This window comes from Lampetra planeri, chromosome 28 (genome assembly GCF_965212315.1).
Source record: "Lampetra planeri chromosome 28, kcLamPlan1.2.h2, whole genome shotgun sequence".
NCBI lineage: Eukaryota > Metazoa > Chordata > Hyperoartia > Petromyzontiformes > Petromyzontidae > Lampetra > Lampetra planeri.
Genome location: NC_136134.1, coordinates 2940348 through 3055542, shown reverse-complemented (window position 1 = coordinate 3055542; position 115195 = coordinate 2940348). Strand labels below are relative to the sequence as shown.

At 40.9% G+C, this 115195-nt stretch overlaps 7 protein-coding genes across 7 annotated transcripts; all 7 read left to right on the top strand.

Moving 5' to 3' along the window:
• Positions 1-7046: 7046 nt before the first annotated feature.
• LOC144728255 (uncharacterized) lies at positions 7047-11415 on the top strand. Its single transcript, XM_078607562.1, has 2 exons — positions 7047-8204; positions 11410-11415. Exons 1-2 carry the CDS (start codon positions 7047-7049, stop codon positions 11413-11415), a joined length of 1164 nt encoding a protein of 387 aa, XP_078463688.1.
• Positions 11416-16708: 5293 nt separating this feature from the next.
• On the top strand, positions 16709-20878 carry LOC144728254 (uncharacterized). The gene is made up of 2 exons (XM_078607561.1): positions 16709-19330; positions 20821-20878. Exons 1-2 carry the CDS (start codon positions 17334-17336, stop codon positions 20876-20878), a joined length of 2055 nt encoding a protein of 684 aa, XP_078463687.1. The 5' UTR covers positions 16709-17333.
• A 2128-nt stretch (positions 20879-23006) lies between these two features.
• Positions 23007-24739, top strand: LOC144728253 (uncharacterized). Its single transcript, XM_078607560.1, has 2 exons — positions 23007-24208; positions 24682-24739. Exons 1-2 carry the CDS (start codon positions 23007-23009, stop codon positions 24737-24739), a joined length of 1260 nt encoding a protein of 419 aa, XP_078463686.1.
• Positions 24740-31231: 6492 nt separating this feature from the next.
• On the top strand, positions 31232-36592 carry LOC144728252 (uncharacterized). Its single transcript, XM_078607559.1, has 3 exons — positions 31232-34068; positions 34861-35599; positions 36535-36592. The coding sequence occupies exons 1-3, from the start codon at positions 31857-31859 to the stop codon at positions 36590-36592; spliced, it is 3009 nt and encodes a 1002-aa protein (XP_078463685.1). The 5' UTR covers positions 31232-31856.
• A 181-nt stretch (positions 36593-36773) lies between these two features.
• On the top strand, positions 36774-46006 carry LOC144728251 (uncharacterized). The gene is made up of 6 exons (XM_078607558.1): positions 36774-38057; positions 39476-39624; positions 40558-40683; positions 43762-43887; positions 44821-44946; positions 45880-46006. Exons 1-6 carry the CDS (start codon positions 36906-36908, stop codon positions 46004-46006), a joined length of 1806 nt encoding a protein of 601 aa, XP_078463684.1. The 5' UTR covers positions 36774-36905.
• A 752-nt stretch (positions 46007-46758) lies between these two features.
• Positions 46759-58525, top strand: LOC144728250 (uncharacterized). The gene is made up of 2 exons (XM_078607557.1): positions 46759-58318; positions 58504-58525. Exons 1-2 carry the CDS (start codon positions 46776-46778, stop codon positions 58523-58525), a joined length of 11565 nt encoding a protein of 3854 aa, XP_078463683.1. The 5' UTR covers positions 46759-46775.
• LOC144728324 (uncharacterized) lies at positions 58206-114390 on the top strand. The gene is made up of 44 exons (XM_078607678.1): positions 58206-60207; positions 60894-61016; positions 65993-66118; positions 67141-67254; positions 71323-71436; positions 71996-72106; positions 73558-73674; positions 74922-75035; positions 75552-75677; positions 76513-76646; positions 77159-77326; positions 78184-78378; positions 81506-81642; positions 82491-82582; positions 82907-83128; positions 83631-83864; positions 84962-85081; positions 87351-87559; positions 88710-88776; positions 89543-89710; positions 91111-91224; positions 91355-91618; positions 92601-92747; positions 93622-93809; positions 95491-95671; positions 96059-96184; positions 97747-97872; positions 98330-98452; positions 99496-99747; positions 100106-100222; positions 100369-100491; positions 101124-101252; positions 101669-101762; positions 103133-103419; positions 104377-104625; positions 104760-104942; positions 105910-105986; positions 107386-107444; positions 107804-107979; positions 108969-109137; positions 109591-109776; positions 110224-110273; positions 111846-111952; positions 112774-114390. Exons 1-44 carry the CDS (start codon positions 58608-58610, stop codon positions 112837-112839), a joined length of 7884 nt encoding a protein of 2627 aa, XP_078463804.1. The 5' UTR covers positions 58206-58607; the 3' UTR covers positions 112840-114390.
• Positions 114391-115195: the final 805 nt, after the last annotated feature.

The following is a 115195-nucleotide window of genomic DNA, read 5'->3' as shown; positions in this document are numbered from 1 at the left end:
CATCACCAACATCACCGTTTTCTTCGACAACACCTACAGCAGACACTGCAACTATTTCTCCATCCACCATTACCTCAGAATCGACAACTTCGAGCACTGAATCTGTCTCAACAGCAGCAACGTCTCCATTTTCAACAACATCATCCACATCACCAACATCACCGTTTTCTTCGACAACACCTACAGCAGACACTGCAACTATTTCTCCATCCACCATTACCTCAGACTCGACAATTTCAAGCACTGAATCTGTCTCAACAGCAGCAGCAACTTCCCCATTGTCAACAACACCATTTACATCATCGACTGCAACAACTTCCAGTATACTAACGGTTGCAACATCAGGAGCGACATTTCCATTGTCGACAGCATCATACACATCATCAACATCACCGTTTTCTTCGACAACACCTACGGCAGACACTGCAACGATTTCCACATCCACCGTTACCTCAGAAGCAACAACTTCAAGTACTGAAACAGTTTCAACAGCCGCAACATCTCCATTGTCAACAACACCTTTCACATCAACGACTGCAAGAACTTCAAATATAGAAACGATATCAACATCAGGTGCATATTTTCCATTGTCAACAACATCATTGACATCACCAACTTCACCGTTTTCTTCCAAAACACCTATTTCAGACACTGCAACTATTTCTCCATCCACCATTCCCTCAGAATCGACAACTTCAAGCACTGAATCCGTCTCAACAGCAGCAGCAACTTCCCCATTGTCAACAACACCATTTACATCAGCGACTGCAACAACTTCCAGTATACTAACGGTCGCAGCATCAGGAGCGACATCTCCATTGTCGACAGCATCATCCACATCACCAACATCTCCGTTTTCTTCGAAAACACCGACAGCAGACACTGCAACTGTTTCCGCATCCACACTTGCCTCAGAATCGACAACCTCAAGCACTGAATCTGTCTCAACAGCAGCAACAACTTCTCCATTCTCAACAACATCATTCACATCACCAACATCACTGTTTTCTTCAGCAACACCTATGTCGAACACTACAACTATTTCTCCATCCACCATTTTCTCAGAATCGACAACTTCAAGCACTGAATCTCTCTCAACAGAAGCAACAACATCTCCATTGTCAACACCATTCACATCTCGGACTACAACGTTTTCTTCCACAACACTTATGTCAGACACTACAACTATTTCACCATCCATCATTACCTCAGAATCGACAACTTCAAGCACTGAATCTGTCTCAACAGCAGCAACGTCTCCATTTTCAACAACATCACCCACATCACCAACATCACCGTTTTCTTCGACAACACCTACAGCAGACACTGCAACTATTTCTCCATCCACCATTACCTCAGAATCGACAACTTCGAGCACTGAATCTGTCTCAACAGCAGCAACGTCTCCATTTTCAACAACATCACCCACATCACCAACATCACCGTTTTCTTCGACAACACCTACAGCAGACACTGCAACTATTTCTCCATCCACCATTACCTCAGAATCGACAACTTCGAGCACTGAATCTGTCTCAACAGCAGCAACAACGTCTCCATTGTCGACAGCATCATCCACATCACCAACATCACCGTTTTCTTCAACAACACCTTCAGCAGACACTGCAACTATTTCTCCATCCACCATTACCTCAGACTCGACAACTTCAAGCACTGAATCTGTCTCAACAGCAGCAGCAACTTCCCCATTGTCAACAACACCATTTACATCAGCGACTGCAACAACTTCCAATATACTAACGGTTGCAACATCAGGAGCGACATCTCCATTGTCGACAGCATCATACACATCATCAACATCACCGTTTTCTTCGACAACACCGACGGCAGACACTGCAACGATTTCCACATCCACCGTTACCTCAGAAGCAACAACTTCAAGTACTGAAACAGTTTCAACAGCCGCAACATCTCCATTGTCAACAACACCTTTCACATCAACGACTGCAAGAACTTCAAATATAGAAACGATATCAACATCAGGTGCATATTCTCCATTGTCAACAACATCATTGACATCACCAACTTCACCGTTTTTTTCCACAACACCTATTTCAGACACTACAACTATTTCTCCATCCACCATTCCCTCAGAATCGACAACTTCAAGCACTGAATCTGTCTCAACAGCAGCAGCAACTTCCCCATTGTCAACAACACCATTTACATCAGTGACTGCAACAACTTCCAGTATACTAACGGTCGCAACATCAGGAGCGACATCTCCATTGTCTACAGCATCATCCACATCACCAACATCACCGTTTTTTTCGACAACACCTACAGCAGACACTGCAACTGTTTCCGCATCCACACTTGCCTCAGAATCGACAACCTCAAGCACTGAATCTGTCTCAACAGCAGCAACAACTTCTCCATTCTCAACAACATCATTCACATCACCAACATCACTGTTTTCTTCAGCAACACCTATGTCAGACACTACAACTATTTCTCCATCCACCATTTCCTCAGAATCGACAACTTCAAGCACTGAATCTGTCTCAACAGCAGCAACAACATCTCCATTGTCAACACCATTCACATCTCGGACTACAACGTTTTCTTCCACAACACCTATGTCAGACACTACAACTATTTCACCATCCATCATTAACTCAGAATCGACAACTCCAAGCACTGAATCTGTCTCAACACCAGCAACGTCTCCATTTTCAACAACATCACCCACATCACCAACATCACCGTTTTCTTCGACAACACCTACAGCAGACACTGCAACTATTTCTCCATCCACCATTACCTCAGAATCGACAACTTCGAGCACTGAATCTGTCTCAACAGCAGCAACAACGTCTCCATTGTCGACAGCATCATCCACATCACCAACATCACCGTTTTCTTCGACAACACCGACAGCAGACACTGCAACTATTTCTCCATCCACCATTACCTCAGAATCGACAACTTCGGGCACTGAATCTGTCTCAACAGCAGCAACAACGTCTCCATTTTCAACAACATCATCCACATCACCAACATCACCGTTTTCTTCGACAACACCTACAGCAGACACTGCAACTATTTCTCCATCCACCATTACCTCAGACTCGACAACTACAAGCACTGAATCTGTCTCAACAGCAGCAGCAACTTCCCCATTGTCAACAACACCATTTACATCAGCGACTGCAACAACTTCCAATATACTAACGGTTGCAACATCAGGAGCGACATCTCCATTGTCGACAGCATCATACACATCATCAACATCACCGTTTTCTTCGACAACACCGACGGCAGACACTGCAACGATTTCCACATCCACCGTTACCTCAGAAGCAACAACTTCAAGTACTGAAACAGTTTCAACAGCCGCAACATCTCCATTGTCAACAACACCTTTCACATCATCGACTGCAAGAACTTCAAATATAGAAACGATATCAACATCAGGTGCATATTCTCCATTGTCAACAACATCATTGACATCACCAACTTCACCGTTTTCTTCCACAACACCTATTTCAGACACTACAACTATTTCTCCATCCATCATTCCCTCAGAATCGACAACTTCAAGCACTGAATCTGTCTCAACAGCAGCAGCAACTTCCCCATTGTCAACAACACCATTTACATCAGTGACTGCAACAACTTCCAGTATACTAACGGTCGCAACATCAGGAGCGACATCTCCATTGTCGACAGCATCATCCACATCACCAACATCACCATTTTCTTCGACAACACCTACAGCAGACACTGTAACTGTTTCTGCATCCACACTTGCCTCAGAATCGACAACCTCAAGCACTGAATCTGTCTCAACAGCAGCAACAACTTCTCCATTCTCAACAACATCATTCACATCACCAACATCACTGTTTTCTTCAGCAACACCTATGTCAGACACTACAACTATTTCTCCATCCACCATTTCCTCAGAATCGACAACTTCAAGCACTGAATCTGTCTCAACAGCAGCAACAACATCTCCATTGTCAACACCATTCACATCTCGGACTACAACGTTTTCTTCCACAACACCTATGTCAGACACTACAACTATTTCACCATCCATCATTAACTCAGAATCGACAACTCCAAGCACTGAATCTGTCTCAACACCAGCAACGTCTCCATTTTCAACAACATCACCCACATCACCAACATCACCGTTTTCTTCGACAACACCTACAGCAGACACTGCAACTATTTCTCCATCCACCATTACCTCAGAATCGACAACTTCGAGCACTGAATCTGTCTCAACAGCAGCAACAACGTCTCCATTGTCGACAGCATCATCCACATCACCAACATCACCGTTTTCTTCGACAACACCGACAGCAGACACTGCAACTATTTCTCCATCCACCATTACCTCAGAATCGACAACTTCGAGCACTGAATCTGTCTCAACAGCAGCAACAACGTCTCCATTTTCAACAACATCATCCACATCACCAACATCACCGTTTTCTTCGACAACACCTACAGCAGACACTGCAACTATTTCTTCATCCACCATTACCTCAGACTCGACAACTTCAAGCATTGAATCTGTCTCAACAGCAGCAGCAACTTCCCCATTGTCAACAACACCATTTACATCAGCGACTGCAACAACTTCCAGTATACTAACGGTTGCAACATCAGGAGCGACATCTCCATTGTCGACAGCATCATACACATCATCAACATCACCGTTTTCTTCGACAACACCTACGGCAGACACTGCAACGATTTCCACATCCACCGTTACCTCAGAAGCAACAATTTCAAGTACTGAAACAGTTTCAACAGCCGCAACATCTCCATTGTCAACAACACCTTTCACATCAACGACTGCAAGAACTTCAAATATAGAAACGATATCAACATCAGGTGCATATTCTCCATTGTCAACAACATCATTGACATCACCAACTTCACCGTTTTCTTCCACAACACCTATTTCAGACACTGCAACTATTTCTCCATCCACCATTCCTTCAGAATCGACAACTTCAAGCACTGAATCTGTCTCAACAGCAGCAACAACTTCTCCATTCTCAACAACATCATTCACATCACCAACATCACTGTTTTCTTCGGCAACACCTATGTCAGACACTACAACTATTTCTCCATCCACCATTTCCTCAGAATCGACAACTTCAAGCACTGAATCTGTCTCAACAGCAGAAACAACATCTCCATTGTCAACACCATTCACATCTCGGACTACAACGTTTTCTTCCACAACACCTATGTCAGACACTACAACTATTTCACCATCCATCATTACCTCAGAAACGACAACTTCAAGCACTGAATCTGTCTCAACAGCAGCAACGTCTCCATTGTCAACAACATCATTGACATCACCAACTTCACCGTTTTCTTCGACAACACCTACAGCAGACAATGCAACTATTTCTCCATCCACCATTCCCTCAGAATCGACAACTTCAAGCACTGAATCCGTCTCAACAGCAGCAGCAACTTCCCCATTGTCAACAACACCATTTACATCAGCGACTGCAACAACTTCCAGTATACTAACGGTCGCAGCATCAGGAGCGACATCTCCATTGTCGACAGCATCATCCACATCACCAACATCACCGTTTTCTTCGACAACACCTACAGCAGACACTGCAACTGTTTCCGCATCCACACTTGCCTCAGAATCGACAACCTCAAGCACTGAATCTGTCTCAACAGCAGCAACAACTTCTCCATTCTCAACAACATCATTCACATCACCAACATCACTGTTTTCTTCGGCAACACCTATGTCAGACACTACAACTATTTCTCCATCCACCATTTTCTCAGAATCGACAACTTCAAGCACTGAATCTGTCTCAACAGCAGCAACAACATCTCCATTGTCAACACCATTCACATCTCGGACTACAACGTTTTCTTCCACAACACCTATGTCAGACACTACAACTATTTCACCATCCATCATTACCTCAGAAACGACAACTTCAAGCACTGAATCTGTCTCATCAGCAGCAACGTCTCCATTTTCAACAACATCACCCACATCACCAACATCACCATTTTCTTCGACAACACCTAAAGCAGGCACTGCAACTATTTCACCATCCACCATTACCTCAGACTCGACAACTTCAAGCACTGAATCTGTCTCACCAGCAGCAGCAACTTCCCCATTGTCAACAACACCATTTACATCAGCGACTGCAACAACTTCCAGTATACTAACGGTTGCAACATCAGGAGCGACATCTCCATTGTCGACAGCATCATACACATCATCAACATCACCGTTTTCTTCGACAACACCTACGGCAGACACTGCAACGATTTCCACATCCACCGTTACCTCAGAAGCAACAACTTCAAGTACTGAAACAGTTTCAACAGCCGCAACATCTCCATTGTCAACAACACCTTTCACATCATCGACTGCAAGAACTTCAAATATAGAAACGATATCAACATCAGGTGCATATTCTCCATTGTCAACAATATCATTGACATCCCCAACTTCACCGTTTTCTTCCACAACACCTATTTCAGACACTACAACTATTTCTCCATCCACCATTCCCTCAGAATCGACAACTTCAAGCACTGAATCTGTCTCAACAGCAGCAGCAACTTCCCCATTGTCAACAACACCATTTACATCAGCGACTGCAACAACTTCCAGTATACTAACGGTCGCAACATCAGGAGCGACATCTCCATTGTCGACAGCATCATCCACATCACCAACATCACCGTTTTCTTCGACAACACCTACAGCAGACACTGCAACTGTTTCCGCATCCACACTTGCCTCAGAATCGACAACCTCAAGCACTGAATCTGTCTCAACAGCAGCAACAACTTCTCCATTCTCAACAACATCATTCACATCACCAACATCACTGTTTTCTTCAGCAACACCTATGTCAGACACTACAACTATTTCTCCATCCACCATTTCCTCAGAATCGACAACTTCAAGCACTGAATCTGTCTCAACAGCAGCAACAACATCTCCATTGTCAACACCATTCACATCTCGGACTACAACGTTTTCTTCCACAACACCTATGTCAGAGACTGCAACTATTTCTCCATCCACCATTACCTCAGAATCGACAACTTCGAGCACTGAATCTGTCTCAACAGCAGCAACAACGTCTCCATTGTCGACAGCATCATCCACATCACCAACATCACCGTTTTCTTCGACAACACCTACAGCAGACACTGCTACTATTTCTCCATCCACCATTACCTCAGAATCGACAACTTCGAGCACTGAATCTGTCTCAACAGCAGCAACAACGTCTCCATTGTCGACAGCATCATCCACATCACCAACATCACCGTTGTCTTCGACAACACCTACGGCAGACACTGCAACGATTTCCACATCCACCGTTACCTCAGAAGCAACAGCTTCAAGTACTGAAACAGTTTCAACAGCCGCAACATCTCCATTGTCAACAACACCTTTCACATCAACGACTGCAATAACTTCAAATATAGAAACGATTTCAACATCAGGTGCATATTCTCCATTGTCAACAACATCATTGGCATCACCAACATCACCGTTTTCTTCAACAACACCTCTGTCAGACACCACAACTATTTCTCCATCCACCATTACCTCAGAATCGACAACTTCAAGCACTGAATCTGTCTCAACAGCAGCAGCAACTTCCCCATTGTCAACAACACCATTTACATCAGCGACTGCGACAACTTCCAGGATACTAACGGTCGCAACATCAGGAGCGACATCTCCATTGTCGACAGAATCATTCACATCACCAACATCACCGTTTTCTTCGACAACACCTACAGCAGACACTGCAACTATTTCTCCATCCACCATTACCTCAGAATCGACAACTTTGAGCACTGAATCTGTCTCAACAGCAGCAACAACGTCTCCATTTTCAACAACATCATCCACATCACCAACATCACCGTTTTCTTCGACAACACCTACAGCAGACACTGCAACTATTTCTCCATCCACCATTACCTCAGACTCGACAACTTCAAGCACTGAATCTGTCTCAACAGCAGCATCAACTTCCCCATTGTCAACAACACCATTTACATCAGCGACTGCAACAACTTCCAGTATACTAACGGTTGCAACATCAGGAGCGACATCTCCATTGTCGACAGCATCATACACATCATCAACATCACCGTTTTCTTCGACAACACCTACAGCAGACACTGCAACTGTTTCCGCATCCACACTTGCCTCAGAATCGACAACCTCAAGCACTGAATCTGTCTCAACAGCAGCAACAACTTCTCCATTCTCAACAACATCATTCACATCACCAACATCACTGTTTTCTTCGGCAACACCTATGTCAGACACTACAACTATTTCTCCATCCACCATTTCCTCAGAATCGACAACTTCAAGCACTGAATCTGTCTCAACAGCAGCAACAACATCTCCATTGTCAACACCATTCACATTTCGGACTACAACGTTTTCTTCCACAACACCTATGTCAGACACTACAACTATTTCACCATCCATCATTACCTCAGAATCGACAACTTCGAGCACTGAATCTGTCTCAACAGCAGCAACAACGTCTCCATTGTCGACAGCAGCATCCACATCACCAACATCACCGTTGTCTTCGACAACACCTACGGCAGACACTGCAAAGATTTCCACATCCACCGTTACCTCAGAAGCAACAACTTCAAGTACTGAAACAGTTTCAACAGCCGCAACATCTCCATTGTCAATAACACCTTTCACATCAACGACTGCAATAACTTCAAATATAGAAACGATTTCAACATCAGGTGCATATTCTCCATTGTCAACAACATCATTGGCATCACCAACATCACCGTTTTCTTCAACAACACCTCTGTCAGACACCACAACTATTTCTCCATCCACCATTACCTCAGAATCGACAACTTCAAGCACTGAATCTGTCTCAACAGCAGCAGCAACTTCCCCATTGTCAACAACACCATTTACATCAGCGACTGCAACAACTTCCAGTATACTAACGGTCGCAACATCAGGAGCGACATCTCCATTGTCGACAGAATCATCCACATCACCAACATCACCGTTTTCTTCGACAACACCTACAGCAGACACTGCAACTATTTCTCCATCCACCATTACCTCAGAATCGACAACTTCGAGCACTGAATCTGTCTCAACAGCAGCAACAACGTCTCCATTTTCAACAACATCATCCACATCACCAACATCACCGTTTTCTTCGACAACACCTACAGCAGACACTGCAACTATTTCTCCATCCACCATTACCTCAGACTCGACAACTTCAAGCACTGAATCTGTCTCAACAGCAGCATCAACTTCCCCATTGTCAACAACACCATTTACATCAGCGACTGCAACAACTTCCAGTATACTAACGGTCGCAACATCAGGAGCGACATCTCCATTGTCGACAGCATCATCCACATCACCAACATCACCGTTTTCTTCGACAACACCTACAGCAGACACTGCAACTTTTTCCGCATCCACACTTGCCTCAGAATCGACAACCTCAAGCACTGAATCTGTCTTAACAGCAGCAGCAACTTCCCCATTGTCAACAACACCATTTACATCAGCGACTGCAACAACTTCCAGTATACTAACGGTTGCAACATCAGGAGCGACATCTCCATTGTCGACAGCATCACACACATCATCAACATCACCGTTTTCTTCGACAACACCTACAGCAGACACTGCAACTGTTTCCGCATCCACACTTGCCTCAGAATCGACAACCTCAAGCACTGAATCTGTCTCAACAGCAGCAACAACTTCTCCATTCTCAACAACATCATTCACATCACCAACATCACTGTTTTCTTCGGCAACACCTATGTCAGACACTACAACTATTTCTCCATCCACCATTTCCTCAGAATCGACAACTTCAAGCACTGAATCTGTCTCAACAGCAGCAACAACATCTCCATTGTCAACACCATTCACATCTCGGACTACAACGTTTTCTTCCACAACACCTATGTCAGACACTACAACTATTTCACCATCCATCATTACCTCAGAATCGACAACTTCGAGCACTGAATCTGTCTCAACTGCAGCAACAACGTCTCCATTGTCGACAGCATCATCCACATCACCAACATCACCGTTGTCTTCGACAACACCTACGGCAGACACTGCAACGATTTCCACATCCACCGTTACCTCAGAAGCAACAACTTCAAGTACTGAAACAGTTTCAACAGCCGCAACATCTCCATTGTCAACAACACCTTTCACATCAACGACTGCAATATCTTCAAATATAGAAACGATTTCAACATCAGGTGCATATTCTCCATTGTCAACAACATCATTGGCATCACCAACATCACCGTTTTCTTCAACAACACCTCTGTCAGACACCACAACTATTTCTCCATCCATCATTAACTCAGAATCGACAACTCCAAGCACTGAATCTGTCTCAACACCAGCAACGTCTCCATTTTCAACAACATCACCCACATCACCAACATCACCGTTTTCTTCGACAACACCTACAGCAGACACTGCAACTATTTCTCCATCCACCATTACCTCAGAATCGACAACTTCGAGCACTGAATCTGTCTCAACAGCAGCAACAACGTCTCCATTGTCGACAGCATCATCCACATCACCAACATTACCGTTTTCTTCGACAACACCGACAGCAGACACTGCAACTATTTCTCCATCCACCATTACCTCAGAATCGACAACTTCGAGCACTGAATCTGTCTCAACAGCAGCAGCAACTTCCCCATTGTCAACAACACCATTTACATCAGCGACTGCAACAACTTCCAGTATACTAACGGTTGCAACATCAGGAGCGACATCTCCATTGTCGACAGCATCATACACATCATCAACATCACCGTTTTCTTCGACAACACCTACGGCAGACACTGCAACGATTTCCACATCCACCGTTACCTCAGAAGCAACAATTTCAAGTACTGAAACAGTTTCAACAGCCGCAACATCTCCATTGTCAACAACACCTTTCACATCAACGACTGCAAGAACTTCAAATATAGAAACGATATCAACATCAGGTGCATATTCTCCATTGTCAACAACATCATTGACATCACCAACTTCACCGTTTTCTTCCACAACACCTATTTCAGACACTGCAACTATTTCTCCATCCACCATTCCTTCAGAATCGACAACTTCAAGCACTGAATCCGTCTCAACAGCAGCAGCAACTTCCCTATTGTCAACAACACCATTTACATCAGCGACTGCAACAACTTCCAGTATACTAACGGTCGCAGCATCAGGAGCGACATCTCCATTGTCGACAGCATCATCCACATCACCAACATCACCGTTTTCTTCGACAACACCTACAGCAGACACTGCAACTGTTTCCGCATCCACACTTGCCTCAGAATTGACAACCTCAAGCACTGAATCTGTCTCAACAGCAGCAACAACTTCTCCATTCTCAACAACATCATTCACATCACCAACATCACTGTTTTCTTCGGCAACACCTATGTCAGACACTACAACTATTTCTCCATCCACCATTTCCTCAGAATCGACAACTTCAAGCACTGAATCTGTCTCAACAGCAGAAACAACATCTCCATTGTCAACACCATTCACATCTCGGACTACAACGTTTTCTTCCACAACACCTATGTCAGACACTACAACTATTTCACCATCCATCATTACCTCAGAAACGACAACTTCAAGCACTGAATCTGTCTCAACAGCAGCAACGTCTCCATTGTCAACAACATCATTGACATCACCAACTTCACCGTTTTCTTCGACAACACCTACAGCAGACAATGCAACTATTTCTCCATCCACCATTCCCTCAGAATCGACAACTTCAAGCACTGAATCCGTCTCAACAGCAGCAGCAACTTCCCCATTGTCAACAACACCATTTACATCAGCGACTGCAACAACTTCCAGTATACTAACGGTCGCAGCATCAGGAGCGACATCTCCATTGTCGACAGCATCATCCACATCACCAACATCACCGTTTTCTTCGACAACACCTACAGCAGACACTGCAACTGTTTCCGCATCCACACTTGCCTCAGAATCGACAACCTCAAGCACTGAATCTGTCTCAACAGCAGCAACAACTTCTCCATTCTCAACAACATCATTCACATCACCAACATCACTGTTTTCTTCGGCAACACCTATGTCAGACACTACAACTATTTCTCCATCCACCATTTTCTCAGAATCGACAACTTCAAGCACTGAATCTGTCTCAACAGCAGCAACAACATCTCCATTGTCAACACCATTCACATCTCGGACTACAACGTTTTCTTCCACAACACCTATGTCAGACACTACAACTATTTCACCATCCATCATTACCTCAGAAACGACAACTTCAAGCACTGAATCTGTCTCATCAGCAGCAACGTCTCCATTTTCAACAACATCACCCACATCACCAACATCACCATTTTCTTCGACAACACCTAAAGCAGGCACTGCAACTATTTCACCATCCACCATTACCTCAGACTCGACAACTTCAAGCACTGAATCTGTCTCACCAGCAGCAGCAACTTCCCCATTGTCAACAACACCATTTACATCAGCGACTGCAACAACTTCCAGTATACTAACGGTTGCAACATCAGGAGCGACATCTCCATTGTCGACAGCATCATACACATCATCAACATCACCGTTTTCTTCGACAACACCTACGGCAGACACTGCAACGATTTCCACATCCACCGTTACCTCAGAAGCAACAACTTCAAGTACTGAAACAGTTTCAACAGCCGCAACATCTCCATTGTCAACAACACCTTTCACATCATCGACTGCAAGAACTTCAAATATAGAAACGATATCAACATCAGGTGCATATTCTCCATTGTCAACAATATCATTGACATCCCCAACTTCACCGTTTTCTTCCACAACACCTATTTCAGACACTACAACTATTTCTCCATCCACCATTCCCTCAGAATCGACAACTTCAAGCACTGAATCTGTCTCAACAGCAGCAGCAACTTCCCCATTGTCAACAACACCATTTACATCAGCGACTGCAACAACTTCCAGTATTCTAACGGTCGCAACATCAGGAGCGACATCTCCATTGTCGACAGCATCATCCACATCACCAACATCACCGTTTTCTTCGACAACACCTACAGCAGACACTGCAACTGTTTCCGCATCCACACTTGCCTCAGAATCGACAACCTCAAGCACTGAATCTGTCTCAACAGCAGCAACAACTTCTCCATTCTCAACAACATCATTCACATCACCAACATCACTGTTTTCTTCAGCAACACCTATGTCAGACACTACAACTATTTCTCCATCCACCATTTCCTCAGAATCGACAACTTCAAGCACTGAATCTGTCTCAACAGCAGCAACAACATCTCCATTGTCAACACCATTCACATCTCGGACTACAACGTTTTCTTCCACAACACCTATGTCAGAGACTGCAACTATTTCTCCATCCACCATTACCTCAGAATCGACAACTTCGAGCACTGAATCTGTCTCAACAGCAGCAACAACGTCTCCATTGTCTACAGCATCATCCACATCACCAACATCACCGTTTTCTTCGACAACACCTACAGCAGACACTGCTACTATTTCTCCATCCACCATTACCTCAGAATCGACAACTTCGAGCACTGAATCTGTCTCAACAGCAGCAACAACGTCTCCATTGTCGACAGCATCATCCACATCACCAACATCACCGTTGTCTTCGACAACACCTACGGCAGACACTGCAACGATTTCCACATCCACCGTTACCTCAGAAGCAACAGCTTCAAGTACTGAAACAGTTTCAACAGCCGCAACATCTCCATTGTCAACAACACCTTTCACATCAACGACTGCAATAACTTCAAATATAGAAACGATTTCAACATCAGGTGCATATTCTCCATTGTCAACAACATCATTGGCATCACCAACATCACCGTTTTCTTCAACAACACCTCTGTCAGACACCACAACTATTTCTCCATCCACCATTACCTCAGAATCGACAACTTCAAGCACTGAATCTGTCTCAACAGCAGCAGCAACTTCCCCATTGTCAACAACACCATTTACATCAGCGACTGTGACAACTTCCAGGATACTAACGGTCGCAACATCAGGAGCGACATCTCCATTGTCGACAGAATCATTCACATCACCAACATCACCGTTTTCTTCGACAACACCTACAGCAGACACTGCAACTATTTCTCCATCCACCATTACCTCAGAATCGACAACTTCGAGCACTGAATCTGTCTCAACAGCAGCAACAACGTCTCCATTTTCAACAACATCATCCACATCACCAACATCACCGTTTTCTTCGACAACACCTACAGCAGACACTGCAACTATTTCTCCATCCACCATTACCTCAGACTCGACAACTTCAAGCACTGAATCTGTCTCAACAGCAGCATCAACTTCCCCATTGTCAACAACACCATTTACATCAGCGACTGCAACAACTTCCAGTATACTAACGGTTGCAACATCAGGAGCGACATCTCCATTGTCGACAGCATCATACACATCATCAACATCACCGTTTTCTTCGACAACACCTACAGCAGACACTGCAACTGTTTCCGCATCCACACTTGCCTCAGAATCGACAACCTCAAGCACTGAATCTGTCTCAACAGCAGCAACAACTTCTCCATTCTCAACAACATCATTCACATCACCAACATCACTGTTTTCTTCGGCAACACCTATGTCAGACACTACAACTATTTCTCCATCCACCATTTCCTCAGAATCGACAACTTCAAGCACTGAATCTGTCTCAACAGCAGCAACAACATCTCCATTGTCAACACCATTCACATTTCGGACTACAACGTTTTCTTCCACAACACCTATGTCAGACACTACAACTATTTCACCATCCATCATTACCTCAGAATCGACAACTTCGAGCACTGAATCTGTCTCAACAGCAGCAACAACGTCTCCATTGTCGACAGCAGCATCCACATCACCAACATCACCGTTGTCTTCGACAACACCTACGGCAGACACTGCAAAGATTTCCACATCCACCGTTACCTCAGAAGCAACAACTTCAAGTACTGAAACAGTTTCAACAGCCGCAACATCTCCATTGTCAATAACACCTTTCACATCAACGACTGCAATAACTTCAAATATAGAAACGATTTCAACATCAGGTGCATATTCTCCATTGTCAACAACATCATTGGCATCACCAACATCACCGTTTTCTTCAACAACACCTCTGTCAGACACCACAACTATTTCTCCATCCACCATTACCTCAGAATCGACAACTTCAAGCACTGAATCTGTCTCAACAGCAGCAGCAACTTCCCCATTGTCAACAACACCATTTACATCAGCGACTGCAACAACTTCCAGTATACTAACGGTCGCAACATCAGGAGCGACATCTCCATTGTCGACAGAATCATCCACATCACCAACATCACCGTTTTCTTCGACAACACCTACAGCAGACACTGCAACTATTTCTCCATCCACCATTACCTCAGAATCGACAACTTCGAGCACTGAATCTGTCTCAACAGCAGCAACAACGTCTCCATTTTCAACAACATCATCCACATCACCAACATCACCGTTTTCTTCGACAACACCTACAGCAGACACTGCAACTATTTCTCCATCCACCATTACCTCAGACTCGACAACTTCAAGCACTGAATCTTTCTCAACAGCAGCATCAACTTCCCCATTGTCAACAACACCATTTACATCAGCGACTGCAACAACTTCCAGTATACTAACGGTCGCAACATCAGGAGCGACATCTCCATTGTCGACAGCATCATCCACATCACCAACATCACCGTTTTCTTCGACAACACCTACAGCAGACACTGCAACTTTTTCCGCATCCACACTTGCCTCAGAATCGACAACCTCAAGCACTGAATCTGTCTTAACAGCAGCAGCAACTTCCCCATTGTCAACAACACCATTTACATCAGCGACTGCAACAACTTCCAGTATACTAACGGTTGCAACATCAGGAGCGACATCTCCATTGTCGACAGCATCACACACATCATCAACATCACCGTTTTCTTCGACAACACCTACAGCAGACACTGCAACTGTTTCCGCATCCACACTTGCCTCAGAATCGACAACCTCAAGCACTGAATCTGTCTCAACAGCAGCAACAACTTCTCCATTCTCAACAACATCATTCACATCACCAACATCACTGTTTTCTTCGGCAACACCTATGTCAGACACTACAACTATTTCTCCATCCACCATTTCCTCAGAATCGACAACTTCAAGCACTGAATCTGTCTCAACAGCAGCAACAACATCTCCATTGTCAACACCATTCACATCTCGGACTACAACGTTTTCTTCCACAACACCTATGTCAGACACTACAACTATTTCACCATCCATCATTACCTCAGAATCGACAACTTCGAGCACTGAATCTGTCTCAACTGCAGCAACAACGTCTCCATTGTCGACAGCATCATCCACATCACCAACATCACCGTTGTCTTCGACAACACCTACGGCAGACACTGCAACGATTTCCACATCCACCGTTACCTCAGAAGCAACAACTTCAAGTACTGAAACAGTTTCAACAGCCGCAACATCTCCATTGTCAACAACACCTTTCACATCAACGACTGCAATATCTTCAAATATAGAAACGATTTCAACATCAGGTGCATATTCTCCATTGTCAACAACATCATTGGCATCACCAACATCACCGTTTTCTTCAACAACACCTCTGTCAGACACCACAACTATTTCTCCATCCACCATTACCTCAGAATCGACAACTTCAAGCACTGAATCTGTCTCAACAGCAGCAGCAACTTCCCCATTGTCAACAACACCATTTACATCAGCGACTGCAACAACTTCCAGGATACTAACGGTCGCAACAACAGGAGCGACATCTCCATTGTCGACAGAATCATCCACATCACCAACATCACCGTTTTCTTCGACAACACCTACAGCAGACACTGCAACTATTTCTCCATCCACCATTACCTCAGAATCGACAACTTCGAGCACTGAATCTGTCTCAACAGCAGCAACAACGTCTCCATTTTCAACAACATCATCCACATCACCAACATCACCGTTTTCTTCGACAACACCTACAGCAGACACTGCAACTATTTCTCCATCCACCATTTTCTCAGAATCGACAACTTCAAGCACTGAATCTGTCTCAACAGCAGCAACAACATCTCCATTGTCAACACCATTCACATCTCGGACTACAACGTTTTTTTCCACAACACCTATGTCAGACACTACAACTATTTCACCATCCATCATTACCTCAGAATCGACAACTTCAAGCACCGAATCTGTCTCAACAGCAGCAACAACGTCTCCATTTTCAACAACATCATTCACATCACCAACATCACTGTTTTCTTCGACAACACCTATGTCAGATACTACAACTGTTTCCCCATCCACCATTACCACAGAATCGACAACTTCGAGCACTGAAACTGTCTCAACAGCAGCAGCAACTTACCCATTGTCAACAACACCATTTACATCAGCGACTGCAACAACTTCCAGTATACTAACGGTTGCAACATCAGGAGCGACATCTCCATTGTCGACAGCATCATCCACATCACCAACATCACCGTTTTCGTCGACAACACCTACAGCAGACACTGCAACTATTTCTCCATCCATCATTACCTCAGAATCGACAACTTCGAGCACTGAATCTGTCTCAACAGCAGCAACAACGTCTCCATTTCCAACAACATCATTCACATCACCAACATCACTGTTTTCTTCGACAACACCTATGTCAGATACTACAACTGTTTCCCCATCCACCATTACCACAGAATCGACAACTTCGAGCACTGAAACTGTCTCAACAGCAGCAGCAACTTACCCATTGTCAACAACACCATTTACATCAGCGACTGCAACAACTTCCAGTATACTAACGGTTGCAACATCAAGAGCGACATCTCCATTGTCGACAGCATCATCCACATCATCAACATCACCGTTTTCGTCGACAATACCTACAGCAGACACTGCAACTATTGTTCCATCCACCATTACCTCAGAATCGACAACTTCGAGCACTGAATCTGTCTCAACAGCAGCAACAACGTCTCCATTTTCAACAACATCATCCACATCACCAACATCACCGTTTTCTTCGACAACACCTACAGCAGACATTGCAACTATTTCTCCATCCACTATTACCTCAGAGTCGACAACTTCAAGCACTGAATCTGTCTCAACAGCAGCAGCAACTTCCCCGTTGTCAACAACACCATTTACATCAGCGACTGCAACAACTTCCAGTATACTAACGGTTGCAACATCAGGAGCGACATCTCCATTGTTGACAGCATCATCCACATCATCAACATCACCGTTTTCTTCGACAACGCCTACGGCAGACACTGCAACGATTTCCACATCCACCGTTTCCTCAGAAGCAGCAACTTCAAGTACAGAAACAGTTTCAACAGCCGCAACATCTCCATTGTCAACAACACCTTTCACATCAACGACTGCAAGAACTTCAAATATAGAAACGATATCAACATCAGGTGCATATTCTCCATTGTCAACAACATCATTGACATCACCAACATCACCGTTTTCTTCCACAACACCTATTTCAGACACTACAACTATTTCTCCATCCACCATTCCCTCAGAATCGACAACTTCAAGCACTGAATCTGTCTCAACAGCAACAACAACGTCTCCATTGTCAGCAACATCATTCACATCTCCGACTACAACGTTTTCTTCAACAACAACTATGCCAGACACCACATCTATTTCTCCATCCACCATTACCTCAGAATCGACAACTTCAAGCAGCGAATCTGTCTCAACAGCAGCAACAACGTCTCCATTTTCAACAACATCATTCACATCACCAACATCACTGTTTTCTTCGACAACACCTATGTCACATACTACAACTGTTTCCCCATCCACCATTACCACAGACTCGACAACTTCAAGCACTGAATCTGTCTCAACAGCAGCCGCAACTTCCCCATTGTCAACAACACCATTTACATCAGCGACTGCAACAACTTCCAGTATACTAACGGTTGCAACATCAGGAGCGACATCTCCATTGTCGACAGCATCATCCACATCATCAACATCACCGTTTTCTTCGACAACACCTACGGCAGACACTGCAACGATTTCCACATCCACCGTTACCTCAGAAGCAACAATTTCAAGTACTGAAACAGTTTCAACAGCCGCAACATCTCCATTGTCAACAACACCTTTCACATCAACGACTGCAAGAACTTCAAATATAGAAACGATATCAACATCAGGTGCATATTCTCCATTGTCAACAACATCATTGACATCACCAACTTCACCGTTTTCTTCCACAACACCTATTTCAGACACTGCAACTATTTCTCCATCCACCATTCCTTCAGAATCGACAACTTCAAGCACTGAATCTGTCTCAACAGCAGCAACAACTTCTCCATTCTCAACAACATCATTCACATCACCAACATCACTGTTTTCTTCGGCAACACCTATGTCAGACACTACAACTATTTCTCCATCCACCATTTCCTCAGAATCGACAACTTCAAGCACTGAATCTGTCTCAACAGCAGAAACAACATCTCCATTGTCAACACCATTCACATCTCGGACTACAACGTTTTCTTCCACAACACCTATGTCAGACACTACAACTATTTCACCATCCATCATTACCTCAGAAACGACAACTTCAAGCACTGAATCTGTCTCAACAGCAGCAACGTCTCCATTGTCAACAACATCATTGACATCACCAACTTCACCGTTTTCTTCGACAACACCTACAGCAGACAATGCAACTATTTCTCCATCCACCATTCCCTCAGAATCGACAACTTCAAGCACTGAATCCGTCTCAACAGCAGCAGCAACTTCCCCATTGTCAACAACACCATTTACATCAGCGACTGCAACAACTTCCAGTATACTAACGGTCGCAGCATCAGGAGCGACATCTCCATTGTCGACAGCATCATCCACATCACCAACATCACCGTTTTCTTCGACAACACCTACAGCAGACACTGCAACTGTTTCCGCATCCACACTTGCCTCAGAATCGACAACCTCAAGCACTGAATCTGTCTCAACAGCAGCAACAACTTCTCCATTCTCAACAACATCATTCACATCACCAACATCACTGTTTTCTTCGGCAACACCTATGTCAGACACTACAACTATTTCTCCATCCACCATTTTCTCAGAATCGACAACTTCAAGCACTGAATCTGTCTCAACAGCAGCAACAACATCTCCATTGTCAACACCATTCACATCTCGGACTACAACGTTTTCTTCCACAACACCTATGTCAGACACTACAACTATTTCACCATCCATCATTACCTCAGAAACGACAACTTCAAGCACTGAATCTGTCTCATCAGCAGCAACGTCTCCATTTTCAACAACATCACCCACATCACCAACATCACCATTTTCTTCGACAACACCTAAAGCAGGCACTGCAACTATTTCACCATCCACCATTACCTCAGACTCGACAACTTCAAGCACTGAATCTGTCTCACCAGCAGCAGCAACTTCCCCATTGTCAACAACACCATTTACATCAGCGACTGCAACAACTTCCAGTATACTAACGGTTGCAACATCAGGAGCGACATCTCCATTGTCGACAGCATCATACACATCATCAACATCACCGTTTTCTTCGACAACACCTACGGCAGACACTGCAACGATTTCCACATCCACCGTTACCTCAGAAGCAACAACTTCAAGTACTGAAACAGTTTCAACAGCCGCAACATCTCCATTGTCAACAACACCTTTCACATCATCGACTGCAAGAACTTCAAATATAGAAACGATATCAACATCAGGTGCATATTCTCCATTGTCAACAATATCATTGACATCCCCAACTTCACCGTTTTCTTCCACAACACCTATTTCAGACACTACAACTATTTCTCCATCCACCATTCCCTCAGAATCGACAACTTCAAGCACTGAATCTGTCTCAACAGCAGCAGCAACTTCCCCATTGTCAACAACACCATTTACATCAGCGACTGCAACAACTTCCAGTATACTAACGGTCGCAACATCAGGAGCGACATCTCCATTGTCGACAGCATCATCCACATCACCAACATCACCGTTTTCTTCGACAACACCTACAGCAGACACTGCAACTGTTTCCGCATCCACACTTGCCTCAGAATCGACAACCTCAAGCACTGAATCTGTCTCAACAGCAGCAACAACTTCTCCATTCTCAACAACATCATTCACATCACCAACATCACTGTTTTCTTCAGCAACACCTATGTCAGACACTACAACTATTTCTCCATCCACCATTTCCTCAGAATCGACAACTTCAAGCACTGAATCTGTCTCAACAGCAGCAACAACATCTCCATTGTCAACACCATTCACATCTCGGACTACAACGTTTTCTTCCACAACACCTATGTCAGAGACTGCAACTATTTCTCCATCCACCATTACCTCAGAATCGACAACTTCGAGCACTGAATCTGTCTCAACAGCAGCAACAACGTCTCCATTGTCGACAGCATCATCCACATCACCAACATCACCGTTTTCTTCGACAACACCTACAGCAGACACTGCTACTATTTCTCCATCCACCATTACCTCAGAATCGACAACTTCGAGCACTGAATCTGTCTCAACAGCAGCAACAACGTCTCCATTGTCGACAGCATCATCCACATCACCAACATCACCGTTGTCTTCGACAACACCTACGGCAGACACTGCAACGATTTCCACATCCACCGTTACCTCAGAAGCAACAGCTTCAAGTACTGAAACAGTTTCAACAGCCGCAACATCTCCATTGTCAACAACACCTTTCACATCAACGACTGCAATAACTTCAAATATAGAAACGATTTCAACATCAGGTGCATATTCTCCATTGTCAACAACATCATTGGCATCACCAACATCACCGTTTTCTTCAACAACACCTCTGTCAGACACCACAACTATTTCTCCATCCACCATTACCTCAGAATCGACAACTTCAAGCACTGAATCTGTCTCAACAGCAGCAGCAACTTCCCCATTGTCAACAACACCATTTACATCAGCGACTGCGACAACTTCCAGGATACTAACGGTCGCAACATCAGGAGCGACATCTCCATTGTCGACAGAATCATTCACATCACCAACATCACCGTTTTCTTCGACAACACCTACAGCAGACACTGCAACTATTTCTCCATCCACCATTACCTCAGAATCGACAACTTTGAGCACTGAATCTGTCTCAACAGCAGCAACAACGTCTCCATTTTCAACAACATCATCCACATCACCAACATCACCGTTTTCTTCGACAACACCTACAGCAGACACTGCAACTATTTCTCCATCCACCATTACCTCAGACTCGACAACTTCAAGCACTGAATCTGTCTCAACAGCAGCATCAACTTCCCCATTGTCAACAACACCATTTACATCAGCGACTGCAACAACTTCCAGTATACTAACGGTTGCAACATCAGGAGCGACATCTCCATTGTCGACAGCATCATACACATCATCAACATCACCGTTTTCTTCGACAACACCTACAGCAGACACTGCAACTGTTTCCGCATCCACACTTGCCTCAGAATCGACAACCTCAAGCACTGAATCTGTCTCAACAGCAGCAACAACTTCTCCATTCTCAACAACATCATTCACATCACCAACATCACTGTTTTCTTCGGCAACACCTATGTCAGACACTACAACTATTTCTCCATCCACCATTTCCTCAGAATCGACAACTTCAAGCACTGAATCTGTCTCAACAGCAGCAACAACATCTCCATTGTCAACACCATTCACATTTCGGACTACAACGTTTTCTTCCACAACACCTATGTCAGACACTACAACTATTTCACCATCCATCATTACCTCAGAATCGACAACTTCGAGCACTGAATCTGTCTCAACAGCAGCAACAACGTCTCCATTGTCGACAGCAGCATCCACATCACCAACATCACCGTTGTCTTCGACAACACCTACGGCAGACACTGCAAAGATTTCCACATCCACCGTTACCTCAGAAGCAACAACTTCAAGTACTGAAACAGTTTCAACAGCCGCAACATCTCCATTGTCAATAACACCTTTCACATCAACGACTGCAATAACTTCAAATATAGAAACGATTTCAACATCAGGTGCATATTCTCCATTGTCAACAACATCATTGGCATCACCAACATCACCGTTTTCTTCAACAACACCTCTGTCAGACACCACAACTATTTCTCCATCCACCATTACCTCAGAATCGACAACTTCAAGCACTGAATCTGTCTCAACAGCAGCAGCAACTTCCCCATTGTCAACAACACCATTTACATCAGCGACTGCAACAACTTCCAGTATACTAACGGTCGCAACATCAGGAGCGACATCTCCATTGTCGACAGAATCATCCACATCACCAACATCACCGTTTTCTTCGACAACACCTACAGCAGACACTGCAACTATTTCTCCATCCACCATTACCTCAGAATCGACAACTTCGAGCACTGAATCTGTCTCAACAGCAGCAACAACGTCTCCATTTTCAACAACATCATCCACATCACCAACATCACCGTTTTCTTCGACAACACCTACAGCAGACACTGCAACTATTTCTCCATCCACCATTACCTCAGACTCGACAACTTCAAGCACTGAATCTGTCTCAACAGCAGCATCAACTTCCCCATTGTCAACAACACCATTTACATCAGCGACTGCAACAACTTCCAGTATACTAACGGTCGCAACATCAGGAGCGACATCTCCATTGTCGACAGCATCATCCACATCACCAACATCACCGTTTTCTTCGACAACACCTACAGCAGACACTGCAACTTTTTCCGCATCCACACTTGCCTCAGAATCGACAACCTCAAGCACTGAATCTGTCTTAACAGCAGCAGCAACTTCCCCATTGTCAACAACACCATTTACATCAGCGACTGCAACAACTTCCAGTATACTAACGGTTGCAACATCAGGAGCGACATCTCCATTGTCGACAGCATCACACACATCATCAACATCACCGTTTTCTTCGACAACACCTACAGCAGACACTGCAACTGTTTCCGCATCCACACTTGCCTCAGAATCGACAACCTCAAGCACTGAATCTGTCTCAACAGCAGCAACAACTTCTCCATTCTCAACAACATCATTCACATCACCAACATCACTGTTTTCTTCGGCAACACCTATGTCAGACACTACAACTATTTCTCCATCCACCATTTCCTCAGAATCGACAACTTCAAGCACTGAATCTGTCTCAACAGCAGCAACAACATCTCCATTGTCAACACCATTCACATCTCGGACTACAACGTTTTCTTCCACAACACCTATGTCAGACACTACAACTATTTCACCATCCATCATTACCTCAGAATCGACAACTTCGAGCACTGAATCTGTCTCAACTGCAGCAACAACGTCTCCATTGTCGACAGCATCATCCACATCACCAACATCACCGTTGTCTTCGACAACACCTACGGCAGACACTGCAACGATTTCCACATCCACCGTTACCTCAGAAGCAACAACTTCAAGTACTGAAACAGTTTCAACAGCCGCAACATCTCCATTGTCAACAACACCTTTCACATCAACGACTGCAATATCTTCAAATATAGAAACGATTTCAACATCAGGTGCATATTCTCCATTGTCAACAACATCATTGGCATCACCAACATCACCGTTTTCTTCAACAACACCTCTGTCAGACACCACAACTATTTCTCCATCCATCATTAACTCAGAATCGACAACTCCAAGCACTGAATCTGTCTCAACACCAGCAACGTCTCCATTTTCAACAACATCACCCACATCACCAACATCACCGTTTTCTTCGACAACACCTACAGCAGACACTGCAACTATTTCTCCATCCACCATTACCTCAGAATCGACAACTTCGAGCACTGAATCTGTCTCAACAGCAGCAACAACGTCTCCATTGTCGACAGCATCATCCACATCACCAACATTACCGTTTTCTTCGACAACACCGACAGCAGACACTGCAACTATTTCTCCATCCACCATTACCTCAGAATCGACAACTTCGAGCACTGAATCTGTCTCAACAGCAGCAGCAACTTCCCCATTGTCAACAACACCATTTACATCAGCGACTGCAACAACTTCCAGTATACTAACGGTTGCAACATCAGGAGCGACATCTCCATTGTCGACAGCATCATACACATCATCAACATCACCGTTTTCTTCGACAACACCTACGGCAGACACTGCAACGATTTCCACATCCACCGTTACCTCAGAAGCAACAATTTCAAGTACTGAAACAGTTTCAACAGCCGCAACATCTCCATTGTCAACAACACCTTTCACATCAACGACTGCAAGAACTTCAAATATAGAAACGATATCAACATCAGGTGCATATTCTCCATTGTCAACAACATCATTGACATCACCAACTTCACCGTTTTCTTCCACAACACCTATTTCAGACACTGCAACTATTTCTCCATCCACCATTCCTTCAGAATCGACAACTTCAAGCACTGAATCCGTCTCAACAGCAGCAGCAACTTCCCTATTGTCAACAACACCATTTACATCAGCGACTGCAACAACTTCCAGTATACTAACGGTCGCAGCATCAGGAGCGACATCTCCATTGTCGACAGCATCATCCACATCACCAACATCACCGTTTTCTTCGACAACACCTACAGCAGACACTGCAACTGTTTCCGCATCCACACTTGCCTCAGAATTGACAACCTCAAGCACTGAATCTGTCTCAACAGCAGCAACAACTTCTCCATTCTCAACAACATCATTCACATCACCAACATCACTGTTTTCTTCGGCAACACCTATGTCAGACACTACAACTATTTCTCCATCCACCATTTCCTCAGAATCGACAACTTCAAGCACTGAATCTGTCTCAACAGCAGAAACAACATCTCCATTGTCAACACCATTCACATCTCGGACTACAACGTTTTCTTCCACAACACCTATGTCAGACACTACAACTATTTCACCATCCATCATTACCTCAGAAACGACAACTTCAAGCACTGAATCTGTCTCAACAGCAGCAACGTCTCCATTGTCAACAACATCATTGACATCACCAACTTCACCGTTTTCTTCGACAACACCTACAGCAGACAATGCAACTATTTCTCCATCCACCATTCCCTCAGAATCGACAACTTCAAGCACTGAATCCGTCTCAACAGCAGCAGCAACTTCCCCATTGTCAACAACACCATTTACATCAGCGACTGCAACAACTTCCAGTATACTAACGGTCGCAGCATCAGGAGCGACATCTCCATTGTCGACAGCATCATCCACATCACCAACATCACCGTTTTCTTCGACAACACCTACAGCAGACACTGCAACTGTTTCCGCATCCACACTTGCCTCAGAATCGACAACCTCAAGCACTGAATCTGTCTCAACAGCAGCAACAACTTCTCCATTCTCAACAACATCATTCACATCACCAACATCACTGTTTTCTTCGGCAACACCTATGTCAGACACTACAACTATTTCTCCATCCACCATTTTCTCAGAATCGACAACTTCAAGCACTGAATCTGTCTCAACAGCAGCAACAACATCTCCATTGTCAACACCATTCACATCTCGGACTACAACGTTTTCTTCCACAACACCTATGTCAGACACTACAACTATTTCACCATCCATCATTACCTCAGAAACGACAACTTCAAGCACTGAATCTGTCTCATCAGCAGCAACGTCTCCATTTTCAACAACATCACCCACATCACCAACATCACCATTTTCTTCGACAACACCTAAAGCAGGCACTGCAACTATTTCACCATCCACCATTACCTCAGACTCGACAACTTCAAGCACTGAATCTGTCTCACCAGCAGCAGCAACTTCCCCATTGTCAACAACACCATTTACATCAGCGACTGCAACAACTTCCAGTATACTAACGGTTGCAACATCAGGAGCGACATCTCCATTGTCGACAGCATCATACACATCATCAACATCACCGTTTTCTTCGACAACACCTACGGCAGACACTGCAACGATTTCCACATCCACCGTTACCTCAGAAGCAACAACTTCAAGTACTGAAACAGTTTCAACAGCCGCAACATCTCCATTGTCAACAACACCTTTCACATCATCGACTGCAAGAACTTCAAATATAGAAACGATATCAACATCAGGTGCATATTCTCCATTGTCAACAATATCATTGACATCCCCAACTTCACCGTTTTCTTCCACAACACCTATTTCAGACACTACAACTATTTCTCCATCCACCATTCCCTCAGAATCGACAACTTCAAGCACTGAATCTGTCTCAACAGCAGCAGCAACTTCCCCATTGTCAACAACACCATTTACATCAGCGACTGCAACAACTTCCAGTATTCTAACGGTCGCAACATCAGGAGCGACATCTCCATTGTCGACAGCATCATCCACATCACCAACATCACCGTTTTCTTCGACAACACCTACAGCAGACACTGCAACTGTTTCCGCATCCACACTTGCCTCAGAATCGACAACCTCAAGCACTGAATCTGTCTCAACAGCAGCAACAACTTCTCCATTCTCAACAACATCATTCACATCACCAACATCACTGTTTTCTTCAGCAACACCTATGTCAGACACTACAACTATTTCTCCATCCACCATTTCCTCAGAATCGACAACTTCAAGCACTGAATCTGTCTCAACAGCAGCAACAACATCTCCATTGTCAACACCATTCACATCTCGGACTACAACGTTTTCTTCCACAACACCTATGTCAGAGACTGCAACTATTTCTCCATCCACCATTACCTCAGAATCGACAACTTCGAGCACTGAATCTGTCTCAACAGCAGCAACAACGTCTCCATTGTCTACAGCATCATCCACATCACCAACATCACCGTTTTCTTCGACAACACCTACAGCAGACACTGCTACTATTTCTCCATCCACCATTACCTCAGAATCGACAACTTCGAGCACTGAATCTGTCTCAACAGCAGCAACAACGTCTCCATTGTCGACAGCATCATCCACATCACCAACATCACCGTTGTCTTCGACAACACCTACGGCAGACACTGCAACGATTTCCACATCCACCGTTACCTCAGAAGCAACAGCTTCAAGTACTGAAACAGTTTCAACAGCCGCAACATCTCCATTGTCAACAACACCTTTCACATCAACGACTGCAATAACTTCAAATATAGAAACGATTTCAACATCAGGTGCATATTCTCCATTGTCAACAACATCATTGGCATCACCAACATCACCGTTTTCTTCAACAACACCTCTGTCAGACACCACAACTATTTCTCCATCCACCATTACCTCAGAATCGACAACTTCAAGCACTGAATCTGTCTCAACAGCAGCAGCAACTTCCCCATTGTCAACAACACCATTTACATCAGCGACTGTGACAACTTCCAGGATACTAACGGTCGCAACATCAGGAGCGACATCTCCATTGTCGACAGAATCATTCACATCACCAACATCACCGTTTTCTTCGACAACACCTACAGCAGACACTGCAACTATTTCTCCATCCACCATTACCTCAGAATCGACAACTTCGAGCACTGAATCTGTCTCAACAGCAGCAACAACGTCTCCATTTTCAACAACATCATCCACATCACCAACATCACCGTTTTCTTCGACAACACCTACAGCAGACACTGCAACTATTTCTCCATCCACCATTACCTCAGACTCGACAACTTCAAGCACTGAATCTGTCTCAACAGCAGCATCAACTTCCCCATTGTCAACAACACCATTTACATCAGCGACTGCAACAACTTCCAGTATACTAACGGTTGCAACATCAGGAGCGACATCTCCATTGTCGACAGCATCATACACATCATCAACATCACCGTTTTCTTCGACAACACCTACAGCAGACACTGCAACTGTTTCCGCATCCACACTTGCCTCAGAATCGACAACCTCAAGCACTGAATCTGTCTCAACAGCAGCAACAACTTCTCCATTCTCAACAACATCATTCACATCACCAACATCACTGTTTTCTTCGGCAACACCTATGTCAGACACTACAACTATTTCTCCATCCACCATTTCCTCAGAATCGACAACTTCAAGCACTGAATCTGTCTCAACAGCAGCAACAACATCTCCATTGTCAACACCATTCACATTTCGGACTACAACGTTTTCTTCCACAACACCTATGTCAGACACTACAACTATTTCACCATCCATCATTACCTCAGAATCGACAACTTCGAGCACTGAATCTGTCTCAACAGCAGCAACAACGTCTCCATTGTCGACAGCAGCATCCACATCACCAACATCACCGTTGTCTTCGACAACACCTACGGCAGACACTGCAAAGATTTCCACATCCACCGTTACCTCAGAAGCAACAACTTCAAGTACTGAAACAGTTTCAACAGCCGCAACATCTCCATTGTCAATAACACCTTTCACATCAACGACTGCAATAACTTCAAATATAGAAACGATTTCAACATCAGGTGCATATTCTCCATTGTCAACAACATCATTGGCATCACCAACATCACCGTTTTCTTCAACAACACCTCTGTCAGACACCACAACTATTTCTCCATCCACCATTACCTCAGAATCGACAACTTCAAGCACTGAATCTGTCTCAACAGCAGCAGCAACTTCCCCATTGTCAACAACACCATTTACATCAGCGACTGCAACAACTTCCAGTATACTAACGGTCGCAACATCAGGAGCGACATCTCCATTGTCGACAGAATCATCCACATCACCAACATCACCGTTTTCTTCGACAACACCTACAGCAGACACTGCAACTATTTCTCCATCCACCATTACCTCAGAATCGACAACTTCGAGCACTGAATCTGTCTCAACAGCAGCAACAACGTCTCCATTTTCAACAACATCATCCACATCACCAACATCACCGTTTTCTTCGACAACACCTACAGCAGACACTGCAACTATTTCTCCATCCACCATTACCTCAGACTCGACAACTTCAAGCACTGAATCTTTCTCAACAGCAGCATCAACTTCCCCATTGTCAACAACACCATTTACATCAGCGACTGCAACAACTTCCAGTATACTAACGGTCGCAACATCAGGAGCGACATCTCCATTGTCGACAGCATCATCCACATCACCAACATCACCGTTTTCTTCGACAACACCTACAGCAGACACTGCAACTTTTTCCGCATCCACACTTGCCTCAGAATCGACAACCTCAAGCACTGAATCTGTCTTAACAGCAGCAGCAACTTCCCCATTGTCAACAACACCATTTACATCAGCGACTGCAACAACTTCCAGTATACTAACGGTTGCAACATCAGGAGCGACATCTCCATTGTCGACAGCATCACACACATCATCAACATCACCGTTTTCTTCGACAACACCTACAGCAGACACTGCAACTGTTTCCGCATCCACACTTGCCTCAGAATCGACAACCTCAAGCACTGAATCTGTCTCAACAGCAGCAACAACTTCTCCATTCTCAACAACATCATTCACATCACCAACATCACTGTTTTCTTCGGCAACACCTATGTCAGACACTACAACTATTTCTCCATCCACCATTTCCTCAGAATCGACAACTTCAAGCACTGAATCTGTCTCAACAGCAGCAACAACATCTCCATTGTCAACACCATTCACATCTCGGACTACAACGTTTTCTTCCACAACACCTATGTCAGACACTACAACTATTTCACCATCCATCATTACCTCAGAATCGACAACTTCGAGCACTGAATCTGTCTCAACTGCAGCAACAACGTCTCCATTGTCGACAGCATCATCCACATCACCAACATCACCGTTGTCTTCGACAACACCTACGGCAGACACTGCAACGATTTCCACATCCACCGTTACCTCAGAAGCAACAACTTCAAGTACTGAAACAGTTTCAACAGCCGCAACATCTCCATTGTCAACAACACCTTTCACATCAACGACTGCAATATCTTCAAATATAGAAACGATTTCAACATCAGGTGCATATTCTCCATTGTCAACAACATCATTGGCATCACCAACATCACCGTTTTCTTCAACAACACCTCTGTCAGACACCACAACTATTTCTCCATCCACCATTACCTCAGAATCGACAACTTCAAGCACTGAATCTGTCTCAACAGCAGCAGCAACTTCCCCATTGTCAACAACACCATTTACATCAGCGACTGCAACAACTTCCAGGATACTAACGGTCGCAACAACAGGAGCGACATCTCCATTGTCGACAGAATCATCCACATCACCAACATCACCGTTTTCTTCGACAACACCTACAGCAGACACTGCAACTATTTCTCCATCCACCATTACCTCAGAATCGACAACTTCGAGCACTGAATCTGTCTCAACAGCAGCAACAACGTCTCCATTTTCAACAACATCATCCACATCACCAACATCACCGTTTTCTTCGACAACACCTACAGCAGACACTGCAACTATTTCTCCATCCACCATTTTCTCAGAATCGACAACTTCAAGCACTGAATCTGTCTCAACAGCAGCAACAACATCTCCATTGTCAACACCATTCACATCTCGGACTACAACGTTTTTTTCCACAACACCTATGTCAGACACTACAACTATTTCACCATCCATCATTACCTCAGAATCGACAACTTCAAGCACCGAATCTGTCTCAACAGCAGCAACAACGTCTCCATTTTCAACAACATCATTCACATCACCAACATCACTGTTTTCTTCGACAACACCTATGTCAGATACTACAACTGTTTCCCCATCCACCATTACCACAGAATCGACAACTTCGAGCACTGAAACTGTCTCAACAGCAGCAGCAACTTACCCATTGTCAACAACACCATTTACATCAGCGACTGCAACAACTTCCAGTATACTAACGGTTGCAACATCAGGAGCGACATCTCCATTGTCGACAGCATCATCCACATCACCAACATCACCGTTTTCGTCGACAACACCTACAGCAGACACTGCAACTATTTCTCCATCCATCATTACCTCAGAATCGACAACTTCGAGCACTGAATCTGTCTCAACAGCAGCAACAACGTCTCCATTTCCAACAACATCATTCACATCACCAACATCACTGTTTTCTTCGACAACACCTATGTCAGATACTACAACTGTTTCCCCATCCACCATTACCACAGAATCGACAACTTCGAGCACTGAAACTGTCTCAACAGCAGCAGCAACTTACCCATTGTCAACAACACCATTTACATCAGCGACTGCAACAACTTCCAGTATACTAACGGTTGCAACATCAAGAGCGACATCTCCATTGTCGACAGCATCATCCACATCATCAACATCACCGTTTTCGTCGACAATACCTACAGCAGACACTGCAACTATTGTTCCATCCACCATTACCTCAGAATCGACAACTTCGAGCACTGAATCTGTCTCAACAGCAGCAACAACGTCTCCATTTTCAACAACATCATCCACATCACCAACATCACCGTTTTCTTCGACAACACCTACAGCAGACATTGCAACTATTTCTCCATCCACTATTACCTCAGAGTCGACAACTTCAAGCACTGAATCTGTCTCAACAGCAGCAGCAACTTCCCCGTTGTCAACAACACCATTTACATCAGCGACTGCAACAACTTCCAGTATACTAACGGTTGCAACATCAGGAGCGACATCTCCATTGTTGACAGCATCATCCACATCATCAACATCACCGTTTTCTTCGACAACGCCTACGGCAGACACTGCAACGATTTCCACATCCACCGTTTCCTCAGAAGCAGCAACTTCAAGTACAGAAACAGTTTCAACAGCCGCAACATCTCCATTGTCAACAACACCTTTCACATCAACGACTGCAAGAACTTCAAATATAGAAACGATATCAACATCAGGTGCATATTCTCCATTGTCAACAACATCATTGACATCACCAACATCACCGTTTTCTTCCACAACACCTATTTCAGACACTACAACTATTTCTCCATCCACCATTCCCTCAGAATCGACAACTTCAAGCACTGAATCTGTCTCAACAGCAACAACAACGTCTCCATTGTCAGCAACATCATTCACATCTCCGACTACAACGTTTTCTTCAACAACAACTATGCCAGACACCACATCTATTTCTCCATCCACCATTACCTCAGAATCGACAACTTCAAGCAGCGAATCTGTCTCAACAGCAGCAACAACGTCTCCATTTTCAACAACATCATTCACATCACCAACATCACTGTTTTCTTCGACAACACCTATGTCACATACTACAACTGTTTCCCCATCCACCATTACCACAGACTCGACAACTTCAAGCACTGAATCTGTCTCAACAGCAGCCGCAACTTCCCCATTGTCAACAACACCATTTACATCAGCGACTGCAACAACTTCCAGTATACTAACGGTTGCAACATCAGGAGCGACATCTCCATTGTCGACAGCATCATCCACATCACCAACATCACCGTTTTCTTCGACAACACCTACAGCAGACACTGCAACTATTTCTCCATCCACCATTACCTCAGAATCGACAACTTCGAGCACTGAATCTGTCTCAACAGCAGCAACAACGTCTCCATTGTCGACAGCATCATCCACATCACCAACATCACCGTTGTCTTCGACAACACCTACGGCAGACACTGCAACGATTTCCACATCCACCGTTACCTCAGAAGCAACAACTTCAAGTACTGAAACAGTTTCAACAGCCGCAACATCTCCATTGTCAACAACACCTTTCACATCAACGACTGCAAGAACTTCAAATATAGAAACGATTTCAACATCAGGTGCATATTCTCCATTGTCAAAAACATCATTGACATCACCAACATCACCGTTTTCTTCCACAACACCTATTTCAGACACTACAACTATTTCTCCATCCATCATTCCCTCAGAATCGACAACTTCAAGCACTGAATCTGTCTCAACAGCAGCAACAACGTCTCCATTGTTAGCAACATCATTCACATCTCCGACTACAACGTTTTCTTCAACAACACCTCTGTCAGACACCACAACCATTTCACCATCCATCATTACCTCAGAATCGACAACTTCAAGCACTGAAATTGTCTCAATAGCAGCAGCAACTTCCCCATTGTCAACAACACCATTTACATCAGCGACTGTAACAACTTCCAGTATACTAACGGTTGCAACATCAGGAGCGACATCTCCATTGTCGACAGCATCATCCACATCACCAACATCACCGTTTTCGTCGACAACACCTACAGCAGACACTGCAACTATTTCTCCATCCACCATTACCTCAGAATCGACAACTTCAAGCACTGAATCTGTTTCAACAGCAGCAACAACGTCTCCATTTTCAACAACATCATTCACATCACCAACATCACTGTTTTCTTCGGCAACACCTATGTCAGAAACTACAACTATTTCTCCATCCACCATTACCTCAGAATCGACAACTTCGAGCACTGAATCTGTCTCAACAGCAGCAACAACGTCTCCATTGTCGACAGCATCATCCACATCTCCAACATCACCGTTGTCTTCGACAACACCTACGGCAGACACTGCAACGATTTCCACATCCACCGTTACCTCAGAAGCAACAACTTCAAGTACTGAAACAGTTTCAACAGCCGCAACATCTCCATTGTCAACAACACCTTTCACATCAACGACTGCAAGACCTTCAAATATAGAAACGATTTCAACATCGCGTGCATATTCTCCATTGTCAACAACATCATTGACATCACCAACATCACCGTTTTCTTCCACAACACCTATTTCAGACACTACAACTATTTCTCCATCCATCATTCCCTCAGAATCGACAACTTCAAGCACTGAATTTGTCTCAACAGCAGCAACAACGTCTCCATTGTCAGCAACATCATTCACTTCTCCGACGACAACGTTTTCTTCAACAACACCTATGTCAGACACCACAACCATTTCACCATCCACCATTACCTCAGAATCGACAACTTCAAGCACTGAAACTGTCTCAACAGCAGCAACAACTTCTCTATTCTCAACAACATCATTCACATCACCAGCAGCAACTTCCCCATTGTCAACAACACCATTTATATCAGCGACTGCAACAACTTCCAGTATACTAACGGTTGCAACATCAAGAGCGACATCTCCATTGTCGACAGCATCATCCACATCATCAACATCACCGTTTTCGTCGACAATACCTACAGCAGACACTGCAACTATTGTTCCATCCACCATTACCTCAGAATCGACAACTTCGAGCACTGAATCTGTCTCAACAGCAGCAACAACGTCTCCATTGTCGACAGCATCATCCACATCACCAACATCACCGTTGTCTTCGACAACACCTACGGCAGACACTGCAACGATTTCCACATCCACCGTTACCTCAGAAGCAACAACTTCAAGTACTGAAACAGTTTCAACAGCCGCAACATCTCCATTGTCAACAACACCTTTCACATCAACGACTGCAAGAACTTCAAATATAGAAACGATTTCAACATCAGGTGCATATTCTCCATTGTCAACAACATCATTGACATCACCAACATCACCGTTTTCTTCCACAACACCTATTTCAGACACTACAACTATTTCTCCATCCATCATTCCCTCAGAATCGACAACTTCAAGCACTGAATCTGTCTCAACAGCAGCAACAACGTCTCCATTGTTAGCAACATCATTCACATCTCCGACTACAACGTTTTCTTCAACAACACCTCTGTCAGACACCACAACCATTTCACCATCCATCATTACCTCAGAATCGACAACTTCAAGCACTGAAATTGTCTCAATAGCAGCAGCAACTTCCCCATTGTCAACAACACCATTTACATCAGCGACTGTAACAACTTCCAGTATACTAACGGTTGCAACATCAGGAGCGACATCTCCATTGTCGACAGCATCATCCACATCACCAACATCACCGTTTTCGTCGACAACACCTACAGCAGACACTGCAACTATTTCTCCATCCACCATTACCTCAGAATCGACAACTTCAAGCACTGAATCTGTTTCAACAACAGCAACAACGTCTCCATTTTCAACAACATCATTCACATCACCAACATCACTGTTTTCTTCGGCAACACCTATGTCAGAAACGGCAACTATTTCTCCATCCACCATTACCTCAGAATCGACAACTTCGAGCACTGAATCTGTCTCAACAGCAGCAACAACGTCTCCATTGTCGACAGCATCATCCACATCTCCAACATCACCGTTGTCTTCGACAACACCTACGGCAGACACTGCAACGATTTCCACATCCACCGTTACCTCAGAAGCAACAACTTCAAGTACTGAAACAGTTTCAACAGCCGCAACATCTCCATTGTCAACAACACCTTTCACATCAACGACTGCAAGACCTTCAAATATAGAAACGATTTCAACATCGCGTGCATATTCTCCATTGTCAACAACATCATTGACATCACCAACATCACCGTTTTCTTCCACAACACCTATTTCAGACACTACAACTATTTCTCCATCCATCATTCCCTCAGAATCGACAACTTCAAGCACTGAATTTGTCTCAACAGCAGCAACAACGTCTCCATTGTCAGCAACATCATTCACTTCTCCGACGACAACGTTTTCTTCAACAACACCTATGTCAGACACCACAACCATTTCACCATCCACCATTACCTCAGAATCGACAACTTCGAGCACTGAATCTGTCTCAACAGCAGCAACAACGTCTCCATTTTCAACAACATCATCCACATCACCAACATCACCGTTTTCTTCGACAACACCTACAGCAGACATTGCAACTATTTCTCAATCCACTATTACCTCAGAGTCGACAACTTCAAGCACTGAATCTGTCTCAACAGCAGCAGCAACTTCCCCGTTGTCAACAACACCATTTACATCAGCGACTGCAACAACTTCCAGTATACTAACGGTTGCAACATCAGGAGCGACATCTCCATTGTTGACAGCATCATCCACATCATCAACATCACCGTTTTCTTCGACAACGCCTACGGCAGACACTGCAACGATTTCCACATCCACCGTTTCCTCAGAAGCAACAACTTCAAGTACAGAAACAGTTTCAACAGCCGCAACATCTCCATTGTCAACAACACCTTTCACATCAACGACTGCAAGAACTTCAAATATAGAAACGATATCAACATCAGGTGCATATTCTCCATTGTCAACAACATCATTGACATCACCAACATCACCGTTTTCTTCCACAACACCTATTTTAGACACTACAACTATTTCTCCATCCACCATTTCCTCAGAATCGACAACTTCAAGCACTGAATCTGTCTCAACAGCAACAACAACGTCTCCATTGTCAGCAACATCATTCACATCTCCGACTACAACGTTTTCTTCAACAACAACTATGCCAGACACCACATCTATTTCTCCATCCACCATTACCTCAGAATCGACAACTTCAAGCAGCGAATCTGTCTCAACAGCAGCAACAACGTCTCCATTTTCAACAACATCATTCACATCACCAACATCACTGTTTTCTTCGACAACACCTATGTCACATACTACAACTGTTTCCCCATCCACCATTACCACAGACTCGACAACTTCAAGCACTGAATCTGTCTCAACAGCAGCAGCAACTTCCCCATTGTCAACAACACCATTTACATCAGCGACTGCAACAACTTCCAGTATACTAACGGTTGCAACATCAGGAGCGACATCTCCATTGTCGACAGCATCATCCACATCACCAACATCACCATTTTCTTCGACAACACCTACAGCAGACACTGCAACTATTTCTCCATCCACCATTACCTCAGAATCGACAACTTCGAGCACTGAATCTGTCTCAACAGCAGCAACAACGTCTCCATTGTCGACAGCATCATCCACATCACCAACATCACCGTTGTCTTCGACAACACCTACGGCAGACACTGCAACGATTTCCACATCCACCGTTACCTCAGAAGCAACAACTTCAAGTACTGAAACAGTTTCAACAGCCGCAACATCTCCATTGTCAACAACACCTTTCACATCAACGACTGCAAGAACTTCAAATATAGAAACGATTTCAACATCAGGTGCATATTCTCCATTGTCAACAACATCATTCACATCACCAACATCACCGTTTTCTTCCACAACACCTATTTCAGACACTACAACTATTTCTCCATCCATCATTCTCTCAGAATCGACAACTTCAGGCACTGAATCTGTCTCAACAGCAGCAACAACGTCTCCATTGTTAGCAACATCATTCACATCTCCGACTACAACGTTTTCTTCAACAACACCTCTGTCAGACACCACAACCATTTCACCATCCATCATTACCTCAGAATCGACAACTTCAAGCACTGAAATTGTCTCAATAGCAGCAGCATCTTCCCCATTGTCAACAACACCATTTACATCAGCGACTGCAACAACTTCCAGTATACTAACGGTTGCAACATCAGGAGCGACATCTCCATTGTCGACAGCATCATCCACATCACCAACATCACCGTTTTCGTCGACAACACCTACAGCAGACACTGCAACTATTTCTCCATCCACCATTACCTCAGAATCGACAACTTCAAGCACTGAATCTGTTTCAACAGCAGCAACAACGTCTCCATTTTCAACAACATCATTCACATCACCAACATCACTGTTTTCTTCGGCAACACCTATGTCAGAAACTACAACTATTTCTCCATCCACCATTTTCTCAGACTCGACAACTTCAAGCACTGAAATTGTCTCAACAGCAGCAGCAACTTCCCCATTGTCAACAACACCATTTACATCAGCGACTGCAACAACTTCCAGTATACTAACGGTTGCAACATCAGGAGCGACATCTCAATTGTCGACAGCATCATCTACATCACCAACATCACCGTTTTCTTCGACAAAACCGACAGCAGACACTGCAACTATTTCTCCATCCACCATTACCTCAGAATCGACAACTTCGAGCATTGAATCTGTATCAACAGCAGCAACAACGTCTCCATTGTCAACAACACCAGTCACATCTCCGACGACAACGTTTTCTTCCACAACACCTATGTTAGGCACCACAACTATTTCACCATCCACCATTACCTCAGAATCGACAACTTCAAGCACTGAAACTGTCTCAACAGCAGCAGCAACTTCCCCATTGTCAACAACACCATTTACATCAGCTACTGCAACAACTTCCAGTATCCTAACGGTGGCAACATCAGGAGCGACATCCTCGTTGTCGACAACATCAATAACATCACCAACAGCGCCGTTTTCTTCGACAACATCTACTGCAGACACTCCAACGATTTCCACATCCACCATTACCTCAGAAGCAACAACTTCAAGTACTGAAACGATTTCAACAGCCGCAACATCTCCATTGTCAACAACACCTTTCACATCAGCGACTGCAAGAACTTCCAATATAGAAACGATTTCAACATCAGGTGCAACTTCTCCATTGTCAACAACATCATTCACTACACCAACATCACCAATTTCTTTGACAACACCTATTTCCGACACTACAACTAATTCTCCATCCACCATTACCTCAGAATCGACAACTTCAAGCACAGAATCTGTCTCAACAGCAGCAAAAACGTCTCCATTGTCAACGACACTATTCACATCTCCTAGTACAACGATTGCTTCCACAACACCTATGTCGGACGCTACAACTAATTCTCCATCTACCATTCCCTTAGAATTGACAACTTCAAGCACTGAATCTGTCTCAACAGCAGCAACAACGTCTCCATTGTCAACAATACCTTTCACATCTCCGACGACAACGTTTTCTTCCACAACACCTATGGCAGACACTGCAACTATTTCCGCATCCACAATTGCCTCAGAATCGACAACCTCAAGCACTGAATCTGTCTCAACAGCAGCAACAACTTCTCCATTCTCAACAACATCATTCATATCACCAACATCACTGTTTTCTTCGGCAACACCTATGTCAGACACTACAACTATTTCTCGATCCACCATTTCCTCAGAATCGACAACTTCGAGCACTGAATCTGTATCAACAGCAGCAACAACGTCTCCATTGTCAACAACACCAGTCACATCTCCGACGACAACGTTTTCTTCCACAACACCTATGTTAGGCACCACAACTATTTCACCATCCACCATTACCTCAGAATCGACAACTTCAAGCACTGAAACTGTCTCAACAGCAGCAGCAACTTCCCCATTGTCAACAACACCATTTACATCAGCGACTGCAACAACTTCCAGTATCCTCACGGTGGCAACATCAGGAGCGACATTCTCGTTGTCGACAACATCAATAACATCACCAACAGCGCCGTTTTCTTCGACAACATCTACTGCAGACACTCCAACGATTTCCACATCCACCATTACCTCAGAAGCAACAACTTCAAGTACTGAAACGATTTCAACAGCCGCAACATCTCCATTGTCAACAACACCTTTCACATCAGCGACTGCAAGAACTTCCAATATAGAAACGATGTCAACATCAGGTGCAACTTCTCCATTGTCAACAACATCATTCACATCACCAACATCACCGATTTCTTTGACAACACCTATTTCCGACACTACAACTAATTCTCCATCCACCATTACCTCAGAATCGACAACTTCAAGCACAGAATCTGTCTCAACAGCAGCAACAACGTCTCCATTATCAACAATACCTTTCACATCTCCGACGACAACGTTTTCTTCCACAACACCTATGTCAGACACTACAACTATTTATCCATCCACCATTACCTCAGAATCGATAACTTCAAGCACTGAAACTGTCTCAACAGCAGCAGCAAGTTCTCCATTGTCAACAAAACCACTTACATCAGCGAATGCAACAACTTCCAATATAGAAACGATGTCAACATCAGGTGCAAGTTCTCCATTGTCAACAACATTATTCACATCACCAACATCACCGTTTTCTTCGACAACAGCTATTTCAGACACTACAACTATTTCTCCATCCACCATTAGTTCAGAATCGACAACTTCAAGCACTGAATCTGTCTCAACAGCAGCAACAACGTCTGCATTGTCAACAACACCATTTACATCAGCGACTGCAACAACTTCCAATATAGAAACGATGTCAACATCAGGTGCAACTTCTCCATTATCGACAACATCATCCACATCACCAATATCAACGTTTTCTTCGACAACACCTACAGCAGACACTACAACTATTTCTCCATCCATCATTACTTCAGAATCGACAACTTCAAACACTGAAACTGTCTCAACAGCAGCAGCAAGTTCTCCATTGTCAACAACACGTTTCACATCAGCGACTGCAAGAACTTCCAATATAGAAACGATGTCAACATCAGGTGCAACTTCTCCATTGTCAACAACATTATTCACATCACCAATATCACCGATTTCTTCGACAACAGCTATTTCAGACGCTACAACAATTTTTTCATCCACCATTTCCTCAGAATCGACAACTTCAAGCACTGAATCTGTCTCAACAGCAGCATCAACACCTATATTGTCAACAACACCATTCACATCTCCGACTACAACTTTTTCTTCCACAACACCTATGTCAGTCATCACAACTATTTCTCCATTCACCATTGCCTCAGAATTGACAACTTTGAGCACTGAATCTGTCTCAACAGCAGTAACAACGTCTCTATTGTCAACAACACCATTCACATCTCCGACTACAACGTTTTCTTCCACAACACCAACGTCAGATACTACAACTATTTCTCCATCCACCATGACCTCAGAATCGACAACTTTGAACACTGAATCTGTCTCAACAGTAGCAACAACGTCTGCATTGTCAACAACACCATTCACATCTTCGACGACAACGTTTTCTTCCACAACACCTATGTCAGACACTACAACTATTTCTCCATCCATCATGACCTCAGAATCGTCAACTTTGAACACTGAATCTGTCTCAACAGCAGCGACAAGTTCTCCATTGTCAACAATACAATTTACATCAGTAACTGCAACAACTTCCAGTCTAATAACAGTGGCAACATCAGGAGCGACATCTTCATTGTCAACAACATCATTCACATCACCAACATCACCGATTTCTTTCACAATAACAATTTCAGACACTACAACTATTTCTCCATCCACCATTATCTCAGAATCGACAACTTCGAGCACTGGATCTGTCTCAACTGCAGCAACATCGTATCCATTGTCAACAACACCATTTACATCAGCGACTGCAACAACTTCCAGTATACTAACGGTTGCAACATCAGGAGCGACATCTCCATTGTCGACAACATCAATAACATCACCAACAGCACCGTTTTATTCGACAACACCAACGGCAGACACTGCAACGATTTCCACATCCACCATTACCTCAGAAGCAACAACTTCAAGTACTAACACGATTTCAACAGCCGCAACATCTCCATTGTCAACAACACCTTTCACATCAGCGACTGCAAGAACTTCCAATATAGAAACTATGTCAACATCAAGTGCAACTTCTCCATTGTTAACAACATTATTCACATCACCAACATCACCGATTTCTTCGACAACAGCTATTTCAGACACTACAACTATTTTTTCATCCACCATTACCTCAGAATCGACAACTTCAAGCACTGAAATTGTCTCAATAGCAGCAGCAACTTCCCCATTGTCAACAACACCATTTACATCAGCGACTGCAACAACTTCCAGCATACTAACGATTGCAACATCAGGAGCGACATCTCCATTGTCGACAGCATCATCCACATCACCAACATCACCGTTTTCCTCGACAACACCTACGGCAGACACTGCAACTATTTCTCCATCCACCATTACCTCAGAATCGATAACTTCAAGCACTGAATCTGTTTCAACAGCAGCAACAACGTCTCCATTTTCAACAACATCATTCACATCACCAACATCACTGTTTTCTTCGGCAACACCTATGTCAGAAACTATAACTATTTCTCCATCCACCATTTTCTCAGACTCGACAACTTCAAGCACTGAAATTGTCTCAACAGCAGCAGCAACTTCCCCATTGTCAACAACACCATTTACATCAGCGACTGCAACAACTTCCAGTATACTAACGGTTGCAACATCAGGAGCGACATCTCAATTGTCGACAGCATCATCTACATCACCAACATCACCGTTTTCTTCGACAAAACCGACAGCAGACACTGCAACTATTTCTCCATCCACCATTACCTCAGAATCGACAACTTCGAGCATTGAATCTGTATCAACAGCAGCAACAACGTCTCCATTGTCAACAACACCAGTCACATCTCCGACGACAACGTTTTCTTCCACAACACCTATGTTAGGCACCACAACTATTTCACCATCCACCATTACCTCAGAATCGACAACTTCAAGCACTGAAACTGTCTCAACAGCAGCAGCAACTTCCCCATTGTCAACAACACCATTTACATCAGCGACTGCAACAACTTCCAGTATCCTAACGGTGGCAACATCAGGAGCGACATCCTCGTTGTCGACAACATCAATAACATCACCAACAGCGCCGTTTTCTTCGACAACATCTACTGCAGACACTCCAACGATTTCCACATCCACCATTACCTCAGAAGCAACAACTTCAAGTACTGACACGATTTCAACAGCCGCAACATCTCCATTGTCAACAACACCTTTCACATCAGCGACTGCAAGAACTTCCAATATAGAAACGATTTCAACATCAGGTGCAACTTCTCCATTGTCAACAACATCATTCACTACACCAACATCACCGATTTCTTTGACAACACCTATTTCCGACACTACAACTAATTCTCCATCCACCATTACCTCAGAATCGACAACTTCAAGCACAGAATCTGTCTCAACAGCAGCAAAAACGTCTCCATTGTCAACGACACTATTCACATCTCCTAGTACAACGATTGCTTCCACAACACCTATGTCGGACGCTACAACTAATTCTCCATCTACCATTCCCTTAGAATTGACAACTTCAAGCACTGAATCTGTCTCAACAGCAGCAACAACGTCTCCATTGTCAACAATACCTTTCACATCTCCGACGACAACGTTTTCTTCCACAACACCTATGGCAGACACTGCAACTATTTCCGCATCCACAATTGCCTCAGAATCGACAACCTCAAGCACTGAATCTGTCTCAACAGCAGCAACAACTTCTCCATTCTCAACAACATCATTCATATCACCAACATCACTGTTTTCTTCGGCAACACCTATGTCAGACACTACAACTATTTCTCGATCCACCATTTCCTCAGAATCGACAACTTCGAGCACTGAATCTGTATCAACAGCAGCAACAACGTCTCCATTGTCAACAACACCAGTCACATCTCCGACGACAACGTTTTCTTCCACAACACCTATGTTAGGCACCACAACTATTTCACCATCCACCATTACCTCAGAATCGACAACTTCAAGCACTGAAACTGTCTCAACAGCAGCAGCAACTTCCCCATTGTCAACAACACCATTTACATCAGCGACTGCAACAACTTCCAGTAACCTAACGGTGGCAACATCAGGAGCGACATCCTCGTTGTCGACAACATCAATAACATCACCAACAGCGCCGTTTTCTTCGACAACATCTACTGCAGACACTCCAACGATTTCCACATCCACCATTACCTCAGAAGCAACAACTTCAAGTAGTGAAACGATTTCAACAGCCGCAACATCTCCATTGTCAACAACACCTTTCACATCAGCGACTGCAAGAACTTCCAATATAGAAACGATGTCAACATCAGGTGCAACTTCTCCATTGTCAACAACATCATTCACATCACCAACATCACCGATTTCTTTGACAACACCTATTTCCGACACTACAACTAATTCTCCATCCACCATTACCTCAGAATCGACAACTTCAAGCACAGAATCTGTCTCAACAGCAGCAAAAACGTCTCCATTGTCAACGACACTATTCACATCTCCTAGTACAACGATTGCTTCCACAACACCTATGTCGGACGCTACAACTAATTCTCCATCTACCATTCCCTTAGAATTGACAACTTCAAGCACTGAATCTGTCTCAACAGCAGCAACAACGTCTCCATTGTCAACAATACCTTTCACATCTCCGACGACAACGTTTTCTTCCACAACACCTATGGCAGACACTGCAACTATTTCCGCATCCACAATTGCCTCAGAATCGACAACCTCAAGCACTGAATCTGTCTCAACAGCAGCAACAACTTCTCCATTCTCAACAACATCATTCATATCACCAACATCACTGTTTTCTTCGGCAACACCTATGTCAGACACTACAACTATTTCTCGATCCACCATTTCCTCAGAATCGACAACTTCGAGCACTGAATCTGTATCAACAGCAGCAACAACGTCTCCATTGTCAACAACACCAGTCACATCTCCGACGACAACGTTTTCTTCCACAACACCTATGTTAGGCACCACAACTATTTCACCATCCACCATTACCTCAGAATCGACAACTTCAAGCACTGAAACTGTCTCAACAGCAGCAGCAACTTCCCCATTGTCAACAACACCATTTACATCAGCGACTGCAACAACTTCCAGTAACCTAACGGTGGCAACATCAGGAGCGACATCCTCGTTGTCGACAACATCAATAACATCACCAACAGCGCCGTTTTCTTCGACAACATCTACTGCAGACACTCCAACGATTTCCACATCCACCATTACCTCAGAAGCAACAACTTCTAGTAGTGAAACGATTTCAACAGCCGCAACATCTCCATTGTCAACAACACCTTTCACATCAGCGACTGCAAGAACTTCCAATATAGAAACGATGTCAACATCAGGTGCAACTTCTCCATTGTCAACAACATCATTCACATCACCAACATCACCGATTTCTTTGACAACACCTATTTCCGACACTACAACTAATTCTCCATCCACCATTACCTCAGAATCGACAACTTCAAGCACAGAATCTGTCTCAACAGCAGCAAAAACGTCTCCATTGTCAACGACACTATTCACATCTCCTAGTACAACGATTGCTTCCACAACACCTATGTCGGACGCTACAACTAATTCTCCATCTACCATTCCCTTAGAATTGACAACTTCAAGCACTGAATCTGTCTCAACAGCAGCAACAACGTCTCCATTGTCAACAATACCTTTCACATCTCCGACGACAACGTTTTCTTCCACAACACCTATGGCAGACACTGCAACTATTTCCGCATCCACAATTGCCTCAGAATCGACAACCTCAAGCACTGAATCTGTCTCAACAGCAGCAACAACTTCTCCATTCTCAACAACATCATTCATATCACCAACATCACTGTTTTCTTCGGCAACACCTATGTCAGACACTACAACTATTTCTCGATCCACCATTTCCTCAGAATCGACAACTTCGAGCACTGAATCTGTATCAACAGCAGCAACAACGTCTCCATTGTCAACAACACCAGTCACATCTCCGATGACAACGTTTTCTTCCACAACACCTATGTTAGGCACCACAACTATTTCACCATCCACCATTACCTCAGAATCGACAACTTCAAGCACTGAAACTGTCTCAACAGCAGCAGCAACTTCCCCATTGTCAACAACACCATTTACATCAGCGACTGCAACAACTTCCAGTAACCTAACGGTGGCAACATCAGGAGCGACATCCTCGTTGTCGACAACATCAATAACATCACCAACAGCGCCGTTTTCTTCGACAACATCTACTGCAGACACTCCAACGATTTCCACATCCACCATTACCTCAGAAGCAACAACTTCAAGTAGTGAAACGATTTCAACAGCCGCAACATCTCCATTGTCAACAACACCTTTCACATCAGCGACTGCAAGAACTTCCAATATAGAAACGATGTCAACATCAGGTGCAACTTCTCCATTGTCAACAACATCATTCACATCACCAACATCACCGATTTCTTTGACAACACCTATTTCCGACACTACAACTAATTCTCCATCCACCATTACCTCAGAATCGACAACTTCAAGCACAGAATCTGTCTCAACAGCAGCAAAAACGTCTCCATTGTCAACGACACTATTCACATCTCCTAGTACAACGATTGCTTCCACAACACCTATGTCGGACGCTACAACTAATTCTCCATCTACCATTCCCTTAGAATTGACAACTTCAAGCACTGAATCTGTCTCAACAGCAGCAACAACGTCTCCATTGTCAACAATACCTTTCACATCTCCGACGACAACGTTTTCTTCCACAACACCTATGGCAGACACTGCAACTATTTCCGCATCCACAATTGCCTCAGAATCGACAACCTCAAGCACTGAATCTGTCTCAACAGCAGCAACAACTTCTCCATTCTCAACAACATCATTCATATCACCAACATCACTGTTTTCTTCGGCAACACCTATGTCAGACACTACAACTATTTCTCGATCCACCATTTCCTCAGAATCGACAACTTCGAGCACTGAATCTGTATCAACAGCAGCAACAACGTCTCCATTGTCAACAACACCAGTCACATCTCCGACGACAACGTTTTCTTCCACAACACCTATGTTAGGCACCACAACTATTTCACCATCCACCATTACCTCAGAATCGACAACTTCAAGCACTGAAACTGTCTCAACAGCAGCAGCAACTTCCCCATTGTCAACAACACCATTTACATCAGCGACTGCAACAACTTCCAGTAACCTAACGGTGGCAACATCAGGAGCGACATCCTCGTTGTCGACAACATCAATAACATCACCAACAGCGCCGTTTTCTTCGACAACATCTACTGCAGACACTCCAACGATTTCCACATCCACCATTACCTCAGAAGCAACAACTTCTAGTAGTGAAACGATTTCAACAGCCGCAACATCTCCATTGTCAACAACACCTTTCACATCAGCGACTGCAAGAACTTCCAATATAGAAACGATGTCAACATCAGGTGCAACTTCTCCATTGTCAACAACATCATTCACATCACCAACATCACCGATTTCTTTGACAACACCTATTTCCGACACTACAACTAATTCTCCATCCACCATTACCTCAGAATCGACAACTTCAAGCACAGAATCTGTCTCAACAGCAGCAAAAACGTCTCCATTGTCAACGACACTATTCACATCTCCTAGTACAACGATTGCTTCCACAACACCTATGTCGGACGCTACAACTAATTCTCCATCTACCATTCCCTTAGAATTGACAACTTCAAGCACTGAATCTGTCTCAACAGCAGCAACAACGTCTCCATTGTCAACAATACCTTTCACATCTCCGACGACAACGTTTTCTTCCACAACACCTATGGCAGACACTGCAACTATTTCCGCATCCACAATTGCCTCAGAATCGACAACCTCAAGCACTGAATCTGTCTCAACAGCAGCAACAACTTCTCCATTCTCAACAACATCATTCATATCACCAACATCACTGTTTTCTTCGGCAACACCTATGTCAGACACTACAACTATTTCTCGATCCACCATTTCCTCAGAATCGACAACTTCGAGCACTGAATCTGTATCAACAGCAGCAACAACGTCTCCATTGTCAACAACACCAGTCACATCTCCGACGACAACGTTTTCTTCCACAACACCTATGTTAGGCACCACAACTATTTCACCATCCACCATTACCTCAGAATCGACAACTTCAAGCACTGAAACTGTCTCAACAGCAGCAGCAACTTCCCCATTGTCAACAACACCATTTACATCAGCGACTGCAACAACTTCCAGTAACCTAACGGTGGCAACATCAGGAGCGACATCCTCGTTGTCGACAACATCAATAACATCACCAACAGCGCCGTTTTCTTCGACAACATCTACTGCAGACACTCCAACGATTTCCACATCCACCATTACCTCAGAAGCAACAACTTCAAGTAGTGAAACGATTTCAACAGCCGCAACATCTCCATTGTCAACAACACCTTTCACATCAGCGACTGCAAGAACTTCCAATATAGAAACGATGTCAACATTAGGTGCAACTTCTCCATTGTCAACAACATCATTCACATCACCAACATCACCGATTTCTTTGACAACACCTATTTCCGACACTACAACTAATTCTCCATCCACCATTACCTCAGAATCGACAACTTCAAGCACAGAATCTGTCTCAACAGCAGCAACAACGTCTCCATTGTCAACAATACCTTTCACATCTCCGACGACAACGTTTTCTTCCACAACACCTATGTCAGACACTACAACTATTTATCCATCCACCATTACCTCAGAATCGATAACTTCAAGCACTGAAACTGTCTCAACAGCAGCAGCAAGTTCTCCATTGTCAACAAAACCACTTACATCAGCGACTGCAACAACTTCCAATATAGAAACGATGTCAACATCAGGTGCAAGTTCTCCATTGTCAACAACATTATTCACATCACCAACATCACCGTTTTCTTCGACAACAGCTATTTCAGACACTACAACTATTTCTACATCCACCATTAGTTCAGAATCGACAACTTCAAGCACTGAATCTGTCTCAACAGCAGCAACAACGTCTGCATTGTCAACAACACCATTTACATCAGCGACTGCAACAACTTCCAATATAGAAACGATGTCAACATCAGGTGCAACTTCTCCATTATCGACAGCATCATCCACATCACCAATATCAACGTTTTCTTCGACAACACCTACAGCAGACACTACAACTATTTCTCCATCCATCATTACTTCAGAATCGACAACTTCAAACACTGAAACTGTCTCAACAGCAGCAGCAAGTTCTCCATTGTCAACAACACGTTTCACATCAGCGACTGCAAGAACTTCCAATATAGAAACGATGTCAACATCAGGTGCAACTTCTCCATTGTCAACAACATTATTCACATCACCAATATCACCGATTTCTTCGACAACAGCTATTTCAGACGCTACAACAATTTTTTCATCCACCATTTCCTCAGAATCGACAACTTCAAGCACTGAATCTGTCTCAACAGCAGCATCAACATCTATATTGTCAACAACACCATTCACATCTCCGACTACAACTTTTTCTTCCACAACACCTATGTCAGTCATCACAACTATTTCTCCATTCACCATTGCCTCAGAATTGACAACTTTGAGCACTGAATCTGTCTCAACAGCAGTAACAACGTCTCTATTGTCAACAACACCATTCACATCTCCGACTACAACGTTTTCTTCCACAACACCAACGTCAGATACTACAACTATTTCTCCATCCACCATGACCTCAGAATCGACAACTTTGAACACTGAATCTGTCTCAACAGCAGCGACAAGTTCTCCATTGTCAACAATACAATTTACATCAGTAACTGCAACAACTTCCAGTCTAATAACAGTGGCAACATCAGGAGCGACATCTTCATTGTCAACAACATCATTCACATCACCAACATCACCGATTTCTTTCACAATAACAATTTCAGACTCTACAACTATTTCTCCATCCACCATTATCTCAGAATCGACAACTTCGAGCACTGGATCTGTCTCAACTGCAGCAACATCGTATCCATTGTCAACAACACCATTTACATCAGCGACTGCAACAACTTCCAGTATACTAACGGTTGCAACATCAGGAGCGACATCTCCATTGTCGACAACATCAATAACATCACCAACAGCACCGTTTTATTCGACAACACCAACGGCAGACACTGCAACGATTTCCACATCCACCATTACCTCAGAAGCAACAACTTCAAGTACTAACACGATTTCAACAGCCGCAACATCTCCATTGTCAACAACACCTTTCACATCAGCGACTGCAAGAACTTCCAATATAGAAACTATGTCAACATCAAGTGCAACTTCTCCATTGTTAACAACATTATTCACATCACCAACATCACCGATTTCTTCGACAACAGCTATTTCAGACACTACAACTATTTTTTCATCCACCATTACCTCAGAATCGACAACTTCAAGCACTGAATCTGTCTCAACAGCAGCATCAACATCTCCATTGTCAACAACACAATTTACATCAGAAACTGCAACAACTTCCAGTCTAATAACAGTGGCAACATCAGGAGTGACATCTCCATTGTCGACAACATCAATAACATCACCAACAGCGCAGTTTTCTTCGACAACATCTACGGCAGACACCACAACGATTTCCACAACTACCATTACCTCAGAAGCAACAACTTCAAGTACTGAAACGATTTCAACAGCCGCAACATCTCCATTGTCAACAACACCTTTCACATCAGCGACTGCAAGAACTTCCAATATAGAAACGATGTCAACATCAGGTGCAACGTCTCCATTGTCAACAACATCATTCACATCACCAACATCACCGATTTCTTTGACAACACCTATTTCCGACACTACAACTATATCTCCATCCACCATTATCTCAGAATCGACAACTTCGAGCACTGAATCTGTCTCAACAGCAGCAACAACGTCTCCATTGTCAACGACACAATTCACATCTCCGACTACAACGTTTTCTTCCACAACACCAACGTCAGATACTACAACTATTTCTCCATCCACCATGACCTCAGAATCGACAACTTTGAACACTCAATCTGTCTCAACAGTAGCAACAACTTCTGCATTGTCAACAACACCATTCACATCTTCGACGACAACGTTTTCTTCCACAACACCTATGTCAGACACTACAACTATTTCTCCATCCACCATGACCTCAGAATCGACAACTTTGGACACTGAATCTGTCTCAACAGCAGCAACAAGTTCTCCATTGTCAACAATACAATTTACATCAGCAACTGCAACAACTTCCAGTCTAATTACAGTGGCAACATCAGGAGTGACATCTCCATTGTCGACAACATCAATAACATCACCAACAGCGCCGTTTTCTTCGAAAACACCTACGGCAGACACCACAACGATTTCCACAACTACCATTACCTCAGAAGCAACAACTTCAAGTGCTGAAACGATTTCAACAGCCGCAACATCTCCATTGTCAACAACACCTTTCACTTCAGCGACTGCAAGAACTTCCAATATAGAAACGATGTCAACATCAGGTGCAACGTCTCCATTGTCAACAACATCATTCACATCACCAACATCACCAATTTCTTTGACAACACCTATTTCCGACACTACAACTATATCTCCATCGACCATTACCTTAGAATCGACAACTTCAAGCACTGAATCTGTCTCAACAGCAGCAACAACGTCTCCATTGTCAACAACATCAGTCACATCTCCAACTACAACGTTTTCTTCCACAACACCCATGTCAGACACTACAACTATTTCCCCATCCACAATTACCTCAGAATCGACAACTTCAAGCACTGAATCTGTCTCAACAGCAACAGCAACTTCTGCATTGTCAACAACACCATTTACATCAGCGACTGCAACAACTTCCAGTATCCTAACGGTGGCAACATCAGGAGCGACATCTCCATTGTCGACAACATCAATAACATCACCAACAGCACGGTTTTCTTCAACAACACCTACGGGAGACACTGCAATGATTTCCACATCTACCATTACCTCAGAAGCAACAACTTCAAGTACTGAAACGATTTCAACAGCCGCAACATCTCCATTCTCAACAACACCGTTCACATCATCGACTGCAAAAACTTCCAATATAGAAACGATGTCAACATCAGGTGCAACTTATCCGTTGTCAACAACATCATTGACATCATCAACATCACCGATTTCTTCCACAACACCTATTTCCGACACTACAGCTAATTCTCCATCCACCATTACCTCAGAATCGACAACTTCAGGCACAGAATCTGTCTCAACAGCAGCAAAAACGTCTCCATTGTCAACGACACTATTCACATCTCCTAGTACAACGATTTCTTCCACAACACCTATGTCGGACGCTACAACTAATTCTCCATCCACCATTCCCTTAGAATCGACAACTTCAAGCACTGAATCTGTCTCAACATCAGCAACAACGTCTCCATTGTCAACAACACCAGTCACATCTCCGACTACAACGTTTTCTTCCACAACACCCATGTCAGACACTACAACTATTTCCCCATCCACAATTACCTCAGAATCGACAACTTCAAGCACTGAATCTGTCTCAACAGCAGCAACAACTTCTCCATTTTCAACATCATTCACATCACCAACATCACTGTTTTCTTCGACAACACCTATATCAGTCACTAAAACTATTTCTCCATCCACCATTACCTCAGAATCGACAACTTCAAGGAATGAAACTGTCTCAACAGCAGCAGCAACTTCTGCATTGTCAACAACACCATTTACATCAGCGACTGCAACAACTTCCAGTATCCTAACGGTGGCAACATCAGGAGCGACATCTCCATTGTCGACAACATCAATAACATCACCAACAGCACGGTTTTCTTCAACAACACCTACGGGAGATACTGCACTGATTTCCACATCTACCATTACCTCAGAAGCATCAACTTCAAGTACTGAAACGATTTCAACAGCCGCAACATCTCCATTGTCAACAACACCGTTCACATCAGCGACTGCAAAAACTTCCAATATAGAAACGATGTCAACATCAGATGCAACTTTTCCGTTGTCAACAACATCATTGACATCATCAACATCACCGATTTCTTCCACAACACCTATTTCAGACACTACAACTATTTCTCCATCCACCATTATCTCAGAATCGACAACTTCGAGCACTGAATCTGTCTCAACAGCAGCAACAACGTATCCATTGTCAACAATACCTTTCACATCTCCGACGACAACGTTTTCTTCGACAACAGCTATTTCAGACACTACAACTATTTCTCCATCCACCATTAGTTCAGAATCGACAACTTCAAGCACTGAATCTGTCTCAACAGCAGCAACAACGTCTGCATTGTCAACAACACCATTTACATCAGCGACTGCAACAACTTCCAATATAGAAACGATGTCAACATCAGGTGCAACTTCTCCATTGTCGACAGCATCATCCACATCACCAATATCAACGTTTTCTTCGACAACACCTACAGCAGACACTACAACTATTTCTCCATCCACCATTCCTTCAGAATCGACAAATTCAAACACTGAAACTGTCTCAACAGCAGCAGCAAGTTCTCCATTGTCAACAACACGTTTCACATCAGCGACTGCAAGAACTTCCAATATAGAAACGATGTCAACATCAGGTGCAACTTCTCCATTGTCAACAACATTATTCACATCACCAACATCACCGATTTCTTCGACAACAGCTATTTCAGACACTACAACTATTTTTTCATCCACCATTACCTCAGAATCGACAACTTCAAGCACTGAATTTGTCTCAACAGCAGCATCAACATCTCCATTGTCAACAACACCATTCACATCTCCGACTACAACTTTTTCTTCCACAAAACCTATGTCAGACATCACAACTATTTCTCCATTCACCATTGCCTCAGAATTGACAACTTTGAGCACTGAATCTGTCTCAACAGCAGTAACAACGTCTCTGTTGTCAACAACACCATTCACATCTCCGACTACAACGTTTTCTTCCACAACACCTATGTCAGACACTACAACTATTTCTCCATCCACCATGACCTCAGAATCGACAACTTTGAACACTGAATCTGTCTCAACAGCAGAAACAAGTTCTCTATTGTCAACAACACAATTTACATCAGCAACTGCAACAACTTCCAGTCTAATAACAGTGGCAACATCAGGAGCGACATCTCCATTGTCAACAACATCATTCACATCACCAACATCACCGATTTCTTTCACAACAACAATTTCAGACACTACAACTATTTCTCCATCCACCATTATCTCAGAATCGACAACTTCGAGCACTAGATCTGTCTCAACTGCAGCATCAACATCTCCATTGTCAACAACACCATTCACATCTTCGACGACAACGTTTTCTTCCACAACACCTATGTCAGACACTACAACTATTTCTCCATCCACCATGACCTCAGAATCGACAACTTTGAACACTGAATCTGCCTCAACAGTAGCAACAAGTTCTCCATTGTCAACAACACAATTTACATCAGCAACTGCAACAACTTCCAATCTAATAACAGTGGCAACATCAGGAGTGACATCTCCATTGTCGACAACATCAATAACATCACCAACAGCGCAGTTTTCTTCAACAACACCTCCGGCAGACACCACAACGATTTCCACAACTACCATTACCTCAGAAGCAACAACTTCAAGTACTGGAACGATTTCAACAGCCGCAACATCTCCATTGTCAACAACACCTTTCACATCAGCGACTGCAAGAACTTCCAATATAGAAACGATGTCAACATCAGGTGCAACGTCTCCATTGTCAACAACATCATTCACATCACCAACATCACCAATTTCTTTGACAACACCTATTTCCGACACTACAACTATATCTCCATCCACCATTATCTCAGAATCGACAACTTCGAGCACTGAATCTGTCTCAACAGCAGCAACAACGTCTCCATTGTCAACGACACTATTCACATCTCCGACTACAACGTTTTCTTCCACAACACCAACGTCAGATACTACAACTATTTCTCCATCCACCATGACCTCAGAATCGATAACTTTGAACACTGAATCTGTCTCAGCAGTAGCAACAACGTCTGCATTGTCAACAACACCATTCACATCTTCGACGACAACGTTTTCTTCCACAACACTTATGTCAGACACTACAACTATTTCTCCATCCACCATGACCTCAGAATCGACAACTTTGGACACTGAATCTGTCTCAACAGCAGCAACAAGTTCTCCATTGTCAACAACACAATTTACATCAGCAACTGCAACAACTTCCAGTCTAATTACAGTGGCAACATTAGGAGTGACATCTCCGTTGTCGACAACATCAATAACATCACCAACAGCGCCGTTTTCTTCGAAAACACCTACGGCAGACACCACAACGATTTCCACAACTACCATTACATCAGAAGCAACAACTTCAAGTACTGAAACGATTTCAACAGCCGAAACATCTCCATTGTCAACAACACCTTTCACATCAGCGACTGCAAGAACTTCCAATATAGAAACGATGTCAACATCAGGTGCAACTTCTCCATTGTCAACAACATCATTCACATCACCAACATCACCGATTTATTTGACAACACCTATTTCCGACACTACAACTAATTCTCCATCCACCATTACCTCAGAATCGACAACTTCAGGCACAGAATCTGTCTCAACAGCAGCAAAAACGTCTCCACTGTCAACGACACTATTCACATCTCCTAGTACAACGATTTCTTCCACAACACCCATGTCAGACACTACAACTATTTCCCCATCCACAATTACCTCAGAATCGACAACTTCAAGCACTGAATCTGTCTCAACAGCAGCAACAACTTCTCCATTTTCAACATCATTCACATCACCAACATCACTGTTTTCTTCGACAACACCTATGTCAGTCACTACAACTATTTCTCCATCCACCATTACCTCAGAATCGACAACTTCAAGGAATGAAACTGTCTCAACAGCAACAGCAACTTCTGCATTGTCAACAACACCATTTACATCAGCGACTGCAACAACTTCCAGTATCCTAACGGTGGCAACATCAGGAGCGACATCTCCATTGTCGACAACATCAATAACATCACCAACAGCACGGTTTTCTTCAACAACACCTACGGGAGACACTGCAATGATTTCCACATCTACCATTACCTCAGAAGCAACAACTTCAAGCACTGAAACGATTTCAACAGCCACAACATCTCCATTCTCAACAACACCGTTCACATCATCGACTGCAAAAACTTCCAATATAGAAACGATGTCAACATCAGGTGCAACTTTTCCGTTGTCAACAACATCATTGACATCATCAACATCACCGATTTCTTCCACAACACCTATTTCAGACACTACAACTATTTCTCCATCCACCATTATCTCAGAATCGACAACTTCGAGCACTGAATTTCTCTCAACAGCAGCAACAACGTATCCATTGTCAACAATACCTTTCACATCTCCGACGACAACGTTTTCTTCGACAACACCTACAGCAGACACTACAACTATTTCTCCATCCACCATTACTTCAGAATCGACAACTTCAAACACTGAAACTGTCTCAACAGGAGCAGCAAGTTCTCCATTGTCAACAACACGTTTCACATCAGCGACTGCAAGAACTTCCAATATAGAAACGATGTCAACATCAGGTGCAACTTCTCCATTGTCAACAACATTATTCACATCACCAACATCACCGATTTCTTCGACAACAGCTATTTCAGACACTACAACTATTTTTTCATCCACCATTACCTCAGAATCGACAACTTCAAGCACTGAATCTGTCTCAACAGCAGCATCAACATCTCCATTGTCAGCAACACCATTCACATCTCCGACTACAACTTTTTCTTCCACAAAACCTATGTCAGACATCACAACTATTTCTCCATTCACCATTGCCTCAAAATTGACAACTTTGAGCACTGAATCTGTCTCAACAGCAGTCACAACGTCTCTATTGTCAACAACACCATTCACATCTCCGACTACAACGTTTTCTTCCACAACACCAACGTCAGATACTACAACTATTTCTCCATCCACCATGACCTCAGAATCGACAACTTTGAACACTGAATCTGTCTCAACAGTAGCAACAACGTCTGCATTGTCAACAACACCATTCACATCTTCCACGACAACGTTTTCTTCCACAATACCTATGTCAGACACTACAACTATTTCTCCATCCACCATGATCTCAGAATCGACAACTTTGAACACTGAATCTGTCTCAACAGCAGCAACAAGTTCTCCATTGTCAACAACACAATTTACATCAGCAACTGCAACAACTTCCAGTCTAATAACAGTGGCAACATCAAGAGTGACATCTCCATTGTCACCAACATCATCGATTTATTTCACAACAACAATTTCAGACACTACAACTATTTCTCCATCCACCATTATCTCAGAATCGACAACTTCGAGCACTGGATCTGTCTCAACTGCAGCAACAACGTCTCCATTGTCAACAACACCATTTACATCAGCGACTGCAACAACTTCCAGTATACTAACGGTTGCAACATCAGGAGCGACATCTCCATTGTCGACAACATCAATAACATCACCAACAGCACCGTTTTATTCGACAACACCTACTGCAGACACTGCAACGATTTCCACATCCACCATTACCTCAGAAGCAACAACTTCAAGTACTAACACGATTTCAACAGCCGCAACATCTCCATTGTCAACAACACCTTTCACATCAGCGACTGCAAGAACTTCCAATATAGAAACGATGTCAACATCAGGTGCAACTTCTCCATTGTTAACAACATTATTCACATCACCAACATCACCGATTTCTTCGACAACAGCTATTTCAGACACTACAACTATTTTTTCATCCACCATTACCTCAGAATCGACAACTTCAAGCACTGAATCTGTCTCAACAGCAGCATCAACATCTCCATTGTCAACAACACCATTCACATCTCCGACTACAACTTTTTCTTCCACAACACCTATGTCAGACACTACACCTATTTCCCCATCCACCATTACCTCAGAATCGACAACTTTGAGCACTGAAACTGTTTCAACAGTAGCAGCAAGTTCTCCATTATCAACAACACGTTTCACATCAGCGACTGCAATAACTTCCAATATAGAAACGATGTCAACATCAGGTGCAACTTCTCCATTGTCAACAACATTATTCACATCACCAACATCACCGTTTTCATCGACAACAGCTATTTCAAACACTCCAACTATTTCTCCATCCATCATTACTTCAGAATCGACAACTTCAAGCACTGAATCTGTCTCAACAACAGCAACAACGTCTCCATTGTCAACAACACCATTCACATCTCCGACTACAACTTTTTCTTCCACAACACCTATGTCAGACACCACAACTACGTCTCCATCCACCATTACCTCAGAATCGACAACTTCACGTACTGAAACGATTTCAACAGCTGCAGCATCTCCATTGTCAACAACACCTTTCACATCCGCGACTGCAAGAACTTCCAATATAGAAACGATGTCAACATCAGGTGCAACTTCTCCATTGTCAACAACATTATTCACATCGCCAACAGAATCGTATTCTTCGACAACACCTACGTCAGACACTACAACTATTTTCACATCCACCATTACCTCAGAATCGTTAACTTCAAGCACTGAATCTGGTTCAACAGCAGCAGCAACTCCTCCACTATCAACAACACCATTTACATCAGCGACTGCAACAACTTCCAGTATAGTAATCGTGTCAACATCAGGAACAACATCTCCATTGTCAACAACGTCATTCACATCATCAACAGCACCGTTTTCTTCGACAACACCTATGTCAGACACAACTATTTCCCAATCCACCATAACCTCAGAATCAACTTCAAACATTGAATCTATCTCAACAGTAGCAGCAACTTCCTCATTGTCAACAAGACCATTCACATCTCCTACTACAACGTTTACTTCCACACCACCTACATCAAACACTATAACTATTTCTTCGTCCACCATTTCCTCAGAATCAACAACTTCAAATACTGAATCTGGCTCAACACCAGCAGCAACATCTCCATTGTCAACAACACAATTTACATCAGCGAATGCAATAACTTCCAGTAGAGTAATGGTGTCAACATCAGTAGCAACATCTCCTTTATTGACAACATTCACATCGCCAACAGAACCGTTCTCTTCGACAACACCTACGTCAGACACTACAACTATTTTCACATCCACCATTACCTCAGAATCGACAACTTCGAGCACTGAATCTTTCTCAACAGCAGCAACAACGTCTCCATTGTCAACAACACCAATCACATCTCCGACTACTAAGATTTCTTCCACAACAACTACTCCAGGTTACTGCACAATTTTTTCATCCACCATTACATCACACGCCTTTATAGAATAATCTAGCTATCCATATTCCACGGAATAATTATATCACTTTATATAGCGACAGTTGCACTCGAATTTTACGGAATGGGCTTCGCAAAAGCTCTCTCAGCGTTACATTCTTAAGCCAATTTCACCGAGTGAGAATTACATCATTCCACACAACGATGCAGAGTTTACACATAGAAGCAGAAACATCATGCCATAATTGCTTCCACCATTACCCCAACCTAACCGAGCCCACTTTGGATCATTCTGCAATTTTGGCATGCGTAAGTTGCAGATATAGGTGCGTTTCTGTAAAGTATCCATCATACATGAATTTCAAATGGTGGAATGACAGAATTTTTTCTCATGAAATGACCCTCACTCCACCAAAAGTAGCAGAATGAATAATAGCCATAATAGGTACATTACTCGGGCCCTTTCGCTTGTTTCCAGTGCATCGTACAAAAGTAGAAGGGTACAACAATGGGAATGTCACATAAAAGTAATGCTAGGAAGCCTAATGTGAATACTGTCTGGTACAAACAAATTTTACATTTCATTTTGCTTCATGAAGTTAACCTTATAGGCAAAATAGGATTTATAGACTTGTATGATGTAAATGTTTAATTGTGTATGTATTCTTGTTTCATTTTTACTGCAGCTAATACACCCTGTTCTCTGCCTTGCACCAATGGAATGTGCTTCATTGATCCCAGCACAAAAAACTCCACCTGCCAATGCAATACAGGATACGAACTACATGAAGGTCAACCCAACTGCTTCGGTAAATATTGCACGAGGAAATGCTATTACGTGACCTTTTGTAAACGTTTTGCAAAGCCTAGTGAAGCCATTGAAACTCTGTTTTATATGAGGTGTGCCACAGTGGCGATATGTTATCTCCCTTGCCTGGTTTAGAGGAGGTCGTGGGTTCGATCCCAACCCTGAGGCCTGTATATTTGGAGTTTCCATATTCTCCTTGTGGTCGCATGGATTTTTCACGGGGTCTTCCGGTTTTTTCCTCTGTATTTAGAAACATGCGTTTCGAGTATTTGGCTGCTCTAAATGTACACATGATTTGTCGCCATGTCGCTTCTGAAGAAGAGCTATATAGCTCAGTGGGCCTTACCTGGTAATTTTTTTTAGTTTAATATGAACATATCTGTACACATGGCTGTACGTGATAAAGAGCCTGCAATCTTATACTGCTGTGTTTAGCACAGATATTTTAAGTTTAGTTCACCAGTTAAGAATTCACCAGAATGTAAGGGGGACGTGGATAATGTTTTTAAAAAGAGAATTCGAATTGAAAAAATTTCGTGATTTTTTTTCGGAAAATTAACAAGACTGTAAAAATGCCAGCTCTATATTGAATATGATATAAAATAATCAGAAAAGTTACAAAGAAACATAAAATATACAGCGAAAATCCAAATAATCTGTAAATCCTTGTAATCCGTGGGGCAATCCAAACATCCCCATTTTCATTCATCCTCCATAAAACGACTGTAAACCTAAACATGTTAAATGCCAGAACCACACATTTCAAGGCAATTTTTTTTATCGCGTCGAATGTATTCCCGGTTCAATCTCCTGGCACAGCAGTCTAAACGTTAGGACAAGTTTATGAAGTATCCCCACCCCTGTCCATCCAGCAGTATAAATGGATAAACCACAGTTAGTCGATCAGCAGGTCACATGTGGTGGAGTTAAAGTGTGGGTACTCCCATAACTTCTAAAATGTTGAGCCGGCATGGAAGAGTAAGCCAAATATACTTGAGAGTGTTTTCTAGTGCTTCCTCTCGTGTATGCCCTTTCACCAGCAGCAGCATGAGCAATACATTTCAGGGCTGACCAGCATAGCAGACAGGAGATGCCAATCCATTTACAATGATACTTTGTCGCGGTTAACTGTATTCTGACCTGAATTTGTCTTTGTGGCACACACATGTCTTCGCATCATACAAAGTTAATTTGTTTTTGCAATGTCCTCACGAATTGAAAAGGAACCCGAATTGGTAGTTAAATATATACAGCAAAGTATTAGTTTCACCTCCTACTCAAATAAGTGCAAGGTGGTATCCGTCTTGTATATATGTACAGCGTATGTTGAACTTCTTTCGCACCATACATAGTCAACCATGTTGATTGGAGGTGGGGGTCTGGAGGTGTGGGGTCTTCATATTACAAAACAAATCAGCAGACTATCTGCTGGATCTCCTCACTGTTTCGAATAACAAATGTGACCTAAGGTCTTCGCTCATTTACCAGCTTCACATTCCTTATTGCTGTACAAATACTGGAGGAAGGGCCTTTTCTATTGATGCCCCCAGGGTCTGGAATGCTATCGCCAATAAACTGCAACTTGGATCACTACCTGTGAGATCTTCACTCAAAACTGCTCTAGAGGAGTTGTACACCCCTAGCTGCCACTGCTATTCAATATGGCCTGAAATCAAATGTATCGTTCTGGATGACCGCTGCAAAGTATGATCTTGAGTTTTGATTATAGTGTGCTGATCTTTAAAGGTGTATTGAAAATTGTTGATACTGCTACTGATACTCCTGCTGTTATGGAGTGACTCATGCAGCAAGCTATGGCTGCAAAGTTGGTCGTACATGTTATGTATATCGTTTATTGTTAAATTTGAATCACAATTCCTATGATCACTGTTACATTGTTTTTATAGCTTTATTTTGGTGAATTTGAAAACGTTTTGGTTTAGCCATGTTTGTTTGTTGTAGTACAGAGTTAGCCTGATAACTTTAATCTAAATTATCTTATGGTTGTTTTTGTTTGACTTGCATCCCACTGGGATTTTTGCACACAGCGTTGAAATACGCAGTTTTTTCTGGAAGACGTTGCTATTTTTTCCTGGATTTTTCTGCTGCGTGTAGTCACTTTAAGATGTTTTTTGTTCATGTTTTTGTTTGTTGCGGTTGAACCCGAGTTAAGAGCCACATGGCTCACTGAAAACATTCCGTGATTGGCGGAAAGCAGGACAACCACTTTTTTCTTCTTGGTTCTTTCGGTAAAGTCACGTAGAAGGGAAGTAATAAAATAATAAAAATAAAACATAATAAAATAAAATAATTCTCATGACGTTTCGGCTACAACACAAGCAGCCGTCTTCAGGTGAAGAATGAGACACTACCAAGCTAGGAGCTTATATATAAGCTGGGTTGGAGGTGGAAGAGCGCCTTAACAAAAAGAATGTGCATATGAAGAGGAATTTAGCATATTCATGGGAAATGCGTAGGAGGTGGGCAGGGGGGTTTCAAAGTCATATTATGCCCATGCATTATGCAGGATCAGCAGCACCAAGGGAGGGTGCAGGGAGTAGCATTAACAAAGGAAAGGAATGTTAATAGTATGTAGCTGCAGTTACTAAACAACCACGTAGAAAACTAAAGTATAAACTACGTAAAAAAACTAAAGTATAAACTGCATAGCACCATCAGTATACTTACTATACTCTACAATAAGCTGAGTTACTAACAGCAAGTAATACATTAATATTCTACGTCGTAAAAATTATATAATATGCTTCCATCTAAACTTTATTTTCTTACATCACACGAGCATACACCGTACTATATACTGCCATAGATAAACCCAACATTAAATTACATATTTTATTGCTATAAACCACCTTATACATTTTAATATAACACTATGTATTATTCTACCCACCCTAATGTGTATCACACTGCTATATGTTTACTATACAATTACGATACTATATATTACTTTTTACATTGTATTAAGCATATAAATGTTATACTATTTGTTATTATACACTGTACCATTGACCGTCGTGTCAATGGGTGAGTCGTGTTGGGAAAACTTGCAGCGGAGCAAAGAATCCATTCCCTGCGGAGAATACAATGCCAGTGAGTGGAACGCGGTCTGAAAGTCACCGTAAACGTGAACACAATCAGTTAAGATCCGAAATGGTTTATTACGTCCTTCCAATGATTGCTAAGCCAGAATCCATCTTCTCGGTTAAAATTGTCTCTGTGTTTGTATATGTGGATCGCCTCATGAACGAATCTCTCATGATAGACAGATGGCTTGCAGAGAACCTCTGTCTTGGAGAAGTCAATGTCATGTGAGCCCACTGAGTTGTAACAGTGATCTGCCACGGCTGAGGTGTTTGTCCTACCGTGTTTCAGGTCTGCGTTATGTTCACGGATGCGGTCCGAGACATGTCGTTTGGTTTGCCCAATGTAACTGCTACCACAGAGGCAACTTAGTTTGTAGACGCCAGGGTACTGTATGTCTGGAACCACATCTTTTACAGACGGTACCAGATCACGGATTTTATGTACTGTGTTGAATCGGACCTGGATCTTGTGTTTAATCAGGATTTTGGAGATCTTTTTTGTGACCCCAGCAATGTAGGGTAAAGTGATGGTCTTGAAAGGCTCCTCAACAGGATCCTTCTTGATGGTTGGAATGATGGCTTTGCGGATTGTGTAGTCGGAGTAACCATTAGCCTTAAGAGCTTGGCGTACGTGTTTGAGTTCACTGGAAATCCTTATAGCAATACAGTATATAATTTAATGTTGGGTTTATCTATGGCAGTATATAGTACGGTGTATGCTCGTGTGATGTAAGAGAATAAAGTTTAGATGGAAGCATATTATATAATTTTTACGACGTAGAATTGTAATGTATTACTTGCTGTTAGTAACTCAGCTTATTGTAGAGTATAGTAAGTATACTGATGGTGCTATGCAGTTAATACTTTAGTTTTTTTTTACGTAGTTTATACTTTAGTTTTCTACGTGGTTGTTAAGTAACTGCAGCTACATACTATTAACATTCCTTTCCTTTGTTAATGCTACTCCCTGCACCCTCCCTTGGTGCTGCTGATCCTGCATAATGCATGGGCATAATATGACTTTAAAACCCCCCTGCCCACCTCCTACGCATTTCCCATGAATATGCTAAATTCCTCTTCATATGCACATTCTTTTTGTTAAGGCGCTCTTCCACCTCCAACCCAGCTTATATATAAGCTCCTAGCTTGATAGTGTCTCATTCTTCACCTGAAGACGGCTGCTTGCGTTGTAGCCGAAACGTCGTGAGAATTATTTTATTTTATTATTATTTATTATTATTATTATTTTATTACTTCCCTACTACGTGACTTTACCGAAAGAACCAAGAAGATGAATCCCTGCAGTCACGAAAGCTTTAAATCGAAAAGGACAACCACTGTTATGAAATGCAAGGAGTGCAAGAGATCATTAAGTTTAACATCTCTTACAAAACAGAGAGCAATGTTCAATGCCATACATGTTGACTCTTGTTGTGTTTGTTGAACATAAATGAGCTTTTGTCCAACCATGTAGGGCTATAGTATTTAAGTAACCTCGAATGTTTGACAGCTGTCTGGATGAATACGTATTAACAAAACAGAAAGATAACTGTTTAAACCGATGTCATAACACGTTGCTTTACATGTCTAATTGTATCCAATACCCTAGCAAACAAGACAAAGTTTCAAAAATGTCCAACTTCAATGATTTTGCAAGTCAGATAGCTTGTAATATGTTTTACTAAGTTAACCCACTTTGCTTATGTTGTCTTTACTATTTTGCTATTGTTTCTTTGCTTTATAATACATTTTTAAAATCACTACCTCAGTTGACCTGAGAAAGTGATATTCAAATGTGTATAAAACTCGTGTGCCATTATTACTTTGATTTTATATGTAAATGCTCCCTCATTGTTTTTCACTTATTATGTAGACATCAATGAATGTGAGACACTGCCTCAACGGTGTGAACAAGACTGTGTCAACACTGTTGGAAGCTATGTTTGTTCTTGCTTCCCCGGGTTTGAAGTGAACTCCACTAACATTCACGGATGTGTAGGTATGTGAGTGCGCTACTGTAAACTGCATTACGTGTTGGATAAAGCAGGTTTCACAGCTCTTATGGAATGTATTCAATGAATGCATTTTTACGGTCAATTCCATTTAGCTCACTTATTTTCATGTCAATATTTACAAAACCGCCCAATACTATACAAACATTTTTGAAAGGCAATTGATTCTTCAATTCTCAGCTGTTGCTATTTGACCAAATAAAGCCGCCTCGTAGGCAAACGCCTACACTTCGTCTGCGTTATTGAGCTGTTCATTTTGAACATTTACCCTTATATGTGAATTACATTTCTCGTAAATACATTTTAAAAAATCATAATAAATCAACAATATTTACAAATATTATTGCACTGGACTTAATAATTAAATAAACCTACAAATGCGGCATGCACATTTTATATTCTGGAAAATACATTCACGTAACGTAGCACATAATATGTCAAACCTTGAGAGACAAAGGCATCTTTCACAAATCACAGAGCCCAATTGTGCTCGACAATGAATATAGTCCACTGAATATGATTCATATATAACCATTCACGTCTGTAACAACACGACCAAACACAACAGCCAAATTATTCGGGTTTCATTATTTGAATTTCAATTTCGTTCCAAAAAAAATGTGCAGCTATTTTGCATTAGAACATGCAGCCCACTCCCTCCTCCACCCACCCCTTCTGTGCTCACACTAAATTAGTGGAAGGAATGCAAGACAATTCTTCTTAATTTATGTTGTTATTGACGAGTGTGTTGGGTGTTTTTGTTAATTGTACGTGTATCCCACTGCTAATGCAGTATCATAAAATATATTTTTTCAGAGTAGTGTTCCAATGTTTTAAAAAAGTATGATTATTCGTTATTCCATACCATGCAATTATTGTGCAGTATATTATTGAAAATAATACTGTATATCTTGATACATTTTCCTCGTGAATCGAGTTCTTTTAAACATGCCTCAATATAAACATATCATAAAATGCAGTATTTATCATTTTTCTATGTTTTGTACAGATATCAATGAATGTCTAAGCAAACCTTGTAAAAACAATGGGACGTGCCAGAACCTGGATAATGCCTATTCCTGTCAGTGTGCTCGTGGATGGACGGGCACCAACTGTGACCAAGGTGGGTGTGAATTGTGAAAAGATCCCACCTTAGTGGAGCAGCACTGGATATTTAAACAGAGAGTGTATATTGTTAGCCAAGCAGTTTTATCAACCATTTTATAGCACATACATTTATTGCCGCCGTTGGCTCAAGGTCAGTGCACTGAGCTGACTCTATAGAGGTCCTTGAGTTTGGAACAGGGCAGCCGCCTGTGAATAAATCTGGTTCTCAAGTGTGGTGAGTTGATGGTCGCAGTCGTCACGTACAATATTGGTTCTGCAATAACTGTTGCTATATTCAGGTTCTGTGAGTTAAAAGAACCCCATCCGTTTGTCACGTGAACCTTATAGCGGTACCCCGGCTCTCGCCTAATGTCCGTGATGCAGTCATTTTTAGTCTGTTGATGGTCGGCGATCATCTCGACTCATCTCGACGAGCTGTACATGATGCACTATGGTGCATACGAGCGTTCAGGGTTTCGGCGCAATCGTCCTCGCTGCGTTTCGACATCGCGGAGTAGCACTGTTGAATTAAAGAAAATCTCGGATAACCAACAAATAACAGAACATTTACTGAGAATAGGTTTTCCCATTTTTTTCTGGCAACAAAACAGGTGTTAAGATCACAATTGGAACCTCCTTTGCCAGTAATAAAATATGATAATTGTTTTTTTACCCTTTTGTCTGGCAACAAAACTGACACCTTTTTTACAAGGAGTCATGTTTGCATTGACCACAATACCTGCAATCGGAATGCAAACAAAAACACAACTCTGATAATATATGCACTGTCTTTGAATTTGATTGGTCCACACCCGAGACAGCTTTCCTTAGAGCCTAGTCTCACATGGTGTTTGGACCAGGTGACGCCAAAAGGCGCACAACTCAAAGACAATGCACCATCAGAGTATGAGAGCTCGGGGTATTGTGGTCAATGCAAACATGACTCCTTGTAAAAAAAGGTGTCAGTTTTGTTGCCAGATAAAAGGGTAAAAAAACAATTATCATATTTTGCTACTGGAAAAGGAGGTTCCAATGGTGTAAATGCTTACCCCGAGCTCTAATACTCTGATGGTGCAAGATGTTAAAACACCAAACTGAAACCTTTTACAAGAAATCATGTTTGCATTAACCACAATATTTGTGGTCAGAATCCAAACAAAAAAACATTCTCTGATAATATATGCATTGTCTTTGAAACAGATTGGTCATTTACATTTACTGCCATGACGCTGCTTAAATGCGAAAAAGTTTATATGATAGGATATCATACCCCAATCACTTATGGGAAAAGTCGCAGAATCACAAATGATAGTGTTTTCGCTCTCCTACAGCTGCGGTAGAATATGAGTCGCGGATAAATTGGACCGGCGGATAATAGGCGCTTTCTAATATACACACAATGTATGTAATTCCATTCCATTTGAGAGGTATATTTCATTCACATTTGCTCATTTACTTTTGTCATTTAAAAAAATGTGGAACATTGACATATACAATATTTGAAAGTAACACACGGGGCTCTATATAATGTCTAATTTTCAACTTAAATTACATCCTGTAAACGTTATGGAACGATATTTGATCTACTGAAACTTTTCAAACGAGGACCAATATGGTAAGCAAGCCCGATGTATATATTTCACCGTTCATTAGATGAAGTGAAAACTAAAAAATACCCGTTTTTTTTAACAATGCAATAGAGTGTAGCTAATCGCCTTTTTAACCATGACAAAAAGAAAGCAGTCATAAAATAGTAGCTCTTTTATTACAATGTATGTAACTGTGATGACAGTTGCATATATTTACGACACTTGGTTATGGTGTGTACCAAGGCAACGTATAACTGAATACGATCACATAAAGTCATAAATTGTACGACCAATGGCGTGTTCAAGCAGAAACCAGTTCTTCCACACATAAAGCGAATGAGCAACATGCCCTTGGGTGGAGTCGCCCAACCTTTGTGCTGCCATTACAACTGGCTTCCTACACTAGACGATTATAAAATCACTACTGTTGCCCATTGTTCTAATTCAAAGTGGCGTTAACGACAAACAGCGTACACGTTTTTTTTATATGGGCTCTTGAGTCATTGCTGATTTTATATGATGATGGCTGGTTCATGTAACAAACGTATCTGTGTATTATAAAAATACAAAACGTTTCAAGGAATGAAGCCATCACAAAGAATTGCGCAAACATTGCTGACACGTTAGTATTCACTGATAATCTTGCAGTATTTGAACAAACTCACTACCTGTCCTTTATTGCAACAGTTTTTAGTTTCGGGTAGCGTGACTTTTGCTATTTGAACTCAGATGGGGGATATGATAACGTGTGGGTTCCATCCCCACCCTGACGCCTGCATATTTGGAGTTTGCATGTTCTCGCCGTGGTCGCGTAGATTCTTCTCCGGGTCCTCTTGGTTTTTTTTCCCACCACATTTGGAATCAACATGCATTTAGAATATTTGGCTGCTATACATTTCCACACAATCAACTTTGAGCTATCATTTGTAGCCAGGTTGCTTATATGAAAAATACATATATAGCTCAGTGAGCTTTACCTGGTAAACTAAAAAATGTAGGCTTCGTTTTAGTATTGATTAAAGGCCCTTCTTCCATAACAGATTAAGTGTGCTATGGAAGAATGGTCATTGCCTAAAATGTCAACGATTATATATTTTATAATTTTAAGGCAATATTGTTGACGAGTTTTTGTTTGTTTAATGTGGATGTGCACCACTGCCAATTGAGCATCACCAAGTAACATGTAAGATTAAAAGCACAGTTATTTATTCAATTCACGGTACTTATGAATGAGTTTTTGCAATGACCTTTAAAAAATACATAACTCAATAAATAATCATTAGTGTCATTATGGAGAATATAAATAACAAATTAGATAAGCAAGACAATGTGTATAAGCAAGACAATATGTATATTTACACAACCCAAAGGCTTTCTGAGATTGAATGATTTCAGCAGCATTATTTTTATTTAGCGAATGTTTTTACACAAAGCACCAGATACCCAAGTTAAATGAATAATACAATTTCTATATATCGATGTCAATGTTACATGAGTGAACGTCAGCCCACGTAGCCACAGTATTGATTCAGCACCAGTAACACTGTGGACCAGTCCCTACAGAGAGATCCCACTGGGAGAGCCAGCCCTGCCTGAAGTGACACTGGTTAACTTGCCAGATGCTGTAAGTAAGGATCCTTCTTTAAGATATGTCCGAGTTAAAATTACGCAAAATTTACAAAATACAAACTCAAAAATAAGAATGAGTGTCGTTATATATAATAACAAAATAGATAAGCATACAATATATCTGAGAGACACTTTAAATAATAATAAACAAGGGTTGTGGTGAACCCAGTTTTAAGCAAATGCTTTGAGGCCATTAGCATTTGAATGCCACCGCGATTCCCACTGGTCGTATAAACTATGCATCTTTTCTGGTTGCTTAAACATCACTCTTTGTGCAATCACTCTCAGTTCTTCTATTTGTCGTTAGTTATCATTGAAAATATAATCTAGCCGAAGACACTGCGTACATTTACTCATTGGTAAATATGACAACAAATACCATGAAGAGATACAGTTGCCTCCTTTGAAATTAACAAATGTGAACAATGACCACGCACAAAAGTGTTTTACTTCAAAGTCGTATGCAGTTGTCAAATAGCACAACCTACTAAACAAGTCACATAATTCAGAGGAGATCAAGATGTTATCATGACCAAAGCCATTTATGCCCTGCACCTTGCCAATGCGTTGTACCTTCTACCAGATCCCACATCTGCTGCATATTAGACATGTGCTCCCAAACATCCGAGGAGACCCATATGAAATCTGTACTGTATACGTATTGTCCATACTAATTATTTAACGCCAAGGAGTTATTGATGAATTTGTTGACTGTTTTGCTTTTTGTGCTCATGCACCGCTGCCAACACAGTGTCATCAAATACTCACATCCAAGTGTAAACACTATAGAGAGGTGGCAGTGCTATTTAAATCCAATGTTGTGTTCACAGCTAATTTACACTCATTTTTTTACCCTTTTGTCACAGATATAAATGAATGTCTCACAAGCCCTTGCAAGCACGGGAGCAGCTGTAATAATAACCCGGGGTCATTCACCTGTGAATGTTTAACAGGCTGGACTGGACTCCTCTGCTCAGAAAGTATGTTGTCGCTCGGAATGTGTTGGTCGGTATATCATGATAACAAAATTTCAAGATGATGAAATTTGCTCTTTAAGGTATTCCATTAACCTGGTGTGCAAAAACCATATCTGAAAAGGCCAAATGTTGTGATTATCAGTTTCTGATTCATATTCTTTCGTTCTTTCGGTAAAGTTTTATTTCCACTGCTGTGGAATTGAACAAATGCTTAAAATGAAGTTGCTCCCAATATACTATATAAAAAAATAGTTACATCAAATTTTAGATCTAAATACAGTTGTTCTATGACACTAAATGTGTATACTTATCATATGTTTATCATACACGTATGCACTAAGTGAATTGGTATAATGCACAGAAATGTACTACACATGTATATGTATGATTTCGTTTCCATACTACTGTAATTCAAAATGTAACATTATGCTTTCGCCCAAGCACCGTGCATATTATATTTCAGTAATAGAAGTCTGCAACAAATCTCATTTATTGTAATTTGCAGAGTGATCTGTTTGTTTGATGCCTGGATTAAGTTAAAATAATATTGCGTGCTTTTTAGATGTTAATGACTGCATGTCAAATCCTTGCATGCACGGCCAGTGTGTGGATGGACTCAATCAATTCTTCTGTGAATGTGCCAAGGGATGGACAGGAAACTTATGTGACAAAAGTAAGTTCCTTAAATTCCTACATACTCTATGCCGGAACATTCTCCTTTTATCTTACCAATGAGGCTGTGGTGTATGAATTGTTTAAGCTGTGGGAAAACATAACTATATTTATGGATTGAAAATCTGCATCAAGCAGAACACGTTTTAAGACAGGCAATCAGGAGGGGGAAACCGTTATTATATTATAACACTGTGATTAATGGTGATTTACATCTCTTCATACATTCTCTGCTGGATGAAGGCCCACATCACTGTTGTTTTGACCATACTTCACCACACTGGGCAGTGCAGGTTTGTAAATAGGGGAAGCCAGGGCAGGTTCAGATATAATTTGCCACTCATGCAGCCATGACAGGGAACTTTACTTGGGTTGCCAGGTTATTTGTGAATGCGCAAATACAGTGCCACCGCCCCTCACTTTGATGTCACACCTGTGTATAATGCACACACTTTAGTATTAGCCAAGCATATTTGATTTAAAGTCATAGCTGCGCCTATTTTGTAATCCAATCAAACCGTCGAGAGCCAAGTGAGATCACACTGTGTTGTATATTGTACAGTATTTGCAAATTACACATTTACTTTGTCTGCTACCTTACAACTTTAAAATGTGTGGTTTTTTTCTGCCGTCTGTACTTGTACCCTTTTTACAACCGTCCAACGTGTTGTGTAAAGGTACAGCAAACATGGCATGATGGATCAATCAATTCAGCAATGATGGACTCTGTAGTAATACACTTATATACCCTAGTATGCCCTATACTGCTGCACTAAATCAGTGTTGCGTAATGTCGTTATCTTGCTTGGAAGTGTGTAGATATACAAACATTCCACCATGCTATAATCCACATCCATGGTATTGCCAAATGATTACGAATGATTAAGAGTGACTCCCATGTGAAATATTTGTCAAGCAATCCCTCTTAAGATTAATTTTGACCCCTTCAATAGCTTGGAAATTGTTATATACTGTGCTTTCATGGCATATAGAGGGGAATTTAAATGGACCACAATTTCACACAACTATAACTTCTTCATGATGAAAGCTACCTTGCCAACTAATTTACTATTAAATAGGGCACACTGTAGCATATTGCATAACGTATGTTAATCGCATGCAAATCTCATTAAGAAATTAGGGGAAATGTAAACGTTCACGTAAATAATTGTTTACGCTTAATTATTCTACTTCACTCATGATTTACACTGCTAATAAACAGTTCAGTGTTACATTATTTGAAACTCCAGGCACTAAATATACACATCTACAGAAGCGTGATACATGTATACTTGTCGATCTTGTGTGTTGGCATATGCTATCGGCCTATTTATGAACTATAAATGCTGAAAATCTACATTTTAGTTTTTTACTATTTCACAAGATGATGTTTAAAAAGTATTGGTCTCACATGTAACCCTTCATCTGCAACAATGTATTGTTTTGATGCAGACGTTGACGACTGCAAAGACATGCCGCTGTGCCTAAATGACGGAACTTGCAACGATCTTGTCAATGGAGTCAACTGCACTTGTGCCCCAGGGTTCATGGGAGAATTCTGCGAATATAGTAAGCGCTCATGTGGTCAAGTGTGAGATGATCACACGTTGTTTTCTCCCCAATGTTATGCACTTTCCAGTTTGAAAATGGGCAGCACAGCGTCGAAGTGAGGTGATGCAGGACTATTCTCAATGTCAAAAGTCAATGCAATACATTTGCCAACGTATCTGAATTAGAAGAATAAAATATATATGGGAAATAATAGCAACTATACTTTTGAGGCATAAACAATTATAAAATAACACTTACTAAGAACAAAAATCGTGTTACATAGTGTTATACATGTTCAAGGCTGTGTTATTGACGAATGTGTTAAGTTGTTTTTGTTCATTGTACTTGCACATCACTACTTCCAATGCAGCATTACCAAATCATTCTCAATGTCTTATCGTTTTGCTGCTTTAATTAGCCCACTAGACACTGGGCAGCAGTTGCAGATACAAACCAAGGCTGTGTATTGTGGGCTGCCTGACACCAAAGGGTGCCATGGTGGTGTGATGTTATTTTACTTGCCTGGTATGGAGGTCAGAGGTTCTATCCTGGCACCACTATTTTTGTAATTTGCAAGTTCTCCCAGTGGTGGTGTGGATTTTTTTCTCCAGGTCCTCTGGGTTTTCCCTCCACATTCAGAAACATGTGTTTAGATTATTCAGATTATTTTGCTGCTATAAATTTCCACACGATAAGCCACTTCGTTGAGCTATTATTTATGGCCAGGTGGCTTCTGAAAAAGAAGCTAATAGCTCAATGGGCTTTACGTGGTAAGATAAACAACAGTTTAGTTTTATTTGTATTTTTTAAGTGATTTGTTTACTATTTCTATACTTTTCACTTCTATTATGTTTTTATATTGTTTATTGTTGTAACGTTCTGACCTGCCCCTACTGGGCATCTGTGAAAAAGAGCTTTATATCTCATCAGATACCTCCAGTTTAAATATTCTGACTCTAATTTAATTATTCGATCATGAAAAAAAGCAATCCTCTATCATCCAAGCGTGACCTTAAGACACTGTGCTATCGCGATAACTACCAGTCATTGTGGTACTACTTGCCTTCGATTCACACCTGGTCCCAGTTGGGTAAGTGCGAGACTGCCGTCTATTCATCAGTATTGTTCAACATGGATGTCATTTTTTTAAATATGGGAAAAAATAGTGATGAGTTTCATATATTTGGTCGATGCCAAGTTTTTTTTAAATCAACCAGATCGTCGAATATTTGAATTATGTATTGTTTTCCTTTTCCCCCTCAAAGATATTGACGACTGCACTGGAAATACATGTCAGAATAATGCAACATGTGTGGATGGCATTGGCAATTTCACATGCAGATGTGTAGATGGATGGAGTGGTGATACCTGTTCAATTGGTAAGATATACTTTTGTACATGCTTAATGCAATTCAAATCACTATCACTTAAGTCTATCATTCGGTCCTCTTAGTAATATATTATTGATTTCAGAAAATTAAGTGCTACCTTGAAATGAATGTCATGACAGTAAAAGTATTCTAATTCTTCGTGTTAATTACTAATCAAATTGCCAATCAATTTACGTCCTTAAAAGTTATTTGTTTGCAATGTGTTATCCACAAATGTTCATTTAATTGTTAAATTATATCATATTTGATGTTTTCATGCATAAAAGTTACGGAAAAGTAATTATGTGAGCATTCCTAAAGCATGCCACCATCACTGCCTGTTGATATCACCATCTGAATATGCCACATTTAAAAACTGCCCAGAATAATCAGTAATATGGAAATATAAACTCATTCCATATGTTGGCTGTAACCTCCTTTAGAAAAGATGTAACATTTCTGTCGATGTATCCAGGACGCAATCATAACAAAAAGACCTATTCACGTGTGTATTTTTATGTGCAGATAATAACGAGTGCGAAGGAGGGTCCTTCCGGTGCCATAGAACCCTGGGGGTCTGTATCAACACACCTGGCTCTTACAGTTGTCAGTGTATCGCTGGCTATGCTGGAGACGGCATCGAATGTTTTGGTAACATTTACATAGCAACATTGCCCTCATACATATTACAGCCAGTACTGTAATTAAAGCAACCTTTTACATTTGCTTATCAATTGACTCTTATATTCTTTGGTTCTTTCGGTAAAGTCACGTAGATAGAAAAATTATAATAAAAAATGAAAGTTAATACAATTAATAAAATAAAAATTATAAAAACAAAAACGACTAATGTAGACTGTAGCCTAGTTCTTAATCGGAGTGAATGTACTGGCAACCTATAATGTGGACTGTAGCCTGGTTATTAAGTTTGGTGAGTGTACTGGCAGTTTATAATGTAACCTGTAGCCTGGTTCTTAACCTTGGTGAGTGTACTGGCAGTCTATAATGTAGACTGTAGCCTGCGTCTTAACCTCGGGGAGCGTACTGGTAGTCTATAATGTAGACTGTAGCCTGGTTTAAAGCTGGTGAGCGTTTTGGCAGTCTATAATGTCGACTGTAGCAATGGTTATTAAACTGAGTGAGCGTACTGACAGTCGATAATGTCAACTTATGCGCTCACTCAGGTTAAGAACCAGGCTACAGTCTGCATTAGTGTTTTTTTGTTATTATTTTATTTTTATTCACTTTATTTTTTAATCTTATTTTTCTATCTACGTGACTTTACCGAAAGAACCAAAGAATATAAATTCCTGCAGTCACGAAAGTTTTAAGTCAAAATCAATTCTTAATTTATGCTTGGCACATTCACTTTTTAATCCGTTTTTGAGAAAGGTGATTGAAATAATGCAATATTATTTCAGTGAATGTATGTCAGGTGTGATATGTATATAATTATAAATATATTGCATTCTCCCCCATTTTACAGAAAACAGACTATTTGATTATGGTCCAGAAGTGAATGACCGAGAGTTAAAAGTCAGGTTAACAGATTTCGTGTCTCCTTCATTCACGCCTCCCTATGGGTTTCCATTTTCTTCAAAGTTCTACCAACAGTTGTATGTGAGTAAATGATGGTTATGTTCAAATTGTTAAATGTTGTGGTCTATTACCAAAGTATGTAAAATACCAGATTAAAAAAATGTCATGGTAATAATAATGTAATATGTTTAGAATACCCATAGCCGTCATTCATATATACAAGCTCACTTGTAAATTATTCATCACACTGCCATTGTTTACAGTCTGCATGTAAATAGAAATTCACAAAAATAGATATGTATCCACTTTACGCTGTTGTGAAATGAAACATTGGCATAATAATGTATTTAAGCAGCTCTGAGCTTGTCGCTGAATGAAGAATGATAGCCATTAACATGCCCAACTATTTTAAAGTCAGTCACTTTCCATCCATTTCTCTGAAACCATCATGCACTTTTAAAACAGTTATTTTATCTATTACTCATTATAGTATTAATATTTGTAATATTTTTTTCATATTGATGTAAGCAAGTTTTGCACTCGTGTGAACCTGTTTGTTACTTGATCTTTGTATTATTTATTTTCAACCACAGTTTTCAGACAATGGGTTGATTGTGTTCAAAGAAGGTGAAAATCCGACACGTTTCGCGTTTCCCAACCCCATCAAAAATGGATTTACGAGTTCATTTCCTGTCCCCATGGTTGCCGTTTTCTGGGATGATTCCGATTTTTCATCAGACAATGGGACGATGTATTTCCAGGTGCGTACATAATTTCTATGTACATATCAACATAAAAAAAAATGATTGACCAAAAAAAAAGTCAGGCTTTAAAATCCACTGCGCGGTAATGCAATGCATTGTAGAGCATTCAGTAAAAAAAAAACAATGAAAGAGGAGAACTTATGCAGCCATACATACACGAAATCTTGTGGGACATCTCTGACATTCTATACCCTATAAGTCCACGTGAAAAGAGGTACCAGAAAAATGTGTAATTGCATAATAGTTGGGTGTTGGTGGCAAAAGGTATTTATAGAATTTTAACTTTGGAATCTTTTAATTAAGACAGAGCCAGTGAATCATCCTTTCACACTCACTACAGAAGATGTCTGGTGGTATGCTAAATTGGTTAGATATACGCAATGGCTTATTGTTGTTGACCTGATCAGTCTTATGATTTGTTTGTATCAATTATATGAAGTAAAATATGTTATGTTTCGCCAAATGCTATAAACTAATTAATACATGTGAACCGGGTCACCCTTGCAAAAGATGCAATGTCTCAATTGTTTTTTTTATCCCCTGGTTAAATAAAGGATATTTACTTTATATAGGATATTGACTAATTCAAGAATACTGACTTACTACATATCTTCAGTATTTTTTTATCGACTGTATATCCCGTCGCTTACATTTCATATTTGTTCAATTATGTTGAGAATGCTCATGTTGTTCAGACAACTCTTCTATTTTAAATGCATGATTTTGTTGTTGTTGAAAAGTCACATTTGAAATATTGTTTGTATCTGGTGATGTTATTTAAATACATATTACATGTATAAGTAGAACCAACAACACAGCTACTGATTCCAACTGCAACTGTGGTCTGTTGGCAGGAGTACGATTTTACAAAAACCAGCAACCCCCCGACCATGCACGCCCAGGACCTCCGTGAAAGAGTGAAGGCCCAGATCCGGGCCAACTTCAGCAGCAGCAGTCAACCAGACTTACAGAGCTATGATCCCACTTGGATTCTGAAGATCACCTGGAAGGAGGCCCCAGCTATACCTGCCAGGAATAACTTGGCAAATGTACGGCCTTTCTGTGATAACACATCTAACCTGTCCATTTTGCAAGTTTTCTTCTTTTTTAAGGATAGCACGGTTGGCTACGTACGGTGTGAAAGAAGTTCAACATACGTACATACATCAGATGCTCTTTTTAGCTCCGTGACATAAAATAACAATCCGTTTTATTTTCAAAAAATGTGTTACCGTGTAGCATCACAACAATTAACCAGTTATCATCAAATAGAGCTCATGTCCTCAATTTCATTCCAATTTTGTTTTAGAGTGATATAGAATATACATTTATTATATAATATAATTGACTATGATAGAGGTTCAATCTTAATTTTAGAACTTTCGTGACTGCAGGAATTATTATTTGTTTCTTTCGGTTAAGTCACGTCTAAAGATAAAATAATAAATTAAATTAAATAATAGAATACGACGTTTCGATTGCAACACAAGCAATCATCATCAGGTATAATGAAAGAGCGACATAAAATCTAACCAGAAAACTATAGACAGACATATTAGCAGACAGATATCACCAAGATACATAGACTACTTGTTCTCTCTGCCTGTGTCCTCTCTTTGGAATGTTCACACTTAAATTCTAACTTAGCAATCTTTCAAATACGTAATCAACCAGGTTATGCGTTAATTGTGTGTTGACCGACCCTCTGTGTTGTATTACATTACATTTCGATATTTTACTAGGTTATTTAATTTTAGTGTGTCCTTCTCCTGATTTTCAGGCTTGCTTGCCGTGTCATCGCACTTGCAGCACCACGTTTTGTTGTCCACTCATTGATATGCTAATTTTCTCTAACCCCCCTCCCTCGCTCTGCGTCCACCCTCCTCTGTCTATTTAAGGCCACCCCACAGAGACGACCACCTCTCTCTGTTACCTGTGTTGCTCTCTCTATGTATCTTGGTGATATCTGTCTGCTAATATGTCTGTCTATAGTTTTCTGGTTAGATTTTATGTCGCTATTTCATTATACCTGATGATGATTGCTTGTGTTGCAATCGAAACGTCGTATTCTATTATTTAATTTAATTTATTATTTTATCTTTAGACGTGACTTAACCGAAAGAAACAAATAATAATTCCTGCAGTCACGAAAGTTCTAAAATTAAGATTGAACCACTTCTACGGGGAAGTTTTAAACTTATCTTTTTTTTTCTCTCTCTCTGACTACTTGTTCTCTCTGCCTGTGTCCTCTCTTTGGAATGTTCACACTTAAATTCTAACTTAGCAATCTTTGAAATACGTAATCAACCAGGCTATGCGTTAATTATGTGTTGACCGACCCTCCGTGTTGTATTACATTACATTTCGATATTTTACTAGGTTATTTAATTTTAGTGTGTCCTCCTGATTTTCAGGCTTGCTTGCCGTGTCATCGCACTTGCAGCACCACGTTTTGTTGTCCACTCATTGATATGCTAATTTTTTCTCTAACCCCCCTCCCTCTCTCTGCGTCCGCCCTCCTCTGTCTATTTAAGGCCACCCCACAGAGACGACCACCTCTCTCTGTTACCTGTGTTGCTCTCTCTATGTATCTTGGTGATATCTGTCTGCTAATATGTCTGTCTATAGTTTTCTGGTTAGATTTTATGTCGCTATTTCATTATACCTGATGATGATTGCTTGTGTTGCAATCGAAACGTCGTATTCTATTATTTAATTTAATTTATTATTTTATCTTTAGACGTGACTTAACCGAAAGAAACAAATAATAATTCCTGCAGTCACGAAAGTTCTAAAATTAAGATTGAACCACTTCTACGGGGAAGTTTTAAACTTATCTTCTTTTTTCTCTCTCTCTGACTACTTGTTCTCTCTGCCTGTGTCCTCTCTTTGGAATGTTCACACTTAAATTCTAACTTAGCAATCTTTGAAATACGTAATCAACCAGGCTATGCGTTAATTATGTGTTGACCGACCCTCTGTGTTGTATTACATTACATTTCGATATTTTACTAGGTTATTTAATTTTAGTGTGTCCTTCTCCTGATTTTCAGGCTTGCTTGCCGTGTCATCGCACTTGCAGCACCACGTTTTGTTGTCCACTCATTGATATGCTAATTTTTTCTCTAACCCCCCTCCCTCTCTCTGCGTCCGCCCTCCTCTGTCTATTTAAGGCCACCCCACAGAGACGACCACCTCTCTCTGTTACCTGTGTTGCTCTCTCTATGTATCTTGGTGATATCTGTCTGCTAATATGTCTGTCTATAGTTTTCTGGTTAGATTTTATGTCGCTATTTCATTATACCTGATGATGATTGCTTGTGTTGCAATCGAAACGTCGTATTCTATTATTTAATTTAATTTATTATTTTATCTTTAGACGTGACTTAACCGAAAGAAACAAATAATAATTCCTGCAGTCACGAAAGTTCTAAAATTAAGATTGAACCACTTCTACGGGGAAGTTTTAAACTTATCTTCTTTTTTCTCTCTCTCTGACTACTTGTTCTCTCTGCCTGTGTCCTCTCTTTGGAATGTTCACACTTAAATTCTAACTTAGCAATCTTTGAAATACGTAATCAACCAGGCTATGCGTTAATTATGTGTTGACCGACCCTCTGTGTTGTATTACATTACATTTCGATATTTTACTAGGTTATTTAATTTTAGTGTGTCCTTCTCCTGATTTTCAGGCTTGCTTGCCGTGTCATCGCACTTGCAGCACCACGTTTTGTTGTCCACTCATTGATATGCTAATTTTTTCTCTAACCCCCCTCCCTCTCTCTGCGTCCGCCCTCCTCTGTCTATTTAAGGCCACCCCACAGAGACGACCACCTCTCTCTGTTACCTGTGTTGCTCTCTCTATGTATCTTGGTGATATCTGTCTGCTAATATGTCTGTCTATAGTTTTCTGGTTAGATTTTATGTCGCTATTTCATTATACCTGATGATGATTGCTTGTGTTGCAATCGAAACGTCGTATTCTATTATTTAATTTAATTTATTATTTTATCTTTAGATGTGACTTAACCGAAAGAAACAAATAATGACTATGATAGACTTTGTCCATTATTACATTCTGCATTACATGCAGGAGACCTTTTACCATCAGTGGTGTGAGCAAGACATTGCAGGGCTGCATAATTACCTTTTTACTTGCTTTTATTTCTATTTCAGACAAATACCTTCCAGGCTGTCCTGAATACGGATGGCGTCTTCTCATTCTGCCTAATAATGTTTAAAGATGGAGGCATGCTGTGGAGGCCAGAGACCAGAGACCCTAATACCAACAATGCGCTAATGGGATTTCACAGGTGAATGGATATGGCAGCATGAAGGCATTTATCACCTTTGATGCACTGATTTATATGATCTTTAAAGGTGCATTGACAATGTTTGATACTCCTACTGTTATGGAGTGACTCATGCAGCCAGCTATGGCTGAAAAGTTTGGTAGTACATGTTATGTATATCGTTTATTAGAACATTTCAATCACAGTTCCTATGATCACTGTTACATTGCTTTTATAGCTTTATTTTGGTGATTTCGAAAACGTTTTGGTTTAGCCATATTTTTTTTGCTGCTTGCGTTGTGGCCGAAACGTCGTGCGAATTGTATTTTATTGTTTTATTTTTATTATTTTATTATTTTCCTTCTACGTGACTTTACCGAAAGAACCAAGAAGATTAGCCATATTTGTTTGTTGTAGTACAGAGTTAGACTGATAACTTTAATCTAAATTGTCTTATGGTTGTTATTGTTTGACTTGTATCCCACTGGGATTTTTGCACACAGCATTGATATACGGTGCTTTTTCTGGAAGACTTTGCAGTTTTTTCCTGGATTTTTCTGTTTGCGTGTAGTCACTTTAGGATGTTTCTTGTTCATGTTTTGTTTGTTGCGGTTGCACCCGATTCAAGAGCCGAATGGCTCACAGGGCTATACCAAATAAATGAAACTGAAATATTTATAACACGAAGGTCATTTATATTCGCTTCATGAATGGCAAACATAAGTTTTGTATAACGATATGTGCTGTTAAAAGTGACATTGCCTTTGACCAAATCATGGACCCGATCTCATTAGATCTTAAAAGTGGATTAATAGTTTTTCATTCATTCACACATTTCTGTTCTACCTATTCCACCGTTTTGTGTGCAGTGGAACCAAGGAGCTGTACTATAATCATCCACTTTCGAGGGGAAATATGTCGGTTCGTTATCGTCCAGACCAGGCTATTGGACTAGACACAGGTATGGAATTCGGTAACATTTGAACACCAAAGTGAATGATATATACATTTTTTATTGTTTTGTATTCATATGAGATGTAAACATATTTTGGTTTACATCTCAATCTTGCACTTAACGCTTTAATGTACCATGTGTATGCTAGGAGTTGGAAATATTCAGCCTCCTATTAATTGCTGCATCACATCAATTGAATTTTGTGAATCACCCTTTGATTGATATGTTTGACGACTTTTTTTCATGGCAATAATAATCTCAGCAATAAATGTTTTCATCTGTTCATAAAGTGACTGTATTTTTTACATTGAGAAAAATTATGTATTGCAGGCTTAAAGGGAAGGTGGGCTTACAGGTTGGAAAATAACTCACTCAACATAACCAACCCAAAGCGTCAATGCCTAGAGTGGGTTAGGAATGAGATAGCCCTTCCTCCCTTGGCCTACTTCACCTCTTGTCCCTGCTCCTATCAGCAAGGAGTGTTTGACAGTAACTACATTGATGGCAACCTAATAAGCCTCTACTACTCCTTTGATGTTCACTACGTCCCAGGTAATCTAATAGCAGCATGGCTTCTGATACACAATTGTAAACTGTACCATATTAAACATAGCTTTTGCAAAGTCTTACTTTCCATACATTTGTCTAATGGTATTAAGTGAAATGCAATCGAGTACACCGCATATAAAATACTGAAATTAGTCACTGTAAATGAAGTTTATTATTTGTTGCATAAAACACTACTAAATATACAGATAATTAAAATGACTAAGGCAAAAAAACGTTACCTGACCCAATAAGCAAAAGTAATGTAAATGTTTTGGCATGGTTTCTACTCTTTCTCGTATGACATACAGTTTCAAATCGCTCCTGTTAAATTATGTGCAATTTAACGCTGCAGGCTTCGTTTAAAAGTACGATGCAGAACTTTCAAAGTCACGAAGCGCGTATCGAAATTAAATGTAATACTGCGTCGTGTATTTTTTTTATCAATCTGATTTTTGTAAAAATTGTGATGGATTGTTTTTGCTGTTCACTTTTGCGTTATCATTAGGTGCGCGCTGGATCTTACAAAGCTTCCGTAAAAATCGTTTTGGGGGAGGCGTGAGATGCTACTACAACAGGCTGGGGGCACTCATGTCCGGGTGGTATGAAAGGCATCTACCCACCCCGTGGAATCCTCCCGTCAATGAATGGTCTCTCTATGTCATTAGTAATAACCAAAGGATCGACTTCTACGATTGGATGCACAATGTTTGGTTACCACAAGAGAGGCAGCACTATCTAGGTGAGTCATGTTTTGGTGTAATAAAAGCTTCTAAGGATGGATTTAGAGAGAATGTTTCATAAACTGTACCTCAGAGTTTCCCAAGTATATATTGTAGATGTATGCCTCCTCTCTTTCAACAAAATAGAAGCTTTTTCAGGACTATGTCTGTAAATATATCCAACAATAACCTACTTGTGCCAAGGCATAAAATATCACAAACATACAACAATGTTTTTCTATAGCTGGTGTAAAAAAGGAAATATTTAAAATGTTGCACCGAAACAACACCTCAAGAAGAAAAAAAAATGTTCAGGTTTCTATGGCAAGGGTTTGTTAAGGGTTGGGTTATTTTATGCTGAGCGCTGTGAGGCTTTGTATGAATGGCGCTGTGTTAAATCAAGTTTTAGTTAGTCAACACTATCAAATGTCCTACTCTGAACCCATGGTAATGCTACACATTTACAAGATGGGAGCATCTTGGGTATGTTATAAAGTAAACCAACACCCTAACAGGGCAGTTTAACGTCACTCTGAATAGTGTAGATGATTCATTGCAACGGTCATCTTGACAAACCAAACATAGCTCCTGTGTATACTTTTTCAACAAAAACTGGATGTAGCTTTACAGAGATGTCACCTTTGAAGTTCAAATGCTATCCCTGTTCACAGCTAAAATTGGGAAATGATAGAGTGAAGAATGTACTCAGAAGGCCCACAAAGAATGTTGTTGTAGGATTGCGTGTACCGAGTTTAATGTATTTCTGTTTTGACAGTAAGGTACAAGAAGCAATGTGTATTTGTTTCCATATTTTTTGTGCAGTAGATTTGTTAACATTGCACACTGAATCAGTTCAATCGATATTTTCTAGAAATAGCCCAGTGGTATGTTGAAATATACCAACGAGTTTAAGTAACTGTTGAAAAAAACACGTGAAAGACCAACAAATTATGTATGAGATGTAGATTTGATTATACGCTTTCTGTGGGGCATGCTTTCTAAATACAAATATGCCAACTCCTTGTGTACAGCATCTAAAGATGCAGTCACAATTCTAGAGGCTACATAAATTAACATTTTCCATTTGCTTATATGTGTGTCTTTGTACTCCTTTTAGCAAACGAACTGGAACCCTACAGATCCTGCTGTCAAAAATCTGGAGAGAGCAGGCTGTGCGAGCTATATCAGCAGAGGCGCCCTCGTAACCAGTGTGCTTTCTATAGGCCACCCACCTCTGGTGAGCTTCATTAGCTAAAGCCATACTTGTTTAACATACATTGCATGCTATTAAATTGGTGTTCTGTGTACACTGGTGGGTGCTAGAAATAAATAGTCTTTGCTCCTTTCTCCAAATGTTATTATGTTTTGCTCTTTCTTTACATGTCTCCTAATTCATCCTTCCATTCTTCAGTTTATACAACATTATCTTCCTCTTCTTGCCTCTTGTTCTCTTTCTTGCCTTTCATACATCACTCTGCCAAAACTTTTCATCAAGCTTTTACCTCGCACAGTGTTGAAGACATATCTCCTTTAATTACCGCATTAATTAGCACATTATATAGCTCTAAACTACCTACCTGCGCACCTTGCACAGGATTCACAAATATAATTCATATTATACTGCTTTTGTAATGCGAGTCACTCCGGTTTTACGGGAAATATGAACACTGAGTTTTATCAGTAAGCACCACAAGGTGTGCGATGCATTAAAACATTCAAAGCACTGTCTCATATTTCTTCTTCATCATCGATGCAATGCAGCTCGTCATAACATGCTATCTTGAACTGAATGTTGCTGTGCTACTTTTTAAAGGACCTCGACAACGTGAGTACTGAAATGGCTTCTTTATTAAGCTGAGCGACAAAGTGACACCACACTTGTCGAGAACTGATACTCAAAAGCACTCTGAACTCTTGTAATGTGTCCTTAAATGCTTCTTGATTCTCCCTAACCGCCGCATCATGCAAAACCAATCCGGCCTTCCTCTCGATGAATGGTCTCGAACCGACCCATGACTTATGTTGAGTATTTCCCGGGTTCTTAGCTTCCATAGCTATCTGCCAATCCAGTCGAATCCATGGGATCCTTTTTGCCATTATCAAGATGATGAAAAAAGAAAAACCTTTACCCTTTCAGGCAATAATATAGGTGTCAAGACGTTTAAACATAAGAGACACCTATTACGAGGCATCAAATCAGCATTAACCTCACATACCTGTGGTAAAACATGCAAATAAATATGATTTGGTAATGAACGCATTGTCATTGAAACTGATTGGCCTACATAAGAGACAGACTCCTTTATGGCTTTATCTCACCAGCATTATACCGGAGAACGCCAAAAGGCGAACAATACAAGGACAATGTATCGCCAAATTATAAATACCTCAAGTTAAGCAGTTTATATCTATGGGACCTTTTTGCCAGTACAGTATCAAAATGATCAACACAGAAAAGGCTTTCCTTTTTATTTCCACAACTATTGGACAGTTTTGTTTAAAGATGTCCATTGAGAAACAATATTGAACTGGTTTGAGGTTTGACTTGGGCCTGTGATCGATGTATCCCGATTTGAACCGTGCACACTCTATGCAGTTCTTGAACTGAGGAGCTGAGAACGAATTGTGTGCGAGGGATATCATCCACCCGTTGGAAGAGATTGACATCCATATGATCCAAAATAACAGATATAAACCTTTCCTGACAATTTATTTCCGAATGTATAAGAAGAATACCACTCATGGCTGGACATCAGCTTCTGATGGCACTGATGTCCTAGTCCAACAGGGAATTTGGCCTCCAAAACATGAATCATGTCGAGAGGGTTGATCTCCACAGTGAGTTAAAGAAACAGCAGCAGCTGCAAAAATACGTGGTGTATGAAGGAATGTGGATGATTTGCGTGGTTGGGGGTAACTCCTCTATTGCTGCACCTGAAAGAGGCAACGAGGGCACGTGGAATTTTAGCAATCCTGTCACATCACCGTGCACTGTTAATGTACCAACTTTTGTTCTAATCGAAGCGTCACACTGTGAATGTGCCTTGTAATCGTTGCTCAGAATTGCCTTATGGCTTTAGCTACCACACATTTTGTCACGTATCTTCCCTATGTTCCCAAAAATGCCTGTTATTATATTAGCTTCCTGTTTAAGTCCATGCTATGAAGTTGCCAAAACAGTATTTCCTCTTGTAATAGGGATTTCATTACATATATTGTATCTGGTCATACACTAAAAACACATTTACAATCCTATAATGTAATTTCAATCCACAGCTGCTGCATAAAGACATCCACCAACTGACACTATAACTTTGAGGCACGGGCATCTGTAAAAGCAATATATTTAACCGTAATATTGATTCACTATATTTTTTCCAATTAACTTCAGTGCCTATATTGTGCCATCATCACACTTTTGTGCATTTGTCAGCGGTGTGCTATACTACCGTGTATTGGACACCAACTGCGGTCTGACACTGTTTTCTGTTTAATTTTCGTTTCAGCATTTCTAATCGGTGACCCCCACATTACGACGCTGGACAACGTCTCGTATACCTTCAACGGCCTCGGGGAGTTCACCGTTCTTCACGCATTCGGAGAGAATGGCAGCGAGTTAATCCTGCAGGGCCGGACTGACGTTGCAGGCACCAATGGGACCTTCAAAGCCACCTCCTTTGTAGCTCTTGTCGCGCACGAGACGGGGGGAGCAAAGGTATGTGGGGGCAGTGTGATTTACAATGATGTTAATCTCCCTGTAATGCACATGCATAGGGTTACACGGTACTTTATCTGCGTGATATCCGCACAGATTGTAAAATAACTGTGGTCTTGCTGTGATCTATGTTACCCCATACGTTCACATGAATTTACAGTCTCATATAGTGTCTACCAATGACTCACATTGTTAAGAAGTTAGATATAAACGCGTACTATAAATGTACAGTAACTGTAACTGGGTGAGAAGTAGTGCATGTGATTAGCACAGCGATACGAAGCACGAGTTACCATGGGTTTGACCCCTGTCTATAATCAACGTTAGTAGCGAGTGATATATGAATACATTCTGACCCACATTCACCAAGCAGTACAGTACTGAACCAGCGTGGAGAAATATGAAACATCTCCCACAACCACATGGCATGGGAAGGCCCTCACCCAGCAGTGGATTGACAAAAAAAGGCTGTAAATGCACTGCATGTTAAACAAGCAGTATGACACTGCCGAGTTAGCTTACTAATTCATGACCAAACTTATTTCCGCATTGCCAAAGTCCCAAATGACTTTCTTTGAAAACACACTAGACTGCTGTGGCACATGATGAGCATACCAACAGGTGTAACATTATACTGTCGTACCAAAAATACCGAGGGCCTATATGAAGGGTCTCGCAACAAAATGACATATACGATATAAGGTAGATCATAGAATATCATCGATTTTCGGGGGCAGGAGCGCCGGATTTTCAAAAACGCCGGATAATCACTAATAATCATTATTTAAAATAGCTTATTTTTCCACATCCTTGAAAACCATTATGTTTTTAGGTGTCGTGTCTATGTTATTTTTTGTTTAAATTTGTTTTGAAATTGGCATAAATGAACCTACAAAGAGTAAAAAATAAATATCCTGCTGTAAAAGTTACCGTTTTTTACTGTATTGTACTTACCACTCCAATCTCGAAGACTGGCATGGGGCTGATGTAGTACGTGCTCCTACGCTCTTGTTTCAACAACATGATTGTGTTTGATGGTCGTTATTATTTTTATTATTATCTATTATGGACTGGGTCACAGCCTCCGGAGCGGTTTTGCCGGATCATGTATGTTTCTATGTATGTTTACAATTATGATCAATTTAAACAGGTGCAGTGGATACTCGGAGATAACAGCACGGCAGTCTTTTTAAACGACGAAGCTGTGAATGTAACAGGTAACTTTTGGAACAGTACAGTTTCTCATTATTTTTTGTATTTTATGAGGCACACATTATAATGTGTAATTCACATTCAAAGTAGTGTATGTGACAATGCTCTCAATATATAAATACATCCTTTTGGATGTGAGGACGTATTTTTTTTACGATATATTAAATTAAGTTATAATTGTATTGTTTGTGTAGACATTTACATGCATCCTCAGCCTAGATAAAAATAGTAAACCCCTTCACATAATTTACAACCGACGTGTATGCTTACTTTCACACATACATAGATATACTTTGCATGAAAAAACACACACTAAAATATAATAATACTGTAATCGTCATCAGCATAATTATAGAGAATATAAGTAATACAAATAATTAAGCGTAAAATCTTTCCTTTTTTATACTTCTGACTGTCCGTGTAAAAAAAATTGCCCTTCATTATCATCCATAGACACATATGTACTGATTAATCTCCAAGTGATTGATGAAATGTCACTATTCGGAGTTGTAATTCAGTTAAATAATCAATAGTGTTTCTCCTCTTGTATTGTATGTTGTGATTGATGTGTCATTTTGTATATATTTATTAATCGTATTAAGTCAATTAACTTAAATGCAAGCATTAGCATGTGATGTGCTTGTCAATTTAATACATCTTAAATAATAAAACAAATAAAACTATTCCAAGTGTAAAATTTCACTTTAATTGATGATTCTATATATCGTGACATGCCCTAATTGTTTTATTCTGGTGTCGCTGTCTTGGCAGATGTTCCATTCATAAAAAACTCAACATCAATTCAGCGGTCAGGAAATTCAGGCATAATGGCCTCATTCCCGTCGGGCATCTCCGTGAACGTGTCAGGGGTTTACGGGGCCCTCAGCTTCATCATTCTGCTGCCAGAAACGTTCATCAACCGCACACAAGGCCTACTAGGTGAGACTTATCTCTGATGGAATCTCACATCTTGACCCTTCATCGTTCGTCAAATGGCACACGAAGTTGTCGAATGTCAGTATTAAATATTAAAACAACATGTGCCTTCTTAAAACGTATCAACTTAGCAAGCATTGTGTTAAATAATTATTTTTTAAACTGCCTTGAGTTTCAGTTTCACACTTTGGCTTTCACAACCAATATTATTCATATTAAAGGTGTTTTGGGTTAGATCGCATAAGTATAAATGTGTTGTTAACCCGCCACCACCCGACACAGATAATTAGTAAGGTTTGTCACGTAAACAAAACATGCCATTTAGTTACTACTTCAGCCCACCGGTGTCAATTCTGGCAAAATCGCCCGATGATGCTGGATGTAATTACCAGCGAAACGTCCTACTCAAATGATAAATGTTGTGCATTTACTCTCCAACACACTAGTGTTCTGAAGTAGTAACTAATTGCCACGTTTTATTTACGTGACAAACCTGACTAATTGGCTATATCGACTGGTGGCGGGTTTATGACACATCTATTCTAAAGTGATCTTACCCAAAACATGGTCTTGATTTTTTTTATTTTCCCTGTTTATTCTTTTTGTCATTTTAGTGACCCAGGTTACTTTGACATGTAACTTTCCTGGTGTGCTGAGTTTTTACCTGGTTAAATAAAAAAAATTTCACACGTGCATACAGAAACTCCAAGAGGTTCATTTTACCGAAAAACACATGCGATGAATACAGTCGCCTTTGCCCAGCATGTTTCTCAATTGGTTGCAATGCTGCAGTGCCGTGTAGTGTCGTGTATAAGCTGCACAGAGGCTGCCACTACAAGAGCAAAAAAACAAGTGTCAAGCAAAAAGCTATGATCAGATTTTGCGTGAAAGGTGCTGCTGAGATGTATGGCTGTACATGGGGACACAGCAATTCAGACAACATTTATTGCACAGCATGGTGACCTATCTGCAATACACCTGTGTTTTGTCTGGCATTAATTATTTCATCACCGTCGTGTGTTAATTAAAGTTGCTGCCACTTTTGTTCTGCCACTCCTAGGCTTGATATAAATGTTTGCATCGCCATGCTTAAATCTCTAGACCAACGTGCATGGCATTGCTTTCACACATACAGGTGTTCTTGTATAACTGTATGAAATCTGCCATACATTTGATCACAGCCTTTTACTTTAATGACATATCCACTGCTGCAGCACCTTCCAATTAGTACGGCTGGCTACGTACGGTGCGAAATAATTTCAACAAACATGCAGACAAAAGTAGTACCTGTGCTACACATGACAATGCAGTCTGGAAACATTGAGTAACGTTCTGCATATAAACGGCATCATGCTCTGGGGGTTATAAATTCGCAACACTTACTTTGATTATTTTCTACGCAGGTGTTTTCAACAAGGATCCCACAGATGACTTTCAACCTTCAAATGGCACTGTGCTGCCATTCAATGGAACGTTACCACCAGAATCTACAATATTTTATGAGTTTGGCATGACTTGTAAGTTGTCCTGTAGTGCAACGTGTTTTGTAAATTATACTTATTGCTTTGAATATAACTTATCAAGAATGAGCATAATGATGGGTACTGCTTGCTTATTAAAAAGCACCGTTTCCAATTACCTTTGCAGGGAAAACTACACCAAGCACAAGCCTGTTTTCTTATAGCAGCAGCACTGGGGAGAGCTGGTACACCTTCAACAACAATAGCTTTGTGCCACTGTTTTATGAAGACCTCGTGAATCAAACGAGCCCAGAAAATCTGGCAGCAGTTGAAAGTACCTGTGGAGGGCAGAAGGATTGCATTTTTGATACACTTAGCACTGGAAACATGCAATTCGGACTCGCTACGCGAACCAGTACTAACGCGTTTATCAAAGAGAGCCAAGAGCTAAGTAAGTGTGCACGTTTTTGATGTTACATCCTCAAAAACATGCAGTCAATCTGTGTTCAATTTTGGTGAAACTTAACTTGTAGTAACATTATTTTGGTGAGTTGGAGGGTATATTCCAGTTAACTTTTTGTGGGATCACATATATGACCCGCTGACTGGTAATACTGCATTGCTTATTTGTGTGTTGTGTTAGCATTTCAAGTCTTCATTATGACTTATATATACTAGCTTTTTTGCCCGTCCAAGGACGGGTGTATATTGCAGTCAATCTGAAATATTCAATAGAAATATTGTTCAGCTCATGATTATTAATGAGGGGGGCTTGCCCCATGTGGAGTGACGTCACCCGCGAATGGTTATTGTGGAGGGGTGCGGCATTTGGAGTGACGTCACCCTTTTATGATTATTAATGAGGGGAGGGGTGCGGCATGTGGAGTGCGTTAGTGTAAATTTCCACGCGGGCATGAATATTAATGTAGGGGGGGGGGGCTCTTTTTCAGTGACGTCACGCATGGATGCAGCACTGTGCTGCGTATATTTATATTTTCCTGTCACATTCTGTAAAGAAACGTCATATTTGAAACGACTTTGCGTAATAAATTATTTAATTGAGCTCGACCTTCCTCTGCGTTAGTTAAAAAATCCACCCACTTATGAATATTAATGAGGGGGGAGCTCATGTGGAGTGACGTCACGCGCGGGACAGACAGACATTTCTGGCTGATTATAGTAGGTAATAATAAAAAAGAAAGATTTCTAAAAGGTCATCAGTGACACAGGTTATTTTAAGACACAAAATATGTAATAAATAAAGACCTTGATAAACTTCTGAACATATAGATTAGGTGGTTGAATTTCATGTTTGTTTTATCCCTGGCAGAAAATGCTTAGAAAATTTTAAAAAGCCTGAAGTCAGCATAAATTATTCAACCAAGGTGAGGATTTTTCCATAAATATTAAATGTTGTTTTGTTCTTGTTGCAGAAAACTTCCCACCAAACATCAATTCCGTTGGACAGATTAATTGCAAACTGAATGAAACAGTGTTCTTCCAGCTGATTGCAGTGGATTTCGACAAGGTCCCCATAGACTTTAACATCGTAACTAACTCCTCAGACCTCAGTATTACAAGTAAGTATCCATTATATGGCAATAGTCATGCACTGAAAAATAATTGTAAATGTACATTATAAATGGAACATGATTACCATACAGATGTTGTATTCTGTCCAGAATTGAGTAAAGTAAAAATTACTTCGGTTTAATTACTTGAGCAAAATGACAACAGGAAAATAGATGGGGAAAAAAGTCCCACCTCTATTCCCACGCTTGTGGCCCTGGACGGTAGTATGATGGACGGGGATTGGTGACGTCATCGGCATCAGCATTCACATTATGCTTGGTGGGGCTTGTTTGGGGGGTTTCCCACCTTCAAGAGGCAAGGTGTGGAGGATGGCCAACAATTTTTAAAGGGGGCCCAAGTAATCGACCGCAAAAAGTAGTGGTAAATTGAAATTAATGGTCGATTAATTTGCTTAATTGACTAATCGCCACAGATTGTAATCCAGGAATGCCACTAAAATACCCATATGGAAAAGTGGAGTTTCAGTTTTCTGGGACCACATCGTTTTCGTAAATTGTTCTTTTGGTGTCAAGGTCAAAAGCTTAAAATGTGATTTTAATCATATTTACAGGTTGTTCAAGATTCCCTATCTTTCTTTGCCTATCTTCTGATACTGTGACTATGTATCAACTGTAATGCATTTTTCAACTCTGTTGAGCAACCAATAAATATTGAGTGGTTGTCTTTAAACTCGGAGTGCTTCATTGTAACAGGAACATGAATGAAACCACGATGCATGACCTTTAAAATAACAACCTTCAATATCGAGTGCCACCCAAATGTCTTTGTAGGAATGCACTCAGTTTAAAATAACAAATAGCTATAAATGTTTTACGCAAAATTACGATCAGCGATTGCTGCTGCTGCCTATGGTTGTTGCAGGCGATGGGAATTTTACATGGAGTCCCAGAAGCTCAGAGCCGGTGTTTGGCGTGGTGAGCGCCAGCGACGGCAAGGCCTCCTCTGTGCTGCTGCTCAACCTCACTCTGTGCAACTGCAGCGTCCACTCCACGTGCCTCTACAACCAGACCACCCTGAGCATCAACGGCAGAGATGGATCCACTTACCAGGTCAGCTGCAAAATCTGTAAAAAAAATTGTACAAGTCAAAACTTCTGGGGTTATAGTTTCTTAAACGCCATGTGAATACATTGTAATCATTCAATACAGTTGAACTCCAATTATTTGTGACACGAATATCTGTGAATTTTGATTTAAAGCTTTCGTGACTGCAGGGATTAATATTCTTGGTTCTTTCTGTAGTCACGTAGAAGGGACATAATAAAATAATAAAAATATTAAACAATAAAATGATCACGACGTTTCGACTGCAACACAAGCAATCATCATCAGGTGTGAAATCCACAGCAAGAAAATTTGAAAATTTTTTAAAACAAATTTTTGCTGTGGATTTCACACCTGATGATGATTGCTTGTGTTGCAGTCGAAACGTCGTGAGAATTTTATTGTTTTATATATTTTGTATTTTTTTTATTTCCCTTCTACGTGACTTTACCGAAAGAACCAAGAACATGAATATCTGTGAATTTTTTATCTGGGGCCCTCAAATTTGGTTCTTTCTTCTAAGTATTAGAATTACTGTCCTATGGTGTATTTCACTGCTAAAAAATGTCCATTGAGCCTATGAATGATTTAACTAGCAACAACTGACAACATGGCACTGATATGAATGCGTTATTTTTTTCTCCAGCAATTGTAAACGACATCATAAATACAATTGTAATGTATAACTCAGAGACGCCGCCTTGCTTAAGTTAAAAAATATTGATTATATATTACAGTCCACCCGACTCGACATGTCGTCAGGTGGACACAGGTTGACTATATACAACTGGGTGAATCTACGTAGCTGCTACACAACGTTCACTACGTAGTTGACTGACTATATAGGAGCCGTCGATGTAGTAGCCACGGCGAAGATATATAACTTCTTTCCTAGCCTTCCAAGACGATGAGGGAAATCCACCGTGATGACTGCGACGACGGTCTGGACCCCGACTTCCCACAGCAGCCTTGAGCCCCGCTCCACGCTGCCTTTTATTTCCCCTCGGCTCTGCCACGCCCCTTTTCCCGAACTCTCTCCTTTGCCTCACTATAACACCCCGGAGGTTCCATCTCGACCCCCGCGTTGACTCCTCACCCAGTTACCTCACTTGACCCTGCCTGTCCTCATCGCTGCAATCATTATTTAGGGCCACTAGGCCCTGTACTGTCTTTACACAATGATGCATTTCAAGTAGAAAAAGAAACACATTTTAAAAAAAATTACGCACGTTATTTTAAACAGTATTTGCTGAATTTGTAAGTCTTGAAATAGCCTTGTATAAAATATGTTGACAATTTTTGTGATTACCAAGAGATGAAGGTGAAACCCTGGAACTAGAGGAGGCTCTTGAGAGCCCTGCTAGAGAATATTCGGCCTACTTTCATCCTGGCTAGACACCTTGGAATTGGTGGAAGTACCCACACTTTTCCCCAACACGCACAACCAACTGTGGTGGTGTACCCACGTATACTGCTGGGGAGGGACAGAGGGGGGATTTAAGAAAATGCATAATTATTTCAAATTCTGTCCCAAGAGAACAAACCAGGCGACTTCTGGATCCAAAGTCCAATGTGCTAACGGTTGTACCGAGGCAGCATCCCCATTACAACGCTACACAACTAACTTAAATTTAATGTTGCTCAGTAAGCTTTGTGTTTTTGCCGCCTATCATGCCCGTGCTTGAAGGTTGCTGGCTGTCTATGTGAACCTGGGTACACGGGGACATACTGCGCAGAAGATTTTAACGCGTGTGCAGACGACCCCTGTCACCCTGGCGTGAATTGCACTGATTTTCCCCCTCCATCCATGAATTTTACATGCGGGCCATGTCCAGCACATCTAAAAGGCGATGGAACAAAGTGTTATGGTATGTGAATTATTTTCTCTGTGTAGATTATATCATCTTCTCCTAGTTGAGGGCAGTCACATTTTGATGCTATCAGCTACATCCTTGTACATCAGTCTGTATCGCACCTCCAATTAGCGTGGTTGGCTACGTACAGTGTGAAGTTCAAAATACATCCATGCTTGCGTATCATTCACATGTATCCATGTGTTTGGTGACTGTGGTTAATTAATTTAATGCCAAAATGTATGTGTTTTAAAATAGTGAACATGTGTTTATACTGTGGTAGTGGACAATTCGCGAAATGTTTATATACATGTTCTAATCCCTTTGTATAATATTGTAGCGAATTCATGTTGCTTGACATTCTCTTCTATCAAATCATCTGTTTTGGTTTTTGTTCGACAGATGAGAATGAGTGCTTGGCACAGCCACGGGTGTGTGATCAGACATGTGAAAACACGCTTATTGGATACCAGTGCAGCTGCACAAAAGGATACAGCATCAGCACCACAAACAGCTCTCAATGTGAAGGTGCTGTATGGGATATATTGATCAGAAATTCCATTGGCAAGAAAATGTTGCATATGGCAAAAGTTGGATGACTTCTTATTTGCTATGAAGTAAACGTCTCTGGATAAATATATATCAACGTTGTTAGTTTTACGAATCAAGGTCAAGGGCTATAGCTGTGTTTGATCTGGTATGCTCATAGATGTGTGTCTGTGTGTTTTATGACGTGTGATATTCTTAGTTTAACATACAACAGAACAAAGGTTTTATGAAAAAGTTAAATAACTGTAAGATACTTTATTGCGTGCTCTCTATACTGGACGTCAAGCAAGAGCAGCTTTTGGCATGTGTATTATTAACCATTGGATGTACTCTGTTTCTTGTTCATGTCATTTGATTACAAAACGTGTCTATGAGAAAAAAACACCCAATATTTGCGTAAGGCATTTGAAAACAAGATATAGACCACATTCACATGTTGTTCCCACTCACACAAACAAAGACATACATACATAGAGACCTATGTATGTTCTAAGTGACCAACTTTCAAAATTGCACAGCACACAAGGAAATGGCAGAGCCATTTACACACCAGCCTGAACGCCTTTCTTTCCACAATGCTGTGTTGTTGACAGTGACTCGTACGATACACTGACAAACACACCATGAGTTTCAAACAACACACACACATTTGTAAAAAGCTCACAGCCTCCGTGAAAAAAGAAAATACCATCGGCATTTCTTGAAATTCGTTGCGGTCCTCTTACTTTAGGTCACCAACACAATAAATATGAACAAATGTGACAGGTGACAGTGATAGACAACTGTGGACAAATTCAATCACTGCTGCCTGTAAGTTCGTCAATTTTGCTTAAATGTATTTTGATGGTGACCTAAGAGAAGAGGACCACAATGCACTTCTTCAGAAAATTATGATTGTTTTTACATATGCACAGAGCCTGTGTGCTTTGGACACAATTGTCTGTACGTGGTTGGAAACTTTATGGTTTTCTGTCCTGTACTCTTATTATGTTATGATGGCGTTTTGTTTTTCTCATCATTTACATTTATTATGAAACACACCATTACTATCTGCACACAGTTGTGCACACGCAAGCACTCCCATGCTTATATATAAAAGTACCACAAGGCAATTATTGTCCTCTTAAGCCAATAAGAGTGTTACGTGCTGTCAGTAAGGTTGGAATTCCACTAGAAAAGGCATGTGAGCCCCACTTGTCTCCTCCCCTGCTAATGATAATGGATATTTTAGGTTCTGGTGAGCCCAACTTTAAGTACAGATCCCAGAAATTTCCACATGCATATGAGATGCATGCATCTACACAGAGATATCAATAAATGTAATAATGACGAAGAAAGTGCATCACAAACCAAGACTTAAGTGATTTGAAGAATCTTGACTTAAAGCTTTCGTGACTGCAGGAATTCATATTCTTTGGGTCTCTCGGTAAAGTCACGTGACTATACCGAAAGACCCAAAGAATATGATTTCAAGAAATTTTAATGTGACGCGATATGATCACCCAGTGCCATGGCTAAAAGTAGTGTCTCCTTGTGTGCAGACATCAATGAGTGTGCACTGAATTCTTCTCTTTGTGCAACAAATGGGCACTGCGTCAACACACCTGGGAGCTATATGTGCAGATGCAATAATGGATTCCAAGGAGATGGCGATAAGTATTGTTATGGTACGAAATGCTTACATTTGTTTGGGGGATTTTATGTTTACTTGGATTTTATTTGTACATCTATTTTAAAAAGACCATTGTACAAATACACTGTGCCTTATTTTAATATGACACCATTAAGCCAACATTGCTAGATACTGCCATGACAAAAATCAGTCATTGAAAAATGTACATACTAAATGGAATATATTCAGCCAGAGCTGTTTAGGGCTGAGCTTCGTAAAATGTCCCCATTCCCGTATCCCACTACTGCTGTTGAAGGTGGCAGGGGGTTAGGAGTTGGGGGGGGGGGCTAAAAAATACTCCCTGGGAAATTGAGAAAATGTATCCCTGGATGTACTATTCATATATTTGTTATATTATAAAGTAATCTTTTTACACAATGGGGTTTTATATTTCAACATTACAAAATGAAGTTGTTTCAAATTGTTATAAGCCTTCTGTATGTTCCCCACAGATATCTTTGAGTGTCGTATCAATAACGATCCCTGCCGCTTATGGAATAATTCCATTTGTAACAACACTGAGGGGTCCTTCAACTGCATATGCAAAAGTGGATACGCAGGAGACAATTGCACAGGTAACAAAAAAAATAACTTCTTACGTATATCTCACTTGTCTATGGATGTCTGCATTTGTACCCCTTTGTGAGAAGTCAACAATGGTTCTCCTTGAGAGAATCTCCTCACATCAGGGGAAAGCGAAATGTCCTTTTCTGGCTCAGGGCCTACAATAGTTATGAGCACTGCACCACTTCTGATTGAGCTTGGAGACACTGACTCGGTTTGAATAAACGTCCACAGATAATGATATTTTGACTATATCTGACAGATTATTTTGATCCCGGACATGCACGTACGGCTGAGGTCCAGGTTAGTTATATATATTTTAATCCATTAGAATATGGTATGAATCTGGAATTTGGGTTGCAACCCAGCCACTTTCAACAAACTCGTAGAAGGTGGCCGAGTCAGACCACTGAGCCAGCACTGCTGAGCAATATGGGTTCCAATTGGTACAGCCTCCTGTAATTAACTGGGGTTTCAATTGTAGAAACGTTATTGTCTTAGCTCAGTGTCACCAATGATGGAAAAAAACCCATCACATTTGATAATAAAACAAATATATACACATTTTTGATTTGAAGTTTTCGTGACTGCAGGAATCCATACTCTTTGGTTCTTTCGGGTAAAGTCACGTAGGTATAAAATAAAAGAAATCACGACGTTTCGAGCGCAACACAAGCATCCATCATCATGCTTTCCCACCTCGGGTATAACACAAGTGTCCGCATTATGCTTTCGCACCTGATGACGGACGCTTGTGTTGTGCACCCGAAACGTCGTGATTTATTTTACTTTATACCTTCGTGACTTTACCGAAAGAACCAAAGGGTATATACACATTTGTATAAATTACAGCTGTAAAACAAGCATTGTTATGTAGCAGGTGATGTGAGTAAATGCATCTACCATTGGGAGAATATCAGAAGTAGTTCTATAAATCTCATTCCATGCTCCGTTCTCCAATACATGCACCGCTCCAATTACATTCTTCGTATAATGACATGACACTGATATCACTGTTGGAATAATTCAACGAAAATTTACTTTTGTTTTACAGACATAAATGAATGCAGCACCAACAATAACACGTGTCACAGTGATGCCGAATGTATCAACACGGATGGCTCGTACGACTGTAGATGCAAAACAGGGTTCGCTGGAAGTGGCAAAAACTGCTACGACATTGACGAGTGTGGTAATAATAGCCTTAACAACTGTGACAGTGCAAGTACAAATTGTACGAACACTCCAGGTTCTTTCTATTGTACTTGCGCCAGAGGATATACAGGAAATGGCACTCATTGCAATGGTAAGTAATGCCACTATGATCCAAAACAGAAAACATTTAAAGTTAAAATACTTATAATAACTATACTTTAGGACTCGTATAAGCTTTACTACTTACATTTTAATAAGTGATATTAGTAGCAGGAAGGAAGGAATGTGTCTTTGCCAACTCTCCTTCCTCTTACAAAAAAATATGTGTTGCATATCTCTCCATTATAGGAATACAGTTCAGTTATTTTAACATGTTTAATTGTGTATTAAAATACGTGTGATGTGTTGGTGGTATTTTATTTGTTGACTTCACCACTCTGGTGTTGTACTGTTGCAGTGAACTTACAGCATGCGCGTAATGTGAATGGATGATTTTTATTTCTGTGCAGACATTGATGAATGTTTGAGTAACCCATGTCAGGAACTGGAAAAGTGCATCAACAAGAATGGTACTTTTAGCTGTGAATGCCAAGCAGGATACAGAATGAATAATGGAACTTGCACAGGTATTGTGATGATAAATATAGCACACTAACCTAGTCACAATAATAAACCTCATTATATTTGACGATGCCTACTGTTTGTATGAAATAATACATGTTTACATTTTTTGGGTGTTAAATGTGAATGAACCACATTTGTCATATCTCAGACATTGACGAATGCACGGAGAAGCATCCCTGTCCAGTAAAAAAGGATTGTGCCAACACGCTGGGCTCATACATATGCAGCTGTAAAACAGGGTACGAGACTGACGTGGACAGAGATTGTTCAGGTAATTCTATGGTACCAATATCACATGTAATCTACATCTGCACTTGCTGAGAAAATAGTCGCTCAAATCAAATTATTTTTTTTTGCATTGTAAACATCTTATAAGTTTCATAATTGATGTATTGGGTTATACCACACAAATAAATGTTTCGTATAAGAGTTCATGCTCATTTATTTCTCAAGACCACCACTGCACATTCCACTTAACATTCTCATCAAGTCTTAAATCATACCCTAAACAATGCCTTCCAATTCAACATCACAACTAAGGGAACTAATCGCAGAGATCCTTATGTCAGAAAACAGCATCAGTCCATGCGATATGGTATAATATAGAAAAGGCGTGTGCTAAGCTATGCTTTTAGCAGAGGTTTAAACTTTGCAGCAATGCTACCCTTTATTGTTTAGGGTATAAAAAGTCAATATATTCCACTGCATCGTGCTCCACTTATTTGTCCTTTATTTAAATGTAAATAAATGCCACTTTAGTTGCTCTTTGAAATACATTTTACTCCACAAGGTTTAATTTCAATGAAAGCACACCAAAGATACGTTTTCCCAATTAAAGTGTTTTACATGCCAATGCTCCTCATGGTTCACATTTGTTTTATTGTATATGTTTGTCATGTGAAGACATCAACGAGTGTGACCGACCAGATCAAAACAACTGTTCGAAGAAGGTTGGACTCTGCCAAAACTATGATGGCGGTTTTCAGTGCCAGTGCCAGACTGGTTACACAGGAAATGGGGTCATATGCATTGGTATGTTCTTAACAGCCACAGCTACACTTCTTAGCTAGTAAAACATATTTTCACTAAAATATACACTACTAGTACGCCTTAAACCTAGTGTAGTGGCCTTCGCCACATCAGTGCAAGTGTTAATAAGTGAGAAATATAACATTTTTGAACGTCATGGAATGGCGACCTTTTTCATTTAAATACTTTCTGAAATTATATAACAAATTATATATTATATTGTATAAAATAACAAAATCACAACAGAAAAACACGTGCAAATGTACTTTTAAAAGGACAATGTACTTTAACCACTTTCCCACCAACATTTAGTTTTAGTGTGCATATTTTAATCAGCTGATTCCCCATGCATAGAATAATGCACTTCAGCATACAAATGAATTCCATACTTCTTAACAATAATAATTTTATCTTTTCAGGAAACAATAATACCTGTGAGACAGATATATGTGGTGTAAATAGGACCTGCCACGTAACTGCAGGGCATTCCATAATCTGTGTCTGCTATGAGGGGTATGTATTTTGTATCTTTGCATGACGTATTCTCCCAGCACATATAAGTAGTTTGCATAATGTAATTTTAATAACGAAAAAGCTAAATGTTAGAATTTGTGCAGAGTAGTTATTGCATAATCAGGGGTGATGTAGATACATTTATTGGCAGGTTTTTGTTTTCTGGATATTACCAAAAGTTCACACAAAATGGTTACGTTTTGTGAACATCATTTGGTGATTCTGCTGCATTGGCACTGGTGCATAAGCACAATTAACATTCATTAATAACAATGCCTTTTCAGAAAACATTTAATTCATGATTTTTTGGGCACTGGCCCTTCTTTCATTGGTGTATGTGCGATGAAAAAGGGCCAAAGCCCAAATTGTTGCCAATTATATATAAACGGTCCCCGACTTACGGAAGGGTTAGGTTCCCAAGAGCGATCCATAACCCAAATTTTTCGTATGTCAGAAAAACTGAACAATTTCCCAACAAACTCAAGATAAAATCCCATAGCCGGAAATAGTTGTGCCTCCCCTACCCGATTACTAGTTTCGTTTTCTCTCAGTACCGTATCGCGATGTCCGTTTTCTATCACTACCTGTATCGCGTATTGCTGTACATACGCTCTGCACTTCCTATGATTCTTTCATTTCATCAAATATCTACCCTAACACTACCCATTATTAAACTAACAGAACATATGCTGTATCAAATTGTTGATTTTAATATGAATCGTTAACAGAAAGCAGTCACTTCCGAATGGTTACCGTGCATTCGGCTAGGCCTAGACTTCACGAACACACATGTACACCAAGACAAAGGTGACGTAGGATCATTTACACAAACGCGCACACATGCATAAAGATCCCCCCATATAGCCTCAACATAATGTTGGGACAAGTGCTGTTAGTGAGTGGCACCTATAAAGGCCGGCACAAACACACGAGGGGGTGGGTGGCCAGAACCATGCCCGGCCGCCTTTGTCTCCCAAGTGGCGATGTTTACACACCGCACCAGTTACTAATTTGAGGCTGAGTCGACCTAGCGGAGGCCCAGGATCGGCAAGTTCGTAGCGCAGCGCACTAACCACTACACTACCACTCCCCACCACACATACATACACATACAAACACACACAGACTTATTAAACCATTTGCTTTCAAATGGTTTAATAATATGGTTAAATAATAAAGCGTATTCCACATGAGAACTACAGCATTTACATCTTGCATGTCATTGGTACCTTCGTATTAATTTCCAGTTCCACTAATCATATGTTTTAGATAGTATTGCCGCAATTATATTTGCTTAAAGCATAATCATAACTTGCAATATGTAACGCTTTGTTCAATGTGGGAAAAAAACTTTCAATTCTGATTTTCAGATTCATCCCGGATGGTACAAGCGAAACGGCGTGTGTCAACATCAATGAGTGCAATTCATCAGTGGGGGCTGACAATAGAACACCGTGTGATCCATTGCATGGGTTATGCATGGACACAGTGGGCAGCTATACGTGTGCGTGTAAGCATGGATATGAACTGGAACCGGATGGGCGCACTTGCAAGGATATAAACGAGTGCCAGAGTGGCACACCTGCATGCTTGGGAAACTCTATCTGTGTGAACACAGAGGGCTCCCACAACTGCACTTGCAGCATCGGTTATACATGTGAGTGCATGTGAATTGTTTATTGCTGATGAAATACAACCCTTTTTATTGATCTACGTAAAATCAGCTTTTGTTTTACATACACGTCACTTTTCTTGCACAAATATTCCACGCCAAAGCGCCGTCACATCAATGCTCAACATAAAATGAAAACAATACAAAAAATTGAAAAAAATACATATTTACAAACTATTTATAGTTTAAAGTATTTTAAAAAATAAAAGCAAGTTGTGACAATTGCACACTGAATAGAGATTTTTCTGAGCACATACAAGTATGCGACTATGTAATTCCAATAGTCTTTTTCACTTTCTTGAAATTAGTATTCTTGTAAATTAGATGTAATTACAATACTGTTTGGTAATATATAGTCCAAGCAGCCTATGGTATCTGTTATGCTTTGGTGGCTATCCAGGCAAGTACTATCCAGGCTCAACCTCGATTATCTTCAGAGATGCTATGGGAATGGCCGCACAGCGATTTGGATATCCACTTCATTGTCGGCAGCAGAGGCAATGTATTGTGGTACTGCCTTCGCCAGCAAGTGTTGACCAACAAGCATTGCCCAGCAAGAGTTGTACATGATACACATAATATGCATACATGTCTGTGAATGAACACAAAACTACGTTATTTGGCATACTATGTATTTGTATATCATTTCTGATGGTAGACATGGAAGAAAACACTTTGTAATTCTGTGAACACTTCAGTACCAAGGTGGGGCGGGTGGGTCAGGAGAGGTGGCTACCCTGAACACCCCTTCTGAGGGATGCATCACCTGAATGTGGAGCCAAATTGTTTCAAATAAAACAATCAGTGGTGGCTAGAGGCTCAAATTTCCTGGTGGTGCAGTGGCCAGTGCCGGTGCAGTGGGGGCTGGGTGTGGCAAGAATGGCACAGCATGTCGAGCTTATGGCTCTTGGTTTGGAAATGTATGTTTCTTTTGTCTCGCAGACAATGGATCATTTTGCCTTGACATTGACGAATGTCAACATGGGGACAAACAAGCCTGCGGCGAGGCGGCCGTGTGCCATAACACCGTGGGCTCATATTCTTGCTCGTGCATCGCGGGATACAAGCTCGTCAATAAAGCATGCGTGGACGTGGATGAATGTGTGTCTGGGAATTCCCCATGCCCTCTGTTTGAAATCTGCGAGAACCTGCCGGGTTCATTCAAGTGTGTCTGCCAGGATGGATACAACTGTAAGATATAAGGCTGTACTGTGTGCACAATTGACTTTGCATTTCCCATAGATTAACCCATTAAATGTATAAATGACAACGTGGAGCAGGTATACTTGTAGTAAGTGACGTTTGGCATGTCTGTCACTTCTCAGACATTGGGCAGCAGTGTGTGGCAGTGAATTGCAAGGAGGATGCCTGCACTCCTGGATACTGCAAGAACGAAGGAGTGTGTGCCAACAATGTCAACTGTACCGCCACCTGTCACTGCCCGATTGCTCACAGAGGTGACAAGTGCCAGTATGGTGCCAGCTACGTCGGTGCCACTTTTAAAGAAGGTAATCATGGGCTGTTTATTTACAGATACTTAAGCTAAAATGTTAGGACAGAATGCTCGGAATTACATTGAGGGACCAAAAGAGGTACAAGACAATTTTGACTGTCCAGAGAAGTGAGCGGGCTTGGATAGGATGCATTATTAGAAGAGATGATGGCCGGTGGTCGAGACTTATAATGGACTGGCAGCCAAGAGAAGGGACGCGTGTGAGAGGTTGTCCACTGTGGAAGTGGAACGTTTAAATCAACTCGTGCACAGATCCTAGGCAGACGTTTTACATCAAGTGACTATTGATGACGATGACAACACGGATATACATTTATTCAGCAGTGGATTGAATATATGTGATGAATATATTCTCAGTTACAGCACAGTTGTTAACATAGTTTCCGCCTCTTGCCAATGTTTTCTATATAACTGAAAAGTTATGCCTTGTGTCTCATTTGAAAAGGCACGAACAATATTTAAGAATTTAAAATAGATACTGATCATGGTCCTGAAAGAAGTGCATTAATTCGACCAATCATTTGTCCAGCTACAGTATCCAACAAAGTGGCACTCTGGGTATAGTGCTTTACTCGCAATTGAAGGATTTATAGTTGTATCACTCCTCAATTACTTAATTAGTACCACTTTCTGATAAAATATGAGAATAGGTTTTCCCCTTTTTTCTGACAACAAAACAGGTGGTAAGATGTTAAAAACCAAACTGAAACCATTTTGCAAGGAATCATGTCTGCATTAACCACAGATAATTGTGGTGAAAATACAAACAAAAAACATGCTCTTACACAGAAGAGAAGACCTGGAAAGATGTGGGGCTAAACCACACTTACCCCGCCACACGTGAATCGAACCCATGACCTCTGGATTTCCAAGTCAGCATTCCTGTATTAAATGTGATTGTGTTAATTGTATTGTTGAATCATTAACGGTGCTAATATGTGCGTACGTATCTTTTATTGAAGGCACACCGAAGGCGGAATTCACTATGTGGTTTAATAATTCTGACATAATAAATGATACAGAGTCATTCCGTGATCATGTGAGTAACTTTAAAAAAATATTTTGAGATTTTTTTTCTTTGAATGAATATTTGGCATTTTGTTGTAAAATGTTATAGTATTCATAACCATCAAAAGAAGAAATTATGTACTCAATGGTTTGTACCTCATTTTAGCACGGCTACATACAGTGCGAAAGAAGTTCAACATACATACAGAAATGTCCACGGAACGGTTGATCAGTTACTGGCACGTTTATATCCATATTACAGCTGTAAATACAAGTGTCGACATATGTTGACAGAGGCGGATTCAAATATTGACATAGGTCTTGGCTTAATATATAATAGAAGAAGAATATTTGCACGCTATTTTACGTCATGCTTTTCAATTGACTACATTCATAAGCAGGCAATGTCTCCTTCTGTCCCTCCATTAATTCAACATAAGGAAACATTGGACTCGTTTCAATAATTTACAACTTATTTATTTTGTTGTTTATATTCTCCACAGCGAAACGAATTATTGTACTTTCACTCGACTTGTCGGGATCAGAGCAGATTAAATACATCATTTCAACTTTACTGTTGAATAAAATACACTGAGGTGCCAAGAGTAGAGTCAAGTAATTTATTTTGATGTCTTAAAGACATTAATAAAAAAAAATATCATGAGTGTACCCATTACAGAATACATTATACGTTTGATTTCCAAAATCCTAACAATACTACATTAGAGCTCACATTTCTTAATATGTGTGCATGTAGGAAACATTAATAATTAATAATTTCACGAATCAAGTGACTGAGCTCAGGCAACGCTGATGCCTGTGTCTAGATGTTAATAGTAAAACGTGTAATATTTATAACGTTGCTTAAAATTTAAGCATAATTTAAAATAGTATTGCAATTACTGTAATCGTGATGTGCAAATTGTTTTAAAACAAGGTGAAACCTAAAAAAGCCACGCTATACGTTTGTAGGGTGTTTAAAACGGTGCAAATTTTAATTTTTGAGAAGAATAAAATGTCAACTGATTTTCAGCCTGGTGACATTTCTGTGGTGTGACTGCGGTAGTGCAGTGAGGTTACTACATCGTGTTTTGGTAGTGCCCCCGGGGGTAACTTTACAGTTGTTTTCCTCATTAAAGCCGAACATTATTTTCAAACCGCCCACGACACAGCCTAGGCAAGTCAAAGCGCAGCCCTGCAATTGCTCGCTCACGCCACTGCTGGGAGAAAGGCCTTCGACAGGGAGCTCTATCGAGCCCATATAGGGGTTGTTTGGCCTACTCTTGCACCCGGCTGGACACCTAGGTAATATCTACAGGTTGAGAGATATTACATATATGGGTTGCCTCTTCCTTTAGTAACATGGTTGGAGATGTTAATAATTATACCATCAATTAACTTTTTGCCATTTTCTTTGGTGATTTCAACAGGTTTCCAATAAATTAGAAATAATACCAAATTACTACGACTGCTCTGTGGAAAAAATGAGGTAAGCAGAATGCCATCATTTAAAACAAAGCCGTTATTATCAATGTTACACACATTTAGATGTCAGACATTTGTAACAGTAATCTGATTTAACGTGTTTTAGTGTAAACTACCAGAATAACTGTCATGGATCGCCACTTAAATGTCATTGCACCATTTCTCTTGTGGTACTGTGGGCAGTACTCATGGTTAACGTATTTGCTATTGGATGAATGCAACTCTGGTCCAGGGAATAGATTTACTTTCCACAAATAAAGTCCTCATCATATACACGCCTGTAATCAGGTCTCCTCTGAGATATGTTGATATGTTGCTTTTTGATATTTTGCATTGATATGTTGCATTTTTTGCTTTTTTCAGCATAATAAATACAACAACGTATGTGAACAGCACAGCTAGATTCAATTACACAACGAGTGTCCATGTCTTCTCCATTTATAACGGGTCTCTTGAGAAAAAAATGTATGCGTTATTCACCACAAATAAACGCATGCTCGAGGGCTTACAATTACTCAACGTCACTGAGCAACAGATACGTAAGGATTCGTCACTTGTCACAACACAGTGTTTTAAACTTACGTATTTCTCACAAGTAAACAGGTTAAGCCTCCCTCCTGGCTTCAGGCTAATGATACGCTCTCCGGAGATGTAAGACGTGTCGTATATTGATTGACTCTATTGGTTAAACTTATTTTATTCATGATATTTCCAATATAATTCTAGATTTGAAGCTGTCGTGACTGCAAGGATTCATATTCTTAGGTTTTTTCGGTAAAGTCACGTAGGTAAAAAAATTAAATGTAATAAAAGTAAAATAAAATAAAAATCACGACGTTTCGGAGGCAACACAAGCTTCCGTCTTCAGGTGGAACCGTCACAGCCACGACAGCTGTATCAAGTAAATGAGAGATTACAAGAGCTACCACTCCGTATATATAATGGTTGAAGAGGGGAAGGGCCATTTACTTGATACAGCTGTCGTGGCTGTGAAGAATATTTCCAATATATTACCATCATTATAATAATATCCTGTATAACCATATGAGAGCCCACTGAGGCTACAAATCTATGTTTACAGGGGGCACCTGGGTTAAAGGCATGAGCAGCTGCGCAAAATGTATCAGCACCTCCGAGTTCTCAATCTAACAATATGTCCGATTCGCGAAATATGCGTGAATTATTAATTGTTTGTATCATTGGTAACAGCACAACAACGATGATACCAATACAATATGAAGACTTATCAAATCCTGTGCAAAAAGTATCATAAGCAAAGTTTTTTTTTACACAGCATTCTTGCAATAGCAAGGTCAACTATTTATTTTATATATAATCTATTCTGGACGTATATGCTTTAAATATATATTTAAAAAAACCATTACATTCTTACTTTGCAAATAATGAATGCAAAAGGAATTGAGACGGTATACATTGTAACACAACAGACGCAATATTGTTCCACATTTGGGAGGGCACCAACAATGAAGGATCTTGGTTTTAACTTTTGGAGGGAAATGTGTTACAGTTTCATGGGAGGAGCTGCTGAAGGCTGTGGTGTGCCAGACGGCATTACCTGGATACCATCCTTTTCCCGTTCCCAATGTCGGCATCCAGTGTCGGTCCCCCTGCGCCAAGCAGAACGACTGCTTGAATGGGGGGAAGTGCGAAAACACAGAGACTGGGCCAGTGTGCTTGTGAGTTTCACTGTGAAAAATGTTACTTCAATTGTGTATATAATTACATATTCCTAAACACTAAGGAGAAAGCGCACAGATCCAGCCTTGCAATGTCTTGCCACAGCCACTGTTACAGGGAGCTCTAGAGAAGCACTGCAGAGGGTGTTTGGACTCTTCTTCCACCCTGACAAAAAAACCCGTATCTGACAGTTGAATATGAAAAATAAAAGCTAGAATGTTCGTCAATAACACTTCCTCAAAACAAACAAAAAATATTTAACAGCATCACCAAATAATGTGTTTAATATAAATATATATAGTTTTGTTGTGCACAAAACTAAATGTTTTAATGCTATTGAAGTGGTACACATATCTTAATTTTCTTTAATCAATGTCCCAAAATAATTATAAACAACGTGTAATCGTGTCAATATGCGCATTTTACTCATGCCACTTATTTCATTTCTTTAGCTGCAACCAAGATGGTCTTTACCATTATACTGGGACTAAATGTGAAAACCTGACTATCACGTCACCAGCCTTTTTTGGGATCTTGTTCGGAAGCCTGGGCGGCCTGCTCCTCATCTTAATAGCCATCATTGTGTTCTGGAGACATCGAGTTTCTGGATCCTACAAGATATTTAAAAGTGGAAACAGGTTTGTATAAATGGTTATTTCAACTGGATTTCTGAACGCGTGGTGGAAACGCGAATACACATTTTTAATGCGCACAATTTTCACTAAACTCTCAGAATGATTCAGAGCGAGAGTATATTTAATATACTCACGAAAGCTCAGTCACGAAAGCTTCAAATCTAGAATTTAATAATAATGTACAGCTCTTTGTTTGGATGAGACATCCTCACGTCTTGTCCGTCACGATTGGTTGTGTAGCCATACTTTACCCTGCTGGTCAGTGCTGTTTGGTGAGCGAAGCATAAACCAGGCTTGCTCCCCCCCCTCCTTTGCGAGACGTGACAAGGTCAGGCCCATGCAACGTGACATTCTTGTAGGAAACACACAATTATTAATATGAACAGGTAACACAATTATTCTGGATAAAACAAAAGCGTTTTTAAACTATTGTCATGCTTTTTCATGTAGTGATTTTGGAGACGAGGAGAGTAGTGAAGGGAATCTCCCCTACTTCAAATGTAAGTAAATCAAATTTAAATTAACTTGTTGTTCATTCTGTTTTCTAAAATATATGTAATAGTGCTTGAGATAACATATATGCTTTCCTTTGCAATACATGGTCAATTGCTATAGCTAGATCAGTTCTCACAACTCACCGCAGGGCACGTCTCTGCGTTAACGTTTTAATTTGTATTCAAAGTCGAATAATTTTTTAAAGTGCGGGAGACACACCGTGGTAGATTGCGGGAACTGTAGTTTGAGAGAGTGGTGCAATTAATGCAAGTCCACCAAACCAAGTTTTTTCAGGGGTCCACGTAACCTTGCACTGGGTATAAAGGTGAAAATCCCTTACCATGGAGTGCTACGTCACTGATTCTCCCTAATTGGTGAAATGATTTGAAATTAAAGTATATCCCTGTATGCAGTCTCAAAATAAAATGATTACATTGTACCCATATCACCATTGTGGAAATGAAGGCAAACTGCGGTATAATATATAATTTTGTAAACGGTGTGATTTTCAACATGATTTTAAGTTCTCAGAAAATTGTTATAATTAACTTTGCCATGTTATGTCATTTTCTAAACCAATATTCTATGTAAAGACTGCTTTTGTAAATTATATTACACCTACAAGCACCTGACTAAACCACATAGAGTAGCTGGTACAATTTCCAAATCGGTGGGCCACATTGTAATATTTGTAAAAGCGACATGTCTTAAGATAGTAAAATTTATGCCACGGCCAATAGTATTTGAATGTTGTGTACACTTATTTCTTTATATCTATGTACATTATATTCGTGTTATGCTTGTGAGCAACAACATTCTACAATCGTTAAAATGCATCAGGGCTCTCAATCTCTTCTACTCCGAACCTGTTCCCCCTCTTCTTGTGCACAATCCACCGTTTCCGCTCCTTTTCACGACTTGCCCCCTTTCACTGGAACAAACTTCCCCTTCACATTAAGCAAACATCCTCCCTGTCTCGTTTCCGCTCCTCCCTCAGACGCACCTATTCACCATTGCCCCATCATTCCCTCCATCCCTAAGGCAACCCCGTAAATCCAGTGCCCAATAAACCTCCCTCCCCATACCCCATCCATATCCACCATATGACTTTTAGCTACCCTCATTATACCACCCATAACCCTTGTAAAGCGCCTTGGATAAAGGCGCTGTATAAATATAAGATAAGACTGCAGAACATTAGCTTGCAAAAGTCTATTTTAAATAGACCTTTTGTTAATTTTTTGTGAAGTCATTGCTGTTTACCTCACTGTGTATTTGCCATTCCTTACCCTCACTTTCTGTTTTTCCTTGTCTCTTCTCCCTTCCCTCTGCTTTTCTTTATTTTCTTAGTTCGCAAATAGGGGCTCCTTTATTGCCACTCCATTGTATCAGTCGTGTTCATCCCATGAATCCGAGTTCTGTTTTTTCTATTTGTGTCGTTAAATATATAATGTTTATTTTATAACTGGACATCCATCAAATATAAAGTAAAAACTTTTTTTGTGCTGCATCCTAGCCAGTCCAGTATGGGAAGTGTTAAAAAGTGACGGATTCTTTTGTTGTATTCATATTTTCAGCATGGAAAACACAAAGTGGTATCGAAGACAGCCAGACAATCAGCAATTATTCTGATATAATTCCCTCAAACTGGAGCCCAGTGCTTTACAATATTAGCAATACTAAGGTGAGATAAGCCGCAATATGTTACATAGTTCATACAGATAAAAGTAATATTCTATAATAATGCATAGAGATAATTTTTCATCCACTACACAGGATGATTAAAAGTTGTTCTTTATGAATTTGCAGCTACACTGCTTTAATAATTTCTGAAAATGCCAAGCACTGATTCATATGGCTTAGCTTTCTTTACATACTGTTAGTGATATTTGTGTTCAACGTTGGTAGAGCTTTTGTAAACACGGTTGCATCGCAATATGGTAAAAAGAGAGGTAATCCTGTACAGCTCTCAAAACTTACATTACAAGACAATGCAAGACATATGCTTTGACATGACTTTCGTGAAGGGAGTAATTATGGAGAAATGTGAATGTGTATATTAAGTTTGTGCTGAAAGCTACCATTTTGAATTTAATTATGTGACGTTAAAGCTAAAACAGAAGCACATATAAATCAAAATGTTCTACTTAACGTTTTTGTGGTTAGATTGTGTAAATATAAATGTTCTTCTTGCATTAATGAAAGATACAGTGGTCCAGGTTCCAGTCCCTAATGAAGCAGGTTATTACGTCACCATGGCAATTGCTATGCTTTGGCACACATTAGAGTTTAGATGTAAAGAGACATTTTCTATCACGTGAACTTGACCATACATGTAGGAATTCAAGTCTCCAAATACAAATACAGTTCTGGAGTTTTTTTTCATTACATATGTGGCACTTTACATCGCTGTAGTCACATGGAAAATTTACTTTATATGAATGCATTTATTATTTATAGTTTACTAAATTATGATACACATTTTATATGTCCTTTTTACAACAGATAACACTTCCAAGACCATCAATTATGGAAAAAAGTGAATGGGATACATCTAAAGAGAAATTATAAAGAAGATATACGTTTTAAAGTGTGCTTCAATGGAATAATTTTTTTTCTCATGAATTTAAATATATGAACACGTGCATTCAGTACATATTACAGTTTATGAAACAAACTCGGTATCTGTAGTCCATCGTCACTAGCATGGTACTAACCGATGGGGGTTAATGTTTTACCACCACATTTAAAAAATATTTATATCAATATGGACAAGTGCATATATAATTTGATTGCACAACCTAAACATTTGCATAGAATATTAATGTCAGAAGCTTGCCCCACCCCTGACATCTGTATATCTTGTTCGTAGCAAATACTTATTAATATAGATAATTCCAATAATGAGATGCCAATTTTGATATATATACATTTTTATGGTGATGGGTTCTAAACGTTACTTATTTTAACTGAAGAGGGGTCCTCGAGAGCTCCGTCTAATTGAGGTCCTTCTGCCAGCAGTGGTTTAAGGAAAACATTGCATGCTTACACCATTACCTTTTATACATTTAAAGATGCATCTATTGCACTATGTTATAACCATACAGTTGAGTAAGCAATCGGTTGACACATTTGCCCTGGGGTTTAAGGTTTGCAGGTTCAAATCTAATCTCAGCTGCAATAATGGAAATGTTGAGCAGACTAAATAAAGCAATTTTAAAATAGGTTGATATAAAAGATCCCACCAATATACAATTCGCATTCGCAGGTCACAGGTACAAGTAATATATTCCATCAGATACGAAATATATACATTGCTGCTTTCTGAATTATTAACGCCATTGTCTTAAGCTGGTTACGTTTGGACTAACACGAATGGAAAGGCAATAGATAAGGGGGAGAGAGAAAGTATAAACCTCATGTAATCATCAGCAGCATCCATGTTCTATCAACTGCTGAATGAAGGCCTCTTTTTGACGCCACCATTTCCCACAATTCCCCGATGCCACAATCCATGTCACTTATGCACGTGAGCCAATCTCATCACTCACGCAGTAGTGAACAGATGATGACTGTTCATAATGGTATTCTGTTTCACATGGATAGCGTATAAAAATTTCATACATTGTGGAGACCAGGATTCCTTTTGATTACTGCAGTAAGTCCCTGAGTATTTTTTTCTTTCTAAAAGGCAACCATAACATGTCATATTGTGTTAATGTTTACATTTATATTGCAGTGTAATAGCATGCATGTATTTCTCTTACAACACACTTCTCACTTTGAAATGTTCCATATAGGATGTATTCGTATTATTGTATACATTCTTCATCTCTATAAAAATTACAACCACAACTTCAAATAAATATTCTGAAAGCGCGGCCTCTCCACTTAACAATTTTTGATAAGCTTATACAAATACACACATGGAAATGGACAACATTTAATATATTGAAACTTAATATTTTTTTAAGAAAATGACACACCACACACATTATCACGTCAGCAAATTAAACTTTACTTTCAAAATGTGGCACCCATTATTGTGATCAACATTTTTTTTACATTTATTTCAGTCATGTGATTTTTGTATAATTATAATAATAAAATTATTGGATTCTGCTGCCTGTTTCTGAATGTATTGCTTTTAACATAACTGAGTTCACACCATCCATTTCGCCCAGATGATGGTATTAGTTGTGTTTAAGGTAACACGAAAACTTGTGATAGGTGGGCTACAGCGGAAAGGCTACGGTTAATTTGAGACCCAACCATTGCACCTCCTGGTTTTGAAATTCCTCAAAAACACTTGTAACCATCAACCGCATCATAACATCATCAGGTTGATGAGTACTGAAAATATAATTTAAGGCACATAAGTGCAATTGTGGCCATGCAACCCAAACTATGGACCATTTAGTAAACCACTGCAGTCTGCGCTCCTTCAATGAAGGAGGAATAGCAAAACTACACAAATTCTTTACACTATGAGATCTCTTTTACCAGTGGCAAAATATAATGGTAGGTTTTTACCCTTTTAACTGGTACAAAACTGACACCTTTATTCAAGGCATCATGTTTGCAATGACCACAACACAAGTAGTCAATAAAGCAAACAAAAAGAAGCAACTCTGATAAGGATAATAATATGCACTGTCCTTGAAGTTGATTGGCCCACACCCGAGACGGCTTTCTTTAGAGCCTAGTCCCCATTGGTGTAGGGCCAGATGACACCAGAAGGCGTACAACTCAAAAACAGTGCAATATCAGAGTATTGAGAGTTCGGGGTAAACATTTACACTATGAGATCTCTTTTACCAGTGGCAAAATATAATGGTAGGTTTTTACCCTTTTAAATGGTACAAAACTGACACCTTTATTCAAGGCATCATGTTTGCAATGACCACAACACAAGTAGTCAATAGCA

What these genes read in the sequence shown, in the direction of transcription:
- LOC144728250 (XM_078607557.1), top strand. Translation starts at nt 46,776, where the DNA reads ATGTTAGGCACCACAACTATTTCACCATCCACCATTACCTCAGAATCG. An exon ending in GTCTCAACTGCAGCAACAAC is followed by an intron (nt 58,319 to 58,503) that starts GTCTCCATTGTC and finishes CCATTACCTCAG; the next exon opens with AAGCAACAACTTCAAGTACT.
- LOC144728324 (XM_078607678.1), top strand. Translation starts at nt 58,608, where the DNA reads ATGTCAACATCAGGTGCAACTTCTCCATTGTTAACAACATTATTCACA. An exon ending in TGGTGATACCTGTTCAATTG is followed by an intron (nt 75,036 to 75,551) that starts GTAAGATATACT and finishes TTTTATGTGCAG; the next exon opens with ATAATAACGAGTGCGAAGGA. An exon ending in CGCAGGAGACAATTGCACAG is followed by an intron (nt 98,453 to 99,495) that starts GTAACAAAAAAA and finishes TTTGTTTTACAG; the next exon opens with ACATAAATGAATGCAGCACC.
- LOC144728253 (XM_078607560.1), top strand. Translation starts at nt 23,007, where the DNA reads ATGTCAGACACTACAACTATTTCACCATCCATCATTACCTCAGAATCG. An exon ending in CACACATCATCAACATCACC is followed by an intron (nt 24,209 to 24,681) that starts GTTTTCTTCGAC and finishes CACCTACGGCAG; the next exon opens with ACACTGCAACGATTTCCACA.
- LOC144728255 (XM_078607562.1), top strand. Translation starts at nt 7,047, where the DNA reads ATGTCAGAGACTGCAACTATTTCTCCATCCACCATTACCTCAGAATCG.
- LOC144728254 (XM_078607561.1), top strand. Translation starts at nt 17,334, where the DNA reads ATGTCAGACACTACAACTATTTCACCATCCATCATTACCTCAGAATCG. An exon ending in ACAGCCGCAACATCTCCATT is followed by an intron (nt 19,331 to 20,820) that starts GTCAACAACACC and finishes CACCTACGGCAG; the next exon opens with ACACTGCAACGATTTCCACA.
- LOC144728251 (XM_078607558.1), top strand. Translation starts at nt 36,906, where the DNA reads ATGTCAGACACCACAACCATTTCACCATCCACCATTACCTCAGAATCG. An exon ending in CAACACCTACAGCAGACACT is followed by an intron (nt 38,058 to 39,475) that starts GCAACTATTTCT and finishes AACAACTTCCAG; the next exon opens with TATCCTAACGGTGGCAACAT. An exon ending in CTCAGAAGCAACAACTTCAA is followed by an intron (nt 44,947 to 45,879) that starts GTAGTGAAACGA and finishes TGGCAACATCAG; the next exon opens with GAGCGACATCCTCGTTGTCG.
- LOC144728252 (XM_078607559.1), top strand. Translation starts at nt 31,857, where the DNA reads ATGTCAGACACTACAACTATTTCACCATCCATCATTACCTCAGAATCG. An exon ending in AGAAACGATTTCAACATCAG is followed by an intron (nt 34,069 to 34,860) that starts GTGCATATTCTC and finishes CCGTTACCTCAG; the next exon opens with AAGCAACAACTTCAAGTACT. An exon ending in TCCACATCACCAACATCACC is followed by an intron (nt 35,600 to 36,534) that starts GTTGTCTTCGAC and finishes CACCTACGGCAG; the next exon opens with ACACTGCAACGATTTCCACA.